We start from the raw sequence: 102,085 nt of genomic DNA, 5'->3' as shown, positions 1-102,085 counted from the left end.
AAATCGACCCAAGTCGCACCCCCTACTATAATCCTTGCTAGTTTGCACTGTTTCTGAATTTCCGTAATTGAATAACACAGGAAGGTCTTTCAATGATTGATGATGGCCATAGAGATGGGAAACACTGCTACTGGTTTCCTTATGTAGCTTCTGTTTCTGTTGTTGGAGCTGACACATTGAAGGTCTCAGATTTTTTATCCTTTAAATAGGTTTAACTTTTCAAATGTAATTATTTCTATAAACTAGTTCCATTGATTTGTTTAGAACATCTCTGAATAGCACAAAACCGATGCCCTGAATTAATGGGTTTTCGATTCAGTTTTGACAGATTTGTACACATGTAAAGACAATTCTGGAGCTGTCGATATTCACCCAAAGCCCAAAAACCATGGATTCATTTCCCTCTAAATTTGTGTGTAAAACATGCAATTCTGGACCCTTTTATGATTTTGCTGAAAAGTTAACCATCTGGGTCTATGTATATAAGATAATTTAGATCTAATTTGCTCTTGATTAATCATAGATGGAATGGAATGTATCATGAACTGAAAGTTCGCAAAATTCACCAGAGAAAAGGAAAGCAAAGGAAATAACATTCAAGAAAAAATGCACCAATGTGAAAAGACTAGAAATTTTCCCACTCGGTTAAGGGATTTATGGTGTCTGCTTTTGTGAGCCTCTTCTTCTTCTTATTTGTGATGAATATTGGGATCGTGCAGTTTACAAACATCTGCAAATTGGTGGGTTCGGATCATCCTATGGATAAGATTTTTGGGGGCACGATTCATGTATTTTCACTTCAATTTTTTGGGTGCCTGCATTTTCACTTTTTTTCAGTAAACAAAGGGGGTACCACAAGGGTGGTCATTGAATTCACGTCACCCACCCAACCGCATTTTTAACGGCACTGAAAATACAAATTTTAAATGAATGATTCAATACAATTGGAAGAATCTTAGGTATTGTATAGTCATGAAACGGTAATTAAAAAAGGGAAATGATTTCTGCACTCCAACGTTTTGATAAACAGGCGCTCCAATTTTTATCGTGTAGTATTTAAAGGGCTGTCAGGAGAATATTACGGTTTTCAAAAAGCTCTTAAATACCTTTAAATACTACACGACTTGTGTACACGACAAACAGGTGGAACGCATGTTTATCAAAACAATGGAGCGCTGAAATCATTTCCCTTAAAAAATTGCAAAACAAAGTAGTGCCATTATCAAAATATGGTAGTACAGATATCAATCCCATAGTGTTTTTTACATAGTAGAGTGTAAATAAATATCTATAATTTGGAGTAATGATGTTTGAAAACCCGAACTTGGATGTGAACTCGGCTAATGTAATACCAAGTCGAATTGGGTAAGTGAATGTTCGACCTGATACTCATTTTTTTTTTCTTTCTTAATTGGAAAACTGAACTATCTAAACTGCAAATAGCACAGTCCATATATGTCTTATTGATGATATCACAAAGGAAAATACTTCCAAAACGGGATTTCTTTTCAAAAATAAAGTAGAAAGCTTTTGCATTCCGTGGAGATTCAAGCCCACTTCCTTGTCTTCCTGTCATGTGTCACAACATGGGATTTCATCTTTATTTTCCAAACAAAATCCCATTTTGCTAGCAGCTCTCTATTGCAAATATTATCTTTTTGGGTTTTTGACTGAGGTGATAGGGCTAACGATGCAGGTGATTAAGAGAGAAGAAGTAGAACACAAGAACACAAAAACAGATTAAGAGAAAAAAGGAATGGGAGCAATGGTAGGCCAAATTGATATATTATCAATAATCTGAGTTTGTCCAAAATCGACAACTCCATCTCATACAACTTATTTTATAGGATTCTTCAATAGGATTCTCCCTACAAAATTAACTACAATAATTTTCAATAACATAACTTACTAAACTTACTTAAACAAAGAGAACTTACTAGATTTAATGAAATACAACTTACTGTACACTTGTTAATTAAGCACAACTTCCTAGGCCTCTTAATGAAATACAACTTACTAAGGCTAGTGCCATTAAAAAAAAAAAAAACTTAATAAGACTTGTAAATGTGGTAGTTGTGGAAAAAGTCTTCCAAGTATTCATTATCAAGCAACCTTGGCTACTCCACCCAAGCCACTTAGGCGTGACATGGCTGCTTAGTTGAAACTGCATCCTAATTAAACTTGGACCCACATGAAAACTCGATCAAAGTAAAAGTTAGTCTTCTTAAGTCTATGATTTTTTTAAGAGCACTGCTAGGAAAACGGGATTCCGTTTTGGAAAAAAAAAGCTTCAATCATTAGAGCCACGTCCACTAAAAGACAAATGGAGAGAGTTTAAATCCCTAAAAAGCATTAAATACACTGTCAAAAGGGTCAAATCAACGGTCATTTCAGCTCCGTTTTTATTTTCTAAATGGAATCCCGTTTTCAAAGTGTTTTGCTTTTTAAAAAAAAAATGAGGGATGCTACACTCGCTCCCTTGCATAAACCGGTCACAAGGGCGCCACCATTGGATCCACATCATCGTGAGTGCATTTATAATGGCCCAGAAAACGTTAAAAGCAAATGGGATGGATCCAATGATGGTGCCCTTGTGACGGGATTCTGCAAATGCGCCTGTGAGTTTAGCATCCCTCTTTATTTTAAACAGTGAGCTGAAGCATGATGTACTTTATTCAAATGTCTTCTTCCTTAGTTTCTCTTTCCCTGTGTACAACATGATGGCATTTGATCCTTAAAAAAATCAATGTACATACAACAAAACGGTAGAAAAAAAATATTGTTGCAATGATATATCCGCATATAGGTTATGTAAATGTATTGTCATATTATTATTGCTGTGTGCGTCCAAAGCAAAAAATTGTGATTTTGCTAAATCCGGGTCATGGTTTATAGAAAGATGCTTACTAACAAAATCAGAATGTTTGTCTCCATGAAAAACAAATCTAAGAAAAAAATCCTATCGTTTTCAAATGCAGCGTTTCGTAGAGTTGAGCTACGTTACTATATAGGAAGCAAAACAAACTCATGGCATATTCCTGATTTTATTACCTTGTCTAGCTGTAATTTAGCTTCATTAAAGAAGACATACATATATGTAAAGAACCACACAACCCAACGAATAGCATAACGATAAGTACATCAATCTTTCACAATTAAACAAAGACAAGGGTCGTATCAGTTAATCAGAAAATCTGTCTTTAAGGTAAAGTTGAGGATCAATCAATCACCACTGTTTATTCACATTAGATAGGATCAATCACCACTGTTTATTCGGCTGGAGTTATGGTAGCCAATTGGATCAACAGAGTAACAATGATTTTTAGCATCTTCCATTATGTATCATCAAAGAAGCCAATGGCATAACATTTATAAGGGCCCATATGACTACTTTCTTATGTGCATAGAACTTTCTCCGTCCCTATATAAATATCCCCGGCCACTTCCTCACCATTTGATAAACAAGCACAAACATCTTAGTAGTGCAACAAAGAAAATGGCAATGGTGCCCAACCTCTCATTCCTAGCTCTTGTTTTGCTGAGCTTTTCTTCCTTGGCGGCTGCTGTCAGTAGAGGGACTGCAACATTCTACACTCCTCCATATGTTCGTAAGAATTCATGCCTCTTCTCACCTCCATTTGTACTTACAATCTTCAAAACCAAGCTACAACGTACAAACGATATTGTTAGATTAGGTAGTTTGGATAGATTAAGCAACTAAGCTAGATTTAGTAGTTAGGATTTTCATTATCATTTTATATATGCTTATGTCAATCACTTTCTATCTTTATCCGTGTTCTACATAAACACTCATTAGGGATAATTGCCTAGATTAGTGGAATCTCTTATTTTAACCCCGAAATTTATCTAGGAACCCGGGGCCGGCACCTTGGATTTTATATAAAAAAAAGGGTTTTGCTAATGAGTGCCCTTAGTGCCCTAAGGGCACTCGTTAAGGAGCATTTAAAGCACCTATTTTCATGTACCCACACTTTTATCCTCAAAACACATTTATTATTAGAGAACCGTTTCCCACAATTTCATTTCTATTACGAGAAAATAACAAGAATACCCCTATGTCATAAAAGATAATAGCCAAAGTACCTTAACCCATTTTCCATGAGATTGAAATATTTTATTATTTTATATGAGATAAGTTTATTTTTGTCATTTTCATGAGATAGTGTATTTTGTTATTTTTATGAGATAGTGTATTTTGTTCATAGGATCGATGATCCTAACCTTCCAATCTATGCATTTTTTTTTATTGTGGTGTCCATTTTAAACTTCCTCAAATCAAAGGGTTAAGATCATTCTATGGAGAAGATTTTACGAGCCCACACTATCTAAATTAGGGCCCAACAAATGAATGGTTGGATCACCCACCCAAACAATGTTGGCACACGTATTTTTTTCATTTGTTGGGGGTGTGTCCAGAAAATATTTTCCAATCCTAACCCCGATCTATGTAGTTTTTTTATATTGTGGTGTCCATTTTAAACCTTCTCAAATCAAAGGGTTAAGATCATTCTATGGAGAAGATTTTATTAGAGAATAAAATTAGATCTGAATTAGAGAATAAAATCCGGGCCCAACAAAATGAATGGTTGGATCACCAAAAAAATGCGGCCACCAGTATTTTTTCGGGTTGCACGTAAGTGCAGAGCCGTCCACCATGTAAATTATCTTGCATTAGATAGGTCTTTTTTATTATTTTCTATGAGATATAAGTGTATTGGTCATTTTTTATGAGTGAGTGGTACTTTGATCATTTTCTATGAGATAGGGTCTTTTTATTTTCCATGATATGAGTTTTTTTTTTTTTTTTTTCCGAAGAGATAGGTGTATTTAACACTTTCTATGAGATATAAGTATTTTTGTCATTTTTCATGAGATTTAAGTAGGGATATTTTCGTTATCTTTTATGAGATAAGGGTATTCTTGTTATTTTGTCATGGTGGGGGTATTTTTGTAAAAACCAAACCCAAGCCTCTTTTGTTGAAATTGTAATTATGGAAATAAAATCTCGACTACAATCGTTGCTCCAGTAATAAATGTGTTTGAGGATATATGCGTGGGGGTGCATGAAAATAGGTGCTTTAAATGCTCCTTAACGAGTGCCCTTATCAAAACCCTAAAAAAAATACAAGAGGGGGACATTCCACCTTATCTCAAAGCCTAAAAGTAAACACGACTTACTTACAAGTTACAACATATGTTTGGAATACCCAAAGCATCACATCTAACAGCACCCCTAGTATTCCTTCCACTGATTAAATGCTTTATAACCTTTTCTTTTGCAAGTAATTCGCCCAGAGTCAACAACTTGATTGGCCATTAATAGGTGGGATATCCTAGGCTTCAGCTCCATGATCAACGATATCTGCCAATACAATTTAATGTTCCAAGGAGGAGTTTTATTGTCTCTAAGTAAATCAACCAAAAACTTACTATCTGATTCAATCCAGATATTTGTAAACTCAAGCGCTTAGCAGACTAGCAGTATCTAAGATTAGTGGAATCTCTTCTTTATCAAATTTCACATCTTTTTTTCTTGAAAATTATGTGCAGCTTCTTCTTGTGATGGGTTCCAAGATGAAGGTGTGATGATCGCGGCGGCGAGTAACGCCATTTGGGACAACAGAGCCGCGTGTGGAAGGCGCTATAGGGTCAAGTGCCTCGGACCTACTAACCAAGGCGATCTTCACCCATGTAGGGGAAGTGGGACGGTGGAAGTGACTATCGTGGACTATTGCCCTGCCGGTTGTCGAGGCACTATCGACTTGTCACAAGAAGCCTTTGCCTCCATCGCTGATCCTGATGCCGGAAAAATTCGAATCTCCTACCAACGGTATTAATTATCTGATCTTTTATTACTTTTTCCAACAAGATTTGACTTGGTATGTGTGTTTTTTTTTTACTATTTTGTTTTTATTTTTCTCTGCTTTTTGTTAATTTTTTTTGCAGTATATGAAGGGAGGAGCTCTCTCTGTGTGCATCAGTTGTGTGATAATAAATATGGGACAAGAGAATTATGGGAGATTGCCCGTGAATGTTTGATTTGTTGCTTCTTTTGTTTTGTGTGTTTCCGTCTACTTTTGGGTTTTGGCTTTTAGAGGTTATTAATGCTAGTTGCTTTGGTGTATTGGTCTTCTCATTTCGACTAGCTTTAGAATCAGGCAATGGCATCTGTTGTCTATGGGTCCAAGAGAATTATGTGAAGGGAGGAGCTCTGTCTGTGTGCATCAGTTGTGTGATAATAAATATGGGACAAGAGAATTATGGGAGATTGCCCTTGAATGTTTGATTTGTTGCTTCTTTTGTTTTGTGTGTTTCCGTCTTACTTTTGGGTTTTGGCTTTTAGAGGTTATTAATTCTAGTTGCTTTGGTGTATTGGTCTTCTCATTTCGACTAGCTAGCTTTAGAATCAGGCAATGGCATCTGTTGTCTATGGGTCCAAAGATCTATCTATAAACACCTTTTTTTAAATAAAAATAATAATATTTTCTTCAAAACACTGTTAATTATCAAAATATATATATATATATATATATATATATATATATATATATATATATATATATATATATATATATATAGAGGAAAGTGAAGCTACACCACCGGTGTAGCTAACTTAGCTACACCGCCGGCTTAAAGTACAATGGGCCCACATTATTTTGGTGATCCAAAGAATTCATTTGATTGGCCCTCACATAGATAGGGTGTCCACCAAAAATCAGCTCCATAGGATCATCCCAACCCTACGATTTGTGGAGGCAAAAATGAACGTGTAAAAACCTTCACAAATTTGTCCATTTTTGCCTCAACAGTTTGAAGGGTTGGGATGATCCTATGGAGCTGATTTTTGGTGGACACCCTATCTATGTGAGGGCCAATCAAATGAATGTTTTGGATCACCAAAACAATGTGCGTTCATTGTATTTTAAGCCGGCGGTGTAGCTAAGTTAGCTACACCGGTGGTGTAGCTTCACTTTCCTCATATATATATATATATATATATATATATATATATATATATATATATATATATATATTTTTTTTTTTTTGAAATAGATACCAATTTTACTAAGAATAAAGGATTACAAGTACACTTCGGGCGTAAAGATTGTCCCATGTACAGTGAGACACTAGATGCTCCTAATTTGGTTTGGCTAAGCTTTAGGGGTGCAACTCGGGTCGAGTTGAGGCCAACCCAAACCCAACCCGAGATAGCATCGCCTCAACCCTAACCCAAGCCAACTGGAGCCTTGGGTTGAGGATGGTCCACCATAACCTAACCAGCCTCTAAATCTCTCAACCCCCATCTAACCCGAAATCAGGTCGGGTTGAGTCAGGTAGGTTCACCTTGGGCCAAATAAAAAAAAATACAATAACCCAAAGAAAAGCAAGATAAAATTAGAGGACGAAGGTCGGGTTACCAAGGCCCCAACCCTAACCCAACCCAAAATTAAACCGAGTTGGCTTTTCCCAACCCTAACCCAACCCAACTTGAGGAAATGCCAATCCAACCCCAGCCAAAATCGGGTTGAACTTGTCGGATTTGGGTTGAGCCTGACCCAAGTTGCACCCTACTAAGGCTGGACGATTAGCCAAATCATTAACAATTTTAGGAGTAAGAGAAAAATGAGAATAGGTTTTGCCGACACATATCTTTAACCTCATCAAGAAGATTGGCAAGTTTCCATGACCCTAACATATCCCTTTCACCCACAAAATTGTGTTAGAGGAATTGCTTTCCATTTCCAAGCTACCCTCCATCTGTGTGATGAAAATGATCAACAATCCTTGGTGAAGAGCACATGCCTCGGCTTTTGTGGAAGTAGTGATGCCGATTGGGACCGCAAAGGAGTAGACGATGCATCTTAGAGAATTCCTCAAGACGCCTACAATACTTGCTTTGTCTGGGTTGCCAAGGGAGCAACAATTGACATTGAGTTTTATAACGTTTCTAGGAGGGGGTTTCCATCTCGCTACCACTTAAGATTTGGGAACGTCTCTTCTCAAAATTATATTCCACTTTCTAATGATGATATTTGCCAAGTATCCTGAAAAGGAGTGATGCTGAAGTGCTGAAGATACCATTGCTGATCTAATGTTCCAAATCATCTGATCAAGAGAGGAGTCTCTCCAAGATGCACATGAATTTCTTTCCGTCCAAATATTTCAGAATATAGCAAAAAGTGTGAGGCATCATAGCATTAGATTAAGAGTCCCCAAACTTGCTATCTCCAACTCCACAATAGTTCTTGAATTGAACTAGGAAATACCCAATTGACCTTGAACCAACTAAGAACCTGGTTCCTGTTGGATTTTGTTCTAATTAATAGTTTCAAATTATCAAAATAAATTTGAGGCTTTAATGGTGACTTTTCATATTCGTTGAAACTACAAAAGTCATGGATAAGTGACTGAGTTGTAGCAATGAATCTATTTAATGGTTCATGAAAGCTTTGACTATTTGTGAGCAACTCTTCCTATTCCATGGACCTTTGGATTACCCATTAATGGTGACTCTTGGTTTTGAGTACTCTCATTAGTGATGACTCTTGGGATTAATAAAGATTAATGTATGACTCTTGTTAGACGTTGAATCTATGAAGAGTCATCTAGAATTCTATGAATCCATAAATTGTCACATTAGATGAGTGTATCTCTTCAAGGAGTCCCTTGGTTTTTTAGTGAGACCTTTGGGTTGCTATTTGAACTCTATAAATAGAGTCCTCATGCTAGCATCCAAGGACATGGAAAAAAGAGACTACTCTAGAGCCTCAAGAGTAATAGAAAGTGTGCAATAGAGAGCTTGCCTTATAGAATTATTGAGTGGTGCATTACAACAATCCAGTCTCCTGCTGTTCCTGGAAGTGGTTCGGTCGTGTGATCCTTGCACTAGAGTTGGGCCGAATAACACTTTAAGGTAAACGTTCGAGGACGTACGGCAATATCACAATACAGATTGTTTGTCATCATCTATTGCTTTTTACCGTCTGCTCCAACAGTCCCAAATTAGATAAGCCAAAATGCAGTGAATGAAAAGTTGTGAAGAGGATTCCTCATCCAAATCACAAAAGGCAACACTAGTTGCAGATGAAGATCTTTCAGCCTATTCTGTGTGTTGATACCGTTAAGAGTCATCTTCCAACAAAATGCTTCAACTCTTGGCAAAACAAAGGATTTACAAACAATTTGTCATGTAATATAAGAGGCTGGGGATTGCCCAAAATCTAAATAATGATTTAACTGGGAATGTGCTGTTTGATTTAGTGGCCCAAAGTATGTAATCTGACTCATCCAAACGAATCTAGATATCCTCCAATCAGCATAGAAAGTTGGTATAACAAATAAACTGTGTCTATAAGTTTCCTAAACATTTCTACCCTGCCCTCCACCCCCACCACCCCCACCACACACGCGCTCGCACACACACCACCACAACCCTCGCCCCACCTTTTAGAAACACTCGGACACCCTCATATTTTTATTCCTAAAAATCTTAAGGACCAATTACCAATGGGGGACAAACATTAGGCAGAATTATCAACTGGACCCAGGCTTTTCAGAAATTACCAATGGGGGACAAAATCTGTCTTGTCAGTAAAAGCTGGACGAAAATACCCTTTGACATATAAAACACGTTTTGACTTTGAAAGGGGGTTTTCAAGTCTCTACGATTGGGGTTATTAGGTATCAAAATGGGGTTACCAATTTCAGAATGGGCTTATCAAGTCCCTGAAAATTGGCCGAGAGTTATGGAGTTTTGGAAGAGGGTTTTTAAGTCTTTAAGAATGGGGTTATTTAGTATAAAAAATGGGGTTACTAATTTCCGAACGGGGTGATCAAGTCCTTGAAAATTGGCCAAGGATATTAGAGTTTTGGAAGGGGGTTTTCAAGTCTCTGGGATTGGGGTTATCTAGTATAAAAATGGGGTTACCAATTTCTGAATAGGCTTATCAAGTCCTTGAAAATTGGCTGAGGGTACTGGAGTTTTGGAATGGGGTTTTCAAATCTCTAGGATTGGGGTTATCAAGTATCAAAATGGGGTTACCAATTTCCGAATGGGCATATCAAGTCCCTAAAAATTGGCAGATGGCACTAGAGTTTTGGAAAGGGGTTTTCAAGGGACTTGATAAGCCCATTCTGAAATTGGTAACCCCATTTTGATACCTAATAACCCCAATCGTAGAGACTTGAAAACCCCCTTTCAAAGTCAAAACATGTTTTATATGCCAAAGGGTATTTTCGTCTAGCTTTTATTAACAAGACAGATTTTGTCCCCCATTGGTAATTTCTGAAAAGCCTGGGTCCAGTTGATAATTCTGCCTAATGTTTGTCCCCCATTGGTAATTGGTCCAAATCTTAAAAAGGCTTGGGAAAGCGTCGAACACAATAATACCTAACCACCTACCACTAAAAAAACGTACACTGTTCTCATCCCCCACCAGCTAAATCTAATCCTTTGAGAGATTGAGACAAAATAAGGAAAAATAGACCTCCATGTCCCTAAGCCTTGACATCTATACCTAATCTACTTACCTCCCATCCTTGATTCCCCATATTTGATTTTTATAACATTCCTCCAAAGAGCATTCTTTTCGGTTCCAAAGCCCTTAAAGCCATTTTCGATCCAGCTATTCTATTTGATTTAAGCCCCAAATGAAAGGAAGCACATGAAAGGTATAGTTGCCTAATTTCTAAAATTGTTACTCAAATTAGAATGCCGTGTAATCCAAGAAATTCTTCCTAAATAAAAGTTTTCAAACATACCTTCTTGGACCTACACCAATAGGTTATGTAAGAGCCCCAAACATATCTCTCTCTCCCCGTTGTAAGCTCTTTGTCTAACCCTAAGCCCTAACTAATTAGCCATTAATTTAATCTTAGAGGTTGGATGTTTGTATGTAGTTCAATTAATTCTTCTGCTTACAAGCATTATTTTACTTATTTAAAAGTTTAGATTAGCCAGAAATAAGGGATTGTGATGAAGAACGGTACAAATAGGATAAGCCGCTAAGAAATCCGAAGGGATCGTATCCCAAACATAGATCAAATCCAAATTGGATCCTTCGATAGAATGCCATTCCATCCAAATAGTGCCCAAATTTCCACTCTAGATTCCCTAAAACCTTCATATAAAACAAAATGCACACAAGAATTTGCAAAGTTTAAATTCATAATCAAATCAGTGCTTCTACCGAAATGGGATTTGGTTTGGAAAACAAAGATGGAAAATGCATGAAAACTGGAAATGACCAAATCTTTGATCAATTCACTTTCGTCTTTATTTTTGAAACGAAATCCCACTGTGGGAATGTTTTCCTAATCAAATTTATAAAGTAGGGATTTGCTAGGGACCATCGCAAAAGGCATTTCGCAGGCCGGCTGTTGCATGTGAGAGCACCACATAGGTTCACTTTTCAAGAGATTTTGTCTTATATATTTAATTCATGTGAGGTGGCTGCTCTCTCGTGCAACATCCAGCCCACGAAATGCCTTCGGCAATGGTCCCTAGAAAATCCCTAGAAAAGTATATTGTACATAAAAACCTAAAAATGCAACATTTGGTATCACTAGAACGTTGTGACTTGATTGGGCTTTTGTACATAGGAAGGTCACGCCAGCATTTATTAACCCCACCTGTGTACCCTCCCACCTCACTTACTCTAGTGTGAGCCACATTAATATCCCCACAAAACAGGCCATGATTCCTTCCTCATATATGATATATTAATCAACCCCACGCTACGTCATAAGAAAAAGGTTACTGCATTAACACCAACAGCCTGTATCACACATAACTTGCAGTTTCAAAAATGGAAAGAAAACAAAATCCAAAACCACAGAAGTATATTTGAATTTTCAAATATCTGTGGATCCTCATCCTCCACACCACCGTGCGAGGGAGAGTAGTGGAATGGGAAGTCAAACTGGAGAAGCAGGGAATAGCCATCATGAGGGTGATGAGAGGTAGGTGTAAAAGTGTTGTTTGGTTATCATGGAATTGTGAGGGAGCTTGCTTGAAAATAAAAAGTCGTTTGGGTTTGCTTGCATGTATTTGAGAAGAAGAAATGTGTAACTTCAAGTTAATATTGTGAGGGAGCTTGCTTGAAGTGGAGACATGTGGAAAAGTAGGCAGAAATGTGTCACTTCAAGTTAATATTCCAGAAATCTTCTTTGCAAAATCCTTCGATTTGGAGGAAATGCAATCGACTTTCATTAGGTTGCCAGGTCAACCGACCAGCAGCTGACAAGCCGAGTGGTCAAAAAGAGGTTTTAAAATAAAACCACAACCAAACGGTATCTGGGACTTCGAATCCCACCGCTACCCCATCATTCTTCCAGCATTTTGGCAACCAAACAGGCAGCTTAGCAATGTAATAAGAGGATAAGAAACAAAAAAAATGCAAAAACTGGTGTCCAATGGGGGCACCCTTTTAGATAGGGGTGGCCAGAACCGAACCAGAACCGAAGAACCGAACTGTAAAAAAATATTTTTGGTCCGGTTCGGTTCCACTGATGAAGAACCGAAAAATTTCGGTTCGGATCCGGGTCTAATGTTCTCGGTTCGGTTCCAGAACCGAAGAACCGAACTTTGAATATATATATATATATATATATATATATATATATAATATTTTTATATTTCTATTATACATATACTTAATAATATAAATTACTTATAATATTAATAAGTAATAGTTAATACTATTCTTATAATAAGAAAGTAACTTATATTATATTTTTAATTAAAAGTTTTTATAAATTATAATTAATAATTAATAATTACCCATTAGAACCGAAGAACCGAACCGATTATGTTCGGTCGGGTTCGGTTCGGTCCTACTGTGTAGTACGGTTCGGTTCGGTTCTTACGGTTCATGGAACCGAGAACCGAAAAAAAATGAACCGAGAACCGAGAACCGAACCGGTTGGCCACCCCTACTTTTAGATGATTTTTTTAAAGTTTTGATAAAGTCGCTAATAAATGCACTTTGTTGAGATGGTCCAGTGGGGTGCACTTTGTAGCTGGTTTTTTTTGTAAGTGCACCCTTCACCTTAGTATTCCTCATATTAATATGATTTTTAGTTTTGCTAAAGTTACTATCATTCTTTTTTTCCCCACAGTACGCAATGCAGGCAGTTGGTGAGGTGGGCCCCTGCATTTAAAGAGGATCTCAACCCATCAATTGAAGTTTTTAGCCCATATTCACAAATTCATTGATGTCTAGGTCCGTCTGAACCTCAAGATCCTAAACTATTAAAGTGAATCTATTCTCGGACACTACTTTTGATCTAAGACATCCATATATCAAGATCCAATTACGGTTGAAAAATTAAGGATCCATATTCAAGATCCCTAGACGAGTGCAATTGAGATTCGATAGATTATAAATATAGGGAAATGTTATCAGCGCTACTGTATTTTGATGATCGCACTCCTCACTTTATTAAAAGTACCTAATGGCCCGCACCATAGGATGATCCAAACTGTCTATTAGATGGGCCACAGCCTCAATAGGTTGTGCCCCAAAAATCATCTCCATTAGTTGATCCTAACCCTCCGATCTATAGAGGGTTAGGATCAACCCTCTAACATCCAATCCCTCTACAAATCGGAGGGTTAGGATCAACTAATGGAAATGATTTTTGGGGCACAACCTATTTAGGCGCTGGCTCATCTAATAGACGGTTTGGATCATCCTATGGTGCGGGCCATACCATACTTCTAATAAAGTGAGGAGAGCGATCATCAAAATACAGCAGTGCTGATAACATCTCCCTAAATATACCCTAACATATTTTTGTATAGATGAGTATAAATTATATGAATATTTTTTTGTAATGGTTGTACAATAGTTTTTGTTTTGATGTTGGACCATGACAGTCCAGTGGAATTCTACTACTGACATCTATGTGGATTATGACTTGGACTGAGTATGGATCCGATCCGAATATGATCATCCTCAGTGTCCCATTAGATCAACGGCCCAGATCACAATATCGACAGGCTACGTGCAGGTAAGAGAGGCCAGACACCATGAAAATCCATCGTCCGCGTGTGAGAGTAGCAAAACCTCGATTTTTCTAAGAGTTTAAAAAAAAAAAAAACACACACACACATTGACTGGGCTCTCTCCAATCATAGAGACACGCTTTTCTTGCAGGCCTGTTAGTTGGGTGCTGCAGCAAAAAGGGCTGTAGCAAATCATATGAATCCCCACCTTTATTTATCTATTTATTAATTCTAACCATGGCCCTTCCTTTTCCCACCATTAAAACCGTTAATTTTTGTTCCTATTTTTTCTACGCAATTCATAACTTTTTTTCTATTGCGGGGTGTTCCTTTGCTTTTTTATAGGAATGAAATTGGATTGGCTTAATCGAAATTCATGACTAATTTTTATCTGGGTCGTGGTTCTTTTGGTGAAGAAAGGAATTTGTTTCATTTTGTTGGATTATTCCATTGGTTTTAAGAATGTGGGATTATTTCATTGAGGGATTTGTATTGAGAGCTCTTCTTAGGGTTTTTTTAATTTGATGATCGTTGAACAGTTACTCTGGTTGTATATTTGGAGATTTTGATGAGGGTTGTTCTTCTTTTGGCTGAAAATAAGTAATTGTGAGGGGAGATAAATTGGGTTCTCTTTTTTCTTTTCATTTTCTTATGAATTATGAAGATCATGAGATTTCTGAGCAAGATGGGTAATTCATTTGGATGTATGTAGGAGATTGTGATCTGGGTTGTTGTTATTTGGGTGATGAGTAAGGAATTTCTGCAGTTTAGAAACTAGGGTTTTCATTAATTTCATCTTTTATTTCCCCCCTTTTTGTACTATATAGAGATCATGGGATTTCTAAGCATTATGGGCAATTCCTTTGGATGCTCTGCATCTGGAGAACGCCTGGTATCCGCGGCAAGAGATGGTGATCTTCAGGAAGCCAAAGCTCTATTGGAATATAATCCTCGCTTGGCCAAGTATTCGACATTTGGCGTTCGTAATTCTCCACTCCATTACTCTGCAGCTCAAGGCCACCATGAGGTAATCCATGTCAATTCATTCATACCAATTGCTTTCCCCTTTTGATCAATTAAACTTGTCTAATTGTTGAATTCATCTTTCTTATTAGCTTTCTTAATGCTATTTTATTGGTTAATAGTTACTCTGTTCTTTATGTTTAGATAGTCTCTCTCTTGCTCGAGTCCGGTGTTGAAATTAATCTCAAGAATTATAGAGGGCAGGTAACCAGTCTCAGTTTTACCTTTAAAACATCAGATTCTGTTTTTTTTTTTCTTTGTTGTTAGTTGTGTCATTATGAATTAATAAGAACTGACAGCATTTTCTTTGAATGTTCACTTTGGAGAAGTAGTGGTTTAATTCTTAATTTCTATTGTTCATTACCCACATTGATGCTTAATTTGAATATACCTGTGCTTGAAGTTATAATTGAGATTTTTTTACGACTTTGAATTATATCAAGTTTCACTCTTTGCTCAATTTTAAACAGACAGCTTTGATGCAAGCCTGCCAGCATGGTCACTGGGAGGTTGTTCAAACGCTCATGCTTTTCAGAGCCAATGTAAGTTAATAAATTTTCATTACCTTTTCCCTATATGTCATTAGCATTCGTGTTATACGGTGACCTGAAATTTAGCGTAGTAACTCTCAATGTTTTTGGTTTAGATCCACAGATCTGATTATCTCAATGGTGGTACTGCTCTCCACTTTGCTGCACTAAGTGGGCATTCTCGTTGCATCCGTCTCCTCCTTGCCGATTATGTACCCAGTATACCTTACTTTTGGAATATCATTAGGAAAAGATCGAGCCAAGATGATCCTGTAACAGATTTCGACATGGGGTACAATGTTTGCTGCATCTCACTGTCCACTGTGCCTCTTTGTCGCGTTTTTATATGCATTGACTTTGTATGTATTGTGTTCTTTGTGTTTAACAGTGCCCTCTATAGGGTAATTAATAAACAGGCAGATGGCGGTATAACTGCCCTCCATATGGCGGCATTAAATGGCCACGCTGATAGCACACAGTTACTCTTGGATTTGGGAGCCTGTGTCTCTGAGGTCACTGTGGAAGATGGAACAACAATCGACCTGATTGGTAATCCTTCGCTCCCATTTTTTCACAAACTCGTTATTCTCTCTATTCAATGTTTGCCTTTTGAAATATATGCCTTGTAAAATTCTTGTAACTTAGGTACATAAACATTGAGTTGTCCATGATTGATTCTTTGATTATCCCACTTTTCAATATATGATTTCTACACGGATGGACTTGAAATTTTGCATAATCTGAAATCTACCAGGAGGTGAATCTGCTTTACCCTATACTAGTGAATCAAGTCCCCTGCAACAACTTCCGCAAATATTGAAATATGATAGGAGCACATCTGTTGGGTCCACGCCCAAAACCTCTTCTCCACCAGTTGTTAAATGCAATTTTCATAGTTGCTATTTTCCAAACTTGGACAGATCAGGTCTATTATAATACAATGAAATGGTGTTTTTTTAAAACATTTTTTCAATCCTCTTGGATCCTCTGTTATATCTCCCTTATTGCACACTTAAATCTGTTTTTGTTAATATTGTGTGGGAACTTAGCTCATAGGAAATTGTCGGACTTATTGTGAGTGCTTGGTTATTCGCAGCCCTGTTCTCAATTTAGTCGAGACTATTTATTAGTGTGTTTGTTACTGCTTTTGGATTTAATGCTTGCATCACAAAAATGGTTTGCTCCAAGCCTCCAACAGTAGTTTCTTATTATTATTTTTTTCTTTCATCAAATATACTGAGCTTTTGTGCAACCAACCAATTACTTGAAATGATGAGTACAGATGAGTTTTACATCTGGTTGAATATTTCTCATCTGCATCATGAACTTGGGTAAAATGAGCCAAGCAAATGCTTCCTTTCTTCTTTTAATGAAAGTGTATACCGCTGTTTATGATGTTTCCTACAACATGCCAAGCAAATGCTTCCTTTCTTCTTTTAATGATGCATGTCACAACAAAACCCTTACTTCCAGGAATGCAATGCTGTCAAGAGAATTTAAGTGATTATTGATTGCAATTGTGATTGTGATTGTGATACACAGATATGGGAATCATCATTTTTTCTCAAACTGATGTAAGAACTATAAACACATGCCATCTTTGTACTTCCTGTAATTATACCTCAACCAATGCTCTGAAATCAAATCCATTGGAAAATTATACAAGGTCCAGTTGTCGGGTTCCTAAAACTATCACCTTGTGAGTTTTTTAAAAGATTAGCAAAAGCACATAAAAATTCTAACCATATGGAAAAACAAGATGTCATCAAATTGACCATATCTTGAAGTTCCACATCAAATCCTGGTTGATTTTATGTTTCAAGGTATTTGTAGGCCATTGTTAACATATGCAGTATTAAGGATAATACTCTGAAAGAAGTCATTCTTAGAATGATACTTGTAATTTCATTTCATCTTCTTTCAATACTTTTGAAACAGCACCGATTTTGAAACATTTAACAACCTTGAAACCCTTCACAATTCCCTTTTCAAATCAGTCACAAAATCCATGTGCATACTTAGTTGGATAGGATTCAAGATGAAACATCAATTGGTTTAGTGAGATTTGAGTCGAGTTGTGGGACTTGATTTGTAAACTCGTTGGATTTAATAACAATACCAATAACTTAGTTAGTCATGACACAGTGGAATACATCATAATCTCTACCATAGATATTGAGGCTTGAAATATAAATTTTTCTTTTATTTCTGACAAATAATAAGTAGTCAGCAGCAAGTTTGGAATGCTAGTTAAGTCAGCAAAATCTGGATTGCAATATAATAAACTAGAAACTTTATATGTCTGATGTATAGGGATGATATATTCTTGTGCTCAACCCATTTTGCCTGATCTATAGGAGTTATGTATGTGAGTCTTTGTTTATCTATCTGTAATCATTGTGTCTCAATTTATGTCCACCTTTCACTTTTGGTAATTCGCTACTCAGATTATTTATTAGCTTCCGTATCGAATGCCATCCAAAGAGATATTTATCTTTTTTACAACCAGGTGTTTCCTGTAAGATGGTTTAGTTGTTTCTATTTTTGCAGGTGCAGGAAGCACGCCCCTTCATTATGCTGCTTGTGGTGGAAATGCAGAGTCTTGTCAAGTATGATACGTTTCTCTTGATTTAATGTACATATTTTGGAAGCCCATCTTATCAAATGAACTTATACTGCTCATGTGGAAATACAGGCTCTTATTGCCAGGGGTGCCAATGTGGCTGCTGAAAACGCAAACGGGTGTGTATTTTGTAGTTTGTTAATATAGATAGATTTCCCAGTAATACACATCTCCAAGATTGACTCCAAAATTCTTCCCTAAGCAACAAGCCATTTGGAAATCTAATGCCACATGGCACCACTAGGTGATGCATGACCTATGTAACTCTGATACCAAACTGATGTAGGTCAGATCTATTGAAGGGATGTTAGGGGTGAAAAAGGATGGGTAAAAATTAGGGTTTTGGATCCTAAGATATGTGATTTGATTGGAAACATATTTCTAGGGGTAGTACACTTTGGATAGCCTGCAATGGCATCAGCTAAATGATTTGTCATCTGCTACCTAAAAATTGACATCAATAGTAGTTCTTTAACTAACTTAGAATTTCACCCATTCCTTTTCTGTACCCACTACCCATACATTTGCTTACTTTCAGACTGTGTTAGATACATATTAAGTTCTTTAGGCCAATGAACCTTACTAGCATAGCGGCATGGAGGGGTAAAACCGTAAAAGAAATATCTGTCCTTGACTAGATTACTCCTTTGTAACATCTCTTTGAAATGGCATGTATTCAATATGGTGAGATATTGCATGGGCTACCCAACATGTGCTGGATCCTAAATTTTGCTATTCTGCCATGCCATGTTGCTGTTAATAGGTTCAAGCCTCCTTCCTTGTGGTAGGATTCAAGGATCCCAACATTTTTTGGGGACAACTCGACATTTTTGTTTTGGTTTTCTTTGAGCATGATTTAATCTTTTCCTTCTCTTTATTTTGCATAGAAAAGTTTTTCTTATCATTGTTTTTTGTTGTCTTTCCATAGTTGGACGCCCTTGATGGTTGCACGTTCATGGCACAGACTTTGGCTTGAGGGGATTTTGAGTAAACAGACAGAAGGTCGGCCACATATTCTTCCTTCACCATGCCTATCTCTCCCACTTATGAGCATCATGAAAATTGCTAGGTGAGTGGCCTCCAAATTATTTTATTTTAAAATTACTTGAGCAAATCAATCTATTACAGATTATATATCATGTAATGTCTGTATCCTTTGGCGAGTATTACTTAAGTTAAAAATGAGAGACAGTGTACCAGATGATTCTTGATGGCCACACAGTCTGTGATAGCCAAAAGGGCGGCTTGGCCTATAGAGCTGGCTGTTTTGGAAAAGCAGTCCTTGGCTTATTACAGTCATGTGTCCATAAGGAAATTGCTTGATCTTACATTTTCTCAGATATGTGCCATTTCACTATTTTTTTCGTATTTGTTTTTCGTACATCTAGCCCTCCCCAGAACCCGCAATGGCGGGAGCCTCGTGCACTGGGGGATTACATGGTTGGAAAAGGGTAGTCCAGATAGGGTACTAGTAGAGGGGACTCCCTCAATGTCATTCGCTGGTTTAGAGGTTCTTCTGTTCCCTCTTGGAGATTTGCTCAGTCTTTTGATGAGATTCAGGATAAAGTCGAGGGATCATCTATAATTTTCTTGCACACCAGAAGGTCGGCAAACAACTTTGCAGACCGTTTAGCAAGGGAAAGAGTTGATAAGCAGGGGCTGGGGATGTTTGACTTTTTGGCCCCTCGATATTTGTTTCGTCATGTATTTTTGGTTTTTGGTTCCTTTTTCTTATTTATCCTTTTGCTTTGTATCCTCTGTTTGTGTTGACCCCCTCAGTCTCCCCTTTTGCCTTTGAATGAAATTGCAACCATTCCAAAAAAAATAAAAATCTACTTATCAATTTGAACAAATATACTAAGCAACAATAACTTGGATGAGTTGATCGTTTACTCAAAATGGTTTTGTATTTCTGTTGAGCTGAATGGTTTTCAGCGATGTTTAAAACTTGGGACTATGACGAGAACTTATCTGAAGTAAAAAGGAGGTGACTCTAGCGAGTCAATGATTGACCTGATAAATATTTCATTAACTCGGGCAAGTCAAAGGTGTTTTTAATTGACTTGGTAGTGCAAAACTCGGACTATGACGGGAACTTTTCCAAGGTAAAACTAGTAGACCTAGGCAAGTCGATTTTTGATCTGAAGGGTTTTTAAACAATTGTTTTTAGAAACCTGGTACTTCCATCTTGGATGAGTATCAATTTCTGAATATTTGCTCTGAAACCATAATAGGGAGCAGACGAATTTTTTGTTCATGAGATAAAGATATAGGAAGATTCCAAAATATGATGTGGTGCAATGATTTTAAGGATTAATCTTTGTGTGAGTATATTATTTTGTGGGAAAACCTTGAGAAGGAATAAATAGAGGTCAGGTAGTGATTTTTTTTTGGTTTTGCCTCCCATTCTAGTTTGGGAGCCAAGCCTCTTATGATAACAGTAGCAACACAATAAGCTCACCTTCTGTACATGTGGAGAAAATAAGAAAGCTACTAGTTTTCTTCTGGGTTCCATGAACATTAGGTTTTGGGGCCAATAAAAGGAAATAGATAGCTGCTAGGAAGAACTAAATGGGTTAGGGATGTCTGCAACCCCCCATCTATCTTGAACAACGTCCAACAGCACATGAACAACTGTTTAGCCTTTTATTCTTTCCACAAATTACAGAAGTACCCCTATTTTTTTCGAACACACAAGAACCTTAGGCCGAGGATTCATGACAATCCTAAACCAAAGGGTGTATGCACATAACTTCACAGCTGAAAAAGTATGCACATAACTTCACACCCGAAATATGTGGGGTGGGCGGTGAGCCCATTAAGTATAGCTAGAGACTGACTGATGCTATTTATAGACATCCTACTATGAATTTTATCATTGTACTGTTGAATATCAGATGACTATGCTCATCCGATCTGGTCACACGCCTTAGACATGTCTACTTTACTGTATAATTTCCCTCTTACTGGCCTTTCTCGATCTTTTAATAGTAGCATTGTGCTTTTTGTAATTGATTATTCGTGTACCAACCTCCCTTTGCTCCATAAAGATGATCTTTGGTCTGAACTTATTAAGGCAAATTATGGGTGAATTGCACCTTTTTTTTTTTTTTAATGGCAATGAAAATATATTTAAAAACGACCCGCGGGGGGGGGTGCGGCTTCTCAAAGGGAAAACAATAAACTACAAATTGAACACACAATAAATGAAAATAAAGAGGCTCATGGGGGAAGGAAATCAAAGATAGTAGTCTCATCTTTGTCGATCCCAGATCAGGCAAACCGTTCTGCCTCCGAATTAACTGAGCGCCACTTGTGAAAAATGGCTGTACTATGAGCATCAATCGCATCTGGGATCTCTTCAATGACATCCGTGAGTCTCCAGGGGCATCTCTTACGACCCTCACCCATATGATAACATTAAGGTAGTCACCACCAATGTTAAGTGGATCCATCAAATTCTGGTCTACAAATATGATACCTTGAAGGAGGGCCTCGACCTCTGCATAGTTAGAATTTGTGTTCTAGTGGGGCCCGAAAAAGTCCAACTAACATCACTCTGAGAGCACGGGATAAGACGTCCAATGCTTGTAGGGCCCTCTTCCCCTGGGTTTCAAAAACTGAACTTCAATGACTGAATTCTGCTGGATTATAGGTCTGAATTCTTCAAAAGTTTCGAAACTCATGAACGTTAAATAAGGTTAAATTCATCCTCTGTTGTTTAGTCATGCTTGTCATTTCTTTAATTTTCTTTATTATTTATTCTATCCATTCTAGTTGTCATGGCAGTCCTGGCCTCGTCTGTAAGATTACATGACACAAGAAATGTTTCCTCAATTGGGATATGATTATGTTGTAGAGATCGTATATTTTAGTGTTAATATGCAACACTGCAATTTAGAATTATGATGCGTTGCTTGTGTTTTTTTATTGCAGAGAATGTGGATGGAGAACTCCTGATTCACCACCCACATGCCTGGATCCATGTGTTGTTTGTTTGGAAAGAAAATGCACAGTATCTGCAGAAGGTACACTTTATTTCACTTGAAATGAATAAACAAATGTGAGCATTGCTAGTTGTAATTCTATTAGAACTCTATCCTTTGCTTAGAATGTGGTTTTCCTTTGTTTGTGGGTGTTTCTAGTTGGTTGAATTGCTTTTGAATCTTTCAACAGAGTTCTAAATGATAGTAGGGGACTAAATATTATTCTTTGCTAATTGGAATACTTCTGCATAATTTAACAGCATTCTAATTGTTAGAATTATTTCTATTCTCTTGTATGTTCTTATCAGTTGACTCACTTTCTAGTTATTTTACAGCATTTTTAAAAATGGCAATATTCTTTGTATAAATGGGATTCCCCCATGTGGTTCTTCTTAATAAACAAAGTCACAGACAATCTACACTGATGTTGCAGGCTGTGGGCATGAATTCTGCACCAGATGCGCATTGTATCTCTGTTCTACCAACAGCACATCGACTATTACACCTGGCCCTCTTGGTTCAATCCCATGCCCTCTTTGTCGGCATGGGATAGTTGCCTTCATCAAGCTTCCGGGAACAAAACCAATTAAGGATCTAGCAAGATCCAACTTGCCCTTATCTCTATGCACTACATGCTCAAGCGAAGGTCCGAAACTTTCATCTATGTCAACTCCATTGTGCAAACCCGAATTCCACTGCACCAGAATTTCGCCTTTGGCATCAGGGACCTTTCGCTCCCTTGGTTGCCAGAGGTTTCCATCAATGAAGCTCAATTCTAGCCTTTGCATGGGAGCTCCAGAGACTAACTCTTCGTTGGTTTCATCCACGGATAGGAGGAGGGTGCAGAACCAATTCGGTAGGTGTTCAAGATCCAGTTTAAGACGGTCTGCTTCTCACGGTGAGAGCAGAAGGCCATGGTTTTACTTCAGTCAATATGTGGCCACTGACAATAGCTGAAATGCCTGGCTTTGCCTTCAGTCCCTTTTTTTTTTATCAGTTTGATCCTTTCTTCAATCATCTATAGATTTGAATGTCGTGTTAATGTGTGATGTATTCTCACTGTAAGTTTGTAAATGTAGGTATCAAATATTCAGTGGCAATTCCACGGACTTTTGGTCATGGACAAACAGTTACATTGCCTTTCTTAAAATGGGGTCTGCGTAAGGATCCAATGGAGTTTTAATTCTTTCATTTGTGTACTATTTTGGTAAGGAATGATCCATTATATAGGCTAGCGAACGACTAGGTAAGCAAGCATACATGTCATGCATGTGAAATTGATACCGTTGATCTTGTAAAACATCATGGTCTTGGTCCCATTCAAGAACTAGCTGAGCCGCCCTCCTTTCCAATCACTAAGCAAAAAGAAATACCAATCAAATCAAAGGCTGATTTCGTCTGTGATTTTTCCGGCCCCAGGGGAGTTTACTCGACCCATTCCCTTACTTAATAGAGGGAAACATACATGTCATGTATGTGAAATTGATACCGTTGATCTTGTAAAACATCATGGTCTTGGTCCCATTCAAGAACTAAACACATCCCATGCATACGATAAGATGCGAAAAAGAAAATGGTTAATCCTTAATTTTAATTTCATGGCAGAAGCTGGGACCAGGCTTAATGGACTCAAAACTGAGTCTAGAACTGACTATTGGACTGAAAATGCATTTAATTTTGAGTGTAATAATCAGTTTTGAACCTCGAACCAGGCTTGATTGACTCAAAACTGCTCTAAAACTGATTACTAGACTATTAAAAATGAGGTTGATTTCTAGTTTGGTAATCAGTTTTGGACTCAAATCCAAGACGAACGGGTCTTAGAATTTCACTATACCCTACTCACTCTTATAATCACCTGCTAGGGTCTCCCAAACCAGCTCCACTGCTTGAATTTGAAGTAGGCCTCACTCATTTTTTTATATGAAATGATTTGCGAACCAAAAAATAACTAAAATGCTCACACGAGGATATTCGATCTCACATTGTTTTGATTTGAGAGTGAAATAAATGGAGATAGTCCCATCAAAAGAGATGAGTAATTAAATTACAGTGAAAACCACGGCAACTGCTTTTATAATTGCATGCTCAAGTCGTCACCCAAGCAGGTTACATAGCTGCAGAAGATCTCCCAAACAAATGCAAAATGTTCTACCTGCATTCTAGGACATGACCCATTTAATGAGTTTTACATTGCTCTTTGCTCTTTGTTTGTTAAACAAAGGAAGGAAAAATCCAGCATCCAACAATATCTAAAATATCAAATAAACTAGGGTGTGAAAAGTTGAAGCATGAGTGGTATATCTCAAAATGCTTTGATGCTTTGGATGAAGCTCTGGAGGGATAGACAAAGATAGAAAAGGTGGGATGAGTGAAAGGAGAGAAAATGATAACAGTAGACCTGAACGGAGTAGAGAGCGGCCATAGATGTCAAAAGGGGGAGAGAAAGTCTTGCAAGGTCAAGAAAAGAGGAAATGAAGAAGGGAGAGAGAGAGAGAGAGAGAGAGAGAGAGAGAGAAGCTCAGGTAAGATAGCACCAACTGTGAGAACGGAGAGGTTGAGGGGTTTTCCTTCTCCATCTCTTATATTCTTCGAACCCAAAATATAAAGACAAAGAAACCCACCATTTCATGTGGAGCTCCTTAACAAGACAGGAGAAAGCCAAAGACAATAGAGAAGAACAAGGGGGAGAAGAAAAGATTAAAGAGAAGCTAAATGGCATTTTTGCTAACGTTGTGTGAAGTGATGTAAAGAGGCAAGACTGCATGTCTGCAATGCTAGTTAAAAGAAATGACGAGAATTTATATAGAAATGGAATGCTAAATAATAAATGAAACACTGGAATCTGACACATTCCAAATGGGTGTCTCTCTCACTGCGCTCAGTAAAAAGCATCTGATTAACCTCTTCATACAAGACAGCGTGTGAGAAGAGTTCTCTGAAGACAAAACAAAAGAGCAGGGTGACTAATTGGAGATAAGTACAAGGCTGTATAATTATCTGACTCATACGTGAAAAAAAACAGCTCCCCAAAACCACATCTTTTATCTCCCAAATCACGCAATTCGTGAAACGTACTTGTTGCTTCAAGGGGTTTGTAGTTTGAAGGGGAAGGAGAATCAAGAATAAGAGCTTCTCGTTCTGTCTCTATCGCTGTTGCAGTACTCCTGAGTTATGTTGATATCTTTGACTTCTTTGTACATTGGGTTTATGGTCAGTGTAAACTGTAAAGGTTTCCATCTCCTTGGGAGGAAAACCAAGATAAAAAAAACAAAACATTGCTAAGTGACTTGAGCTTATCCGGTAATTGAATAGAGATGCATTTGAAATTCTTAAGAAGTTTTGGCTAACTGACTAAGCAAATAATATTAGATAGATTGATACATTCGATTTTTTTTTAGAAAATTATTATTGAATTACTTACCAGACTACATTCTACTGGTATTGATTTAATGATAACTGATGGAGCACTTTATGTATGATATATAGTGGTAAAAATTTGATGAATAAAGAGTTTGAAGAGGTTAATTATAGGATATTAATTAATTACTAACAGTTGATAACAATGGTCTCCAGTTAAAGCTTATATAAAGTATTCAAAAGGGTAAAGATAGAAATGGAGATGCCATTAAAAAAAAATGAGGAGTGATAGATATATGAAGGGCCCTCTTTATGAAAGGGCTGGAGAAGGGACCTTGAATAGATCTGCGTCATTTTAAAATTCAGATGAGAAGCTGAATTCGGTTGCACTCTAATGACGTGGATGTATTCCAGTGCCCTTCTTAATTAGCCTTTGCTTAAAGAGGGCCCTTGTATCTATCATTCCTCTAAACAAACATTGAAATAGATAAAGACAGAAGAAGCCTAATCTAACATATAGTTGCCCCATCTAGCACCTAGACAACCTAATGCTGCTCTAATAGATGACCCATGTGGTTAAATATCTTACGTACAAGCAATTCACATTGTACTGAAGGAATCTATATATTATGATTTATAATATTGTAGTGCTACAAAAAAAGATTAGGTGACACCAGGCCCTGCATTTTATGAAACAACCAATTACTCCAAAAGATTGTATAAGCCATTACAGTTGGTGTTATCTGAACACATTTCACATGTGCAAAATAAAATCCAGTGAACTTGCGAGTACTCACAAGCCTTAATCCATTGCAGTTGATCACACCATAATTAGATGATCTAACAACCTTGTTCAACTAAGTTGTCATCTGGAGCCCATCAACAGAAGCTAAAACTGTCGCTTTTTGTCACGGTTGGTCTTATATATTGGGACTAGAATCATATAGCTCGCCTCGTAGGGGTCCACCAAATCAATGATTTTGATCACAATGTATGCTATGTGCCTATGTGAGACCAAGGTTGATCTTTACGATCATAATAATATATTTTTTGGTAGTAAAACTCATAAATTTAGGGCCTCTTTGGTTGCCCCCCAAAATTTGGGGATCTCAATTTTTATCTAAGGAAATTGTTTTTTTAGCAGAACATAACCAGAACAAATCTACTAACAAGTGATTGTTAGTCAAACCTCACTTCTCTCCACATGAGCATCCATGAACGTGTGCATGCGGGGGTTCTACATCAACATACTTCTCACATACGTAGCCCAAAATGCACGAAATTTCCAAATACATGCATGGATGCATTCGTTCATGAATGATGATCATGCAGGCTCGAAGATCCTAAAAGCCCAGGTCAGAGGAACTTGCAGACGATATCTTTTGTACAGTGTAGGGCGAAAAATATACATGAAAGAGAGTTGTAAGCTTTTTAGATTTCTCTGTAAGTTTTTCTCCACGAATGTGTATATGTGTGGGTACTTAATTATAGAGTTAGAGTACGACATAGGGGTAGGTTATGTTGACTGTAATTGTTCTTGCGTGACAGAGAATCCAAACCTTTAAGTGACTTTGATCATCATCGGACATGACAACACATGGTCAAAGTAGTCTTCTCTGAGATTGCAGAGAAGAAAGCTTACGTAAGATTTATTGGCTAACAAAAGAAAGGCAGTTTCGGCGTGCCTTATGAGTAGTTGTAGATTCGATGGATCTTCTCTAAATAAAAGCTGGACGGCTTTTATGACTGCCCTCTTTGGTACTTTCCTCTGCACCTTTGCTTTCTCTCTCTCGGGTGTAGTAAATATTCTAATTCCGAGTTAAGTTTTCACCAGATGGGACCGTGTCATGTTTAGTAGGGTTGAATGATCCACATAAGGCGTGGACATGGTTCGGTTCGGTTGTGGGGGTATACCCAGAACCGAACCATATGTAATCGGTTCCGTGAATTTGGAACCAGAACCGAACCATTTATCTCTGGAACTTAATCGGTTCGGTTCTAGGTTTACCTAGGTGCAATGTATATCCACAAGAACCCTAATCTCTGCAATGTATATCCACAAGAATCCTAATTGATGCAAAAAAAAGGAAATGACGAGAGTAGGAGCTTGCGCCTTGCGAGGTTGGAGTTTTGGAGAGAGTCGGAGACGGCGAGAGTGGAAAACAGAAAACTAGGATTTCGTTTTTACGATTGGGATTTTATTCGTTTTTAACTTTTTAAGACTAAAAGCAAAGCAAATCGTTAAAGGGGGTGAATTAAAAGGCAAAGCAAAACGTTAAAAGGCGCGGGGGGGGGGGGGGGGGGATGATTTTCTCACGGAAAATCGGAAACCATTCGGGGTGGGGTGATTTTATCAGTTGAGGGTCGGTTCTCGGTTTGGTTCCCGGTTCCGTGATCCCAAACCCAGAACCGAACCGAATTTCCACTCGTTCCAGGATCTCAAACCGGAATCAAACCATTTAAATATGGAACCGAGCCGAACCGAACCAAAGTGGCCGGTTCGGTTCGGTTCCTCGGGTTGAACCGGAACCATGTCCACCCCTAATCCAGGTGTTCCTCCTATTGTATTATAAGAGGGCCCACCTTATTTAAATCTTAAGAAACTCTATTTATATAGAATTATGAGACTAAGCCCACTTCTTATAATCTTAAGAAACTCCATTGGATCATCCTAACCTTTCCATTTGTGGAGGGAAAAAATGGGCAGATTATAGACACCCTAAGATGATCCAATGGAGCTGATTTTTGGTACACCCCATCCATGATGGGGCCTTCCAAATGAATGCTTAGGATCACCCCCAAAATGTGCCCCCCCCTATAGTTTGTGAGCACTGCTCAGATAAGCTTATCTGAGTAGCTGTTCACAAACCATTTCCTCCTATATATATATATATATATATATATATATATATATATATGAGAGAGAAGAGAAGGTACTCCCTGGAGTAGATAACTTATCTACTCCCTACCTTAAAATAACAGTTGGGGCCACATTGTTTAGGTGATCCAAAGCATTCATTTGATGGGCTCTCACATAGATAGGGTGTGCCCAAAAAATCAGCTCGATAGGATCATCCTAACCCTATGAACTGTGGAGGCAAAAAATGGTTAGATTTGTGCAGGCTTATACATGTCCATTTTTGCCTCCACACTTCATAGGGTTAAGATGAACCTATCAAGCTGATTTTTTGGGCACACCCTATCTATGTGAGGGCCCATCAAATGAATGCTTTGGATCACCCACACAATGTGGCCCGAACTGTTATTTAGGGAGTAGATAAGTTATCTACTCCAGGGAGTACCTTCTCTTTCTCTCTCTCTCTCTCTCTCTCTCTCTATATATATATATATATATATATATATATATACTAGTAAAAACACCCGTGCGATGCACAGGGAGAGAAAAATATAAATGGTTAATCACTTTCCCATTTGATGCGGTGGAGTATTTCACACTCATGCTTTGACAGGTGGGTCTCACGCACCATCTATAGCCAAACCCATGCATTCGAGTGGGACCTGGAATATTTTGACAGGTGGCCGAAATCTGTAGTATTATGTACTAAATAAACACGTTATGTATTAAAAAATAATCGGGTTCGTCAATATTTTGAAAGGTGTTTTGAATCCATAGTATTATGCAATATGTTCACAAAAATCCGTATTATTATGTAACATATGTACCAAATCTGTAATTTTGCAAAGAAAAAACGTGACTATATTGACTTTGTCCAATTTTTTTATTACAAAAGCAAAAAGCAGGGGGGTAGGATTGAAATTATGTGGCTTTAATGGGTGCCTTTGTTAAAAAGCATAAAGGAGGGGGTATGATTGAAAATATGTGGGTTGAATGGGTGCCTTTGTTAAAAAAAGTCAAAAAAGTGATGTATTATTCTATTAGAATTTTAGGAGAAATTCTAATAATTCTCTCATTTTCTCGAGAGAATTATTTGGTTGATGTTTATAGACTCAATTCACTTGGTTATTGTGCACATCCCTGAAACCATTGTACGTGTGAAATGATAACAATCTTATTGCATGCTTATTTATGCTTCTCTAATATAAATGAGATGGTTGTCCTAAAGAAAGCTTGCAGCATTTGCTTTCAGCAATCATTCATTTTATCTTTGCTCTTACCCTTAAAAAAAAAAAAATTTGTATCTTTGCTCTTGCTTCAGATTGGTAGGTTAATATGCATTTCTTATTGAGCAAGAATAAATAAGTTGCAACCTGCATTCCATTGTTTGTGATGTACTGTAGTTTGGAATAGGTTGATACCTCTTTATAATTGAACAACTCTGCACGTTTGGGAATTGCTAGCGTCCATCGCAAAAGGCATTTCGCGGCTGGTATGTCGCACTCCGGACCAGCCGGACGAGGTGGCTGGTCCGGTGTGCGACAGAGCAGCCGCGAAATATCTTTTGCGATGGACCTTAGCAAATCCCCCACACACACACACACACACATATATATATATATATATATATATATATATATATATGAGGAAAGTGTCTCTAGTCTCTTCCCTAGATAAGCTTATCTACTCCTCCCTTTAAAAAAACACAGTGGGCCCACGCTGTTTGGATGATACAAAGCATTCATTTGATAGGTCCTAACATAGATAGGGTGTGCCCAAAAAATCAGCACCAAAGGGTCATCCTAGAACTTCATTTTGTTGGGCACACCGTGTCCAAAATGGACGCATATAAACGGGACGTTTATATGTGTCCAAAATGGGTACCACAAGGCACCACAAAATGAAGTTCTAGGATAACCCTTTGGTGCTGATTTTTTGGGTACACCCTATCTATGTTAGGACCTATCAAATGAATGCTTTGGATCATCCAAACAGCGTGGGCCCACCGTGTTTTTTTAAAGGGAGGAGTAGATAAGCTTATCTAGGGGAGAGACTAGAGACACTTTCCTCTTTATATATATATATATATATATATATATATATATATAAAGATCTAGGTGGGGTTGGTTCATACACTCATGTTAGCAAACAAGGGGCTAGCTCGGTGGGGAAGGAAAGCTGACCACTCTCCTTGCAAAGCAATATCTTCCACATTGTACCCTTCAAAGAAGATTTTAAGCCACAAGCTCACCACTCCAATTACTCAATGCACGTGCGTAGCATTAAATGGAGGGCACGAGAGATAGAGACCTTCACTTGCTTTTCGAAGCCCAATCCAAACCGCAAAATCGGCTCATTACACTTCATCCTATGTTTACTAGGCAATTTTGAAGAAAGCCATTTCGGGGCTCACTTTTGCAGGACAGAGCAACCACCTTAGATCAGTTAACTGAATAAAACAAAATCTGCTAAAAAGTGACCTGTGTGGCTGTTCTCTCCTGCAAAAGTGAGCCCCGAAATGGCTTTCCGCGAACTCCATCTGATGAATCCCACTGGTTGAACTCTAGTTGATCATGTTGATGTCATTACAGTTGGCACATGCACAATGGGTCTCACAAATGTGTTATACAAGTGCATTTAATATGATCATTCACTTTTTTTAATGTCTCCTTAACCAAATCTGATAATTGGAACAAATTAGTCACTACAAGGAATGCCATCAAAAGCATTTGACAGAATTTAAAACAAAGAACATTTATTCTAAAAACTACAAGCAAATCACAAACACAAGGTGTTAAAACTTCAAGTTGATTGATATATATGCAACAGTACTGTATGTATTTAAAGTGGTTGTCATTTAACTCCTTGTTCCATTTCTCCTCTAATGCATATTTTCTCCCAAGCCACGTTGCTTAAACAAGGGGACTTTTAAGTAAAAGAAGCCCACGAGCCTCCTTCCTTGTTTTAAGGTAAAAAATACCACTAATCAAATAGTCTTTTGTCTGTAAAGTCACGAGACATGGGGAAAAGAAGAAGATTGATAGTTATCATATAACCCTTTTCATTCATAACAAGGTCCTAACAGTACATAAGTAATAATGTAATAAGAGGTTTGAAAACAAATAGGCCCCAAGAAAAGCGCTCATCTTTTGAAAACGTAAAAGATGGTGTTCCCTCCTTACTCCTTATTCTCTCATCATTCATGTGGGGAGGATTGTATGCCTTTGTTGGGACATGGGGAGCCCATACATGTGTGTCCATGTGTCTGTGATAGTGGGGGTGTTCTATTCATATCTATATGTGGCAATGATATTTCCACCCTTCTGTTTGTCTTTTTCTGAAAATGAAGAATAAGACGCACAAAAGGAGGTGAAATACAATTATTTTTTTTATGAACATACAAACAAGAGGAGATGAAAATGCTGGAAAAGGTAAAAATATCAGCCACCGAGGCTCATTTTTTTAGCAGATTTTGTCTTATTCATTATTTTCATCTGACACGGATGTTCTCTCCTGCAAAAGTGAGTGCAACGTGGCTTTATGCAAAATTGCCTAGCAAATCTCATGTGTGTGTGTGTGCCCGCGCGATTTTGGATCTCATTAACTAGGCATGGAGCATACTACATCAGTTTTTTACCATTCTTATTGATGAATATATATGCTTTCTCGTTAAAAAAGAAAGAAAGAAAGAATAGTGAATGTACTGTCCCATTTTAATGTGCACTAATACTAGTCACGTGGAGACGTGTCATAAGAAGTGAGAGTTTTCTTAACTTGAACCTTGTAGGTTAACCATCTTCATTCACTTAAAATTTTCGGACGAAAATACCCACAAAGTATTGAGGAAAGACCCATAAAAATGAATTAAGTGGCCCTTGTGGAATGATTGGCGTGAGGCCAGTTTAGTCACAGTGAAAGAAAAGGATTTTGCACTTTAGGAAAGTTAGTATTTGGACACACCTCATGGCATTGATGGACTAGGACAGGCTGGCTTACATAAATAAGTTCCTCTTATATACAGGGCAACTTGTCCTTGCGTATCCTCTGTCATTCGCTATTACTTAGATTATTGTAGGATTTAGCCAAACCAAAAAAGAAAATCATCCTCAAATTAACAAAACCTCTTTTTGGGGAAGTGATATATTCGCCCCCTTTTCTTCCTCGGGCCACCTTGCTAGTGTATTTATTAGAAGTGCAACTCGGGTCATGTTGGATCGGGTTGAGGCCAACCCTAGGCCAACCTGAGATAGCATTCCCTCAACCCTAACCCGGCCCAAACCAAGCCTCGGGCTGAGGATGGTCAACACTAACCCAACCTGCCTCTAAATCTCTCAACCCTAACCCAACCCTTCTAACATGTTTTTCCCACATCGGGTCAGGTTGAGTAGGGTTGGGTTCGGGTTCACTTAGGGTCAAACAAAAAGATACAAGAAACAAATATAACCCTAAGAAAATCATGATAGAATTAGAGGATGGAGGTTGGGTCCGGTTCCGGTCGGGTTGCCAAGGCCTCAACCCTAACCCAACCTGAAATTAAATCGGGCCCAACCCAACCCAAGGAAATGCCAACCTGGCTAGCCAAAATCAGGTTGAACCCGTTGGGTTCGGGTTGTACCTGACCCAAGTTGGTATTTATGACCACTTTTAAACAAGAAGAATCTGGCCTGGAGAAGGATTAAAAGGGGGTGAATATATCATTTCCCTTCTTTTGGCATCTAACCTAAATTACTTTACACATTTATGGCCAAATTCTTAGTAAAGTTAAGTTTTAGGCCGTCTGGCTGCCGTGAATTTTTTTTCCCATGGAGTTGTAGTTTATCAAGTGGTGAGAGAGAACTAGGGAGGGCAGGAGATTGACAGGCTAGATAGGGCATGAGTGATGCGAAAAGGCTGTAAAACAAGGAAAAGAAAAACTCTCGAATTAACATACAATTTATTTTCCCCCAGCTTTTTAGCAATTTCTTACCATCTCCACAGTCGTACCCCTAGTCCTCCCTCACCACTTGATAAGCTAAAATTTCATGGCAAAAAAATTCACGGTTGTCAAACATAGCTCTAGAAATCGATATTATCACCCTTAGTTTTGATGATGAGGGGTGTTTAAAAACTCGTATTTATGTGTGTAAATGGATTTAGACGGTCTGATGGATCCAAATGTTCCAAATTTTTTGACACCATTTAGGCACATCGATTGAATCTGTCTGTCACGATTCAGATTTATATTCTAAGGTTCAAAATCGTATAAGATCCAACCCATATATAGGCCAGTCAATCTTTCAAAATGTCCAAGATCTGATTAATGGGTATTAATGTATTGAAATTCCCTTCATATTGTAAATGAGAGAGTATATATGAAGGGTAATTTTTCAATTTAAAATCCCGTCAGAACTATTTACCTTTTACCCGGTGTGGCTCTTTGGCTTAAAGTCATGGGTATGCTCCGAAAATCTTATTTTATGGTGTTAGGTAACCAGGCCCATAAAGCCCATTTCTATATATCCTGATCTTTTTGGAGTTAAGTTATAAGGGAGAATGAGATTTTCTGAAGCTAAAAAAGATCCGCTTGGGGGAAGATTCTCATTATCCCGTTTCTAGTCTGTTATATTGAAGAATCAACAAAACGTCACCGAACACAGCCTTAGGGTGGATGACGAGACATCCAGTTAATTTCTCCTCCTCATCCATATCTTTTTACTAGTGAATTTAATGAAAAACATAAAAGAAAAATACACCATAGTTAATGACTATTTTCTGAAATATTTCCGTTACTAGACAAAGGTTTTGGTGGCCAGTTTGTGATGGAGAGGAGATATTGAATATCTCGTGAAAGCAAGTGAGAAAGAGGCATGAAGTTAAAAGTGTACTTCTGACTGATAAAGGGAGCAGAGCAACTCCTTTTGTGAGTCAAGCGATTAAGAACCCCATGTGGCGACCATGTGAGAGATTTTGCGGAGCCAACACCCTGAATTTTTATTTTTCTTTTCAAAATCATGACCGATCTTATCTTCCACTCACCCTTAAAGTTGAAAAAGCATACCTCAAAATCATGACCCATTTCTTAGGATATGTTATTATTGAAGCAAAGTAAATAAAGAATAAAAACCATTTCCCATGGGAACGATATTCCCACGCCCTATTATCAATAACTTCATTGCTCCATATAACTCTTTCACAAGTCACTTCTTTCATGACTCGAACAAGGGAAGTGATGGTGGCACTGATACCAAATGCAAAAATTAAGTATCCTACTCGTCAAAAGTTCAAGGATTGATGGAATATGTTAGGCTAGGCCTTCTACCCACTTAGGATCCTAACACAAATTCTTTCATTTTCTGTCTTCTTTTCTTCCTCTAAATTTTCTTCCCGGCCCGAGCCTTACAGCAGTTGCTGTATACCATGTGAAATAACCAATTACTCCGCAAGCTTAAGCCGCTAGAGTCGGTGTTATTTAATCATTTATACTTCAAAATTTTGGGCTCCCACTCAGCAGCGTTAGAAATTCTTCATATCCCAACCGGGGGGGGGGGGGGGGAGATGATGTGTATATAGTTTGTGTAAAAAAAAAGGGCAGCCCAGTGGACGAGGCTTCTGCCATTGCGGAGGGCTAGATATACGCAACCTTAGCCCTACTTTGCAGATAGGCTGTTTACTCGACTCCAACCCGTGACCACCAGATCACAATGGAGCAACCTTACCGTTGCGCCAAGGCTCGCCCTCTAGTTTGTGTAAACGTTTAATAAAATATTAAATAAGAGTCTGCCCGAGGCCAATGGGATACCGCAAAGTCATTAGTGCCGTTATCAAAATATGGAGTCCCCTAAATAAAATGCCATTGAAAAAACAAAGACGATAACCCATTTACTTAATTACTTTTAAAAAGTCCAATACTTTACTTTTAAAAATAAGTGAACAGAGTTAGAATATTAGATTAGTATAATATTCTAAGACATTTATCTTTATTTTTTATTTTTTTTTGAAGAAATCTTTATTTTTATTTTATATTTATTTCCTTAGTACTCTATATAAACAGTCATTAAGTCTGATTGTAATCATCAAATATTAGTGATTTTCAATAGATAACTGCTCTTAAAAAGGTCTCACAAGACCCACAACCATGTAAAATTTTGTAATTGCAATAGGAAAATAAAAAATAATCACACAAACCCTAGGAGCCCAAATCCTAGGTTTCATTTAACATTTGATTTCTTCCCTCAGTACTTAATGTCTATACAGCTATATAAGATTGTAGTGGGCCACGGCCAGCATGTGCATGCATGTGATGTGTCTGTTCAACCAAGGCCCCACGACCCCCATTGAGCAACTGAGTGAGTGTTCTACACAATTCTCTGATTTTTCACTCTCCCTCTTGTTTTTCCCTTTTCATGGCATCTAAGAGTTTGATAGATCCTTCGAACGCTCATCTGACACTCGCCTACACGCCTGCCCTCTCCAACCACTTATTTTTCAAAACCCTTAAATCAAGGTCTTGGCAGGGTACATGTACACTTTCACATTACTTCTCCTTGCAGAGGAAACATTCACAAAAGCTTGCGTCTTTGATTGAGAAACTAGTAAATCATTCACATTCCATGCATTTAGGCGATAGCCATTTCAATTCATAAGCCTTTCTACCTATTTACTTTGGAATTCTCTCAAGATTAGGTTGATCTGTTGAAGCACACATTCCCTGCTTTTGAATTACACATATTTCATATCAAAAGCATTCCTTCCTCCCTTTTGGGTTCTGTGCTTCTCAAGATTAGTTGTAAATCATACCCCTTTCTTGCTTTTGAACAGAACCCATTTCAAATCAAAAGCTCCTTTCTTCCTCACTTCTTAGTTTTGAGACTCACTATAAAAATAAGGATTTTGGTTGTCTTTCCTTTCCATTCAAAGCCATGCAAGACACAAACTTGTTCAAACAAGTTTTTCTCAAGAAACTGCTGGTGGGTCTTCTACAAGTTGATCTTTCATCCAAGAATATGAGCTTTTTGGAGAGGAAAAGGGCTATCAAGCTTTCATCAGATGTTGCCTTGGCTTTTGCTAGAAATGGAGTGAATTGGAGCCGTGCGATTATCAGAAATGTCTCCAAACAAGAGAAGAACAAGACCCTTGTGAGAAATATCTTGGGTGAGAAAATCGACAGGCAAACAAAGCCATGTCATGCATATCTCACATGCAAGAGGGCAGGCAGCAACAGGATCTTGAGAAGGAGCTATACTATGCGTAGGATAAGGAAGTGTGCACCCAAGAGAAGTGTAGCGAGTGCAATTGCCAAGAGAATGCTAAAGAGAAGAACCCAAGTGCTAAAATGTCTTATACCAGGAGGAGAATCCTTGGATGAGTTATCTTTGTTAGAAGAAACTATGGATTACATTGTCTGCCTCAGAGCTCAGGTGGATGTAATGCGACATCTCGCAAATGCTTACCAGTGTAAGCCTATCTATAATCAATTTCCTTTTGCTTCTATCTAGCTATGTGGGGGAGAAACATATCATGAAAAGTTGAAGGTGAAATACTTCTGTCATGGAGAGATGAGATATTATTCAGTCTAGCTTTTTATTTCCCTTTTGTGTCTTCTATCTCGACTCACTTTCTTGAGCTTAAATTCTCTAATGAGAACTTCCTCTATATATATTTTCCTTTGTTCTCTTATTTGTGAACTTTTTTTTCTTTGCTCTGCAATACACTTTGATTTTGAGCGACATTAACAAGCATATATGGAAGTTAATCGGTGAAAAATTAGAAAATATGAAAAAGTAAGCTTTTTCCCTTGAACATATATCTCCTTGCAAAGAATAAAGTTAGTAGATGATTTTATGTTTCTGAAGCTGTTAGACTATTTGAATTTGTGCTCTCTTTTAATGATTGGTAAGTAAGAAAGGCGCATGGGGTGAGATTGAAGTGACATATTGCAAATACATTGCTAAAATCATGCTAAGTTAAAATGGAGATTCTTTCGGCACTACATGTAATTGGAACTCTAAACTGCAGACCCTCGTCCCTCTGAAGATGGTGACAACAACTTGGGGTTCCATGAATTTTAAAACTGTGAAAGCAACTTCTATATTTTTATAATACTAGCTGGAAGCTTAAAGACTAAGGATTGCTTTTATAATTAGAGAGTATCCTACTACTTTGGGAAATATTTTATTTCTACTGCCAAGATCATGATTATTAGAGATTTTTGAATTCCCTTTATTCTATAGAATGAAAATTTTTGTCAGGAAAAAAATTACAAGGGGGCCTATAAGGATCCCAGATATTGTGTCAACACCAACTTTGAGCACATAATGTAGCATAATATAACATCAAACACAAGGAGTGAGCTCACCACTCTCACAAGCAAAGGCACCCCAAATCCAGATTGAGAAAGGCTGCCTTAGGAACTCTCTTCAAGAATGGATTTCACGCAACAATGGCTGATTGGGAGGTGCTGTCCAAGTATCAGATAATCTGACATTGAGTTTTTCATGATCTAGCTAACATATAAAGTCTTCTAATTAATTAACTTTGTCTTAAGCGATTTCTCAGCTCGTATATGCATGAACTTCTCTGAAGAGGAATTATACAACATTCGGCGACAAAAATTGCTATTTCTGCTTAGGCCAACAACTGTATAGAAGAGGCCCAGCAAGCTTTGGTCTACAGAGTTCAAAAGGTGGGCCTCCCCATAGCTTTGTTTTATTTTTTACTTGGAGAAATTTTAACCAGAATGGGCCATAAAAATGTTGCAGCATAGGCATACATGCCAAATCATTCATCTTCTGCTTCCCCAAAATCTTCCCCAGTGGAATAATTCAAGCCACTGGACCAATAGACTTTTTCTCATTAAATGTGATAGTTGGCTGTATTTTCTTGGCCGTTCATTTGACTTGGTTTTTTCGAGGTTTTCTGATAAAAAATTTTCACCTGAAAAAAATTGACCCAAACAATGTGTTAGTTGAAAAATATTTCAAGAAAGATTTTTAAGTGGAGCCAAAAATGCTCTGACCTGTACAATTGTTCACCCAAGTAAAAGGCAATTAGTATACGACTTCCCTTTGTGTTGAAATCAATGTCCGAGGTCAGGATCCTAGAACTAGGCCTAGTGATATATCTATGGGTGATGGTTACTAATTATATGATGAGGAAAAAATATGAGCTGTAAGAAGTACATGTGGGGGACCACTTTTTCAACGAACCAACCCATTTATCAACCAGCGCTTGCTATGGATGGCCATTCACCACTGCTCTCCCACATCCAATGATTCTAAACCTCTAATTTGTGACATTTAAATCAACCGGCAGAAAAGAAGAGGTGTAAATAAAGAGACTAATGTGGGTATATAAAAACCGAAGTGGCTATATGATGTATGCACATAAATTAGACAATTTGGGGGGGGGGGGGGGGGGGGGGTTGTATCTAAAAACCAAAGTGGCTATATGCATGGTTTTAAATTTCGGTGGAGACCAACACCGAAACCACCAAAAACCGAAACGGTCATTTATTTAGGCTGAAATTTCAGTTTTTCCGAAATTTGACCCAAAAAAGCTGTTTTTTTTTTAAAATTAATTTAATATTTCACTGAAATTACTGAAATTTCAGGGTCCAAAACCGGTACTGATGGCTATATGATGTATGCACATAAATTAGACAATGTGGTGTGTGTGTGTGGGTGGGTGGGGTGTGTGTGGGTGGGGTGGGTGCGTGGGTGTGTGTGGGTGGGGGGGGCATGGTAGGTTTGGGTTGGGCACAGGGCATGGTAGGTTCGAGGATCTTACACGGACGAGTGAATTCTTCTATCGTGTTGCATTTCCTCTGGTGTAGAAGCACCCTTTAGATCAATCCACTGGAGCGACCTGAAAGGAACGATTAGGATCATATTATCTTTCCTACATTGCCCTTAGACGAAGTGTGCTTGTGTTTGAGTGTAGAGCGTTTAAAGGCCATAAATTGTATATACAACTCATCTGATGATAGCATATTTTTAGCATATAAATGAAATGGGTTGGATTCCTTACTTCTATTTCTGCCCGGGGAAAAACATGCATATGCATGGTATAACAACTAAGAACAAAGGTCCTGCTTGGATTGTAGGGAAAACATTTCTCGATGATTCTTTTTTATTTGCCAATTTAGATGGAAATGATAAATTTTAGGGATATCATTATAAATTAACTGTCCCTGTGAATAAAACTTGAACTGGCAGTTCATGTCACTTTTTTCACACGCATGAAATGTTAGAAATATTTTTTCTTTTCCTAACTTTTCCACAAAATTTCTTGCGATTCAAACAGTGCCAAATGGAGTTAATCTCAGTTTCCATTCTTTATTTTGTTATCGTAGCAAGGTAAGGAGGATGGAATCAGCATCTAAAAGGACTATGGATACTACCGAAATTGGCCCTTATTAGCAGATAAGTTTATTTCAAGTAGAACTTATTCGTAAATGGTGCACTAAGTCCACTTTGGAAGCCATCAACTGAGGCAGTCCACTTTGGAAGCTATTAACGAAGACAGATATAAAAAAATTTAGACCATTATTTGTCATATGCAAATAAGAGTTTATGCATAAGAGATTGTATGTAATCTGCAAATGGGAGATTATATTGGAAGGTATTTGTAAATAATCATATCTAACTAGGAAACCATTTTCATATGAGATTAATTTTAAAGGCAACCAAAGAGGACAGCACTGATATGATTGCATTTCTGTCAATATAATTGGAAATAAAAAAAAATATTACAAAGAAAAATCAATGGAAACTTGGGCACAAACATTACTCTTCTAAAAAGAGAGAGAAATTTGAGAACTTTATTAAAGGAGGTTTGGCTTCTTGTGGGATGAACAAACCTTTAAATGCCCCTTCGAAATTCCACAAGAAAAATCCAAGATTGTGTGTCAAAGGAATCCACCTAATGCTAAATTTTCGTCCCATGTTCACATGACATGACATTACCCTCGAATCTAATTATCTACACTCTCTTCCCATGTTAAAGCTTTTGTGTTGGCTCCCATATTCAACCTTTTGTGTTGGCCACAGTCGACTCAAATCACTCCATGTGGGCCGGCCTCAAAAAGCATGAAATTCTCCCAGCAATTAAAGAAGATTCGGACCTGTAGAACACATGAGCTGCAATATGCTTGCACAAGTTAATAGGGGAAGGTTGAGCTATCAAAGGATTCCCATAGGGTCAATTTGGTTGCATGCAGTTGCCTAGTAGTAGTGGTGAATTAGAACTGAAGCAGTCAACAGGTGTAATATTAACAGTCTCCTCATAAAGTAGCGGCAAGTACAGTTTGATTGCCATTAGTTGCAACTGAAGTAGTGCCGAGTACAGTTTGATTGCCATTAGTTGCAACTGAAGTAGTTTCCTGGTATATAGTGTCACTACTAAAATAAGGAAGCAGTAGGGACGTCATTACCAATATAGAGAGGAGAAAGAAGAGTGCTAAATCCAAAGACTTTACGAGTAAACAAACAATCTTTTTTCATGTAGCTTGATAGAGGGCAAGGCAAGTAGTCTCCTATTAGTTTGAATCAAAACATACAACCAAAAACTTACTAGTAAATGATGTGGCACCCCAAAATTGATCAAAACACTTGAGCCCTGATTGTTTTCGATTTTGAGAAATGAGAGCCAATTTGTGAGTCCAATAATCGGTTTTGGACTCACAATCTGTTCTAAAAATCCAAACAAACAGGGTCTTAGTAAACCCGAGAAATTGTGCAACCAAACAGACGTGGAAAACTTATAACAGATGTTTCTTTTTCTTTTTTCATTTTTCATTTTTTTTATCTTTTCATCAGTTTTTGTCCTCCACAAGTAATAAACCATATGCATTTGATTACTAGTGTTTCCATCAAAATTCAAGATTTCCATTTCTATACAATGTGCAGATAATTGAAACTTTAATCAAAACAATGATTAAGCCCAAAGTTTCGATCCAATATAGTAGTGAAATTGGTAATTGCAAGATATGGGGTAAGCAAAAATGTTAACTGCAAGGACGAGGGTAAGTGAAAATCGCAACTTGCGATTACAACAGGGAGGAGGGGGAGTATGTTAATCGCAACATGCAATTAACAGAGAGGAGGGATAGTATGTTAATCACAAAGGGGGAGAGACATACATAGAGATTTGAGAGAGATTTTAGGATATGAGGGTTACGGCGACCCAAAAAACAGAGAGAGAAATACGAGAGATGAAAGGAAATACGAAAGAAGGAGATGGAGTTTCAAGCAAGAAACAGAAAACAGAGATAAAAGGGGTTCACGCGAAAGAAGATAGGGAAAGGCAAGAGACTTGCGAGAGAGAGAAGCTTGCAAGAGATAGAGAGAGGCCGAGAGATGAGATGGGAAACGTGGATGGATAGACTGTTCTTCTTTCCTTCTCCCTAAGATCTTTGCTCATACCATGATAGAGAGAGAGGCCGAGAGAAAAGCCTTTTGCGATGGACCCTAGCAAATCCCTGAATGAAAATATATGGGATCGTGAAAATGGAATTGTGAAGTTGCATAATTGTTCTCATTTAAATTTAGATTTTAAAAAAGGAAAATGATATAAGCACAACCATATTTTGATATTTTCACTAATACATCATGTCTTTTAAATATTTAAATAGCTGTCAAATGGCTATTGCATTTCCCAAAGAAAAGACAGCTGAGTTTGTGCAAATATAAAAGGGAAATGATATCTGCGCCAAAGTATTTTGATAAACATGCACTCCACTTGTCTGTCGTGTAGTATTTAAAAAGCTTTAAGAGCTTTTTGAGAACCGTAATATCCTCTGACATCTCTTTAAATACTACACGACAGACAAGTGGAGCACATGTTTATCAAAACACTTTGGTGCTGATATCATTTTCCATATAAAAGTATGGTTGTGTTGATAACATTTTCCCAAACTATAAAGGGAAAATTGATTTCTTGCCATCAAACTTATCTAAGGCCATGTTTGGAGACATTTTTTTTTTTTCGTAGAAATGTTATCAACACAATCTAGAGATGGAAAGACTTGAGAGGGCATGAGTGAGGAGAGAGTAAAAAGTGGAGTATTTTGCTTGTCCTTCAGCCTTATCACCCTCTCGTCTCCTTCCCCAGCCTTCCCTCACCATGAAAAAACTCACTTACATGGAGAAACAATTTATGGTTACCAAACATGGCCTAGATCTTGGATTTTTTCCATGGAATATTGTTTTCCATGACATTTTGTTACACCTCATGCATAGCATGAGTGGAGATAGACCTGGCAAATGGGGGGCCAGGCTGGGTTTCACCCGACCTTTACGGGTTCGGGTCAAACAGGGTGGGTAAAAAGTGACCCGGAAATTTACGGGTCACTAGTTGGTTGACCTGGACCCCACCCGTATGGGCTGGGTGGACCCGGGGGTCACCCTTTTTTTTAATGATTTTTTTATTTTTTAAAGATTTTTGTTGTTTTTATAGGGATTTGCTAGCCACCTTCGCCAAAGGCTATTTCGCGTCCATCCTTTGCAATTGCATGCGATCATGTGATGATAGCTATTTATGTTGACTTTTTTTTAAAGATTTGTCTTATTCATTGACGTGGTGCAAACTGCAAAGGATGGGGGAAGTACGTTTCTGCAACGGTGGCTAGCAATAATAACCATGCCGGTAGAGCAAAATTACGGGGAAAAAGCTTCAAATTAAAAAAGCTATGGAAAGAAATACCGAAGGAAGGTATCTATAGAAAAATTATGGAAAAAACTACGAAAAAATGCATGAAAACATGAAAACTACAGGAAAAAGGCATTGTTTCACTTCGGGCACCCGCGGGTCCACCGGACCGGTCAAGTTTTTACGGGCCCGGTGGACCCGTGGGTCGTTTTCAAACAGGTCACAAATGAGTGACCCGGACCTGGAAATTACGGGCGGGCAGGGTCGATCCACGGGTCCGGGTCACTTCTTGCCAGGTCTAAGTGGAGACCACCATTTACACTTTTGATGTGTGGGGTCCACCATTTTACCCATCTTATGTGGGGCCACCATTTTGTAACTCGTATTTTGCTAGGGTGGGCCCCACCATTTCGTACCCACGCATAGCATGGACAGTGAATGCCAGTTCTTGTTATAAACATGGAGTGGATTGAAGTTGTTCAATAATTTTGATATATTTTGGAAATGACAAATTTTGACCATATTAAAAGTTTTTTTTTTTTTTTTTTTAATGTTATCATTAGTGTTAAAAGTATTAAGTGTTTTTTTTTTTTTTTCATTTGACTGTTGCGCTTTTTTGCCATTGCCGTATTAAACTCGAATTTTTCCAGTCCCATTTTTCTTTATCCTTTATTTTTTGGTTTTGCTAGCGAGTGCCTGTTAAGCATCATTTAATTGTCAATGCCATTTGGGAACTTGAATTTACACACACTTTTAGACTTTAAAACCTGCTTTGAGATATTTTTTTTCCATCAAAATTTGTGTAAATTCAAGATCCCAAGGGCAATTAAATGATGCTTAACGAAGGTCACATGTTTTGTCGTCTGGTATTCTCAATTTCTTAGTTAACGAAATGTATGGAAGTCTTCATGTCCACTCCAAAATGCACATGTAAGCCATCTGCGGGAACGATGGGAAAACCTATGAGAATTAAAATTTATTTGTCTAATGATACTCTCTCAGAGGTCATATTTATGACGTGGCCCAGGGAATGAACGGTTTAGATATTCCTATGAAGAGGGAGGTATAGTACTTCATTAAAAATACTGGACTATATGGCCACACACCATATAAATTCTCTATCAAAACATGGTCGTGGATATCAGGGGCCTTTATTTTTCTCGGAGAAAAAAATTGTGGGCACAGCCTATACTGAAATTCTAACAAACGGCAGGTGCACACACTAGTTTTTCTTGCAAAAATAGTTTCGGGCACAGACTATATTGAAATTCTTAGAATAGGCTGGGGCATGTCACCGACGAGTCAAACTGGAGGGAGCAAATCCACCTCCTTAGACTGGACCAATGAGAATTGTGGGTCATAGTTTCAGATGGGACTTGTAAGCATTCGAGCAACTCTCAAGACTTTACCCACTTGATCGACGCATGCCAAAAAAATCAGCAACGTCGAGAAAAACTCCTACTCATGAATGGAGGCCAGTGAACTAAAAGAAGCTTCATGATAGAGAGCTCATTTCAGCCACACCGGAAGGAATGACAAAAGGAGGCATATATTGCAACCGGAGAAACAAACCTGGAGAAAGTAAGTAATGGCATGCTTCATGTAGACCCTCGCCAAATGACCCAACTTGTAAACAGTTTTTTAGTCTTGTTGGAAAATTTGTAGAGGGTACTGTTGATGATAGAAAACAGAAACTTGTTGCTTCAAGGCGTGATATCACTTTCCTTAAGACAAGATTCGCCCCCACTAGTAGTGTGCAAAGGGGATCCGCGAATTGCCTCCAAGATACAATGAAGCCTAGTAAGGAAGCCCTACTAATGTTTGATGACGCGTAGCACTAGCGGAATCAAACCCGAAATGCCCTTCCGAAATTTCAAGCCTTAGAGAAATCTCTAAATTCTGTTTCTGCAGAAAAACAGTATCTAGAACAGTAAACAAAAGAAAAACAGTATGTAGAAATACTTGGGGATTTTTGTAGGAGTGTAGAAGAGAGTGTAAAATCAGTCAGAATTGCCAATTCGATTTCTATCTGAAATAAGAAGTTTGCACATTTTTTATAGACCATCTGGTGTCTTTTCAGTGTGAAAAACACCTCTACAGGGCACCTTTCCAGAATGTTTGAAATCTGACCGTTAGATCGCACCCATTGATATTGAATGGTCCTGATCGATTCTAGAGGTGACTGTTGGTTTGAGTAAATCCTCTCTCCAACCCAGTCATCGTTAGATCAACCATCTATGGTGTGGATCGCACCCCCTTGGCACATGACCGTTGGGGGAAGGGACACAACCCATTTGATCACACCCTTTGACCGTTGGAGTCATGGGCCCGTTGGGCCGACCGTTAGGCCCGAACCGAAGCCCAACCCAACTGAACCATTCGGCTTGATGGGCCTGCGAACCATTTGACCCACCCATCCGACCGGTCCACCTTCATCTTGATCCAACGGTGCAGATCAAATCTGGAAAAATTAAAGGCTCCAATCGCTCCAATCGCTCCTCGCGACGTTGCGTACGTGCGAAGTGCAAAGGGCGCCTAAAAAAGCGCCAAAAAAGCGCCAATAAAGCGCCACTATGCGCCCTATAGCCCATTGCCCACGTCGAGCGCGCGCGTGCGAACGGTGCGTTGCACCGTCCCGCGGGTCCAACCCAATGTGCAATCAACAAGAGTTAGAAAAGGTAGTGCTTTATAAGCCCTTCTCTTTCTTTTCTCTCATCCGATGTGGGACTATCTTTTCAACTACACTTCTACATCCTTTTGTAAAAGCAAATATTTCCAAGAAAACATTTTCTTTTTCCCAAACGCTTTTGATAAAACATTTTCCAAAACACTAAAACATGTAATATACATGATTTTGAAAATGCAAAATCACTAACACTTGTAAGCATTCGAGCAACTCTCAAGACTTTACCCACTTGATCGACGCATGCCAAAAAAAGCAGCAACGTCGAGAAAAACTCCTACTCATGAATGGAGGCCAGTGAACTAAAAGAAGCTTCATGATAGAGAGCTCATTTCTGCCACACCGGAAGGAATGACAAAAGGAGGCATATATTGCAACCGGAGAAACAAACCTGGAGAAAGTAAGTAATGGCATGCTTCATGTAGACCCTCGCCAAATGACCCAACTTGTAAACAGTTTTTTAGTCTTTTATCACTTAGAAGAAAAACAAGACCTTGTTAATCTAGACTCATCCCACACCAAACGAGACCAAGTAAATTCGAAAAGGGACCTTCGGAAAATGACTAGATTAACGATGGCAGACAAATACAAAGTTTAAATATCCTTGCATGCCTTGCGTAAGATGCTCCCAAAGATCTCAACATGTTCCCACCAAGCTAGCCAATTATGTAACTAGAGTATTGAGCAGTTTGAACTCTTAGATTTTGGGCTCGATCTACTTTCTTTTTTGTCTATCACGAAATTTTTGAATCTCTCTCTCATGTGTTCAGAGTTAGGGATGATTCCTTGAACCCATGAATGTTACATCTTTATCTTTATGCAATAAATGGGTAGGGGTCCCGCCAAACCCAGCTTACCTACCGAAAAAAAAGAAACATCATTCTCAAATTTTTTTCTCCTCAATGAAAAAATGCAAAAGTGCTTTGAAGAATGGTTAAAGGGTACGTCCTCATGCATGTACCGATTCTTCCGTGTACGAGTTCCAAACAAGATCATTTCCATTTTTAAACAACAGTGCACAATTAATAAAACAAATTAAATGCATGAAAACCCAACTCTATACATGAATACATCACATTAAGTGCCAAAGAAACACATGCAAGGGCTTATAAAGATGCGGGCACCCACCCCTCTCCCTTGACGACTAGCTTTTAGGGGTTAGTTCTACCCAGATCCCAACAAGTGGTATCAGCGCTGAGTCGTGAGAGGATTGAGGGGGGAAATCTTGGTAACTCTGGTGTACCCTTGAGAGGAAATTCTTCAGGGAAGATCTCGTAGTTCCCACATTATTTCCACGTGGACGGAGGAGAATGTTGGGGGAAGTGAAAACAAAGATCCCGGTCAGAAAAGGGAATGGATGTCTCCCGAGGTCTTAGGTAAGGGGATCCGTTATCCTCTTTCTTGTTTGTAATTATGGCAGAAACTCTTAGTAGATTGTTGGCTAAAGGTAGTAGCCTGGAGATGTTTAAGGGTTTTAAAATATGGGGTGATAGTGTAGAGGTGTCTCACTTACAAATTGCGGATGACACCCTTCAATTTTGTGAACCTAGATCAAGTGCTTAATTTGAAAGCTACTTGAAGATGTTATGAACTTATATCTGGTCAAAGATCAAACTTTCACAAGTCTAAAATGTATGCCCTAAATATTCTCTCAGCTGGGGCTTTTGAGATGGCCGGAATTTTTTGGTTGTGATCTTGATTATCTTCCCGCTTCTTATCTAGGTTTACCTTTGGAAGTTAGTAAATCTAATAAAACTTTTTGGGAACCGATAATTGAGAAGATTGAGAGACGGTTGGATACTTGGAAGAGAAATATTGTGTCTAGGGGAGGTAGGTTGGTATTGATTAAGGCAGTATTGGCCAATTTGCCTATATATTTTATGTCTCTTTTCATGTGTCCGGCTAGTGTTACCTTGCGCATTGAAAAGATCCAGCGTAGATTTTTGTGGGGTGGGAATGGGGAGAAGAAAGGTATCTCTTTGGTAACTGGAGGGATGTATGTGTACCTATAAAGTTTAGAGGTTTGGGCATTAGGAGGTTTAGGAAGTTTAACCATACCTTATTGGGGAAATGGTTGTGGAGATTTGGGGAAGAGCAGTTTAATTTATGGGCTAAGGTGATTTGTAGTAAGTATGGTTGTATTCCGGGTGGGTGGGAATCAAAGGACGAATATAAGAAAAAGGGGTCGACTGCATGGAGAGATATCCTGAAACTAGCTTGTTCCTTTAATTTAAAGGTGAGGTTCAAGGTCTATGGTGGTGATAGAATTAAGTTTTGGAATGATGTGTGGTGTGAAGATGAGCAGTTAAGGATCTTGTTCCCTAGGCTGTATAGGGTGGCTGTTAACAAAGAAGCCTTAGTTTGTGATTGTTTTGATCGTAGTGGTGGTAAGTTGATATGGTGTCTTGCCTTTAGAAGAATCCTTTTTGAGTGGGAAAGTGAGGATGAATCTAGGCTTCGGCGGCTCCTTAATAAGTGCTATGTAAAAAGTGGGGGTGAGGACAAAAGAATATGGACAGTGGTACCATCTGGCATTTTTTCTGTTAAATCTTTCTATAATGGTCTGATGCCTCTTTCTGTTCCAGCATTTTCAGCAAAGGTATGGAATTTTCATTGCCCACCTTGGGTTAGTATCTTCGGTTGGGCCTTTTGTCGTCAAAGGATACAAACCATTAACTTCTTGAGAAACCGTGGGATGTGGCTAATTGATCACTGCCCTCATTGTCTTAAGGATAGGGAATCTGTGAATCATTTGTTCATGCGTTGTTCTTTCGCCAGGATCATATGGAGATGTATCTTTCTGAGGTTTGGAATCACTTGGGTCTTCCCTAGAACTATTCAGAATCTTTTGAGTATATGGGGGTTTGTGCCGTGGAGAAAGAAAGGGAAATTATTGTGGAATGTGTGTTTGCTAGCTACGTGGTGGGTGGTTTGGAAGGAAAGAAACTCTAGGGTGTTTCAGGGTATGGCCAAATCACCTTATTATCTGTACATGCGGATTATAGCATTGGTCATACCGTGAGTTAGATGTCTTCCATCATTTCGTTTTGTATCGGCCTTTGATCTTTGGGAAGGTTGGAGGGAAGTGTGCTCTAGTAGTGAGAGAAAAATTAACATAGTCCAAAGATGAGAGCCTCCGATGCTAGGATTGTTGAAAATCAACTTTGATGGTTCTTGTTTTGGAAACCCAGGTCCGGCAGGGGTGGGAGGCCTTCGTCGTGATGAGTTTGGTGAGATACTTTGGGCTTTTTCTGGCCCTATTGGTGTGTGTGATTCTTCGGAGGCGGAAGTCAAAGCGGCCTATTTTGGGATCAAGAAGTTGAGTAAGGAAGTCTTGGACCATATTATTGTTGAAGGGGATTCATTGAATGTGATTCGGTGGTTGAATGGTGGAGTAGCTCCTCCTTGGAGATTTTTGGCATTATTTGATGAAATTGAGGATTTTGTTGCGGGTTCGGCTATTGTCTTTAAACACGTTTGGAGGTCGGCAAACAAAAAGGCGAATGTGTTAGCCAAGCAGGGTGTTGGGGGAGAGAGTATTCTCTGGTTCGATCATCTTCCCCCGTAGTTTAATATTGTAATTTTTATTGTTTTTTCTCCTTCTTTCCTGTATCTTTCTTGTTTTTGTTCTCTGGGTTGCCCCTTCTCGGGTGCTCACTTTTCATTTTATACAAATTGCTATTTCAAAAAAAAGAAAAGGGAATGGATGTGGAAGGGCTTATAAATAACAGCTGCCTTTTAAGGGAGAGTTCTACCCTAGTCCCAACTGTGAACACGCGCGCACTCACAAATTATCACAAGCAAAATACAAACGAAAGGGTCTTAGGTTTCTTATTTCTGTAACAAACTTTATACTTTTAACGAAGTATCTAGAGTAAATCATGCACTACAAATTCATAACAGACGTTGTTGTCTGTGCACAGCATAAAACCCATGAGAGCTTCTTCTCTATGAGCTTGGTTTTATTCATGAATCCCAACTGTAGACACCAATGTGAATAACCGAGAGAAAGAGTCAGTTGATTCCTTTGAAGCTTTCAAACCGGTGTTAAACCATACTTTAAGGCACTTTTCCACAGCAAATCGATTTTATCCACGTCAATTGCGCCGACCTCGTGGTGGGTCCAACCTTCTAGCATATGAACCACTCCTCCAGCGTGACACGCATGAACCACTCCCCTTGGCATAGTGTACTATCAAATATCCAAGTGAAACAGAGGAATTTAAGTGAGATATATAGTAATTCAATTTTGTAAGATGATTATGGACATATGTTGTAACTAAAAAACGTGTCCTACCTCACATGATCCGAGCCCTTCAACTTCTCTGGGTAACCTCATCCCAGCGAGATCTCCGTACGTGCAGTCTCTCCTGAAGGACAAGATGGGCGGCACTACAAATTGGTGGAAATGAGTTCCTCTCGGGGCCCACTTCTGCTCCTTTGGGTAAAGCCACTTACCGACTATCCATGTCTGCATTACGAGAAGTTAAAATAAAAAAATTTGAAGTAGTTTTAGATCAAGATTAATTGAATCTTAATATAAGCTAAGCTAAGATGCTCCTTGAATTGCTACCTTGCAATTTTGCGCGGTTTCATATTTAGTCACTTGGACTAGGTATTGCTGGAATTCAATGGGGGCTTCTGATTGAATCGCTTGAAATCGCTCCTTTGATAGAGTTAGCATCTGCCATGACCATCTTGTTAGTTTACCAAATTCAATTATGTAATTATAATAAGCAATTTCTTCACTAGAATGACCGCGTGTATAAATCATACACTTTGGTTTTGTGAATGAACAAAAGGTGATTGAATGAAGGGGAGATGATGGTTTATAGTTAGTTCGCTAATCAATCATCTAATGAATATACCAATAATTTTTTAGGGAATAATAAACAGAAATGAAGGTAGTGAGGAATTACCATGACCCTAATGTTCTTTCGACAAAGATAAAGGGCAATGGCCCTTCCTAGCTTGGAAGTGGCCCCAGTTAAGAAGACCTCCTTCACATTCATTGGGATCTCATTGAGAATTACTGCAGCTGTTAAGGTGTTCCCATGAACCACTCGCACTCTCAGATTAGGATGATTCTTCACAAAAAGTGTCCCGCCTCCGTTAAGTGCCTCGTTCTGTAATCAGGATCAAGTCACATTCATTTTTAAAATTTAATGTAATATAGAGCGAATTCTGCTCTCAGTACTCAATAGTATAAACTTTCATGGCCTAGCTATTTGATTTTTGCAGGAAAAGAAAGTTCAAGAAAAAAAAAAACCCACGAGACTCTTGTGCCTATTTAAACAGGGTTTTTTTTTTTTGCGAAAGAGTCTTCTGCTTCCTTTGAAAAAACAGTCTTGGAGAATTTTGTGACAAAAATATCCATGGTAGATTGTGCTCACAAAAGACCAAAATGTTTAATAAGTGAAATAGATGAAAATAATCTTGTAAAAAACCAAAATACCCGTGATGCTCAGTGCTATGTTTTGATAGGTTGGGTCCCACCAACTCTATTCAAACCCATGCATTGGATGGGCCCCACCATTTTGACTCATGTTTTGATGGGCTAAGTCCCACGATCTCCACACGAGGCCATGTGTAAGGTGGAGCCCACAATTTTACATATCTATGTTTTGATTGGATGGGCTCATTTTATACACCAGTGCATAAGAAAGCTAGTGTATATAGAAATGATATTCACATACCCTTGACTCAAAACTTCTTTACTGTAGGGAAGCTAGGATTAAACGTACGACCTCTGCGTTGAAAAACAAAGCCTTGACATTGGAGCTGAAGGGTCAGTCCCTATTTTATTCAAAACTTATTAGTGACGGCCGTGGGTACGTTGGTCTTTTTATAAGGTAATTTTTTCACATATATGGATATTTTGGTCTATTTCAATAGTCAAAAAATTCACCATGGGTATTTGGTCACAAATTGATGAGAGGATGGCCTAATTTTCAAAATTCACTCAACCTGATGACTCTATTTTGCAAAGGGATTCCGTAGCTGGTCTGTCACATGTCAGACCATACGAGGCTTTCATGAGGTGGGTGGTCTGACATGCGAAATGCCTTTTGCAATGGAGCTAGCAATTCCCTTTTGGAAATTTTCAAACTAGAACTCTTTTTGCAAATAAAGTGAAGTAGAAGACTTCTTTGGCAAACCCCTTTCAAAGTATTATAATACCAAAGAAAGAGATCCAGGGACACTTTTTTTTTCATTTATCTCCGTTTTTAATGGCGTCACTCCAACGTAGGTCAAAATCAAGAGAGGAGAACGAAGAAAAACCCAACCTTATTTAATGCTGCAAGACTAATAACCTTGACACCCATTCTGTCCGCTCTTAGAATTGCCTGTTCGATCTGGTAATTAATTCCATCAGCTGCAAAAGGTAAGAAATACTGCAAAGATAGCAAACAACAAAATGAAGGTCAAAAGCTAATCCTTCACGTCTTTCCTCCAAATTTGAAAAGTCTAAACTTGAAAAAGATACTCAAAGCCAACCTGAAAACCGAATCTAGGAACCACCCAAGTCTGGTGCATTTTGCCTCTGATCATGTAGAAGGAATGCAAGAAAGTCTTGGATGAAGCCCACATGACTAGCATGACAAGGAAGGCTACGGGCATCAAGGGCAACAAGAAGAACCGCATTGCGAAGGGCAATGAGCTAAAGGAGCGCAGGACGAAAGGCGCATGAACTGATGATGTCATGTCGACGACATGTGCAAGGAAAACAAAGTCGGGCGCTCCTTCATTTACCCCTGCATTTATATTTGTATGTTCAATTATAAGTCGATTGTAATTTGATCAGATCATCTCGGCCCCGCTGCGACCGAGATGATCAGAACAAAGAAACTGAAAAGAAAGAACAAAATACACAAATTTCTAATCATTCAACATAAAATTGAATTTTTTTTTTTTGAATAGCAACATAAATATGAAAGATACATATACATACACACGCACACATATATGTGTATGTGTGTGTGTATTGATTCTGGCAAATCGACAGTGTTTAGGGTTCCTTCATATGCACCTGAACTTGTCTCCTTGTGCAGCTTCCATGACTTTTCATTCATTGTGTTTCCCAACTTGTCGTAGAGAGGCATAAAGAGGCAGAAATTTGTGTTCATATCCGTGTGGTGTAGGCTATGGTATCTGCATACTCCACCAAAAGAGAAAATACGTTACTCACCCAAAAAATAGAAGAGAAAATACGTTACACAATTTGGGTGAAAGCGAGCTCCTTTACGAGAAGTTGTAGGAAGAGAAGGTTGGAGAAAAGTTAATAGCAAAGAGGAAAGGGACTGATGGATTTGTTGTGAAACCACCAGTTACTCCAAAAGCTTAAGCTGTTGGAGAAAGGTGTTTTTAATCTTTTATACTTTAACACTCCCCTCACGTGTGGTCCCTCGGTTGGCCTACACGTGGCACATGTGGCCCTTCTTTTTGGGTTTGGCCATCACATGTGGAGTTTTGCTATTCGGGAGGTTTGAACTCAGGACCTTTGCTCTGATACCATGTGAAAATACCAGTTACTGTCAGATTTAATATGATATTCTCTAATGTTTGTATCCTCCGGTATGAGGGTCAATATTTATTTAAGAAAATGCAGTATTGGACGTGGGTTTTCGGTTTTCATCATCTAGAAGTTGGAAACATCAATAACAAAGTTCACACTATTAGCCCCCAACCAGTCTCTAGATTCTGCATGTATACAAGTGGGTTTAAGTGTGTATGAATATTAACTTACGTTGACGTGTAGATAAGATATTTAATGAAGGGGAAAGAGTGGAAAAGCCCATGCGGAAGCACTTCTACATTGCTATGGCCCATGCTTCTCAAAAAATCAAAGATGAGGAAATAACTATAGATCATGAATATGGATCCAGATCCCACCAAAGTAGCTCCCAGTGTAGGGATTCCTATGATCACACTCAAGATAAGGTGCTCCAAAAGTGTTCCATTCCCAGCTGCACCAACAAAATGAAGAAGGATTGAGTAACAAAAAATTTAAGATTTACTGACCAGTAATAAATCTAACCAAAATGGGGAAAAAACAAGGAGGGGGATCAAATGGAAAAATTGGTTTTTATTTGTGTTGAAGTAAATATAAATGATTGAATAACACCAACTCTAACAGCTTAAGCTTTTGTAGTAACTGGTTGTTTCACAATTTGCTTTGTACCAGTGTAGGCCTGAGGCACCGCAGAGGAATGATGGAGTGAATGGTAATGGGTAAATAAATAGCCCTCATGTAAACGCTTGTGTATCCAATAATACAGAGGCTCTGAAATTCCCACGTGGAGGAGCAATGCAAAGATGCATCCTCTCCAGTTCCAAAGGGGAAGATTTCCAAGGATTGGAAAGCTGTAACATGCCAATGCTGCCATGAGAGCTTGAAGGATCAAGAAATTGTCCCTGCCCAAAAAGAAAACGAAAATGATACAATCCCATCAATTTAATGGAAACCCATTTAGATTAGCTTCTTTGATTGATTAAAAGAAAGGAAGAAGGATAAAATCAAATGAAATTACCAGTCCCATTCCTTGTCTATTTGCTTGAAATCCACACCCTGTTTTAGAACTCTTTTGTTCCTTGTAAGGAATAACATGTTGCTGTAAGAGGTCCACATCTGATAAATGAGGCCTCTAAGCCCAAATAGGATAAGAATATATAAGCACCAGCTATCTGTTTTGCCATCTTCATAGAGCCATAAATAAAGAACCTTTGCAAGAAGAGGTCCATAGAGCAAATACTACACAAAAGGAAAAGAGCATATCTAATCAGACATGAAAGAAAGGTAACTACGTATAATAAGATCATTAACAAAGAAGAATCAGTGAATGAAAATGGAGAAATGATTTTAGGAATAATTTTATTTCTTTTGTGATATGATATTGCCATACCTTGAAGCTACCCAAGTTCTCCCAAGGCCAAGCTGATAAGGGAGCACCCATATTAATTTCCCTGGAAACTTGGAAAGTGAGATCTTCTTTTCTTCCTGGACTTGTCTTTATGCAACTAGGAGTTGCACACCTCCCTAAATAACATTCCAAAGAAAGATGAAGGGTCCTTTACACAGAATTTTTTATTTTAAAGAAGCACTAATTGAAGAAAAGACAGAATAAAAGAGTCTACTTGTTCAAACTCTCTTGCTTTCACAGTGTACCCCATTCCTAACTTCAAACCCCTACTTAAAGCTCTCCCAGACTTCTACCAACCCAAAACAGTTACACCTTTAATCAATTCTTTTTGACCATATCCTTTTCGTTGTTTTGGCTGATTTCAAATCACAAGTTTGCCAACCTAATACGTATCACCTTGACGCATTGGACACGTGCTTATTTTCAGCTGGTAGCATATGAAAAATTAATGTTATGGAGACAGAGGGGGGGTGGGGGTTGGTTATTGACAGGGTTTGTGGAACATGTGGGGTTCGACTAGAGCCGTGTTGGAGTTCTCTCTTATGAGAGTTCATGTGACGGACATTGTAACTTAAAAAGGTCTTAGGGTTAGTTCATGCATATGTTTTAAATTAAGTTTGGCATTCTCCGCCCACGCTATGCATGGATGTAAAATAGTGGACCCCGAATAAGGGTGGTCCTATGTTTTGATTAGAGCATCCTTGCCACACCATCAAAATCTCCACCAAACCATGCATCGGGTGGGCCAGACATTTTACCTTATGTTTTGACGGGGTGGGTCCCAAGATCTCCACCGAACCATGCATATGTAGAGTGGGGCCCACGATTTTGAACCTTACGTTTTGATGGGGTGGGGCGCCACCATTTTGCTCCATATGTATAGCATGTTGGGGCCACCATTTTACGCCTCATGTTTTGATGGGGTGGTAGTGTAAGGGCATATGAAAACACGGAGTGGTAATGTAGATGCATATGACCAATGGATGGTCCACTCCAAGAGTGCTGTCAAGCATCTCCAAATTTAGGTTCCTACGTTACCAATTAATTAGTTTGTTTGTTGCCTCTTAGACTAATATTGTTTCCCAATTATGGGTTAAAGATAGCAAGTTGGGGCCACCATTTTACACCTCATGGAAAACACGGAGTGGTAATGTAGATGCATATGACCACCAGGCCCACATGGCATGGATGGTCCACCCCAAGAGGACCATCAAGCATCTCCAAATTTAAGTTCCTACGTTACCAATTAATTAGTTTGTTTGTTGCCTTCTTAGACTTACATTGTTTCCCAATTATGTGCTAAAGATAGCATGTTGGGGCCACCATTTTACACCTCATGTTTTGACGGGGTGGTAATGTAGGGGTATATGAAAACATGGGCCGGTAATGTAGGTGCATATGACCCCCTGATCCAGGCCCACCTGGCATATATGGATGGTCCACCCCAAGTGGGCCAACAAGGTTCCTACGTTTCCAATCAATTAGTATGTTGCATTCTTAGACTTTCTTATATTGTGTCCCAATTACGTGTTAAAGATACAACTCAACTCAACTAAGCCTTTGTCCCAAACTAGTTGGGGTCGGCTACGTGTTAAAGATAGAAACACCAAATTTATTAGTATCTTTAGCACATGTTGACATGCCTAATATTACTTTCTTAGATTTTAGCAATGTTTAAAAATGCAGATGTGATGCAGAACGTGGCCAAGAAAAATTCTTGTCGACTCAGCGTGGATATGACCAAGAACGCGGTTGATGCGGTCATAACTCGGGAGATTCAAAGGAGTTTATTAGCTCTATAGGGCAAAACAGGGAATGCGGATGTGGTGCAATGCGGAATGCCGACAAGGTAAAAAGGAGTCGACTCGGGCGAGTTCCTTGTCGAGTCAAGAAGTTTTTAAACACTGGATTTTAGTAAGTGTCCTAATTTGTGCTCTAACATGTGTTTAAATATACGATAGTTTCCCTTAAAAGAACACATAAGCAAGGTTTAAAATTTCGGTTTCGGTACCGGTTTCGGACCCTGAAATTTCGGTCGAAATCTGGTACAAAATCGGAAACCAATATTTTATTCAATATTAAATTTTGGTTGAAATTTCAGTGAAATATTAAATTAATATTTAAAAAAAAACAAATTTCTTGGGTCAAATTTCGGAAAAACCGAAATTTCGACCGAAATTCAGAAATTTCGGCCGAGATAAATGACCGTTTATGTTTTGATCGATTTCGGTGTCGATCGTCCGAAATTTTGGATTTCGGTCGAAATTTTGGATTTCGGTCGAAATTTAAAACCATTCACACAAGTACCTTTATAATGAGTTTTTATATGGTGCACAAGCGTACAGTGTGATTGCTGTTGGAACAAATATCAAGGATGGTACTTCCATCGTACCATCTATATGGGACTTGACGGCCGGGCACCATATAATTTTTCCATGTATAAGAAGAATACATAAGCGTCATTGAATAAAAAGAAGATATACCTTTATAATTGAGGGTTGGTAGCAAAACGGGATCCCGTTCTGGAAAAGGAAAACAGGTCCTCTATCGTGAAACGTGCTCAAGGAAACAAAAATGAGAGCACGTATTCCCAAAAATACAAAAAATGTATGAGAATGGTCAAATCGTTGTCTTTTTCTGTTGTTTTCTATACCGGATCTTGTCTATGTGTTTTCCTTTAAAAGAGTTATGCCATTCAAGCATGAGGAAAACCCTAAAGCTTCTCAAGTTGAGGGGCACTGTCTAAAGCAAAAGGTATCCCTTGATGAATCCAAAAAGAAAAAGAAATATGAAGGTGTAGGGACCCAAGTAGAACTCACCCTCAAAAGCAAGCAGTTGAGGGGAGGGTGCTCATTCCCTAATAAGCCCTTCCACATCCCTCAAATTTTCTGATGTGGGATCCTTGCTTTTGCATGGAAACCCCAACAATCTCCCCCTCCACGCTAAAGCAATGTGGACAATCTCGCCCCTCCATACGGTGGCAACGTGGGAACTACGAGATCTTCTTCGAGGGAATTTCACCTTCCTCGGAGGCACACCGGGGTTACCGAGATCTTCCCCAAGGGACAATTTCCACCCTCGGAGGCAAATCGGGGTTATCACGCCCAGAGCTCTAATACTATTTGTAGGGAATTTAACCGAGTAGAACTCACCCTCAAAAGCTAGCCATTGAGGGGACGGTGCCCATTCCCTTGTAAGCCCGTCCACATCCCTCAAATTTTCTGATGTGGGATCCTTGTTTTTGCGTGGAACCCCCAACAGAAGGAATAAAATAGGAAGCTTATTACGGCTAATGCTAAGTACCAGGCCGAAAAGGACAAATGTCAGCGTGTCAATGTCTTTGAGGGTAGGGACGGTCAGTTGGTTTTCTTGAGGAAGGAGTGATTTTTGGTTGGTACATATCACAAGCTCAAGCAAAAAAGGTAGGGCCTTAGAAGAATCTAAAAAAAGAGTCAATGATAAGGTGTATATCATGGATTTACTGAGTGAATGTGGGGTATCCAAGATTTTTAATGTTTCAGACCCAATGCGGGTGCTTAAGAGGGAAGAAGAAGAGAAATTAGGAATCAAGAACATAACTTAGAGAAGAAGAAGAAAATGGGAGCAAAGCTCAACCCAATTGATATTCCATCAATTACATAAGTTAATCAACATCCAAAATCCCCTCTAAAGATGGTTTCTAACTCTTTAAATAAAATAAAACCAAGGCAAATTCTTTCAAGCTCCTTCACTAGCTAGCTTAGGGACTAACATAACATTAATTGCATTGGAACTCACTAACTTTGAGTGTTTTGGGAACCCACAGACACAGTCTACTAAAACTGCCATAACTTTCTGTCCTCTTGTCCAATTTTCAAGCACAAATATTTGTTGGAAAGATCTCAAAGAGACCTACAACTTTGTAGTTTACCACCTTCCATGATTCTTCCATTTAGAAGCTTAAAAATCAAGTTCAAAATGGGCCAGCAACATTAATAAGGGACTGCACCTTGGAACTCCACCAAAACCACCTACGCATGACAGGCTCTAATACCAGATAATGCGGGTGCTTAAGAGGGAAGAAGAAGAGAAATTAGGAATCAAGAACACAACTTAGAGAAGAAGAGAATGGGAGCAAAGCTTAGCCCAATTGATATTCCATCAATTACATAAGTTAATCAACATCTAAAATCCCCTTTAAAGATGTTTCTAACTCTTTAAATAAAAGAAAACCAAAGCAAATTCGTTCAAGCTCCTGCACTAGTTAGCTTATGGACTAACATAACATTAATTGCATTAGAACTCACTAACTTTGACTGTTTTGGGAACCCACAGACACAGTCCACTAAAACTGTCATAACTTTCTACCCTCTTGTTCAATTTTCGAGCATAAATACTCGTTGGAAAGATCTCAAAGAGACCTACAACTTTGTAGTTTACTAATTTCCATAATTATGCCATTTAGAGGTCTAAAAAAGAGGTTCAAAAAAGAGCCAGCAACATTACTGCAGGAATGCACCTTGGAAGTCCACCAAAACCACATAGGCATGACATGGCTGCCATGTTGGCTCTGCATCAAGACCTCTTTGAGTTTCATGACACACTTTTGGGAGGTGTTATGACGTCATCATCAATGAACTCTAGGCCGAGTTCTCTTCAAGTGGAGCAGACTAGCGTATCCCACAAGGCATACATGATATGGATGTTTGTTGTATAAAAGCATAACATTTGGTTGAAGAGATCCCACCACAAACACAGCCTGCAAGCAGTAGTTTGAAGAGTCATTGCATATCTCAATTATTGTTTGGTTGTGTTTGTGGTGGGACCTCTTCAACGGAATGTTGTGTTTCTATATGTTGCACGTCTCTAGGAAAATCTAAAGTGATGCAACATGTCTCTAATATGCAACTCGTTTTGCTTTGTAAAAGTCTTAGTATTTGTCATTTAGTGTTAGGATTTACGCAGGTTTAGATAATTGAGTCAAAATAGAGTTAAAAGGGTGAATTCAATAAGATTAGGTAGTCGAGTGTTAGTAGGAAAAGGGGTTGTGAGCGTCTTATAAAACCCATCAAAGGGGTGTTTGGACAATTGACTTTGTTTTGGCTCAACTAAAAAAACTTTCGTTTAGCGCTGTTTTATTGTGCCTTTCAGTGGGTTTTCCCGTGTTGTTTCGGAGGCTACGTGGTTGTCCTCCTCTTGCTTTGCACTAATATATTTCATTAATTTCATCTTTCGGCCTGACCCGGGCCGTTTTTCCAGCTTAAAAAAAGGGTAGAATTCTTGATATATAAGTGCATTAGATACACAACTAAATCTTTGCTACCACTCTAATCTTGATCATCACTTAGTAGGAGATGACCAACCGAGCAGGTCTTGAGCAATTAGTGGGTACCAGAAAAGGCATTTCCTTGTTTTTTTGGGTTGGTAAGCTGGGATTGAACCTCAGACCTCCAAGTCGAAGGAGTAAGGACAAAGCCTTGACCATTGAGCTAGAGGCTCAATCCCAACGCATTTGCTTGCTGATTATGCCACACAAGGCATTTTTATTTTGAAAACCACCGAGTAAAATGGAGGGGAAGCAGTGATCAGCAAACAAGAAATAAGACGGCAAGCACTCCAAGTGCCTCATCGTTAGTGACCCTCGTAGTCATCCTTTTTCTAATATTATTACAACGACCAGAGCCATGTGGACGAGAGAGTGAGAGTACAATATCATGGGAAATGATATTTCCACCCCTTTTGTTTGCCTTTTCTTAAAGAAATACTAGCGGGTTTGGCAAACATGAAAAATTATTCTACGAAATAGTCGTGGGCCGTATTGTGAATGAGGAGCTGAGGAGGAGGGACGGGGAGAATTGGGAGGGCTGGGTGAAGAGAAATCCGTAAAAACTAGGAAAAAAAATACCCTACTAATACTTCAAATTGGGTTTTCTTTTTCCTGACTTTCAGGGGCTTTTCAAGCTCCCCTCACTCCCACCCTCTCAAGTAGACCTTGCAAACAGGCAGGTTGATTTGGGTTACCCGCGGGTCATGCGGGTGCAGGTCAAACGGGGTGCAGGTCAAACGGTTTGCATAAAAAATGACCCGCATCCCTAGGGGTCTCCACTTAGGTGACCAGTACCCACTGCGGGTGGGTTGGGTCAATCCTCGGGTAACCCGCAATTTTTTGCCAAAGAGTTTTTTTTTTGGCTGTGATAAATTCACCCCCTAATTTTAAAAATGGACGGTACATCCCACACCATAGGATGATCCAAATTGTCCATTTGATGGGCCACAACGTAAATAGGTTGTGCCCCAAAAATCATTTCCATAGGATGATCCCAACCGTCTGATCTATAGAAGTTTCCATAATGTGAGTCCCTCTTTAGATCGGAGGGTTAGAATCGTCCTATGGTAATGATTTTTTGAGCATGACCTATTTACGTTGCGGCCCATCAAATGGGCGGTTTGGATCATCCTATGGTGTGGGTTGTACCGTCCATTTTGAAAAATAGGGTGTATTCAATTTAATTCCACTATTCCAGCCACTAAAACCAAAAAAAAGAAAAGAACAGAAAAGAAAAATAGAATTGCGGGTACCCGCGGGTTCACCCGACCCAAGCCTTGTTTTAGCGGGGTTGAGTGACCCGCGGGTCAATTTTGACGGTTCACTCAAATGTCAATATGTACCCGCAAATTTGCGGGTGGGTTGGATCGACCCCGGGCACGGGTCGATTTTGCCAGGTCTACTCTCAAGCCTATCCCTCTTTGCCCTTTTCTGCTCATCACCCACTAATAGTCCATGAAATATTTTTCATGGGTGCCCAACAAGCCCTAAGTCATCGTTTCTTTTCAATCTAAAATGGACGTAAAACAAATTTTACACCCTGGAAATTGACACCAAGCATTACAAATTTTGGTGAGATTCTCTTCCAACGTTCCACCTTTTTCCGCTAAGTCTTGCATAAGACATTGTTTCCCTTTGAAAGATCTTTCAATAATTATCAGTCGGTAGTTGGCATAAGCATCCCTATATTAAAAGTAAACATACATTGAAACAAACCCGATCTAATGTTGATTGTGCCAACCTTTATACACGTAGAAACTACGTGTAACCAGCATCCAAACCAAACACCTCCTCAATAAATGAAATGTTTGCCATTTTCATCTCAGCACCTTATTGGCCGCATGTGAATGAGATCTCTCTCCATATAGATGTTATATACGCAAGTGTGATATGATATGATTTCCTGGTCTTTGCAAAGCTCTCTCCTTTGTGAGAAAATTATGGGTTTTTTGGAAGATCATAAAATGATCCCAACCATCCGATTTATAGAAGTTTCCATAATGTGAGTCCCTCTTTAGATCAGAGGGTTAGAATCATCCTATGGTAATGATTTTTTGGGCACAATCTATTTACGTCGTGACCCATCAAATGGGCGGTTTGGATTATCATGTGGTGTGGGTTGTACCGTCCATTTTGGAAAACAGGGGCTGTATTCAATTTAATTCCACTATTCCAGCCACTCAAACCCCGCACCCCCCACCCCCAAAAAAAAACAAAACAAAACAAACCCAATTACGGGTACCCGCGGGTTCACCTGACACAAGCCCTGTTTTGGCGGGTTGGGTGACCCGCGGGTCAATTTTGACGGGTCACTCAAATTTCAACCTATACCCGCAAATTTGCGGGTGGGTTAGGTCGACCCGCAAGCACGGGTCGATGTTGCTATAGCTACTCTCGCTCTTCGCCCATATTTGCTCATCACCATATTCCATGATATATTTTTCATGGGTGTCCAACAGGCCCTAAGGCATCGTTTCTTTTCGATATAAAATGGACGTAAAACAAATTTTACACCCTGGAAATTGACACCAAGCATTACAAATTTTGATGAGATTCTCTTCCAACGTTCCACCTTTTCCGCCAAGTCTTGCATAAGACTTGGCATAAGCATCCCTATATTAGAAGAATATATGCATTCAAACAAGCCCGATCTAATGTTGATTGTGCCAACCTTTATACACGTAGAAACTACGTGTAACCAGCATCAAAACCAAACACCTCCTCAATAAATAAATTGTTTGCCATTTTCATCTCAGCACCTTATTGGCCTCGTGTGAATGAGATCTCTCTCCATATACATGTTAAATATGCATGTGTGATATGATATGATATGATATGATTTCATGGTCTTGCAAAGCCCTCCCCTTTGTGAGAAAATTATGGGTTATTTGGAAGATCATAAACCAGCCATGGCTATGTTCGCCTTCCAGTTTGCCTATGCAGGCATGGCTCTCTCCACAAGAGCTGTTCTTACTGAAGGAATGAGTCCCAAGGTTTTCGTGGTTTACAGGCAAGCCATTGCTACTATTGTCATGGCACCCATAGCTTATTTTGCTCGGAGGTAAATAGATTCTCTCTCTCTCCCTCTCTCTCCTTCTCTCTGTTAAGGAAGCATCCTATTTCTCACTAGTTTTATACTTTTTTATTTCATGATACCAGGAGAAAAACAAGTATTGTGCCTTTAGGAAGAAAGAGCTTTTGTATGATGTTTGTTGCCTCTCTTGTCGGGTAGGTTTCTTGCTAGATTTCTCTTAAATGGCTTGCCTTCAGTCCTTTATTCTCTTTATCTGTGTTTTATTTTATTTGTAAGATTATTGTGTTTTGGGGTTTCTATACAGAATAACCATCAACCAGAATTGCTATTTCCAAGGCATGTATTTCACATCTTCTTCCATGGCAAGTGCCATGGGTAATCTACTTCCTGCAATTACCTTCCTGATGGCAGCTTGTTTTAGGTAAATCCTTCTAAACCCATGATTTATTTATCTCAAAACCCCTGTTAACTTATGGAAATGTTCTTAACAAGTTACAATATAACTTTAACAAGGTCCTATGCTATTCAATCTGTTCAGATTAGAGAGAGTGTCTATAAGAAGCTGGAGAAGCATGGCTAAGGTATTTGGGACCATTGTCTGCGTCGTTGGAGCTGTTGCCATGACATTGTTAAAGGGACCAAAGCTTTTCAATGCAGAATCTCTACCACAAAATTCTATTTTCCTGTCAGGAGGTGAGAATTGGATGCTGGGTTGTCTTCTTCTACTGGGAAACAATTGTTGCTGGTCATTTTGGTTGATTTTGCAGGTATTTTTCTCTTAGAAATATTCATGTTTCTAAAGCACTCAAATGTCTGACGCTCTCCTAGTTTTTTTTAACAGGTCCCAATGTCTGATAGCTATCCTGATCACCTATCTTTATCAGCCTGGATGTGCTTCTTATCCACCTTGCAATCAGGAACTCTGGCATTCTTCATAGAACCTGATCTAGGAGCATGGAAGCTTAATTCAAGCTTGAAATTCTTGAGTTGTTTCTATGCTGTAAGTATTTAAATAGAAACCTATAATATCTCTCTCTCCATTTTTCTTTCCTTTATAAAGCATAACATTGAAAAGAAAATAAGGCATTTTGGGAGCCGATTTTAGAAAGGATTGAGCGTAGGTTGGATACTTGGAAGAGAAATTTAGTATCGAGAGGTGGAAGATTGGTTTTAATCAAGGCAGTCTTAGCAAATATTCCTGTATATTTTATGTCTCTTTTCAAGTGTCCTGTCAATGTCTCGTTGAGGATTGAAATGATCCAACGTAAATTTTTGTGGGGAGGTAATGAGGACAAAAAAGGAATCTCTCTGGTGAGTTGGAAGGATGTTTGTGTGCCCATCAAGGTGGGTGGTTTGGGTATTAGAAGATTTAGGGAGTTTAACCACGCTTTGCTTGGAAAGTGGTTATGGAGAATTGGCGAAGAAAGATCTCATTTTGTGGGTTAGGGTCATTTGTAGTAAGTATGGTTGTCAACCCGGAGGGTGAGAGTCTTTCGATAATTTTAAGTCAAAGGGGCTAACGGTATGGAGAGATATTTTAAAAATGTCCCCCCTATTCAACCTGAATATTAGATTTAGGGTTTATGGAGGAGATAGAGTTAAGTTTTGGAGTGATTTATGGTGTGGTGATAGCCCGCTCAGGTTGTTGTTCCCGAAAAATTTTCGGTTTGCGGTGAATAAAGAAGCTATGGTGAGTGAGTGTATGGCTAGTAGGGATGGTGTTTGGGAATGGTGCCAGGCTTATAGAAGAAGGTTCTTTGCTTGGGAGTTAGATTCTGCGGCTAGACTTATGAGGCTTTTGGATAATGGCTACATTAAAAGAAAGGGGATGGATAAGAGAATATGGACTGCAGATTCTTCTGGGTTTTTTTCTGTCAGATCTTTCTATACGAGCCTGATACCCTGCCCGACTCCCTCTTTTTCAGCAAAGGTGTGGAAATTTCATTGTCCGCCGCGGGTTAGTATCTTTGGTTGGGCCGCATGTCGCGACAGGATTCAAACCATTAACTTTCTGAGAAACCGAGGTATGTGGCTTGTTGATCATTGCCCCCTATATCTTGCGGATGGGGAATCTGCGGATCATCTATTTATGCATTGTTCGTTCACCCGGTCTATATGGGGTCGCATATTTCTGAGATTTGGGATTAGTTGGATTTTTCCTAGATCTATTGAATTGTTGTTGCAATAATGGAGCTTTGTGCCTTAGAAGAAGAAAGGGAAAATTTTGTGGGAAGTATGCTTGCTGGCTACTTGGTGGTTGGTATGGAAGGAGAGAAATGCGCGGGTGTTTGAGGGAATGTCCAAGGCTCCTCATTATCTTTATATGCGGATAATTGCTTTGGTTATTAATTGGACGAGATGCCATCAATCTTTCCGGTTTGTCTCAGCGTTTGATCTTTGGGAAGGATGGGGGTGGTGTGCTTGAGTAGTGAGTGGGCTAATAAAGTTGTGCAGAGATGGGAACCACCGCCTCAATGAGTGTTAAAAATAAACTTCGATGGTGCTTACTTTGGGAATCCTGGTCCAACCGGGGTAGGAGGTTTATGTCGTGATGATGCCGGCAAGGTTCTTTGGTCTTTTTGGGGTCCTTTAGGTGTGACTGACGCTACAGAGGCGGAAGTCCAAGCGGCTTTCAATGGCATAAAAAAGGTGAGTAGGGACCGTCCGAAGAGTGTAATTGTTGAAGGGGATTCGTTTAATGTTATCCGGTGGCTGAGGGGTGGGATGGCTCCACCTTGGAGGTTTTTGGATCTTTTTGACGAAAGGGAAGATATATTAGTGGAATCAGATATTGAGTTGATTCATGTTAGAAGGTCTGCTAACGAGAAGGCAGACGCTTTGGCTAGAAGAGGGGTGGTATGCATCTCGATGAGTTGGTCTGATCAATTTCCTATTTGATGGCCTAGTCATTTTGTAATTAGTTTTATTTTTTTTTCTGTATCTTTGGGTATTTCCTTTCGGGTGTCCCTTCCCTTTTGTTTCTTTTATAATATATGCCATTTCAAAAAAAAAAAAACATTGAAAAGAAAAAAATTGTGTTTAGCTGTTATTGTTCAATGATTTGACGATTAGTTCTAAAGAAACAGACGCATTCTATCATCTTCTTTTATTTCATATAGGAGATTTGAGTATCACTTACATTTGCTACTTAATATTACAGGGGATTGTAGGCTCTGGTATGTCCTTTTATGTGCAATCTTGGTGCATATCAAGAAGAGGGCCGCTTTTCTCTGCAATGTTCAGTCCAATTAGCACCGTTATTGTGACTTTCTTGGCTTGCCTGATTCTTCATGAGAAGCTTTATGCTGGAAGGTGTGCTCTAATTGCTAGAAAAACTTTCTATATTCCTAGTTTAATATGGGAAATGTTATCAGCACTACTGTATTTTGATGAGGGCACTCACTTTATTTAAAGTACGGTATGGCCCGCACGATAGGATGATCCAAACCATCCATTAGATGGGCCACAGCCTAAATAGGTTGTGCCCAAAAATTATTTCCATAGGTTGATCCTAACCCTCCGATCTATAGAGGGTTAGGATCAACCTATGGAAATGATTTTTGGGGCACAACCTATTTAGGCTGTGGCCCATCTAATGGACGGTTTGGATCATTCTATGGTGCGGGCCATACCGTACTTTTAATAAAGTGAGGAGTGTCCTCATCAAAATAGTTTTGACTGTATGCCATGCTTAGCATCTAAGCATGTGATCGGCAGTGGGTAATCCATTGTCACTGAAAATCTACCAAGGAATGCTCCAAAGAGGCCTCCTTGGAGACCTCTAAAATTTATGTGTATATAATCTTATATAAGTTAAATATGATTATTTACAAATAGTAGCTATAATAGTTCCAGAAATGATACTGTTATTGGCTTCAAAGATGTGCCATTTTCTCTCACCTTGATGATTGGAATTGGTTTGGTTCTGTGGAGATGGTACTCACAAAATTACTGCTTTTTACTTCAGTTTGGCAGGTGCTGTTGCTATTGTGGTTGGTTTGTATGCTGTGCTTTGGGGTAAAGCAAAGGATCTTGACTTCAAAATAGATGCAAACCCATCTGAGGAATCGATCAAAATAAATGGCTCAGTAGATGAAACATTGGTAATTTGCAAAGTTGATATCAAGGAGCCCTTGCTGGCTGGATTGGATGATCTTGACGAGACTGAATTAAAGCTTTGAGGACTCCAATGGCTATTTTATTTCATGGACTTGAAAAACAATGACAAATATGACGTTTAAGGTCATGGACTTGTTTTAAGATTGATTTATTACAGGTCGTTGATATTCGGTGATTTGTTGGCTCATGCTCTTGGGAAATGATAAATGCGCCCCTTTTCATTACTTGGGCTGGCCTACATCAAATGTGATGGGTTTAAGAGACCTGATTGCCATGTACACTAGTCCCAAGTAATGAAAAGGGGCCAAGTAATGAAAAGGAGCGCATTTATCAATTCCCATACTCTTTTGATCATGCCTCTTTAATTTTACATTTTTCATGTAAGGTTTCTCAATGCTCTCTAGTGATTTTCAACCTATTGGGTATGGTTCTTGTTTGATCTCTGCTCCGTTTGGTTGCCGGGTTTTTTTCTTTTCCTGGGATTTATGTGGGTAAAGGTAGGAGACAAAAGAGGGGACAAGCATTAATTAGAGAAAGATATTACGATGAGTGGAGAGAGAGGGTAGAGAAAGAAAAAGAGACCACCATTTTCAAGACAAGATTTTGCTGATGTCACCAAGAAAAAGCTGATGTGACCACTAAACATTTTCCCACATAAATCCTAGGAAAAAAAGGGATTTTCGCGCTCGATGTGGGAATAGGGGTTGAGAGAACAAGTGATTTTTTCTTTGTAAGAAAGACGATTAAAGGGTTAACATTGTGAGAGAATTTGTTTTCAGATTTCAATATACCCAAGACTACTCTCCCAATGCTTAAATTTAAACAGAAATAAACATCAAAATATAGACTTTTAAATATATCAAATGACTGCAGAATACATCTACAACTTGTGTTCTTCTCTCCTCTCGTTCTCTACAGTTCTCCCACTTTCTCTTTACACAAATGACTACATGTATACAGACATAAGCAACTTCTAATATTCCGAACTACATATAGTAACCATTTTTAGTTGTAGTTCCCATGAGCCTTTTAGATAAAACAACCATCAACATAGAAATCTAACCTAAAATAAGTCTAGGAAACATACAGAGACTTCCCTTTTTAAAATACATCGTAAGTAACCCAGAAGATTACTATGACACTTTAAAAAAAAAAAAAAAATCTGAACTAATATTGGTTCTACATATCAAACAGAGCCCAAACTGGTGTCATAGTAGCTCCTTTTTTTTGTAGGGTTTTGGAATTTGACGAATGAAAATTAGTGTGTATTGAAAAAATGAAGAGAAAGACGACCACAGTGGACGTTTTTGGTTTTGACTGTCAATTCACACTAAAAAAGTTACAGCACAATATAACATCAACATAATATCACTAACACTGCCATTCAGAAAAAAATAAATCACTAACACTATATTTAACTAGCCATTCAAAGAAAAACTCTATATTTAACTAATCCAAATGATAATATCTCCGCTGTACTAAAAGCAGATGAGAAAAAATCCAAAAGAACAAAAAGAAAATCTGATGTCAGGTGAAGATCATGTACCAGTGCAAAAAAGAAATAGGATAAGAAATCACCTATATCTCTAAGCATATCACCCTTTCCATCTCTGGTACGAATTGTCTTCTCTGTTGTTCCTGAAAGCACAGCATCCGATGGAGTATACAACGATGAGGAAGATGAGGAAGAAGATATTCACAATGGCGACCTTCTTCCAGTCTCTCTTCAGATTGGCCAGGATGCCCGCCTTGCACGACTGGCAGTTGTAGCAAAGGATGTTTTTATCATTGTCCCATGCGTTGCAATCTGGGTCAGAGGATGTGGTATTGGCCGCAGGTTTTTGCCACACAGTTGAATTCATGTAGGTGAAGCCACAGCTGGTGGGTGGCTTACAGCAACCAGACTGTACCAAAAGAGAGAGACCCAGAACATGAGATTGGAAATTTCAGTAGGCCCTTCTGGTTCATTGGAACTGCCCCAGAACATGGAAGAAATGCTAATGACAAGTTATAGCCGAGAAATATTTAGAATAGTCTTTAAATTTTGTAATAACATAACCCCACCTCCCCCCCCCCCCCCCCCAAAAAAAAAAAAAAAAAAAACCCTCCACGCCAGCCCCACCCAAGAAGAGGGGAGAAATGCCAAATAGTAGAGAAATCTTTACAATAGGCTTTCAATATTGTAATGACACTGAAATTGCAGATATTGCTCAGCCATTCAGGGATGATACTCAAAACTAAATGCAAAAACCAACTCTACAAAAAAATACAACCCATATACATGTCTTCATAATTCCTGCATTTCTGGATTGAATATGGCAAAAAAAATTCTCAAACGTTTCCTTGTGTATGTGAGATTGAGGTCCATCAGGTGGAGCTTTTTCATCCTAATGATAATATAATACATCTGTAGAGAGGAGAAGATGAGCTCCCAAATCCTGAAGTTACATGGTCATCTACCAAGCAAATTGGAACTCATAAATTCTAAGATGTCACTAATTCTTGGATACTTACAATAAACCTTAAATGTGCTTTTATAGAGCACTTAAGGGATAAACAAAGAAAGAGATAAAGATGAAAATAGAAAGAGATCATCCTAATCTAATGCAGTTGCCTAATCTAACCTAATCAAATCAAATCTTGGAGGATTTGATATTATTCTACTATAGATCTAATTTTATTCTCTAATATGCCCCCTCAAATGTATATGGATTGAAAATCAATATACGTTTGATTACAATAGATATCCCCAAAAAAGATATATAGATATTTGCAAATTTTGATTCACACTGCTAAAATTGATATCCGCCTTTTGTTGATATTGCTGAAGATGATTGCCGCCTATTGTTAAAAAAGTGTCAAATGAAAGATGAGATGCGAAGAGCCTCAAAGAACTGGATTGGACTCAAGCCAGAATGGACGAGTCTTTAGGCCGGTTTTGAATACCAAACCTTCTGGAAATGGGTCACAATTGACCAAAGCCTTTATGGGCAAAAGGGAGCCTTGATGGGCGAGAATGGGCCTCAATGGGCAAGACATCATGGGTCGGCAAGTACCGATCCTCATGGAATTTGACTCTCTCAGACACAAACCTCAAAGAATCGATGCCCCTCAACTGAGTAGAGTGAACAATTTCAGGCACGCACCTCGAAAAGGTACCTCAACTGAATTGAAATGGAGATTTGAAAATTAAAGATTTGGAAGAAAAGAGAAATGAGATGAACGACAAAAAATGACTAATGTAATGATGGCAACAAGACGAAACTATAAACAAAACTAGAAAAAGAGTGCACATATCAAAATGAGGGTGTGATTATCAATTTTGGGATATGTCACATAAGATGAGGTGTGAAGCATTTGGAAGGAATTGTAAAATGCAATTGAGAATATGTAAGAAAATTAGAAAGAGAGGCTGCCACTATCAAATTTTGGTTGTGCAGTTAAGGACAAAGGAAGAAGGTGTGTTGATTAAAGATGGAGGGTGCTGTTTAGCACACTAATTTTCCTTTGATGGAAGGGCTTAGGTCCTTGGTAGAATAGCCACTGTCAGTAACTGTTGGATAGTTGTTTCCAAGATGAATGAATAATGTTGGGCGGAATAGAAAAAAGGACTCAATTTATCTTAAAAGAGCAGTGGCTGGATAACCAATGAAATGGAATATGAAGGCCAAAGCAACTTCTGGATGAATCAAAGAAAGACATTAAAAAAACAATCAGATCTATATTAGAATAATATCAAATCCTCCAAGATTTGATTTGATTAGGTTAGATTAGGCAACTGCATTAGATTAGGATGATCTCTTTCTATTTCCATCTTTATCTCTTTCTTTGTCTATCACTTAAGTGCTCTATAAAAGCACTGTTAAGGTTTATTGTGAGTATCCAAGAATTAGTGGAAATCTTAGAATTTATCATGGTATCAAAGCCAAAGGACTCGAGTTCAAACCTCCCGGATAGCAAAAATCCACATGCGATGGTCGGTCCAAAGTGGGACCACATGTGCCACGTGTTTGCCAAGTGGGCCACACGTGCGGGGGAGTGTTAGAGTATAAAAGATAAATAACGCCTTTCTCCAACAGCTAAACTTTTTGAGAAGTTGGAAAGTTAACAGAAACAAAGAAAAACTAATCTACTCAAGAGCAACCTTAACTAGGGGTGCAACTTGGGTCGGGTTGAACCCGATTTTTGGGCGGGTTGGGTTGACCAAATTTGGGTTGGGTTCGGGTCCGGGTTGGGATTTGGCAACCCGACCAAAATTCGGGTTGGGTTGGGTTGGGTATCAGGCAACCCGACCCAACCCGTAACCCGACAAAGAGTAATACACGTTTTTTACTTTTTGTACTTTGTAACTTCTGACGTTTTGTTGTTTCTTTCCATCCTTTGCAAATATAATAATAGATACTTATCAAAAACAAAAAGTAAAGGGCTAAAGTCACTAAAGTAAAAACCCTAACCTAGAAGAGATCTCAACCGCAAGATTGAAGCATGCAAAAATCGATTGATTGGATGATCTCAACCTTCTTTTTTCTGGACTAAACACCCGCATATCATTGTGATTGTGATTGTCATGTTTTCCTCGCATCATTTGCAGTTATTTAATATGAGCATATGTTCTAGTAGTGTTTTACTGTTTTTTTTCCTTTGGTTTTGAACTTCGGTGACATTTCCGTTACTAAATATCTCATCTAAAATGTCTAAACCCGACCCAACTTGGGAATTCGGGTTGGGTTGGGTTGGGTTGGGTTCGGGTTAGGGAAAAACCAATTTGGGTTGGGTTGGGTTGGGTTAGCCATCCCGGGTTGAAAGTCAGGTTGGGTTGGGTTAGGGTTGGAGGTTGAGCTCCTCGGGTTGGGTTGGGTTGGGTTGGCCTCAACCCGACCCGAGTTGCACCCCTAACCTTAACCTTAATAGGAAAAGAAACTTGAAAGAAAATACAAAAGCCATATCGAGGAACTGCTTCAAAATAAAAGCAAACCAACATGGTGTGAAAATTACTCAGAAAGGTTAGTAAATTCCCAAAATCTAAAGTGTTCAATTAAGTTCAGCATTTAGAATTAGAGAAATCCATGACCCATTCCAACAGATGTCAAGAAACTTTAATGTACCCATAAAAAAACAGAAAATTTAATGTCGATGGAAACCCAAATGCTAACAATTCATTAAAGATCTAGAAGTATAGCAGTGGAATAACAATTTGAGAAGCTTTCTTAGAGTTATACAAGAAACCATATAGCAAAATCTTTCAGAAAATGCGGAGATATTAGGGTCACTAATAATAGACCTTCATGAAATAAATGATTAAATTGAAGAAAATACAGGGATACAATTTCTCAAATATCCCAGAGAAATAACAAAATTAGAAAATCAGTCAGATATCCGGAATAATGAAATGTAAATTTAACACGTGCACTATCATCATAACTAAGAAAAACTCACTAAGAAGAATCCTAATTTCAAGAAATTTCAGAACCCAAATTGGAAAAAAAGCACACTTGAAGTATGCAGAGATCTGGAGAATTAAGAACATTCAGTAAGATGAAGGGATCCATGCATTTAAATGAAAAAATCCCAGTAAAAACCCAAACACTCCCCCCCCCCCCCAATGGGCAGAAATAAGATCTAGAAGCTTTACTAAGATTGAAGAACTGGATCGTCAGATCAATAATAAAATTCACGAATAAAGTGTGCCAAGAGTTTGAAAATTCCAAACACTGTTTGTGAAATAGTACCCTAGATCAAGAAAACTCAAAACCCTGATCCTGAAATGTATCATTGCTCAAGAATTTGTTGTGGTCCACACATGCCAGATCGTGAAACCCTAGATCAAGAAAGTACTACAATGTTACAAACTCAAATCAGTTCACAACGTGATTGATCTTCCCAGAGGGAAGATCGGCCTCTTGAACCACTTTGAGGGAAAGGTCAGTCCTTCTTTGTGTGCAAAGACACAATTTTCGGGATAAATTTCTTCATTGATTTGAAAAAGACTAATTACATGCTATTTATACCAAATAGAAAACATACTTTGCAGCCACTTGACCACTTCCTCTAAAACTCCTACCCAAACAAATCTACACAGCACAACCTTTATCTCTAAGAATTCTACCCATATCAAACAAATGCAGAGCGAACTCCATAAACTACAAAAATCTAAAGTAATTTATTCCACCCAAGCGGATACCCATCTATGCACGTAACATTCCACCCACCTTGAATCAACCTTGTCGACAAGGTTGAGGATGATTAAGCGTTGGCCAGTTGTTAAGGAGTTCCGTGAGCCTTTTTCTTGGTTGAGAACTTTCACAATGTCACAGTGGAAACCCCAATTCATACGACACCCAAATTCATATGCCCATGCAGGGATCCCAAAATCCTTTTGGCTCCGGCTCTCGGAGATCTTGTGCAAGGCTTTTCAAAATTCTTCTCTATTCTCTTTTTATTTTTCTTTCTCACTCCCTTTCTTCTCTTTGTCTTGCAATCAGTCACCATATCCCATGTCGTCATTAAAGGGTGAGGCATCTCTATTTTGAAATTGATCTTGTTAACTTACCAACTACTCTAAAAGCGTAGGCTGTTGGAGAAATGTGTTATTTAACTTTTATACTTTAACACTCCCCCGCACGTGTGGCTCACTTGGCAAACACGTGGCACATGTGGTCTCACCTTGGGCCGACCATCGCATCTGGATTTTTTTTTTTGGGAGGTTTGAACTCGAGACCTTTGGCTCTAATACCATGTTAGAAACTTACCGACTTCCCCAAAAGCTTAAGCTGTTAGAGAAAGGCGTTATTTATCTTTTATACTCTAAAAGATCTCATCATGGCATTCATCAAAGCTCCTACATTTTATTTTTTTTGAAATGATTTGAGTTTTTTATGATGGTTGTGTGTGCGAATCTTCTTGATGGTTTTAGACATTTTGATAGGAATGACAGATTTTCTGGCAACGAACTTGTCAGAATCGGCAAGGTTAAAAATCATTCTTCTTTTTCTTTTCTTTTATTTGCTTTCTTTCTTTCTTCTTCTTTTCTCCCATTTTCCTGATTAGTTTTTTCTTTTCATTCTGCAAGCATTCTCGACGGCAAACTCATTAAATTTCACTTAGCTTCTTCAGACATAGAGGTTCTTTTAACTTCATGCTAAGTGATAGTACCATCTTGTTGAACTTGATATTCATAGAAGCTAGATGCCTTTTGTTCTCTCTCATTGTCTCCTCTCAATGATCCATTGTTTCTCCAATATGCTTCTACCAAGGCTGGATATGCCAAATGGAAAACCCAATTGGTAGTGACCTGACCACTTCCTCTAAAACTCCCACCCAAGCCAATCTAGACATCATAACCCTAATCTCTAAGACTCCTACCCATATCAAACAACTAGAGAGCAAACTCCACAAACTACAGAAATCAAAACTATTTTATTCCACCCCAAGCAGGACCCATCTAGGCACATAACATATTTGAAAAGAAGTCCAATTAGACCAATCTAACATAAAATTAAGTGGAAGCAGAATACCCTAATCTCACAAGTGTATATAAACCAAACAAAAGCCCATGTCATGAAATCAATTACACTTCCCAAAGAAGGAAAATCCAGTGCCCTTAAAAATTCAACAAAATTTAGGATAAGATCAAGAATGCCTTTTGCGAAAACTTTCAGAAATCAAGAAAATTTTAGTAGCCCTAAGAATTTATAGAAAACAGTTTAAATTAAAATAGAAATGAAAACCGCATCAACAGAGCTAAAAGAAATCCAGAGATAAAAATAAAATCATGTGTTTAGTAAATTCCCAACACAACAAATCTAGGCAAAGCCCAAAACCTAATACATTCAAGAATCTTCACAAAATAGGAAGTCCAGTCACACATAGATACCTGAAACCCACAAAAAGCTTAAATAACTTAAATTTTATCATAAAAAAGCCAGACCAAGAAATACCATAGAAAATCATTAAAAAAGCAATAACTTTTCACTATTTAATTATAAAGCCGTAAAAATAAAACTTTAGAATGTTAAAAAAAAATCCCAACAAGATTCCCAATTTCAGATTTTTTAGGAAAAAACAAAAAGAAAATAAAAGAAAAGAGCCAAACGGTTGATAGAAGGATTCAAAATTGGTCCAGCTCCTCTTCAGTTGTCCTGATGCAATGAAAGTTATGAATTTAAAAACCATCTTAAAAGTGCTACGAATTTGTGACATGACAGATCGAACTTCCACATATCTAGGGTAATCGGCATACATTTAGGCCCCGAGGTGACTCAATGTATTGCAGGGATAATGGGGTGTAAGGTGGACAATTTTCCTTCAACATATTTAGGTTTGCCTCTGGGAGCGGGGAGACCTAAGAAGATGAATTGAGACCTTATCGTAGAGAGAATAGAGAAGAGACTAGATACATGGAAGCAAAATCTAGTCTTGAAGGGTGGTAGAATAATCCTTATAAGCAGTTTTGGCAAACATTCCAATTTACCAGAATTTGGACATTCCAAGCTCTTCTCAAGGTATGTGCGTTTGGATGGGCTGCTTTCGACGATAGAATTCAGACGGTGAGTTTCGTACGAAAATGGGATATGTTGATCATTGACCATTGTGCATAGAGCCCGAGGAATCAGTCAATCATATGTTTTTGCATTGCAAAATAGACAAGGAGGTGTGGAGCGGTATTTTGGATAGATTTGGAATGACACGGGTGTTCCCCGCCAATCTTATAGATCTTCTAGATTGTTGGCCGTCTGTTCCATGACGAAAGAAGGAATGATCCTTTGGAATGTCCGTCTCTTGGCAACAATTTAGGTACTTTGGAAGGAGAGAAATGCTCGAATTTCCAAAGGATATGCCAAGATCTCTTCTCTTTTCTTCAATGCGATGGCCCTAACGATTTCATCGGTGAAAATCCTTCCATGCTTTAGAGGTTTGTCTTCTTCAGATCTATGTTAAGGGTGGAAGGATGTGTGTTTTAGTTCATAGCAGGGTACTGTGATAGTGCAGGAATGAGAACCTCTAACCCCAGAGCTCTTGAAACTCATTTTTGAAGGCTCTAGCATGGGGAACCCATGACCAGCCGGAATTGGGGGGAGTGCTAAGGGATGAGATGGGGTTAGTGAGATGGGCGTTCACGAGCCACATAGGAGTTACATACTCCGGTGAGGCAGCAGTGCATGCAGTGCACCAGGGTATCAATCTTGTGAAGAATGAAGCCATTGATATTATTCCCCCAAAAAAATAATAATAATAAAGCCATGGATAAAGTGGTGGTGGAAGGGGACTCTCTCAATGTAATCCGCTGGTTTAGAGGCTTGCATGTTTACCCGTGAATATTTGCTAGATACTTCGATGAGATTCACGATTGGGTGATAGTATCAAGGGTTTCTTTTAAGCACATCAGGAGGTCTGCTAACACTTAATAGTGCAGCCGATAAGCTAGCCGGGGTTTGCAGCTTTTTGATTTCCTTCCTTAGACTTTTTTCCCTTTTTCTGCTTCTCTCATCCCATGGGAAAGTCGGTTTTGTTTTGGTAGTTTTCTCTTCTTTATGCTTTGGCTTTTGTATTGAGTATTGACCATCATGGTCTTCCTGCTTTGCTTTTTCGCTTTTTAATGAAATCTATTTGCCATTCAAAAAAACCAAAAGAAAAGAGAAAGGAAGAAGAAGCAAGAGGAATACCAATCAAGATCGTTTCTTGTTTTTTTAGTCGATAAGAAAGAATTTAGGGTATAGGAGAAAAGAAGAAAAGAAAAACTAGTTTAGGGATTTTCTACTTCTCTTCACACTGAGGAAAGTAGGTTTGTTTGTTTTTTTTGGTAGTTTTCTGTTCTTTAGTCTTTGGCTTTTGTATTGACTCTCCCTCTTTTTCACTTTTTAATGAAATCTACTTGCCATTAAAAAAATAAAAGAAAAGAGAAAGGAAGAAGAAGAAGCGAAAATAGAATAAACATAGTCTCTTGCTTTCTTTAATCTAGAACTTTGGGTTCAAGATTGAGGAGAAAAAGAAGAAAACAAAAACTAAAGATGGTGTTTCTACCTGAATCGGCGACAAATTTTTCGCATAAAATTCAGCCTGTGGCAAGTTCTCATCTTCCAAACTCTTACAAACCTTACTATCCTGCAAACAACTCTTAATCCTCCTCCAGTTCTCATCACTACTCACCCTTTTCTGCAACCAATTCGAATAATCCCCCAATCGATACTCTTTATACCCTCGTTGGGATACGATCTTTCCTGCCCCTTTGTTGATGACAACAAAGGCGAAAATGGTGAAGCAGAAAATCAATACAATGAGAAGAAACATGACTACGAGATAAACCCATAGAAGCCATGAGACACGGCAACAAGAGCCAATGAGGCCCGAGAGAGATACTATTAGGAGAAATACGCCCAATGCGATTATGGGTTTTTCCAGAAATTTCTCACAGTCTGAGCTCGCACGAGTACTCAACCAAATCCCTCCTCCTAGAATAGGGATTGAGAGGAGGAGAGTGATAACGTTGAGGAGGCCGATAAGACTGTTACTCACACGAACCATCTTTGGAAAAGAGAGGAAGAGAAAATGATCAGAATAGAGGAGTCAATGCGGGCGAGTGTAAATAAGGTTTTGCCCCAGAATCATTTTTCCATAGGATGATCTTAACCCTCTGATTTATAAATAGAAGTTTTCATAATGTACAGTCTTTCGGTAGATCGGAGGGGTTAGGATCGTACTATATGGAAATGATTTTTGAGGCACCACATAATCACGATGCGGTCCCCACAAATGAACGGTTTAGATCGTCCTATGAAGTGGGTCTCATATGGTGTGTGGCCGTATAGTTCTGCATTTTTCAAAAGGTATAGTACTGCCCGTTTGATGGGATGATCTGAACCATTCATTGTTGCGCAGGACATAAATCATTTCCATAGGATGATCCTAACCCTTCAATTTATAGAGGTTTTTAAAATGTGCAGTCACCCTATAGATTGGAGGACTAGGATCATCCTTTGGAAATGACTTTTAGGGTACAACCTGTCCGCCCAACAAATGAACTGTTTAGATCACATTATCAAAACCTCAATAGATCAGAGGGTTGGGAACATCCTATGGAATTGAGTTTTGGGCAAAACCATTTACGGCATGGCCCAACAAATGAACGGTTTAGATCCTACTATGAATTTACCCATACAGTAACTTTTTAAAAATACCGGGCTATACCCACACATCATATAAAATCTATTCAGTCTTTACTTGGTTCTCTTCAAGTAAAGAACCAATTAAAGTGTATTCTACTATACCAGCGCAGGACGCTCAAGAGTCCAATTGTCCAAAAAAACAGGGCCTAGATAAAATCGAATTTACTGTTTGTATCTGTAAAACTCACCAAGCCCGCCCATCCTATGGTGAGAAACATCCAAATATAACTGAACGTTTATACAAAATTTCTGATGAATTTTTCCTTCAAACCCGACGAGGCTTCTTGAGTGAGTCAAAAACGACCAAGCCTCCATGTAAAATTATTAAATAGTAAGAAAAACAGAGTTTATTCATTATTAACCATTTTTCTTACAAGTTCTCCAGCTATTTCTTGTACCTTGGTTAACTTCTATGTGATGGAAGATGATCCAAATCCTAGTACTCAAGTCCAAAGCATCCAAAAATGCTAACCAAAGTAAGGAAAATCCTTGGTCTCTTAGCCTTACTTAGTTACCTTCTCTCTGTTCCACTGCTCGCTGCGGGGATATCCCTAATGTACATGAGGGATTACGACTGCCAAGATCTTTTGAAAATCCCTAATGCACAAATTTTGATTGGAGTGGGCTTACTTATCATATTTTTCATTAGCAATCTTGTTCATCATGGGGAGTACCTTTGTAGGGGGTTACAAAATGGAGAGCCGGGCGGTCTCACTTCGCCAATGGCGCTTAAGCGTAGTGTCACACATACTGAGATTAGGAATAGTATTAAGGCTAGGGGTGTAAATGAATATTCGAAAATTCGATTACCGTCCGCGTCCGAATCTGTTTAAAGCGAATATTATCCGAATCTGTTTCAAGTGGATATTATCCCAATCCGTTTATGAGATATCCGGCTCTTAGCGGATGTGAATCTGGTTAATGGTATATCCGATCCGTTTAACATCCGAATCCGAGAAGTACATCCTTTTTATTTATTATTAATAATATCATTAATATTTATTTTTAGTAATGACACACTATCTTTTGTTTCTAAAAGAAAAGTGAATTTTATTTTTAGAAAAAAAAACAAAAAAAAAAGTATTTTGGGTGGGAAGTGGAATAATCTCTTATTTTAAGGGCACTCTTAGAGTTTGACATGGCTTCTTTATGAAGCAACAAATGTGGCCATTAGAATGAAAGAGACAAATGGATGATGGTGATTGAAAGAAGATGGCATAGCTTCTAGAGAATTCGAAAGCAAAAGGGCAATTTAAGTCATTGATGCTAAAAGGGCCATTCATTCGAGGAGTAAGGAGGAGAAAGATAAAGTGATGCAATTAAATATTCAGATTTACCGGATAAACGGATACGGATAATATCTGACGGAATCGAATTCGGTAATAGATATTAAATATCCGTCGAATTCGAATTCGAATCTGAATTCGGATAGTTTATATTGTAATCGAATTCGGATATAGCCATATCCGCTTCGAATTCGATCCGTTTACACCCCTAATTAAGGCGTACATTTACGATGCTAATGTGTGTTTCGATTGAGGCTTTAAAACAATGGCACTAACTTCCTATGAATTTAACAGGCGGAAGCTATTGCTAATAGTGGCATGTCTTTTATTTTATTTTTCTTAATCTTTGGTTGTTTAGACACACAAGGTTTTTTCTTTTTTTTTGAATGGTACAAAAAATTTATTGAGAACAGCAAAAAGATATAAACACGACCAAGATGGTTTGGATACAATGTTTCTATAATCCATCACTGTAAAATCCTGGATTTAACAAGCTAAAACATGAATTGTAAATTTTCAGGATTGTAAAATCCAAGTTTTAGGAAGATCATCAAATTTATCAGCAGCCAGTTTTTGAAAACTCACATAATATTGTTAATAACGTCGAATTTCTTTTTTATTTATTTATGTATACGTGATAATCAACTCATACCCTCGATAGTCAACCTTGCCAATGGGCTTTTGTAAGGGCACAACCCTTCACGTTATCATTCCTCTAAATAATTTTCCGTGGAAATGTTAACCATGATAAACAAAATTGCAGATCTTAAAATTCCACAAAATTGAGGGATGTTTACCAAGTAGTAGAAAAAACTTTCAAAGAAAAAAAATTCAGAAAAGAATATTGTTAACCTTATCAATATGCCAAAGCTCCAGAGCTGATGGAACGCGCTAGGTAAGGCCCTTTAAACCTATCCCATGCGAGGGTCCCACCCAGTCTCATACCTAGGCGAGCCCCCACTTAGGACTGTAACATACCACCATGCGTCCGCACCCGCCGTGGACTTTTTCCAGGTAGCCCTTTCCACAGGTCGCCCCTTCCGTGACTCGAATATGGGACGTGGTGGCTGCTCTGATACCAAATGTTAGGTACCTTACCAATACACCAAAAGCTCCAGAGCTGATGGAACGCGTTAGGCAAGACCCTTTAAAACTGTCCCATACAAGGCTGGGTCCCACCTAGTCCCATACCTAGGCAGGCCCCCCACTCAGAACTGCAACAAATACTTTCTAGGGAAAAAAAACTTGATGCACATTAAAAAAGGGGTGATGATAAATTCGCACCCGCTCTAGGATAATTCGGACCCCTTGGAGGAGGGTATGTAGCAGACTTTAACCTTCTTATAGTCAATTCACACTAAGAGGGAGGCAAATCATTCTACAGGGGTGCGAATTTATCATTGCCCTAAAAAATGCCCTTATTATTATTTCAAGTTCCTTTTGTTGCTAATGACAATTATGGCAATGGTGATTAAGTCAAGTTGCTGCAAACATCCATCTCTCTGTGGAATGGGTACATGAATGCCATATTCCGGGACAAATCAGGGGACCGTGAGTACGAAGGTGAGGAAGCATATTGGTGTCTTTCTAATTACAATGGCTGTTTTCCTCATTGTGACTTATACCTTACGATTCGTCATCACCATGTCGGAGAAATACAATACTTAGGAACTGAAAGGCCTTGTTCTCCACCTCTAACTAAGAAAAGAAATCTCTATTAAGCTAGTAGGATTTTTTTTTGGTTTGAGAGTTCCTGTGAATGAATTAAATATTTCATTTCAGACACATTTTTTCAGATGCATACGTTTTACGGGTGGATTTCACCTTTGTCGCCACTAAATGTGTCACCAGAAATAAGCCCATTCACTTTTTGTGAATGGCTGAGATTATTCTAGCTGAAAATAGGTTGTTTAACCCTAGTAATTCGTGCAAAATTGAATGGGATGATTTTGGGTGATATACTTGGGTGTGACGAAGGTAAAACGTCCTCATGTATTCTATGTGTTTCTCGAGTTTCTCATGTGTTTCACCCATGTTTCACGTAAGTTTTTCATGTTTTCTCACACATTTCTCATATATTTACCGTGTGTTTCGGAAATAATCCCCGATTTTTTTCACATTTCAAAAGAATCTATTCATATGCGTTTCTCAAGCGTTCGTTTTAGATTTTGAGTACCGATTTTGAGTCAAAAGCTGATTATATATTGGATTCGATATTTAACACAATTTTGAGCCCATTAATCAATTTTGGAGTCAAAATCGATTCTCAAAATAAAAACGGAACAGGGCCTAAGTAGTTCATGTCATAGTGGTTCTTTCTGCATAGGCTCTTGTGAAGGGTGTCTTGCAGGGATTTTGGGCCTCACGATAACCAATATGTTTACCATGTGTATAGCCTTAATTATTATGCTGGTAAAGATCCTATGATCCCAACTCATATTAGCCCTTACCACGACAACACGTGTTATATGTTCTGGGGATAAGGCTTTTGAATTGCCTAAATGAGCCCATTACACACACTTGAGTGCGGTAGGCAATGAGCACCACCCACCACAAACGTGCCCAATATTCAAAGACCGCGGTAAAAAAAAAGGCTCCACTAAAACACAAGCTCTCTTCTCCTCCACAACCTCTACTTTTATCCCACCAGTTTTCCAACAACCACTTTCTAACACTTAATTCCAGCAATTCACACTCCCAAAACACATGCACCATCAACTCAGCTATAAATAGGTGAAACCCCTAATCCCTTCATCACAGAAACACTCCACACACACTTGTACTTATAGCAGTGTTATACAAAGCCAATTAACCATACTCTCTTTTTGCAACGCATTCCATATTTTGAATCTTAAGACATTAGACGTCCCAAAGGGTGTTTGAGTGAGAAAAAATGGCGTGCATGAAATCTCTTTCTCTTGGATTGCTTGTTGCCTCCTTGGCATTGGTTGTAGAAAGCCGCCCTGCAAGAAAGGATTTGGGTTTGGGCGTAGGCAGTGGTCTAGGAGTTGGCGTGGGTGCTGGTGAAGGCCTTGGCTTGGGAGATGGCATGGGTTCAGGCGCTGGTTCTGGCTCCGGTTCTGCTTCTGGATCTGGTTCGCTTTCTGGTTCCGGCTTAGGCTTGGGTTCTGATGCAGGTTCATACTCTGGATCATACTCTGGGTCTGGTTCTTGTTCCAGCTCCAGTCATGGAATTGGGTGCGGGTCAGGCCGGGGTCATGGTTCTGGTTCTGGTTCTGGTTCTGGTTCTGGTTCAGGACTTGGTGAGGGTTCCGGTTCTGGGACCGGTTCGGGGTCTGGTTCAGGTCATGGGGAAGGTGAAGGTTATGGGTCTGGCTCGGGGTATGGTGGTGGTGATGGCAAGTGAGCGAATGTAATGGTAGAAGCGTAATAAGCACTATTTTGTACGTAAATAAGACAATGGTGTACTGTTAATGCATGTAGTCGTTGGAAAGTTTACTTCATAATGTTATATTTTGTTTCTTCTCTCTTTCCTGGTACGAGTTTTTTACACTTCCATGAAATTCGATTCTACCAGCTTACCCCATTAAAAAACCTCAGTTTATATATAGATATAATAAATAATAAGAGAGATTTTATGCCATATTCAAAAAGAAAAGAAAAGAGACAGAGAGATTTTATATGCTGTGTGCACGACAAGTCCAGTAAGTTTTCAAAAGTATTGTGGGGCCCACTTCATAGGATGATCCAAACCATTCTTTTGTGGGGCACAATCGTAAATAGGGTGTACCCCTTAAATCATTCTACGTATAGGGGGTGATGATTTAAGTGGTACAATCTATTTACGAATGTGGCTCAACAAATGAACGGTTTGGAACATCCTATGAAGTGGGCTCCACACTACATTTCCCGAACATCGAGTTTTTGCCCATGCAATAACATTAGCAGAATCACCTTCCACTTTCATGAAGTAAGTTGGGGAAATCATCTCCACAGATTTTGACAGAACTAAACAAGCAAATCAATAAGATTGGAATCGTCGAATGAATACAAAAGAGTCGTAGAATATTAAAAATATACTAGAAAATAGATATTCACACTCCTATTTCTTGATATTAACAGCCATCTTTTTCTTTTACATTGGTAAGACTGTCACATATCAAAGAGAGATTATATGATGAGTGGGCGGACACACGCTAGTATTGGTGGCACCATGGAAGTACCGCCCTTGATAATTGATCCAACTGCAGCATCTTAAAAATTGAACTGCTGTTGGATGAATTATCAAGGGTCGTGTCCCCCCCACTCAGCATATAAAATCTCCTTATCAACGACCTTCTCTTTGTTTAACATTTGTCACAAGGAGATGGCCTGTGAAGCACAATCCAGCCAATCAACCAGTGGACCCACATGTGCAAATCAGAGAAATCAACAGTGCAATTTGCATAAATTACTAAATATAAGTCTATTCATATCTTATCAGATCTGCAATTTCTCTAATATGATCGAACATATAGATTCATCTCAACCTTCACTTCTCCAAAACGATTATAATCAGTTGATGAACAGAGCTTACAGAACATGCCAAACACTATCAGATCAGCCATAAATTTTAACCAGAGTGCAAATTCTTGATCATTATCATGAAGAACGAATTATCCAAATGTATGGGTGGTCTTAATATGAGCAACTTACCATAGGGGAAGTCCTGATCCATCAATCATTGAGAGAGACTTTGATAAACCAAGAATGAACCAGATCCACCGAAAAGTAAATTATTGAGATCAATGAAGAGATTTCTTGTCATTTGGTAGGTATTTTTACAATCTGAATGCTCACATAGACTTTGATCGAAGAATATGATAAAGTAATTGAATCAACATATGGGCTTGCTCTTCGGATCAGTCGATCATTTGGGACCAAAGACTGAATACACGAGATTAAGCCCATGTCAATCAAAATTCCCTCGGTACCGGCAATCCCATAGACAAAATGCCCTGCCAGCCCCTTTTACTACTTTGAATTTTACCAAAATTCCCTCTTAAATCCTATTTTTCAAACTGTCCACAACAAATTGAGCATCCCACTTGCACATTCATATCATGAAACCGGCCCAAGCATTAGATCATCACTTTTAAACATTGATCAAGGTCTAATCAAGGGCTAACATCCTGGCATTTCTACAGCTACCCTTTATTTTGCAAGAATATAAAGTTGAAATTTCTAAAAAAAAAAAAAAAAAAGTACTTGATTTCTTGCATCATAGGGGAGCGAACTGCCTTGATTGATATGATTAGCAACAACCGTTAATCAAATTTTGACCAATGGCCATGGTTTTTTCATGGAAAATGACCTATATTTGCCCCCTGATATTACTCAATCAGAGATTGGCACCTATTTTTTCCAAACTTAACCCCCAAAATTACATTGTTTGTTCTATAAAGATACCACCACCCCTTTGATTTGAACACCTTTGAGAGGGTTGCACCAAAACTCTACCATTTTTCAGTTGAAATTCATCAAAAATACCTTGTAAATATAACATATGCACCGGAAGATGTGCAGCAAACAGATTTAACTACAAAAGTGCATATAAATTGGAACTGTTACTTTATATGGTTATGATCATAATGTCGAGATAACAAGCCAAAGCCTTCACCTAGGTTTTGTTTAAGAGACAATGCCTTGTTTATGATTTGGTTGAGTAGATTTTCCAGTACATAATATTTAAGGAATTATACAACCCTAGCAAGTCTCCAACTATGTGATAACCATGCATGAAGACTCTTTATGCATTCCCCTTGAAATAGACAAATAGGGATGGATGTTACTTTGACTATTGAGTCATCGTTTGAGGATGAATTAAAAAATCAATTTCAATGAGTCATTTATCAGTCTCGACTTTTTTTAAAAAAAAGGCGCAGAGTAAAACTAAATATATTCATCACAATTCATGGTAACACTAAATGTTGAAAACTCGGACTAGTATATGCACTCGGCCAAGGTAAAACAGAGTCGATTCGGGTGAGTCACTGATTGATGCAGTCAATTTTTCCCTATAATGAGTGAGTCAAAAGAGTTTTTTACTAAATTGATAACTTCAAATTCGGATTCCGGGTAGAACTCGACTAAAGTAAAACCAAGTCGATTGTATTGATTATCTTCCAAAGTTTTTAAACAAAATAATGCTGGTTAGGGAATAGAGCACCATAGGCATTGCACAGGTGTAGAGTAATCATAAGCTGGGGGACCTCATGTGGATGAGTCATATATATGACATAAATTGCACCATTGGGACGACAGTAACCACCCCATGAGCGCATAGTGCGCGACTTTTGCACGCAGAGTATAGGGACCAACTAAATCAACATTCACATTCTTCAATCGCCATACAAATCGGCCATGTGTGTGATTGGAGATAGTGGAGAACACCAAAGCCTAGGTTTCTTTGGATACTATCAAAAAATTGTTCTTATTAGCATATAAAATTATTTAATTTTGATTTGATCTTATTTGCAAATTTGACATTAAGACCTCTGTTGAAGCCATTAACTAAACTATTATAATTATTACATGTAAATAATCATATCTAACTTGAACCCATTTGAAGATAAGATGCAAATAATTTTTAGATTTATTTAAAAGAGGCCTCAAGAATGACCACATTCACCAAAATAATTAAATCATTCTCCTATTAGTGGGTTGGTGGGTGAGACGCATCAACAAAGAACGTGTCCAAAGACTACGAATTGGAGAGAAAAAAAAAGCTCCACTCAGACACATGCTCTCATCTCGTCCAGAAACTTCGGTCCAAGCCCATATGCCCACATGAAAAAAGTGTTACTGTAGTTCACACTGCCCACACATCTTAACTTCGAACTCACCACCAAAACACAAATATAAATAGGAGACCCTATTCTCTATTCGTGACACGAGCTACAAGTATTAGAAAGCTAAGCATTCTCTCTTAATTTCCTTGTTCGAAACCATCTCTTGATAGAATCTTTAGAACTAGCTCAAACGTGTATAAAGGAGTCCACAGAGAAAAAATGGCGTCATTGAAATATGTAGCTCTTGCATTGCTTGTTTCTTCCTTTGTTTTGATGGTGGAGAGCCGAGCTGCGAGGAAGGACTTGGGCTTGGACTTGGGTGGGGGTCTGGGAATTGGATTGGGTGCAGGAGTAAGCGTTGGCTTGGGAGGTGGCAGTGGCTCTGGTTCTGGCTCCGGATCCGGGTCTGGGTCGGGTTCTGGTTCCGGCTCTGGATCAGGTTCTGGTGCGGGTTCATATGCTGGGTCTGGTGCTGGTTCAGGCTCTGGAGCAGGTTCTGGTGCGGGTTCATATGCCGGGTCTGGTGCTGGTTCAGGCTCAGGTTCAGGCCGTGGCCAAGGGTCTGGTGCAGGGTCCGGGTCTGGCAATGGCCAAGGCTCTGGATCAGGACATGGTCAGGGATATGGTTCTGGATCCGGCTCTGGCAGAGGGTCGGGGTCTGGTTCTGGATATGGTGAGGGCTATGGTGAAGGATCCGGCTCTGGCAATGGCTCCGGTTCTGGGTCCGGTTCGGGTTATGGCGAAGGGTCCGGTTACGGGAGGGGCAGCGGCAACTGAACAATGCAACGTCATGAGAAAATGTTGGGAAGCACCATTTTGTTTATAAATAAGAAAATGGGAAAATATTGTAATCAATATATAATATGATGATAATTGAATAATTTACTTTGAATTTATATAGAAAGTGAGGTCTTGGTTTCTTCCCATGTTTTCTGTTTTTAATTTTTATTTAATATATTAAATTGGAGTTCGCCAACTTTCTTTATCGGACAAGGGAGTTATTATGGGGAGACTAACTTGGTCGCAAGGGATGTTAGATCACTTTAAGGATCACAAATCAACCTTGGGACCCACATGATGCTTGTGTGATCAGGACCATTAATCAGGTGGATAATTATGAAGGGCCAAGTTGCTCCCCGGGCTCCATGCGGATCAAACACATCATTAGTTACTTAGGCTAACAAATGGCTGGGCGAATATATTAGACTGTGAATGATATTACAATCAGCATACAAAATACTAAACCTATCACAAGAATAGGGATACCGGCCATGAGAACAAAGATAAGACCTATCCTTAGAAGCAATATCTAAGAAAAAGTGGAAGCACAAAATATCTCGAGAATCACTAATAATTAAGGGCGTCTATCATTTTTTTACTCAACTTTCTAGCTTTTCTGGCTTATCCGCAGATTCTGGTCGCTCTTTCTACTCACTTCTTGCCACACTTCGATGTCGTTAATTTCAGTGGGAGATTTAGTCTTTTGGGAGACTGGATCTACCATGCCTAGCTTGGGACAACATTGCTATGGCCAGGCCCAAGCTGTGCTTGGTTGGGTCTGTTTGCAGTCCCGAACCATGCGTATTTCCAAGCTTACAAAAGGAAATGTTTGGCGTGACACATACGTAAATATTCCGTATTTCATGTAACAATTATTGGTCGGATCTACCTTAGATAGGTCCAGGCCAATGTTGACGTGTGGGCTAGACTAGCAGGCCTTTCCTTACATTTCAAGCCCGGCCCATTGAGATCCTTATCATTCAGCTGCTACGGAACAGGCAAGCGTAATCGAGAGCAGAACCACGCAAAATCCCTACATGCCACATTGCCACGATGGCATAGGGAGGGACAGTTTTGTCATTTTAAGAAAATACCAAAAATAATAATAATAATAATAAAGTCTGAGTTGTTGTCAACGTGTTAAGAGGCCTTTGGTGGTTCCATACTAAGGTTCCCAAATCAGTCTCCATATCTTTCATGTTTTTTATTTATTTTAAATGATGGATTTTTGTTAAAGAAACTAACAACCGAAGAGGTTGTGAGAACAAGAGTGCACAAAGACAAGGGAAAAGATAAAAGAACAATCACAATCAATATATGGGGTAAGGCCCTGTTCGTTTCAGATTATGACAACCGATTGACAACCTATTGTTGGCTCAAATTTGAATGTTATTTTGAGTCCAATGATCAAGACTGAAGACAGTTGCCCTCTATACGAGTTCTCACATGACCCCTCTTCTCTCCTTTTCATGTGACTGGAAAATATTCTTAAAAGCTAGTGTTTCGATTTCAGTGGACCTCTCTATTTTTTCCTCTTCTCCCAAAATTTGGTGAAACACAAGCTTTCCATTTCAGCAGGCCACTCTAATTTTAGGAAGCGAAAAGAACATAGCTTCCAAAGTGAGCTCGGGGAAGCGAGCTTCCCATCCAACTATGAAGTTTCCAGCAACTATGATTTATATATACTAGTCATTTGACTAGTTGCATAGAAATTAAAAGTTTTGGAAACCAATTACTTGTTCCATTTTAAAGAACTCAGGATGGCTTTTGATTGCAAGAACTAGGCACTTGAGTCGACTTTCTATTCTCGGCGTTTCGTTAAAAAAAGAACGGAATAAAGGGTGCATAATTGAAACCGGGCCGAAATAACTGGAGAGAAATGCCCAAGATTTGGTATTCTGATTTCCTCCCAATTAGAATTAAATTTTTATTCTATTGTTATTAGAAATTTTATTGGAATTTTTCATTCCATTTACTGAGGAATCAGAATAGGATGCTAATTCCGACACCAAATTTTAAGAATCTAAACTCATCCTAGAAGTTAAGATTACTTGAATAGTGGCTTTTGAATGGTGGCCAGCCATAAAAAGGACCAAAGGAAAACAGTCAAACTATCCGGATTGGTAAAATCGACCATCTACCTGTCAAATACAGAGAAATGTCAGAGAGTTGCAATTGAGCATTCCATTTACACATACTTTTGAACTAAATAGACAAATAACATCATGCTTTACTTAAATAAGATCATCATATAATATAGTGAGAAATTATATGATGTCCGACCGTGAGAATTTTAAGGGTGGTAAGAGACAAAACCTGCTGCCTTGGTTTTTAAACCTAGGAAAAGTAAAAAAAAAAGGGCTTTCTCTTGGATTAAAAACCAAGGGATAGATGGTTTTCTCTCTCTGCCCTTTATAATTTCACGGTCGGGCATCATATAAGTTCTCATAGTGTTTATGACCAGTCTATTTAGGTTATACAACATGACCTTTGCTTAATCATTTAAACAAAGATAGAGTGAATGATTTCATTTCTCACTTCCTTATCTTGATATCACACTTATTTCTCCTCTCTTTTCATTGGCTGTCACAATTCTTGAAAAGCTAGGAACAGCTAATGAGAGAAGTTAAAGGTAAGAGGAGCCGTCCAAATATCAAAACAAGAGAGAGCAAATATCCCCACCCAAGTTAAATACATCTTTCCCTCTTCTCTTTTACTGGCAAATAGTTCATAATATTCTTTTATCTTAGGATCCACTAAAGAGGCTGACCCACTAATTCTTTTACCTTAGGATCAGCCTTATTCTTTTATTGACAACTTACTTATCCATACATTTTTACTACCTGGGCGACACCACCCAATAGACGTAAGTTATTTGTTTTTTTTCAACATTTTTTCCTCCAGTGTATGTGTTTCTTTCATAAAAAATTCTGTAACCTATAATTTAAATTTGTATTGTCATTTCTTACTTTAAGGCTGTATGCACCATACCAGCCCGTATATATAAGGAATTTTGGATATTGATTAATAACTGTTATTTATGCAAAAATACCCCTATATTTAGAATAAAAACAAACAAAGTACGGTTATTTTAAAAATAAAATGACAAAATTCTCCTATTTATTTGTGTCATTTTCCTTGCGTATTGTCTCTGTGAATTTTAATAAGGTTGGATGAACTTATGGCCCCAACAGTCCAACTCTTGACGACGAACAAGCAGAGTCACATGGAGAGTAATTGTCCCCACAATATCATTGGTGGAATAATAAATGATGCTAAATGGATCAAGAGCCTAGGATTATCCTATCAAGGTGTTGTTGACAATATTTGGAAAGATTTATGGATGTCATTCAGATCAATGGATCTGCTCTGAAGTGGGATCCAATGAGTATCTTTTAGGAAGGAGCATAAAAGTGACTTTCTTTTCTGCAGTATTCTAATGTTTCTCGTAGTATTGGAAATGATATAGTTAATGGCTTCCAAAATGACTTTAATGTGCCATTTGTTGAAGTATAAATGATTAAATAACACAAGGGTTTTGGTAATGAGTTCCCCCGGGGCACTCGTTAAGGTGCATTGGAAATGTAAATCTACACATTATTTGAGAAAAAAAAGACTCAAAAGCCATGTAAAACTCATAATCCCTATGTAAATTTATTGTAGATTTACATTTTTCAATGCACCTTAATGAGTGGCACTCGTTAACAAAACCCATAACACAACTCTAACAACTCAAGCTTTTGGAGCAATTGGTTATTTCACATGGTATCAGAGCCATTGACTAATAGCAGGTCTTGGGTTCTAAACCCAACAACTCATTGATAATAAAAATTCACGTGTAAACTTGTTCCATGTGTACGGCCAACCCAAAGGAAAAAGGGGCCACATGTGAGGGGGAATGCTAAAGTATAAATGATGCTGAAGTATAAACGATTAAATAACACCAACTCTAACAGGTTAAGCTTTTCTAGTAATTGGTTGTTTCACACCATTTGCAAATTGTAAATAATATTAACTTAAAATTATGTTATTGTAAATAAGACCGATTTTGGTGGAATCCATAAAAATCGATTTAAGTGATTATACTGGATCATTTTTTATTAATATTATAAAGGAAAAAAAAAACAAATCTCTCTCTCTCTCTCTCTCTCTCTCTCTCTCTCTCTCTCTCTCTCTCTCTCTCTCTCTCTCTCTCTCTCTCTCTCTCCTCTGTAAAATAGCAGAAACAAGCACATGCCATGTATATGCTTACAGAACTGCACATAACCTGTTTTTGCTTATTGAAATCCTTCAACTCATTATTGAAATCCTTTAACTGATTTGTTGCATCTTGATTGTAAGGGGCATGTCTACTTAGATTGTGATTACTGTTTGTGTTTGCTGTTCTTTTATTTGGCTGGATGCAGCCGTGTTGTTGGGGCTTGTCCCGTTGTTGTTGGCTTACGAGCCCCCTTTCTGTAATTTTCTATCTTCTTTTATGATATCTGGTCGGGGTCTTGCCTAACCCCAGCTTACACACCAAAGAAAAAGAAAAGAAAAGAAAGAACTGGTACACAATAAAACTGAGTCGATTCGGGTGAGTCAATGATTGATGCAGTCAATTTTTCATTAACTTGAGGGAGTCAAAATAGTCTTTTACTAAATCGATGACTTCAAATTCAGATTCCGGGTAGAACTCGGCTAATGTAAGACCAAGTGGACTGTATTGATAATCTTCCAAAGTTTTTAAACAAAATAATGCTCCTTAGGGAATTGCACAGATGTAAGAGTAATCATAAGCTTGTGGATGAGTCATATGACATAAATTGCATCAGTGGGACGATAGTAACCGCCCCAAGAGCGCATGGTGCGCCACTTTTGCACGTAAAGTATCACATTTCTGCGTACGTATTTTTTCACTCAACCGTTTTCAACCATTCATTTACAGGCCATTTGTCACTTGATAACGAAGATCATCCGGTTCCCATGATTGTGGAGTATGATTCATCCAAATAGGGACCACATTCACCAAAATAATTCAATCGTTCTCCTAGTAGTGGGTTGGATCGTGGGACGCACCATGCAAGAACGTGTCGAAAGAATACTAATTGGGGGGGGGGGGGGGGGGGGGGCGGGGGGGAGGGGAGGGGTGAAAGGCTCCACTCAAACACATGCTCTCATCTCGTCTAGAAACTTCAGTCCAAACCCATATGCCCACATGAAAAAAGTGTTACTGTAATTCACACTGCTCACATAGCTTAACTTCGAACTCACTACCAAGACACCAGTATAAATAGGAGACCCTCTTCTCTATTCGTGACATGAGCTACAAGTATTAGAAAGCAAAGCATTCTCTCTTAATTTCCTTCTCCGAAACCATCTCTTGATAGAATCTTTAGAACTCAGACGTGTATAAACTACTCCACACGGAAAAATGGCGTCACTGAAATATGTAGCTCTTGCATTGCTTGTTTCTTCCTTTGTTTTGATGGTGGAGAGCCGAGCTGCGAGGAAGGACTTGGGCTTGGACTTGGGTGGGGATCTGGGAATTGGATTGGGTGCAGGAGGAAGCGTTGGCTTGGGAGGGGGCAGTGGCTCTGGCTCTGGATCCGGATCCGGGTCGGGTTCGGGCTCTGGAGCAGGTTCTGGTGCGGGTTCATATGCCGGGTCTGGTGCTGGTTCAGGCTCTGGAGTAGGTTCTGGTGCAGGTTCATATGCCGGGTCTGGTGCTGGTTCGGGCTCGGACCGTGGCCAAGGGTCCGGTGCAGGGTCCGGGTCTGGGAATAGCCAAGGCTCTGGGTCCGGGTCTGGTTCAGGACATGGCCAGGGATATGGTTCTGGCAAAGGGTCAGGGTCTAGTTCAGGATACGGTGAGGGCTATGGTTCGGGATCCGGCTCTGGCAATGGCAATGGCTCTGGTTCTGGGTCAGGTTCAGGTTATGGTGAAGGGTCAGGTTACGGGCGTGGCGACGGCAACTGAACAATGTAACGTCATGAGAATATGTTCAGCAAGCACCATTTTGTATATAAATAAGAAAATGGAGAATTATTGTAATCAATATATAATATGATGATAATTAAATAATTTACTTTGAACTTATGTAGAAAGTGAGGTCTTGGTTTCTTCCCCTGTTTTCTCTTTTTAATTATTTTCATTTATACTTAATTAAGTATAATATATTAAATTGGAGTTCGCCAACTTTCTTTATGGGACTTGGGATTTATTATAGGGCAGTGATAAATCGACCGCCTTATAGGGCAGCCCTTAGAGAGAGAGAGAGACGAAGGTCGATTTAAATTATTAGAGGGTCAATTTATCACTGCCCTTATAACCCTATTATAGTGTCAAAGCAGTTCAATTATGAGGAGACTAACTTGGTCGTAAGGGATGTTAGATCCATTAGAGGGGGGGAAATATCACTGCCCAAAAAACAACCTAAAATAAAGTCAAGTAGTTGTCAATGTGTTAAGAGGCCAATGGGGGGCCAATGGGGTTCCATACTCTGGTTCCCATATCAGTCTCCATATCATTTTTATTTTTATTTTTTTGAAATGATGGACTTTTATTAAAGAAAATTACAACCCAAGAGGTTGTGAGAATAAGAGTGCACAAAGATGACAATATATTGGGTAAATAGTCGACAATCAGGCTGACCTCCTGATATTCTGGATACGTGCTGTCACTCCACAATATCCAATATCTAGTCTAACATCTGAGAGCATCTTGCCTTCCATCTAACCTAACCAAATTAATTGAGAGAGAGAGAGAGAGAGAGAGAGAGAGAGAGAGAGAGAGAGAGAGAGAGAGAGAGAGAGAGAGAGAGAGAGAGAGAGAGATCTTGGCTATGATCCACTGTTCCGGTTTATGGATGGGAAGTGATATATTTGGCACGTTTTCTTCCTCGGGCCACCCCTGTTTAGTGTATTTATGATAGGGATGCAACTTAGGTTGGGTTTTACTCGACCTACATCGACTCAACCCGAAAATAACATGGGTCGGGTTTAGAAATCATGGGTCTTGGATAAGGTCGGGTTTAAAATCGGAAAACCCGACTCAATCCTGAGTAGGGGCGGGTTTAAATAAAAAAGAAAACCATAACCCTATACCAGACTCATATGGGTGTACTGTGACTTTCGTAAATAGCTCTTGAATAACATAGCAAATTATTTTCCAATATATTGATACAATTGTTTTCATTAAGGTGATCATGTATGTTATGTGAAAATATAGTGTCCTTAAATTTATACACTTGATGACAAAATTTAGAGAGTTCGGTGTGAAGATTTGTTTTTTTTCTTTTCCTACAATCTGTAAAATTAGTCACTATCCTACAATAAGAAATGAAAACCTAACCCGACCAGACCCAACCCAAGAAACTATCTTGGGTAGGGACGGGTTTACAAATCTCGGGTTTTCCTGTAAAAAATTAGACCCGACCCAAACCCTAGATAATTCTCGGTTAGGGTAGGGTTTTGGAAAACCTGACCTGCCAGACCTGATTTGAACCCCTAATTTATGACTACACTTTTTACACTTTAGGGGGCCGGGGTAGCCTAGGGAAGAAAAGGAGGCAAATATATCAACTCCGTTCTAGATTTTTAATTTTCATCCCTAGTATGACATGGCCACACAAGATTGGTGTCTTATTGCCCTTTCTTCGAATGCTAGATAAGATAGCCAATCTCTTTTAAAAATCCTATTACGGGTGTTAGGATTTAGGGAAGAAATTTATGGAAAATACTATTCCATGGAAAAATTCTACGGTCTAGTAGGATAGCAATTTTCCTTGACAATAGGAGAAATATCAATTTGGAAAAAAAAAATCTATGGAAAATTCAATTTGATTCCTTTCTATGATGCATGGATACATTTTTCTTTATATATATATATATATATATATATATATATATATATATATATATATATGAGATAGGGGTATTTTACCATTTTCCATGTGATATGGGTAATTTGGTTCTTTCTACGATGCATGGATAGTTTTTTTCATTTTTTCAAGAGGAAGAATTATTTTGGTTATTTTCTATAGGATTTGGATTTTTTTTTCAATTTCCATGTGGTGTGATTTATTTAGAATAATGATATGGTAACTGAGAGTGGAACTGGTAGTGGAACCGAACAAATAGCCTTGCAATCTTCTCCTCATTTTTGTTTGCTTAAAATTCGCAAAACTACTCCTATGCCACGGGGCATGGAGGGATCTGTTCGGTTCCATTCTTTTTCTTTCCACGGTATATGACTCTTTTGGTCATTTTCCATAAGATATGCGCATTTTATCATTTTTAGTCAATTTCCCCTTTTTTTTCCCAACATATGAAGAGGGAACTTCTCTTCCTTTGTTTCTTTGAGGTCAATCAAATAATGAAAATAGAATTCAAATTTCCATTCCCCCAAGTTTCATTAGTTACCCCAAACGGATGAAATGTCCTTCAAATTTCCATTCCCCCAAGTTTCAATATTTTACCATTTATTAGGGCTGCAACTTGGGTCAGGTTTTATCCGACCCGCATTGACCCAACTTGAAAATGGCTTGGGTTGGGTTCATGTTTCTCGGGTTTCTAGTAGAGCCGGGTCTACAATCCAAAATCCCTCATGAATCTCAGGTCGAGCCGGGTTTGAAGGGGCCCAAACCGACCCTACCGGAGTTACTTAAGTTATAGTATGTATTTTTTTTCTTTCTAAAACTTTGTTACTTTAAAAGTGAAAACTTAAAAGTAAAACTCACGCACGCATGCACTCAAGCAATCATAGGGACTCTTTCCGTCTTCTGTTCGTTTCCCCTCTTTAGCTCAAGTGTTTCAAGTTTCAACTAAATAGTTAATGCACTAAATAGTTTGTTGTTTATCTCATATGAGTATAATCATTTTTCATTTGGTAATGCATCAATTTATTCTCTTTGGACTAGTTATTAGTTAATGCGCTAAAGAGTTTGCCATGCTTGAGTTTTTCTACTTCCCTATGAGTTGAGTTGCCTTGTGAAACAAGAGTTTTCCTTAAAAAATTGCATCAACGTAAAAAATACCGACCGATCGACCCGACGCGAGATATTTCTCGGGTAAGGTTGGGTTCTTCAAAACCCGACCGAGTTGCAGCCCTAATGTTTATAGTGTTAGATTGATGAATACACGTTTTCTCATCCAAGTAATTATCAAAGGCTTGTCTTTTTGTTAATCCTTTCACAATTTTTGCCTACGTAAGTAATAATTTAGGTGAATTTATATGGCTATTTACTGTTCTCACTAGGGCTGCAACTCGAGCCGGGTAAAACCCGACCCGCATCGACCCGACCCGAAAATAGCCTGGGTCGGGTTCAGGTTTCATGGGTTTCAGGTCGAGCTGGGTTCAGCATTCAAAAGCCCGCATGAATCTCGGGTCGAGCCGGGTTTGAAGGGGCCCGACCCGACCCGACCCGAGTTACATAAGTTATAGTATGTACATTTTTTTATATTGTTAGTTAAAAGTTAAAGGGATAATTACATTTACACCCCCTCTAGTTTCTGACACATCCACTTCCACCCCTATAGTTTAAAACGTGACAAATACACCCTTGTAGTTTCAATTTGTTTAAGGTAGGCCCCCTCAGCTGAAGCTTCGTCCATAGATTGAAGGGTTAGGATGATCCGATGGAGCTGATTTTTTTGGCACACCCTAACTATGTCAGGACCCATCAAATGAACGCTTTGGATCATCCAAACAATGTGAGCCCACATTATTTGGATGATTTTTTGGTAGTGTTTGGATTCGGGTAGGGGCCCACATTATTTGGATGATCCAAAGCGTTCATTTGATGGGTCCTGACATAGATATGGTGTGCCCAAAAAATTAGCTCCATCGGATCATCCTAACCCTTCAATCTATGGACGAACCTTCAGCTGAGGGGGCAAACATTAAACAAATTGAAACTACAGGGGTGTATTTGTCACGTTTTAAACTATAGGGGTGGAAGGGGATGTGTCAGAAACTAGAGGGGGTGTAAATGTAATTATCCCAAAGTTAAAAGTGAAAACCCACGCACCCATTGTTACTGTATGTGAGTGTAATTTCTGCTTCTATGAGTTGAGTTGATTCAAGTGTTTGATTCAGCATTGTTTGATTGTAATTACAACATTGTTTGATTACAGCATTGTTTGATTCAAGTGTGATGTGAGTGTAATTACATCATTGTTTGATTCAAGTGTAATGTGAGTGTAATTTCTGCTTCTATGAGTTGAGTTGCCATGCCAAACAAGAATTTTCCTTAAATATTTGCGTCAACGTGAAAAAACCCGACCCGACCCGAACCGACCCGAGATTTATCATGGGTAGGGCCGGGTTTGGGAATCGTGGGTTTTTCGAAAAAAAACCCGACCCGACCCGACCCGAGATATTTCTCGGGTAGGGTTGGGTTCTCCAAAACCCGACCCGCCCGACCCGAGTTGCAGCCCTAGTTCTCACCAACCCAATTCTTCAAGGCATATGTTTTAATATATAGAAAAGCCATGGACCATAAATCAACGCAAAAGCCACTCAAGTAGCATTTGTTATTGCTACTATGGAGTCAATCCTCAAAATGTCACGAGTGATGAGATAAACTAGGTGTGAATGCGCGCAAGAGGAAGAATGAGAACGTGTCTAACCTCATGGCTGATATGGGAGCTCCACTAACTAGTGTTTCATGCTTCTCGCCCACGAAAGCAATATATACTTCACACGGCCATTACACACGGTCCTTTGAATCTCTGGCGGTAGTTGAGTATGAATAACACTTCTTTTTTTATGCTTGATGCTCGTGTGGCATTTCAGTTGGAATTGTCTCTATATCAACTTATTTACGTTGTTTCCCTTTAGATTTTGAGGTGCACAAATTTGAGAAGGTTGAGTTTCAATGGGCAGCTTGGTTTTTTTTGTTATAGTTATTAGAGAGTTTGAGAAAAAAAGTTGTTCAGTGATGTTGTTGAGGAAGACTCTCGTGTTGGTGGTGTTTCTTGCTTGTTTGTGTTGGGGGTTCCATGTGAAAACAAAATAGTCCCACATCGGAAAAGTGTAAAGATGTGGATGGGCTTTTAAAGGAATGGGTTCCCTCCCCTTAACAGCTAGCTTTTGAGGGCGAGTTCTACCCAGGTCCCAACAAGTGGTATCAGTCAGGCACAGGTTGGACGGAAAAATCCCTCGGCGAAGATCTCGTAGTTCCCAGGTCTCAACAGTTTGTTGAGATTGTTGGGCGGTTCACGTGAAAGCAAAATAGTCCCACATCGGAAAATTCTACCCATGTCCCAACAGTTTGTTGCTTGTAGCAGAAAGCCGCATCTTAAGAAAAGACATTGGTGATGATGGTGGAGCTGGGGCAAGGGGCGGACGAGGCTCCGGTTCTGGGTATGGTTCAGGCTCGGGCTCTACTATGGCTAATTCAGGCTCAGGGTCGGGCTCTGGCTCTAGTTCTAGTTCGGGCTCTGGTTCAGGGTCTGGTTCTAGCTCGAGATTTGGTTATGGTGCCACTTGGCAAACACGTGGCACATGTGGTCCCACTTTGGGCCGACCATCGCATGTGGATTTTTACTTTTTTTTTATATCCGGGAGGTTTGAACTTGAGACCTTTGGCTCTGATACCATGTTAACTAACCAACTTCTCCAAAAGCTTAAGCTGTTGGAGAAAGGCGTTATTTATCTTTTATACTTTAACACTCTCCCGCACGTGTGGCCCACATGGCAAACACGTGGCACATGTGGTCCCACTTTGGGCCGACCATCGCATGTGGATTTTTGTTTTTTTTTGCTATCCGGGAGGTTTGAACTCGAGACCTTTGGCTTTGATACCACTCTGTAGAATATGATTAATAAGAAATAAAAAAAACAAAAGAAGAATAGTAGAGGATTTGCAGCGGGAAAAAATAAGAACGTCACTTTTTATTCCATGTATTTAATAAAAGACCCAAACCATTACTTATAGTTGTTGGTCCATATAATTCACCAACCAAAACAAACCTCACACGTTTCTCACTTTCCTAATTAACAAGGTCTTTCTAAAAACTTTGACTCTCAAATATAGAAAGATAAGAACTAATAAAAAGAAAGACGCATGTACATCCTATTCATAGCCATCTTAAATATTATAGAAAAGTACTAAAAATAAGACCACATCACCGACTCTACGTTAATGTGGAAATTTTCTTAATTCACACTTGGGTGGCCTTGGGTGGGACTCACAAGGTAATTCCACCGTTTGAATTACTTTCCAACACGCCCCCTTAATTCAAACTATGTGAATGATTGTACTCCCATCATCTGATGAAATTTCTTGACCTTTTCTTCCGATAATGCTTTGGTGAAAATATCCGCCACTTGATCTTCAGTGTTGCAATGCTTCAAATCAACTTCTCCTTTGGCTGTAACTTCTCGAATGAAATGATGACAAATCTCGATGTGCCTCGTCCTCCCTTGATGAACTGAATTCTTTGTTAACGCAATTGTGGATTTGTTATCACAAAACATCCACGTAGGCCCACTTTGTTTCTCCTTCAAACCACGCAAAATCCTTCGTAGCCAAATAGCTTGACAAGCTGTAGTTGTAGCAGGAATATACTCGGCTTCCGTGCTTGAGAGAGCCATAGTAAGTTGCTTCTTAGATGCCCAAGCTATGACACCTGATCCGAGGCTAAAACAATAGCCCGTTGTGCTTTTACGATCATCAATGAAACCTGCCCAATCACTATCAGAAAAATAAACCAATTTAGTGTTAGCGACTTTTGAGTACACAATACCAAAATTGATTGTGCCTTGGATGTAACTCATAATTCTCTTTGCTACCCCAAAATGATACTTGCTTGGATTGTGCATAAACCTGAAAATAATGCTAACTGCAAACGTAATATCCGGCCTTGTATGAGTTAGATAAATCAAACTACCAACAATGCTTTTAAAATTCTTCTCATATGCCTTTTCAACTCCATCATACAAAGTAAGTTTCTCATTAGTATTCATGGGTGTTTTAGCAGGTGCACAATTTGCCATTCCAAATTTTTTCAATAAATCCAAAGCTTACTTTTTCTGACATATGAAAATCCCATTAGATTCTTGAATTACTTCAATTTCAAGGAAATAATGCAATAAACTCAAATCTGACATTTCAATTTTTTTCAACATGCTTTCTTTAAATTCCTTAACCATATCAAGAGAACTCCCAGTGTATATCATATCATCCACATATAAACAAACAATAAAGATATCATCCCCATTAATTTTAACATAAAGGGTTGGTTCACTAGCACTCTTTTGAAATGAGCTTTCAAGAAAATACCTGTCAATTTTACTATACTATGCTCTAGGCGCTTGTTTAAGCCCACAGAGTGCCTTCTTCAATTTGTACACTTTATGCTCCATGCCTTTGATTTCAAAACCTTGAGGTTGATCCACATACACTTCTTCCTCAAGTTCTCCGTTAAGAAAAACTGATTTCACATCAAGCTGAAAAACTTGCCAATTCTTTTGAGCTACTAAAGCCAAAACAGTTCTAATAGTATCAATTCCAGTAACAGGTGCAAATGTTTCAAAGTAATCAATACCTGGCTTTTGGGCATAACCCTTTGCAACTAACCGAGCTTTATGCCTTTGGAGAGAACCATCGACATTGAATTTGATTTGTAGATCCACTTAAGTCCAATTGCTTCTTTATTTGGAGGCAAATCCACCAATGTCCAAGTGTTGTTCTTTGTAATTGCATCAATCTCTTCCTTCATTGCATCACACTATACTTTCTTTTTCACTGCATCAACAAACTAGAAGGCTCCATTGCAAAACAAACAAATTCATGAGTCATATATCAGCAAGACTTCTCATTCTTATGGGAGTGGAATCACCAGATGAACTTGGTGACTCATCAGGATTTGGTAAACAAATATCAAGAGAAGGTGTCTCATATGATGTGTTTTCATTTAAAACACATAAGGGGGCTTCCACATCATTTTTCCAATTCCAACCTTCTTTTTCATTAAAAATAACATCACGACTAATGATTAATTTTTTGGAAATAGGATCATAAAGTCGATATCATTTTGTCTCCACAATATAGCCAACAAAAATACACTTTCTATTTTTATCATCTAACTTTTATCTTTTTCAGATGGAACAAAAGCATAGGCTATAGAACCAAAATTTTTAAAATGACTCACATTGAGTTTTCTTCCACTCCAAGCCTCATATGGAGTTTTTCCTTGAACTGCTTTTGTAGGAGCGCGATTGCATAGGTATACCGCCGTAGCTATCGCTTCAGCCCAATAATCATTAGGCAACCTTTTGTCTTTTAGCATGCTTCTTGCCGTCTCAACAAAGGTTCTATTTTTCCGCCCTGCGACTCCATTCTGCTGTGGAGTATAACTTGCTGTCAACTATCTTTTGATTCCACTTTCTTTGCAAAAATTATGAAATTCTTTGGAAATAAATTCACCGCCACGGTCAGTACGAAGAGTAATAATAGAATGATCACTTTGTTTTTCAACAACAGTCCTGAACTGTTTAAAGATCGAGAAAGCCTCATCCTTTTGTTTCAGAAAATAAACCCATGTCATTCTTGTGTAATCATCAACAAATAAGATAAAGTATTTATTCCCACTCAAGGAAAAAGTTTGCATAGGGCCACAAATATCGGCATGTATAAGCATCAACGGCTTATATGCCTGCCATGACTTACCACTTGGAATTGCTCATGGTGGTGTTTTCCCAAAACACAAGCTTCACAGACTTTTTCATCATATTTCAAAGAAGGAATACCAACAGTCATATTCAATTTTTGCAATAAAGATAATCCACCAAAATTCAAATGTCCATATTTTCTATGCCATAACATAGAGTCATCATTAGATGCAGTAAAAGCATTGAATACTAGTTTTGAAAACACTAGTAGAAACATCTTGTTTTCTGTCATCTTAATAGAAAAAACTAGTTTCATACTTTTCTTATCATAAAATTTACATTCTCCTTCATTAAAGATAGCACGGTAACCCT

The 102,085-nt window shown here is 38.7% G+C and overlaps 9 protein-coding genes and 1 pseudogene across 11 annotated transcripts; 7 read left to right on the top strand and 3 right to left on the bottom strand.

Annotated features, from left to right (window-relative positions):
- Window positions 1-5,220: 5,220 nt before the first annotated feature.
- LOC143851185 (EG45-like domain containing protein) lies at window positions 5,221-6,313 on the top strand. Its single transcript, XM_077360534.1, has 3 exons — window positions 5,221-5,430; window positions 5,572-5,851; window positions 5,968-6,313. Exons 1-3 carry the CDS (start codon window positions 5,370-5,372, stop codon window positions 5,972-5,974), a joined length of 348 nt encoding a protein of 115 aa, XP_077216649.1. The 5' UTR covers window positions 5,221-5,369; the 3' UTR covers window positions 5,975-6,313.
- A 7,836-nt stretch (window positions 6,314-14,149) lies between these two features.
- LOC143850368 (putative E3 ubiquitin-protein ligase XBOS32) lies at window positions 14,150-23,376 on the top strand. 2 transcript variants are annotated; one of them, XM_077359625.1, is made up of 10 exons: window positions 14,150-15,056; window positions 15,197-15,256; window positions 15,523-15,594; window positions 15,699-15,874; window positions 15,971-16,131; window positions 18,133-18,191; window positions 18,278-18,324; window positions 19,134-19,274; window positions 22,142-22,233; window positions 22,625-23,376. In XM_077359625.1, the coding sequence occupies exons 1-10, from the start codon at window positions 14,862-14,864 to the stop codon at window positions 23,146-23,148; spliced, it is 1,527 nt and encodes a 508-aa protein (XP_077215740.1). In that variant the 5' UTR covers window positions 14,150-14,861; the 3' UTR covers window positions 23,149-23,376. The 2 variants fall into 2 exon arrangements, with proteins under 2 accessions (XP_077215740.1, XP_077215741.1); XM_077359626.1 differs by having other exon boundaries at window positions 14,937-15,056; window positions 15,201-15,256.
- Window positions 23,377-35,745: 12,369 nt separating this feature from the next.
- On the top strand, window positions 35,746-37,063 carry LOC143851376 (transcription factor IBH1-like 1). Its single transcript, XM_077360779.1, has one exon. It carries the CDS (start codon window positions 36,307-36,309, stop codon window positions 36,880-36,882), a length of 576 nt encoding a protein of 191 aa, XP_077216894.1. The 5' UTR covers window positions 35,746-36,306; the 3' UTR covers window positions 36,883-37,063.
- A 12,459-nt stretch (window positions 37,064-49,522) lies between these two features.
- On the bottom strand, window positions 49,523-54,903 carry LOC143850827 (very-long-chain aldehyde decarbonylase CER3-like). Its single transcript, XM_077360089.1, has 11 exons — window positions 54,620-54,903; window positions 54,248-54,468; window positions 53,899-54,131; window positions 53,464-53,683; window positions 52,747-52,868; window positions 52,215-52,471; window positions 52,004-52,111; window positions 50,636-50,842; window positions 50,290-50,400; window positions 50,014-50,187; window positions 49,523-49,908 (listed from the first exon to the last, which is right to left on the bottom strand). The coding sequence occupies exons 1-11, from the start codon at window positions 54,668-54,670 to the stop codon at window positions 49,753-49,755; spliced, it is 1,860 nt and encodes a 619-aa protein (XP_077216204.1). The 5' UTR covers window positions 54,671-54,903; the 3' UTR covers window positions 49,523-49,752.
- Window positions 54,904-62,422: 7,519 nt separating this feature from the next.
- Window positions 62,423-67,265, top strand: LOC143850742 (WAT1-related protein At4g30420-like). The gene is made up of 7 exons (XM_077359981.1): window positions 62,423-63,003; window positions 63,102-63,170; window positions 63,281-63,397; window positions 63,515-63,743; window positions 63,818-63,976; window positions 66,137-66,288; window positions 66,944-67,265. The coding sequence occupies exons 1-7, from the start codon at window positions 62,786-62,788 to the stop codon at window positions 67,155-67,157; spliced, it is 1,158 nt and encodes a 385-aa protein (XP_077216096.1). The 5' UTR covers window positions 62,423-62,785; the 3' UTR covers window positions 67,158-67,265.
- Window positions 66,805-77,695, bottom strand: LOC143850743 (tetraspanin-8-like). Of its 2 annotated transcripts, XM_077359983.1 has the most exons (3): window positions 77,116-77,695; window positions 68,674-68,999; window positions 66,805-67,035 (listed from the first exon to the last, which is right to left on the bottom strand). In XM_077359983.1, the coding sequence occupies exons 1-2, from the start codon at window positions 77,614-77,616 to the stop codon at window positions 68,691-68,693; spliced, it is 810 nt and encodes a 269-aa protein (XP_077216098.1). In that variant the 5' UTR covers window positions 77,617-77,695; the 3' UTR covers window positions 66,805-67,035; window positions 68,674-68,690. The 2 variants fall into 2 exon arrangements, with proteins under 2 accessions (XP_077216098.1, XP_077216097.1); XM_077359982.1 differs by lacking the exon at window positions 66,805-67,035 and having other exon boundaries at window positions 68,521-68,999; window positions 77,116-77,694.
- A 4,583-nt stretch (window positions 77,696-82,278) lies between these two features.
- LOC143851098 (uncharacterized) lies at window positions 82,279-83,033 on the top strand. Its single transcript, XM_077360426.1, has one exon. It carries the CDS (start codon window positions 82,437-82,439, stop codon window positions 82,908-82,910), a length of 474 nt encoding a protein of 157 aa, XP_077216541.1. The 5' UTR covers window positions 82,279-82,436; the 3' UTR covers window positions 82,911-83,033.
- A 3,389-nt stretch (window positions 83,034-86,422) lies between these two features.
- Window positions 86,423-87,254, top strand: LOC143851201 (uncharacterized). The gene has a single exon (XM_077360546.1). The coding sequence runs from the start codon at window positions 86,554-86,556 to the stop codon at window positions 87,109-87,111; it is 558 nt and encodes a 185-aa protein (XP_077216661.1). The 5' UTR covers window positions 86,423-86,553; the 3' UTR covers window positions 87,112-87,254.
- A 5,035-nt stretch (window positions 87,255-92,289) lies between these two features.
- Window positions 92,290-93,221, top strand: LOC143851449 (uncharacterized). Its single transcript, XM_077360891.1, has one exon. It carries the CDS (start codon window positions 92,528-92,530, stop codon window positions 93,071-93,073), a length of 546 nt encoding a protein of 181 aa, XP_077217006.1. The 5' UTR covers window positions 92,290-92,527; the 3' UTR covers window positions 93,074-93,221.
- A 6,122-nt stretch (window positions 93,222-99,343) lies between these two features.
- Window positions 99,344-100,096, bottom strand: LOC143849528 (secreted RxLR effector protein 161 pseudogene; annotated as a pseudogene).
- Between the last annotated feature and the right edge of the window lie 1,989 nt (window positions 100,097-102,085).

Source organism: Tasmannia lanceolata, unplaced genomic scaffold (genome assembly GCF_043159265.1).
Source record: "Tasmannia lanceolata isolate RefF3 unplaced genomic scaffold, GAP_Taslan_0.1 ptg000018l, whole genome shotgun sequence".
NCBI classification, from domain to species: domain Eukaryota; kingdom Viridiplantae; phylum Streptophyta; class Magnoliopsida; order Canellales; family Winteraceae; genus Tasmannia; species Tasmannia lanceolata.
This window is presented reverse-complemented; position numbering and strand designations above follow the sequence as displayed.

Coding starts and splice junctions, on each gene's coding strand:
- LOC143851185 (XM_077360534.1), top strand. CDS start 5,370: ATGATCAACGATATCTGCCAATACAATTTAATGTTCCAAGGAGGAGTT. Junction 5,431..5,571: donor AGGAGTTTTATTGTCTCTAA/GTAAATCAACCA, acceptor AATTATGTGCAG/CTTCTTCTTGTGATGGGTTC.
- LOC143851376 (XM_077360779.1), top strand. CDS start 36,307: ATGCAAGACACAAACTTGTTCAAACAAGTTTTTCTCAAGAAACTGCTG.
- LOC143850368 (XM_077359625.1), top strand. CDS start 14,862: ATGGGATTTCTAAGCATTATGGGCAATTCCTTTGGATGCTCTGCATCT. Junction 15,057..15,196: donor CAGCTCAAGGCCACCATGAG/GTAATCCATGTC, acceptor CTTTATGTTTAG/ATAGTCTCTCTCTTGCTCGA. Junction 18,325..19,133: donor GCTGCTGAAAACGCAAACGG/GTGTGTATTTTG, acceptor GTCTTTCCATAG/TTGGACGCCCTTGATGGTTG.
- LOC143851449 (XM_077360891.1), top strand. CDS start 92,528: ATGGCGTCACTGAAATATGTAGCTCTTGCATTGCTTGTTTCTTCCTTT.
- LOC143850743 (XM_077359983.1), bottom strand. CDS start 77,616: ATGGTTCGTGTGAGTAACAGTCTTATCGGCCTCCTCAACGTTATCACT. Junction 69,000..77,115: donor AAAATTTGTCGCCGATTCAG/GTAGAAACACCA, acceptor CTTTTGGTACAG/TCTGGTTGCTGTAAGCCACC.
- LOC143850827 (XM_077360089.1), bottom strand. CDS start 54,670: ATGGGTGCTCCCTTATCAGCTTGGCCTTGGGAGAACTTGGGTAGCTTC. Junction 52,472..52,746: donor GCACAAGGAGACAAGTTCAG/GTGCATATGAAG, acceptor ATATAAATGCAG/GGGTAAATGAAGGAGCGCCC. Junction 50,188..50,289: donor AAACCGCGCAAAATTGCAAG/GTAGCAATTCAA, acceptor CTCGTAATGCAG/ACATGGATAGTCGGTAAGTG.
- LOC143851201 (XM_077360546.1), top strand. CDS start 86,554: ATGGCGTCATTGAAATATGTAGCTCTTGCATTGCTTGTTTCTTCCTTT.
- LOC143850742 (XM_077359981.1), top strand. CDS start 62,786: ATGGTCTTGCAAAGCCCTCCCCTTTGTGAGAAAATTATGGGTTATTTG. Junction 63,398..63,514: donor CTGATGGCAGCTTGTTTTAG/GTAAATCCTTCT, acceptor CAATCTGTTCAG/ATTAGAGAGAGTGTCTATAA. Junction 63,977..66,136: donor TCTTGAGTTGTTTCTATGCT/GTAAGTATTTAA, acceptor TTAATATTACAG/GGGATTGTAGGCTCTGGTAT.
- LOC143851098 (XM_077360426.1), top strand. CDS start 82,437: ATGGCGTGCATGAAATCTCTTTCTCTTGGATTGCTTGTTGCCTCCTTG.